The following is a 144,179-nucleotide window of genomic DNA, read 5'->3' on the forward strand; positions in this document are numbered from 1 at the left end:
CCACAGAATTGGTTGTAATTTGGTATTTTGTGTCTTCAGAGGCCAGAAAACATTTCTACCAAAGTTGGGTTATAGGTCCACGTTTTGGTATAGCCCCCACATAAGGCCCCTTATAAAGTACGCGTCATTTTAATATATTTTGAATGTATTAGAGCCATTTGACCAAAGAATCGGTTGTAACTTTGTATTTTGTGTTTCCAGAGGCTAAGAAACATTTCTACCATAAAATGTTTATATAGGTCCACGTGTTGATATAGCCCCCATAATACAATATCTCCCGATTTTCGATATTTTGAACGTTTTAGCCTCATTATCACACCGAGATGGCTGAAATTTGGTATTTAGTCTTCTTTAGGCGTATAAAACTTTCCCCCCGAAATTTGTAGGTATAGGTCCACGCCATCATATAGCCCCCATAGAACGGTACCTTCCGAATTTCGGTATTTTGAAGGTTGTGGCCACATTAATCCACCGAAATGGCTGAAATTTGTGGTGGAGGGTATAGAAAGTTCGGCCCGACCGAACTTAACGTTTTTCTTACTTGTTAAAGGTAAGAGTGGTAAAAGAGAAAAGTGTCAAAATTTCTCAAAATTGCTCTCTTATGAACATTTTTACCAGAAAAGTAAAGAAACGGAAAAATGGTAGATCTGGTAGCAATGTCAAAAAGAAACATAAAAAATCAAATTTCGTCTTTTATTTCACAGTTTTCAATTTACTTTTGTCAGCATTCGACTTTTTCTTCTGTCTTTCTTCCATTTTTTTTTCTTCATTGTGAAATAAACGTAAAATAAAAGTCGAAAAATCAGTTCTGTCATTTTTTACCTGCAGAAATTTGTCTGGTAGCCTGTGGTAGAAGAGAAAGGCATATGTGCTCTCTCTCCTCTCTTAAAAATTGCTGCCAGTTTTACCACTTTTTGGGGTTAAGGAACGCTTTGCAGGTTAAAAATGGTAACAAATGGTAACCTCAGGTAAGTAAAAACACAGCTTTAATTTGTTGGTAACATTTTCGGACAATTTTGGTAGACAATTTTTTTTAACTGGCGGCAACCGTGGTTGCATTAACAAAATACAAAAATAGCAATCGTATCATATAAACAAGTCAAAATCGCATTTTTTAAGATACGAGGTTGAGAAAGTAAGGCATCGATATGTTACATACAAATTGCATATTGTGTAAAAATATTTACAAAAAAGACTAACCTGAATACCTGAATGACTTAAGCTGTGTGCTTAGTAACGAAGTGAAGTTGAGCGAAGTAAAGTCAAATCGTATCGGAGAATAAAAGAACGTCTACGCGGAATTAAGTTAAATCGAATTCCGCAACAATACTTTGATGAGTTTGTATTTAATATTAAATAAAATCTTATATATAAGGTAATTCGATAGGAAACCCTCACCCATAAACCACTTTCAAACGATTTTTTAATCAGTTTCTGTATGAGATTTTTATTGAATTTTATTGAATTACAATAACCCAATCTATGTCTTTTCAGTATGATTTTTCGTAGCAAATCAAAAGAACTGCTATAAAACTCTTTAAACGGAGAGTTGGTCTACTTATTCAAAATCAGTAGGATTTCTCAAAGAAAAACCAAGTGGTATTCCATAGGAGTCCAGCAGGCCCCATCACAGAAGTAAAGTTGGTATTCTAAGACATTGTCTCATAGCAAATGTGTCGAATACTAAAAACATTGTTCCTAATACACTAATACCTCGATTTGCGTTAATAATTGGTTCCGACAAACTTCAACGCAATGCGAAACACATTGAAACACATGTTTCCACGCGTTTGTGTGAAGAATTTGTTAATTGGTTCCAAAATTGTATTTTAGAATTTTTTCTTCTAAATTTTGCATAACAATTCAATCGAAGGTGGTTGTTAACATTTGACTGTACCAATGCTATGTCAATGATATTATTATTATGTAAAGAATATCAAAATCAGTCTTTTTACGAAAAAACCAACTAAAATATAATAAAAAATCGTCGCATTATGCGAATGATTTATAGCTTTTATTTCTCTGAGAAAAATTGTTTTATTTTTGGTCGAATAAATTTGTTCGTAAAAATATGTATTTATAACAATTAATTGCATCTCCCATAGCCTATTTTGGATTACCGCTGCTACTTTCTGAATCCTTGTCCACAAACATTTCAATTGCTTTGGTTATAAGTTGCTATGCTTCTGCTATTTGAGTGAATTTTAAAAATATTTTCTGCGGTAATTAGACGATGGTGATTGTCCCTCTAATTAATGCATGTTCCGAGGCAATGTAAAATAAAAAAATCTTTTCTGATTGTTTTATCGTGTGACGTTAAGAACCCATGTCCTCTTCACGATATTCAATGCCAAATATATTATTTTTTATATAACGCAAATCGAATATGTAACGCAACTCGGAACAAAATCTATTATTTTTTTGTTAACGCAAATCGAGGCAACGCAAATCGAGGTATCAGTGTAATGTATTCAATTTTTGTAATGGGTTTTCTACACGGTATTTTTTTACATATTCATGCATAGGCACTGTCACTTTTTCTGCACGGCAAAATTTTATTTTTCATTCGTTTTCTGTTGTTTTCTTTATTTATATCGCGTACAAACAAAACAGCAGTTTACCTTTGGTTGTACAGACGAGAATAGAGTGCGTTCTATTCGTAAAAAAGTCCGTGTTTAGACACCCAAATTTCTCGGGAAAGTAAATTCAGTTTTTAGGCAATAGGAGGTAGGAAAGACCCAGTGGGAAAATGGAGAATATATTACATTGAGAATAAATAACTTATAGCATTATATGATTTACATTATAGAATTTGTCAAAAATAATCGAGAAAAGAATGCAATTTGGGCAAAAATTAATTATAACACTGTTGTTATAGGATGCATTATATTATTCATCCCAATTGAAGCGAAATGGTAATTTCTTTTGACGAAATTTACAAATTGATTACCGTCTATATTCCAGAATCTGTATATGATGGAATGTGTAGTTTCATAGTTTATTTTTTTTCCTGATTCTGTGTCCCGTTATTTTCGGACGACTTCATGTCGCGTCATTGTTTAAGTTTGTAAATGTGTTTAGTTTTGTTTCATTCGTGTGACGGTGAAGATGTACGTTTTTTAAATGTATTCAAAGCGACGTTGGAGGCGTTTAATATCAAATAAAACAAGTAAAAAAGTATCAGTCGGCTTTGCCGACAGAGATATACCCTCAGCCTGTGTATATTGAAACAATTTTTTCCAAAATACGTATGTATGTATTTATAGGTTTTAAAAATGATGGGCGTTTGAAACGACAAAAAATGTTGATTAGGATTAAAGATAAAAGGTTTTTCGGGGGAGATACTAAAAGGAATGTATCGACATTGATCGTTATGGAAGTGGATCTCCAGCCGCAACATATGGTGACATAGGGGGTTTTTACACTCTTCGGGCTGTTTGCTCAAGAAGTATGGACTTCCGCCTAAAAACTTTTACCATCGTAATTGAGGCAGCGAATGCAAGTTGCTTCAAGAAAAATCAAAGTGATTCGATACCAGGTCTTAAAGTGAACTTATCCGAAATTTTGTGTGGGAGATACCGGATGGAGTGGACAAATATAGTCCATATTTGAACCTGATCTATATCTGGTAGATATATTAGGATGTGTAAAGTATAGACCAATTCGGCCATTCCCTTCAATAGTTATCGTACGAACAATTTTTCCGAACATTTTTGAACTTTTGTGGGGGAGGTACCTGAAGGAGTGGACCGATATGGCTTATCTTCAAACTTAAACTATGTTTGGACAAAATACTACTAAGGCCAAATTTTGGACCGAATCGGCAGATCCGTTCGAGAGTTATCTTGCGCTCCAGCCACCTCACACGGTTTCATAGGGATTTTTTGCAACTTTTAGCCTAATTTCTCTAGAAGTATGGACTTGCCCCTGAAACTTGTACCGTCGTATGGAGGGCAGTGAATACAAGTTGTTACAACAAAAATCAAAGCGATTCGAGAGATGGCCCTAAACTGAACTTTTCCGAAATTTTGTGTGGGAGGTACCCGAAGGAGTGGACCGATTGAGTGCAAATTGAAGCCTTATTTAAGTCTGGTGCGCACAAATTTTCCGAACATTTTCGAACTTTTGTGGGGGAGGTACCGGAAGGAGTGGACCGACATAGCCCATCTTCGAACTTAAACTAAGTTTGGGTAAAATATTACGAAAGCCAAAATTTTAACCGAATCGGTTCATCCGTTCGAGAGTTATCGTGCGCTCCAGCCAGACAGACAGACGGACGGACATTGCTCAATCGACTCCAAATTGTCTGAAACACATTTCGTCCAAACATACTTCGGGTCTAAAACCATTATTTCGATGAGGCACATTTTGCCCGTATGAAAGTGTATATACCCTCGTTAGCATAAATGCTGAGGGTATAAAAAACGTTGTGCAAGTGCATACATCAAATGAAAACAAGTAAGTAAAATTGTTCAACATTTGCAAATTAAATACTTTTATAACATAAATATTAATATAAATTATTTATTACAGAAGTGTCAACGTGCGAAGGATATGACGAGAAAGAATACAAAAAGATATTAAAAAGGCATTCCATCTGACTAAATTAAGACAGTTTAATAGTTGGTTTACATTTAAGAAATCCGCTCGATTTCAATTGTCAATTCCATTAGTCAAACGTCAAATGAAAGTCAATGGATTTCGGATGAGTTTTCATTTGACGTATACGCAAAGGAATTGACAGTTGAAATACACTCGATTTTGTTTTTGTATTCTGGGAATACGTGCATATATTTATAAAACTATGTTTATTACTAATAAAAAATAATAAAATATAAAATAATAAAAAATTTAATTAAAATATATATTTTTAAAAAATACATATTTTTAATCTATTATGGGGGAATAAATTAAATAAATAATCAATTATATAATGTATTCTTGAAATAGTGTCCAAAAATGTATTATATTGAATGCATTATCTTATGAATCACTGAGGCAAACAAAAGGAATGCATTATTTTCCTAGGACATGCACCGTGTTAACAATAATGTATTCTGGAATCAATAAATCGTAGTGTTTATGCATTACCTCCTCGTTTACCATTGCTTCCATTTTCCCACTGGGGAGTATTGAGGAGCTCTTTCCTCTCCGCTCTCTCCCAAAAAACTCAATTTACTTTCCCGAGAAATTTGTGTGTCTAAACACAGACATATAGATATGTATGCACATAACACTTTGATGCATTGAATTTTCTGTATGGTTCACACCATGTGTACTACAAACTTTAGATTTGTAAAAAGTGACAGTTGGTATGCACAAATATGTAAAAACCATACCGTGTTGAAACCCCATAATAAATATTATGGTAAGTACAGTAAGAACTGGGCTAGCTTAAAACAAACACTCGGACAGTCAAGGCAAGCAGTATTTTGCCAAATTTTCAGACGATCAATTTAAATCATAATATAAACTCAAAGGTTCATAAAGGTTCTTAAACTTAAAATTAATGAGCGTGTTTAAGGTTCATTGTTCTTTAATATATATGTAACTTTCTTTCGTAAAATAAAAAAAGGTACCAAATCTGTTCCAGCACCCGAAAGATTCAACTATTTTAGAATTTTTTAAATTATTTTACTTTATAAATTTGAAAACTGTTACATGTTTTTGTGTAAGGGAACACACACCAAGTTTTTCCTAGAGTAGGGGTTTCCTAGAGTTTTTTACGGCCACAGCAGCGACTTCGCAATTCTGCTTAAATGTGACATGAATTTAAGTTTTAACATACCTGCAATTTACAATTTCTCCAACTGCAGACAATTCAAAATCTGTAATTAATAAAAATAACACAATTATTAATACGTTTTAATAAATGAAATACTCTATATTTTCGTTTATTCAAAACATATGAAATAAAATAAGTGTTCCTTTTCATCATTGAGGCTAATGACTTTTTGCTGCATTTGATTATGGCACAACTGTGGGCTATTTCATATCAAATGGGAGTAAATATTAGAGATTTCATGCACAAGCCAAATTAGACTTTTCATGAATGATTTGAAAATTCTCACAAGGAAGGTCAAGGTAATTTATGGGCCCAATAGGTCCCTTATTAGGATATGTCGTTCCCATTAGGGGTTTCCACTTCTAATATAAGTACCAACAACAGCAATTACCATATACAAGTTATTACATTTTCTTCAAGAATATGTACTTCATCCTCTTTTAAAAATATACACTGCTATTGTTCCACATGCCACGCCGTGGTCCATATTCACTTTGACAACAAATAAGGCATTTCAAATCATCATCAAATGGTCCAAGAATAATAAAAAACATCAAACATTTAGTTCCTCATTCTATCAATTTTCGAAAAGAAAACAAAAACATTTCGGTTTATCTTCCTCTTTGGCCAAGCACAAAAGTTCTTTAGCCTGCCAAGAAATATTCGTTTATAATTTGCGTTTGCTGGCCAGCACTTAACCTTAACATTCATAATGAAAATTGTATATTCTTAACGAAAAATAAATACCAAAACTGATATTTCTGTTCATTGGCCACCAAAAAAGATATTCTCATTGCAAATTTACGAATATTTATAGAATTGTGTGTTGCTGTGTAAGAGAAATGCTACGTGTTTAGGGTTCCAAGCGAAAATTATTTTTATTCTGAAAACAAGTGGTAACCAATTGAAAGAAGCGATCTTCTGGTTCAATGTTTATTTATTTAAGTAATCACCACCAATGTTTAGACATTTTCACGTTTTTGGCAGGGAAATTTATACAATATTCAATAAATCACATAAATCTATTTTGATTTTAGGATTTAAACTAAGAGCAGTATTTAGATTTTTTGAGAGTTTGTTTTGTTATTTTTCTCACATTATGTTTAAAAAAATTTTAAAAGAAACCAAATTCAATGATGCGGAAATTTAAATTTCATTTTGAGCTACTTGTTGAGGAATTGTTATATTAACCTTGAAATAATAAAAATCATTTTGAGCTTTCTAATTATCTACTTAAATAAACAGCAGGCTTCACGGCGAAAATAGTCTTGAAATTTTGTTTGAAATTTAAATTACTGCCTAATTGGTCGGTTTTTTGTGGAACAATCTCTTTTGCCAAAAAGGATATATTTGTTATTATTCTAATGATTGTAATAAGACAATAATTAAAGGTCCTAATACGAGTACATTATGTACATATATGTATATATTTTGGGCAATGAAAATTTGGAAGCACGGCAAAAATCGTAATCAAATAGGATGTGTTATTATTGGAGATGGAGGTCTTATTAAGCATTAATTTATTTGAATCTATTTTACAACAAAAAATACTATATATATTTCCACTCACTATTTTATTTTACTATTGTTTTTGTTGTACTCTCTCTCTCATATTTGTTTTGATCATTAAGTTTTAGCTTAATTATTCGTTTACATTGTGACGTCATTCATTATTACCCATTCTACTCCCACCATAGACTAATGAAGACATAGACGCCGGAATGCTCTCACCAAGTATGTTCGAATTGAGAGTGGTAACTAAGAAACTCAATATAAAATGCCAAAAAATACAAGTTAATAAATATTTTGTTATGGCAAAAGACTACATGGGGTTAGTTTTGATCGGATAAAAATATCCAAGAAAATGTCATTTTCCCCAAAAATCGTCTTCGAACTTTTTTCGGGTTTGATGACTTGAACGCGGAAAAATTGTGTAATCCTTCGTCTGTATATTCATTAGTCTATGGTCTCACGTATATATTGACTCTGCCCATAGACCCCGGTGGTGCTCAAAATATTTTGTGCATTAGTCTCTCTGAGCGAGTCTTCCCTAAAACACGACAGATGAGAATAAAAAGAACATATGTTGTTGTTGCAGTCACGTTAACGTATATGGGTGATCTTGGCTGCCATAGACTAATGAAGGTATAGACGAAGGATTACTCAATTTTTCCGAGGTCAAATCAGTCAAACCCGAAAATTCAAAATAGTTCGAAGACAATTTTTAGAAAAAATAGCAACAATTTCTTGGATATTTTTATCTGAGGATATAGTTCCCATCAAAACCAAACTCTATGTAGGCGTTTGTCGGAGCAAAATATTTGTTAAGCTGTATTTTTTGGCATTTTATATTGAGCTTCTTGATCACCACACGCAATTCTAACATACTCGGTGAGAACATTCCGGCGTCTATACTTAATTAGTCTATGCTCTGTCCGTTTGTGTGTGTAATCGATTCACAACATTGTCATTTGCTTGACCGCGAACTAAAACCTTCAGAGAAGTAAATAGTAACCTAAGTAAAGTAAAGCTGTGTGCTTAGTAGAGTTAAGCTATGTGCTTAGTCAGTAGTCACATGCACAAAGTATGCTGCAAAGAAAATCGAGCTTTTGGGAGAGGGGAAAAGATACCCTATATACTATTTCCTCCCCGCTCTCACCCAAAAAAACACAATTTTCTTTACCACAGACTTTGTGTGTTTTACAACAAACTTAGTAAAGTCGTGTACGATTAAGTGTAATAAATTACGTAATGCAGCATATTAGAATCGTAATCTAAAGGACCCTTGTTTTATTTTGTGCGAATCGTATCAGGGAATAAACCAAAGTCTACTCAGGACTCCGTTAAACCTAATTCCGTAACAATATGATCCCTCCTACAATACAAAGTATTAGGTCAATCATGTCATTGGTGGCTTCAACAATATGTATGATCACATAACAATATATATTCAGATTGTTTTTCGATGACTTAGCGAAAAAAATGTTGAAGAGTTTTGTTTTTATGATTTAAACTTTTTGTAAAAAATTTAGATCATGTTTGCGAAGACCATTTCTATTGAATGTGTGGTTGTGGAATCCAATGGTTGGACCAAAAAAGTTGTGGCCAAAATATATATTGTTACCATAACAAATAAAAAACTATTTATTTATTTGCGTGAAGTTTTTATGTTCTTTACTATTGATCCCTAAATTGGTAATGAGATTTTTTGTTTCATATTAATATCTAGAATCTATTTCTTTTGATTTTGAAAAACATTTCAAAATATAATATCTTTGTTAAGGCAGCATCTGGAAGCCTTTGCGACATTGACCTAAATACAACGTCAAGACAAACGTCACCAGACACTGTCAAATATCAAGGTTATTTAGATTTAAGTTCTCCAAATTATGTTTGTGGGCTTTACATACCATCCCAACATATTTATATACGAAAATTCACATACATAGATTAATTTACGATCGAACAACAAACCAAAGGTTGTCCATGTGTCTGTCCAACGAACCACATCAACATAAAAAAAAACAAAATAAATAAAAAATTAAGTTCTTCTATCCAATTTTAATTTGTCTACGAAACACGGATATTATTATTAGCTACCCCTTCGTTTTTTGTTTATTATTTTTTTATATTTTCAAAACTAAATAATATCCACCGACGTTTACATGAAGGCCTTCAATATGATGTCTGTGAACCGACAGTCTGACAGACAGATAAACAAGTGACAAAGAAAAAAACAGAATAAGATGTGTTCACCCTTTACTAAAACTTAACCATCCTAAGAACTCATCAGCAATTCCATGCACATTTACAGCAACTTCCAATAGTACTTTGCGAATGAGTTTTTGGAATTTAATTTGACTCTATCTCCATTAAGTGAGTCTTCGTAATATAGACGACTAGACTAGACAATGGATCCCTACACTTTTTGGCTTTTGATGGCTATCACCGGAAAGTCTGAAGTTTGATTACTAATCATAGTGAATTAAAATGCAACGGATATGCATGCATGTTTTGGGTAATAAAAATGAAATAAGAAATTACAAAATAGCTTGAAAAAGTTACTAGACATATGAATTATTAATTTTTAACCAAAACAGAGTAATTCATATTTTCCCACAAACATCTCACCATAATAATATGGGTCCTCCCTATAAGGGTTTTCTAATAAGAGGTGTTATTTTAGTATTCAAAGAAAAATTTGTGTGAATATGAATATCATCCGATGTGCTTTTTCATTTGCAAAACAGATTCGACCATGCAGTTCAACTTCCCAGAGAAATTAAGAAAAAATAATATTAAAGTTATCTTCGCCCTAAAGGAAAAATTGTTATTTTTTTTTTGAAACGAATGATTGGACGTTTGTTTCATAATAAAGAGGTATGCCGTTAATATTAAAAACAATATCAGCCAAAGGCCACCACGAGCACGCTTACATGACCATATCCTTTCCAATGGAATATTGCATAACCAAATGACAAAATGGTTGCCTTATGTTATCGATAGCCTCAGGAATTCTATCTTTGAGATCTTGAATCGACGCTGGGCTAATCGCGTATACTTTATCTTTCAAATGACCCCAAAGGAAATAGTCTCAAGGTGTAAAATCACAAGATCTAATTTGCTTATTGTGATCACCTCTTCGAGAGTTAACACGGTCCGGAAACTTGTCCCCTAAAAGAGCAATGGTGTGTGGCAAGGGTACACCGTCGCACTGTGGGCGAAATTCAAATCTGGCGGGGAAAAAGTCCGAAAACTAACCAAGAGCTAAGTAAAAATCATTAATGTAGTATTTTACCAAACATACTGGTAGACCTAAAAATAACAACAGTATTGCATTTAACGGTTATTGGCCGTTATAACGGTACATTTACTGGGAGTTTTTTTGTTGCAAGAGATAAAATCGACTTTTTTGATAACTTGTATGTTGACTAATAATATGGAGAAATGAAAATAAACATGTCGATAATTTAATTTTTTCAGATTGTTTGGAAGTAGTTTTTATTAAAAAAATTATTATACCAGTATTTGATATTGTAAATACTCTGAAAAAAATGTTTGAACATTTGTATAAAATTTTTTCTACTTAGAGCATTTTGACTAAAGTGCAACTTATGGGAAACGCACGGAAACACTATCGGACTTTTTTAATATCAAATTACATACTCCAAAGTATCTACTCCCAAATTTTGGTCTGCCTTTTTTGCCTTTTTTCATGTTATCAACAAGTTTATAAATCCATTTTTACATGAAAAAGCGTCATTTAAAGTGGGGCATTTGTGTGGCGGATATACCAAAAAGTGATCCCATGTGAATAATGCTTGGTGTGTAGATGTTTTGTCTATTAAAAACACGAAAACCAAATTTACAGTCATTTCCGTTGGAAAATGTTGCTTACACCTTCTGAATTCTGGAAATCGGGAGATACGTATATATGGGTACTATATCAAATCGTGGATCTAGGTCGAACATTTTTGGTATGGAGATTTTGTGTGTACTTAGAACCCAAAATACCAAAGTACAGCCAATTTGGTTGGAAAATATAAAGAATACCTTAAAAATACCTAAAATTTCGGGGCTAGACCAAAACGTGGACCTATGACCCCCATTATGGGAACTAATGTCACATACCCCCTTAAGATCCTAAATACCAAAATACAGCAAAATTCACAGCGAAATGTGGTCCACATACCCAAAATACCATATGTGCCGAGGTACCGTTACGAGGACGATATGATGTAACGGTGAGCTATATTCGCCATACTACGTGTAATCATACCTATACAAATAAGTAACATCTGTACCAAATTATAGCCGCTTACCTCAATTAGTTTAGGAGTTATTAATTTTCCCCCGCTAGATTTGGATTTCGCCCACAGTGCGTCGTGTTGAAAATAAACATTGTCCAGATCAAAACCATCCAACACCGATCATTTATAGTTGACCCTTTCTCATTTTCGAAAAAGTAAGGTCCAAGTATCCCGCTGGACCATAAACAGCACCAAACAGTCACACGTTGAGTCTTCTCAACAATAACTCTTGTTTGTTGGTGTAGCCATCGAGGTGGAGATGGACCTCATCAGTCAATATGATTTTTTGTTGGAATTCCGGCTCATTTTCAGACATTTCAAGGACCTCGTTAGCAAAGACTTGCTGATGGCTTAACTAAACTTTATAAGCCTTAAGACCCAAGTCTTTATGACCTTTATGGAATGCCCAATTCCAAGGAAGCACGAGGAATTGACAAACCTGTGTTTTCTTCAACACTTTGGGCTACAGCAGCAATCTTCTCAGGTTTTCTTGAGCGACGTGCACGAATTTTATTTTTCCAAATTCTGTATTGAAATCACAACCAGTGGTTTTGAAGAGAATAACATATTCTGAGGAACAGCTATCATATCTGGGTTATTAATGTATATTGTACGCATCGGTCTCGACAGTCGGTGCAACTTCGCAACAACCTTGTGAGACTGGCGAGGTGGACTGCACAACGGGAACGCGGCAACAGGCACGAGTGACTGGCATAACATCCACAAGAACATCCAAACACGAAACACGCCCAACTGCGTAGATGACTATGTGGGATGATTACCTCCACTAAGTCTCGTGCTTCACCTTACAAACACTTCACGTCAAACTACTTAAACAACTAAGGGTCCGATTGTCTCAAAGTGCCCGACTGAAGTCCCACCCGTATGTTATACCCATAATTGCTAATTTCCCCATTAGCCGTGACATACCGTACAAGTGCATCATATGTTACATTGCTAACAAATACCCTGCTCCAGCCAGTCCCTTCGGACCATACCAGCAACGTCTGTCAACTAATCCTTGAAGCAATCAAAATGAGGCAGGAAATTTATCCTCTCAGCTTTCTAGTTATGTCCATCAGCATTGCTCGCTCTTACCAATCGCCACCTTAACAACCACTCGGTTACTCCAGGCTCCCAACATACCCGTGGCCTGCACACCACGACGTTCCAACTCGACACGAGTCTCAGCTTCAACCATGATAAGTAGGTCATTAACATACGCACAGATCTTAATGGTGGTCGCTACCTCTCGCAGCTAAGAATCCATCATGCGGTTCCAAACAGCCTCCCTCCACATCTAGCCAGACCGTTTCACTGGATCCCACGACACTAATTTACATAACCAGAAAACAAACTCCTGACAACTGATCTTAGACAATATAGCGAGCTACCCCAAGAAAGTCATATGCGTCTTGGCACTTGACATGCTCAGACTATTCTGTGCATGCATCGACACGTCCACTATACCCTTAACCCTCAATAAGGCCGAATTGATGTGAAGAAAGGCCCTTGCTGTAGCACTTCTTAAGCCTTGCCACCATAATAATCTCCAGCTCATTTCCAACGAGGATTACTGCTCACTCGATCAGCAGCACTATAATTCGAGCCTGTTCCCAGGAAGTACCCATGATGGATGCAACCGCTGAGAACGGACTTTTTTCTACTCCAGCCAGATATTGTCCGCAAATTCAAAACGTTCCAAATTCGGAGACTCACCCCATTCCTACACAAAAGTAAGAATTGATTAAGTCTCCGACCTTGGGAAGAATGTACTCAACAATATCCATACATTTTCCGACCAACCCGAGACAACGCATGTATGTCAACCTGACGCGGTATTTTGCACCCGTTGAAAATGTTTGATGTTGCCTGGCCGGTTAATCGAACCCACGACCTTCAGCGTGCAAGGTGGGTCTGCATACCATTGCACCACGGTTGTATCGAATATAACATGTGGTGAAAGTGTGGCTGCAGATATTTCCAGGTTGCTTGAGTGTATAGTCGTTCAATTTAATGCATTTAAATGCGATGTTTTATCCCGACGCACACTGGTCGGAACCATTGATCTAGCGGCGCGAAAGTCAAAAAATCAAAGTATAAAATTGCGAAATGTTTTCCATTGTATCGATTACAGACACTATGCTGACTAAAATTTTGTCTTCAATTTTTTGTTGTTGTAAATATTCACTCAGTTATTAACTGTCAAGTGCAAGAAATGTTGATGCATCCGATTTTAACAAAATTTTTGCTAAAAACCTGATTTCATATTTATTAATGCCATGTTCATACCAGCATTTGAATCACGTCGTTCGTTCTCATAATTACGTACACGAATTAACCCGTTCATACGACATGGTACATCATTCATAGCAACATGATTCATATTTTCATAGTTTTTGTTTACTGATTTTAAAGAAAGTTTCAGCCAAAAGACGAGTAAAGTTAATTGATATGAACTGAAAAAATATTTGTCGTTCTTTCAGATTTCTATTTAATATTAAATTATATTAGTTTCATTCATGTTTTCTATTTTTCCTCACAATTTTGGTGTTTTCAGTACATTTGAAAATTTTTCTATTTTAAAAATTAAAGAGAGAGAGACCTGCCAAAACAACTTTTTGGTATACAGACTTTCCGGCAGGCATTTGATTTTTGTTTCTAAATTTGTACGCGAATTTGAAACGATGGACAAGAAATGTAAATGCAATGAAAGAGAAGACAAAATTTTCTATGATCTGAATGTATACTAGTCGTTAAACCGTTTACTTTTCATTCATATTTTGCAGTTTTTCTAAAAATGTTTGGGTTTTTCATAAATTTTTAAATTTTGTATTTTTCCTGTCATAATTAATTTATTTCGATAAATTCTCTCATTTGTTAGAGATGGGACATATTTTATCGTCGTTCTGAGGGTAATTTAAATTGAACAATGTACATAAATCGTCGTTCGTTTTCAATATTTTGTATGGGAAATGAAGTCATTTCATCGTAATTTGGGGTCGAACAACGAATAGAGAGCGAAACACCGTCAGTCTGAACAAGGCATTAATTGTTTAATAAATTCGTAATAAAACTAAACAAAGTTTATTTTCTATTGATAGGGGAGGGTGTAAGTTAAATTTAAAAAAAATTTTGGGGCCTGAAGTTGCTTAGTTATGTAGCAATAAATTTTCAAAATTTATAATTTTTTTATGTTTTTAGTGAAATATACTTTTGTTAAATGGAGCGTAACTACCAAGGTCCACTGAGGTTCAGTCCAATTTTTTTTACTAATTAAATTGGACTACCTAGATTCCGAATAACCACAATTTAGCTGCAAATAGCTGCAAATCTTGCTGATAAATGGTCTTGAAAAATAGCTTAAATCCTCAAAATACCCGAAATCTGTCGGTACAGTTATATGGGGGCTATATAGAAATGTAGACCTATGTTTACAATTTTTGGTGGAGAAGATGTATAACCAACGAGAACCTCCTATGCCAAAATTCAGCTTATTTGGTCTGAAAATGTAGACAAAATCCTAACAATACCGAATATTGGGAGGTACATTTATATGGGAACAATATTATAATGTAGACCTGTATCCACAATTTTTAGTGGAGGATGTTTGTGTCCACTGGGAACCCCAAATACCAAATTTCACTTAATTTGGCCGGGAAATGTAGCTTTAAACCCCCAAAATACTGACAATCGGGAGGTACCTTAAAAGGGGTCTATACCCAAACGTGCACCTATGTCCACAATTTTTGGTGGAAAGGTTTAGTGATCACTAGAAACCCCAAGTACCAAATTACAACTAATTTGGAAGGAAAGGATGGCTTAAATCCTCAAAATACCGAATATCAGGAGGTACCGTTATATGGGGGATATACCAAAATATACCGATTTGGTTCATATTTAGCCTATTATTACCCACGGACACAGACTGAGTTTGTGCAAATTTTCAGAAAGATATCTCCATTCGTTTCCAAGTTATTAATTTCGCGCCGCTAGATCAGTGATTTCGACAACAGTGCGACGCCATCCATCATCGTGCAACCATCCCCATAAGAAACGATTTTCATACCGTTCGAGGATTTCGAAATCAGTGTTGTGGATATTAAAAACGTTTAGAATGTATCACCCCGTCTAATCGATATTGACTTAACGACCACATTTTCCAACCAAATTGACTTTATTTTTGGAACTGTTTGCTGATTACGTACGGTGTTCCCGACTACACCATCATTACCCTGTTTTATAATAAAGTACAACGTCTGCATCTAATCACTGTTTCATTTTAGATTGCCGTTTTTCTCCATACTTCTATGCATTGTCATTACAAAAGCAATATGCCATTGCTAATTGACATTAATTTTCGATAAATAAAATCAACTGCTCCATAACAACCCACATATTGGATTTGTTTTCATTTGATTGTGCGTGGAGATATTAATCGACAACCACGAACATAATTGATCGTAAAAATATGTTTATGTAGAAAAATATCTCCGAACCTTAATAAAATACAATAGGTTATCGACACATTTAACAAAGCAATGGAACAAAAGCCTGAGGGAAGGGTAAAGCATTCTAAGGGCCAGTTGAAAGAAAACGCTTAGAAATCTATTAGAACTGTCATCCTAAACGGCGACAATGTCAATGTCATTCACACTCACAGAACAATGTTAATTGTCAATGCGGTTTCAAACATTCCATTCCACATGCATTCCATGTTAATGTATACTCGTAATGCATTTCCATTTTGTGATAGATTCGTTTTACGTCACTAAAGAGGAGATATTGGTACCAACAACATCTATCGATGAGTGTGTGTTGCATTAATCGTTTTTTGTTTTGTGTTTGAAAGAATTCCTCCATTGATTCTTCTTTAATTCTTTCCCTTCACCTTTAATGGTATTCTCGTGGGTGTAAATGGTATTAAACTTTACCTGCCTTTAACGTGTTTTGAATTATAAAATTATATTCAAATCATTCGTTGTGAGAATGCGAGATAAAATTACACGCTAAAATGAAAAATCTAAAACACGAAAACGTTCTAAACATTAAAGATGTGTATTCACAGTTCGCTCCTGACAAGTGAAAAGGTTTATTTAACAAGATAATAGTTCACACAGAAGGGGAAGTCCAAATTTTCTACGAAAAGGCCAAGTGTAAGAGAATATTCAATTGAATGTTCGTATTGGTATCTTAAAGACTCGGTGAGTTGTGATTTTATATTTAGACTTAATGAAGTATTCCATCAAAAATATGGACCCACATGTACCGAATAACCAATTACAAAGGAATGTAAGCAAATTACCTTTTGCATTATCAATAAGGTAAAAAAATAATGGAGTATTTCCTATAAATTAACAATGCAAAACTACTTATTTTACTCATTACAAAGTAGTGGATTCGGTAGCACAGAGCGCGTGTGTGCTACTTACTACAAAACCGAGAGTTGTAAGTTAAGTACTTACACTATCCGAACAAGCGTGCAACAGCACCGTGTTCTGTGTTTAGCTACAAATTAGAAATTCGAATCCTCAATTTCGGAAAATATAAACTATAATGTGGAGTTTGGTGAAACTGTACATAAATTAAGTTCAATAGTTCTGCAAATAAAACATATTGAGAGTTATTCTGAACGGGAATTCCCCGTGATTTCTCTCTCTCTGTTTCTATATGGAATTTCACTCACTATTTTCTATGATTATTTTGCTATCGTTTTTCTTGTACTCTCTTTCGCTCATATTTGTTTTGATCTTTCAGTTTTACATTAATATTAACTCGTACTCTCTCGTATTTATTACCTCTGCCCCATTTGTGGTTTACAGTCGTCCGCCTGTTTGTATATGTATTTGCGAATCGATTAACATTTTGTTTGACCATTGTAAAACATCTTAGGTTGAGGATTCTAGGACAGGCTGTGTTTCAGCAAGCGAATATAAATACGGGAAAATTGCAGATGGGTCAGTAAATTGTAAATGATATCTCGAACTAAAACCGTAAGTTGGTACAGAAGTATGTAAAAAGAAAAGTAAATCTGTGCTTAGTAGAGTGAAGCTGTGTGCTTAGTAGAATAAAGTCGCTTATGAATATGTGGAGTAATGTAAATAAAGCATTTTAAGACTCTTAATTTAAATGGAGCTGAGTTTTATTTGGTTAAATTGTATCAGGGAATAAAACAACGTCTACACAGCGTCTTTCCGCTTGGCTGTGACTAAGAAAGCTGGAAAGCTGAAAATTCGCCTCAGTAGTGAGAATATTCAATCAGTGGAGTCCCACAAACCCACACACCCAAGCTTGGAGATTGTCATTAGGGAAAGGACAGTGAATCATTCTGCGTCAGAATGAGACGTCAGCAAAGATCGAGGATAATAGACATAGACTGGGTAATAGAAGATATTAATAAAACCCAGTCTGAGGAGTGCCGTGAAGAAAGGTATGAGTATGTCGAAAGTCAGCGAGCTACAGCATCGAATCATGAATCAGAAAATACAATGGCAAACTAGAGCATGCTGCGATTCTTTACTAAGAAGATTGAGTTGCGGAGAATGGAAAAAAATTAATTTCCCGATATAACCAAGTCGTTGGTGGAATGGGAACATGAGAAGGCCCGTGAATGATAAACCAGGCACCAGGGGTTGGAAGAATCTGAGCGAACATTGGCGAAATTGAGGGTATAAATATGCAACATTTAATTTACCTGAACAACGCTAAATTAAACATTAGCCTTGAAGTTAAAGTGAGCGCTCAATTTGAAATAATTTTAGACTGCTAGGTAAAATATGGAAAGCTCAAAAAAAGTGGACGAAATAGAAACTGTATTATCTGCAAAGCCGCGGTAGCACCTGTGAAGAAAATGCATGTTGAGATCTGGGTAATGTAAGACGCCATGAAATCACACAGAAGTGATAAATAATATATCTCCCAACTTACCATCAAACTAAGCGAAAAGCTTAATATTTAATAATTAAGCTGAAGAAGCTGGATCGGCCCAGGAAGAAATATTGGAGGCCAATCAAGAGGTAGAACGCGAGTTGAAGGTTATGAAGGCAGAAGTAATAAAATTTAGAGCTGCCTTAGAGAGAGCGCCTTGTTCAGTTGAAACGGAACGTTATGAAATAAATTGGCTGCAAAGCTAGTTGCCAATGAGAATGTAGCGATAAAGGTCAAAATATTGGTGGAAATAAATAAAAGAAAGTATTTATATCCAGTTCGGAAAATACTCATTCTGCAAACAAGCCTGTACGTGAACGCTTAGTTTATGAAATTAACGAAAGCAATACACTCATGAAATATGCACACCCGACTTGCACACATAAGGTCGTGGGTTCGATTGCCCGGCCAGGCAACATCAAAACACATTTTTTAACGGTGTCAAAACGGTGTCAGTAATGTTGGCGACAATTCCTGAGTATTTTAGCCATGTAAAACTTCTCTACAAAAGTGGTGTCATAGATACGCCGTTCGGACTCGGCGACAAACTATAGTTCCCATATCATTGAGCTAATATGAATCGAGGTGCACTCATTGATATGAGAATAGTTTCCCTTGTCCCTTATGGGATGTTTGTGGAACAATTAATAATACACTCATGAAGTGAGAAAGGTGTTGCTTACAGGACTTACAAAAACCATCGCTCGCCACCATGAAAAAACCAAGACGAAGATGGACTGGTCGAAGAGCAGAAAAGTGTAGCCAAATCTGCCAAAGTGCACACACAATAATCTTTTCTGTGTTATTAAATATATCTCTTCAAGCATGATATGTCTTAAGACGATCGAACTCACCTATAAAAAGTATCGGAATGCACTCAAGTACATGAGAAAAGTCTCCATTGTCCCTTCGGGAATGTTTGTAGAAAAATACGCATAATAGTGAATATATTTTATAGACGCTACGATTGATTTCTTTACTCTTGTGTCGGACTTTAAAAATATCACATGAAAATATTTTTGTTTTAGGAGGTGAAGGAGCTGCCTTTCTCCAGTCTTACCCACATACTCAAAACATTTAAAAAAATATCTCTCCAAGCAAGTTGTGTCTTAAGACGTTCGAACTCGACTATAAAAAGTATCGGGATGCACTCATGGATATGTGAAAAATCTCCATTGTTCGTTCGGGAATGTTTGTAGAAAATACACATAATAGGGAATGTCTTTTATAGACGGATTGACTTCTTTACTCTTGTGTCGAACTTTGAAAATATCACTTGGAAATATTTTTGTTTACCCATAGACTCGAAACATTTTCATAAAAATTGGTCTGTACAATAACCCAAAAATTTGTACAAATTTGCACAAACTTTTACAAAATGCTGTTCGATAACTAACTTGTTCAGTAAAAGAGAACTGCAAGAACTTACAAATACTTTTTACTTGCGAAGTTATCTTTTTCTTCTTTATTTACATATTCGATTTTCGAATGCAATTATATACATACGTATTATACCTGTAACATTATAAATTCCATTTTGGTCTGTTTCGGCTTTCGCTGTATGTTATTAATCCATATCATATCCTTTCTTCCTCTAGTGACTCTTCCTTCAATTTTTGTTGGGATTCGAAGTTATCGAACAGGCCTATTGTTCACACTCATCAAAGACTGAGAGTATATCTCTGACACTTTTTACTCGGATTTTTTTAGTTAGAACACGATTTGAATAAAATAACGAAATGTATTTTGAAACTATTCAGTTTCGACTGTATGTATTTTATTCCATTAATATTCAAACAATAAACAATGGAACGTTGTTGGTGGCCATCACAGGTGGTGGTTTGTGGGGAAAAATAAATTGTTTAAAATATTGATGGCACCGCTATTAGGTGTGGTAAATTGGAAACATTTGTCAATTGTGTTATAGACGCCAGTACAATACAAATTATAATAGAAATGGAACATTTCCTTTTGTATTTTTTAAATACAATTACTCTGTTTAGCTTCGGGAACAAAGTTTTCCTTTATACATTTAACAGAAATTTAAAAAATATGTATGTAGTAGATTATTTCAGGCTCGGGAACAGAGCACATACGTTTTTGTTTTAATTTTATGAAACAATAGAAATATGTACCCTTTATCCATCATGCGGCACATGCACATTATACCTTTTAATACTGCTCAACTGAACCTAGCGTTTCCCCTTAGAATTGGAGATTTCTGAGTGAAATTGGACAATTTTGCAAAAAGTGTCTTTCAATTCCTTTCCTCTTCAGCAAAAATTTCAGTATATTTTCAGATTTTTTTGTTTGTTTTTTTTTTTTTATCTAATAAAATATAGAACAAAATTGCTTACTGTGGGCTTCGACGTAATATTCGCGATTTCATATTTAAAATCACTTATCTATAATTGTACTGTTCGATTTTCTTGATTTTTTTATTAAACTACTATTAATTACAAAAGTTTTAAGTCCCATTTGGTAGATCGCACAGAGGGGAAATTTGTGTTAAAAGTTGATCAAAAGCCCTAGAAAGCTCAGTTATAGTCCGATTTATATAACATTTTGCACAAAGCATATCTTCTTCATAAGGATTAATCCTATAGAAAATAATGAAAATCGGTCCAGATTTGGATGCAGCTTCCATATATATTTGCATCTGAATGAGATAAAAATGCACCAAAATCACTGAAATTTGACACATGCAACCTGAACTAGCCTAAAAAAACATTGAGCCAATTTTCAAACAAATCGGTACAGATGTATATGGGCAAATTTATTGAAAATTTAACATCGTTGAAGCCATGGTTTACCCGTTTATAACTCGCGAATAGTGGTTGTATATTATTAAATTTACATGCTTTTGGATAAAATGAAATGTTTTTAGACTTGGCAAAAAATATTGGCCTTCAAAGTTGATTTGCGTGGAAGCTGTGGCTATATTTATGTTAAAAAATGGGTAAAAATGGGTTGAAGCCAACCTGTATTTTTTTGTTTTCTCTCGATTTGTGATTAAACCACACTTATCACGATTTTCCCGTTAAAGTAAAAGTAGAAGGCAACTAAATAAGGATTATCTCACTAGTGTATAACTTCTCAAAATTTGATCTGCGTCTACCATTAAATGATGCTGACATTTTGAAGCCAGATTTTAAGTGTTTTTTGAAATTTTCTTATAATTTCGTTCCGCAAACAGGTTTTTCAAAAAATCATATACAGGATTGTAGAACTCGCTATTCTGAGTTATTTGATATATGTGTCGTGAATGTAGCCTACACAGCTTCAGAGAAATCTGTATCCAAATACGAAAATGTTGTGCGAACAAATTTCTAAAAATCATATATTTCGGGTCTAATTTGTACAATTGGCATTCGATTTACTCGTGCATGATTGCAAATTTTGGATTTTTACGTTGCGGATCTAATAAATCATTATTCGTTAAAATCCATCTACTAAAACGCGAGATAGGAAAAATTCCAAGGCAGGAAAATCACCTAATATTGTTTTTGAAAATATCGCGCATTTTATCGCGTATTCTGTCGGCCGCTTGCACTACTATGGAAAAACTAGTGCAGCATCTTCCCTTTTGCGGAAACAGAGATTTAAAAACTTCACTGATAAGGGAACTACATTCATTTTATCCCAAAAATAGTGTGTGATGCTACATCCACGGTTCTTGACTGATTGCCTTGAAATAGGTATATATAAATTGTATGAACTTTGCGCAAATTAGCGATGTTTTATAGGTTTTTTAATGCTAAGATGCAGCCGATACTACATCTTAGCGTCCAAATTATATTTCGAAAAATATATACAAATTAAAAGATATGGTCTTGCTGTACATGAAAATCACATGCGGACAAAACGATTTTGATAATTACGCGATTTACACATATTTTAATAATGCATATAAGTTAAAGCGGTTTATTTGAATTCTATTTCCGTTTAAGAAGTCTAATGATTTATTTCAACAACCCGATAACTTTCCTCAATGGGAAACCTTCTATGTGAATGTAGATAAAGCAAAATCCGCCCATTTCCTTGGGAGTTTCAAGAAAAATAAAAGAAGTACTCCTATAGAATTTTTACAATATTTTCGACTCTAGAATGCATGTGAAAACCATTATTCCAAACCAAAATTAGTTTTTTGTAACACAAATATGTGCTTATTTTGGCTATAAAATCCTAACTACTATCCCGATGATTATAAGTTTTGTCTCATTTGATTCCCCGTGAAGTTTTTATTTAAAACTGTTACTTTTTTTGTAATTTTTGACGGGTAAATGGACCTATATTTTCAAAAAATTCGTATTACATTTAAAATTTTGTCAATTTTTTGTAAATTCCGCGAATGCTGAGAAACATTTTACAAATATTATGCAATCTACTTAATGACGTCACTTCGTAATAACTTTTTAGTGACAATTGTGCTCAATAAAATAATTAGCGTTTTTATAATAATTTTTTCTTAAAAGCAGAAGTAAAACCGCGATAACATTTGTCCGCAACAACCAAAAATTTGCTCGCGAGCGGATTTGTACTGGGGAATTTTTTCTTAACCTATGTACAAAAAATCGTTAATGTAGCGCGAAAAGAAAAAATTCAATTTTTTGGAAATGGAATATGAAATAATTGGCAGTTTTGCCCATATATAGTCCCATATACATATATTTCATTCCAAATTTTATTTTTTGAAACTTACTTAAATTAAATTGTTCTCAATTCACATGAGAAAAGCCGTGAATGTTTCTGAATAATGCAAACATATTTGATAGGTGTTGGTTTAGTCTGATAAATAAGAGCCCCGGTTATAAGGCGGAGCAAAATTTAGTGTGAGTAAACCTTGCAATTAATTAAAAATATTTCATATTTTAGTTGAGAAAAATTAAATTTTTTCGGAATGGGGCAAATATGCGCAATTTTTTATGATTGAATCTGATATTTGAGACTCAAGCGCATAAAACATTAGAAGAAACTATGGTCGGGAAACGACGGGGAAATAGACTTTTTCACTATTGAAATTGTACACGCAGAAAAATTTATGTTAGAAATATGTTTGCATCCAAACAAATATATGTTTGGGACCGGTTGCAAACAAATATATGTTTGGGACCGGTTGCAAACAAATATATGTTTGGCTCCAAACAAATATATGTTTGCAACATTTTGTAACATATCTCAAATTGATATGTTTGGGTAAAACATATTTTTTATGTTAGAACATTTTTTTCATGGGTGGAGAAAGGATGTCTGTCAACGAGAGTAATAACAGTGCTCTCGCGGCTGTGGAAGCTGCTTTATAATAAAGAGTTGTGTGTATTGTATAATAGAAGACGTAGAAGCGAAGAAAGGGGCTTTCGTGGCATGTATGCGTCAAACTCGTGTGTTTCTTGTTTTGTTGTTGTTAACCAACGAAGAAGAAAAGAAGAAATGATATGAATTTTATTTTTTTCTTTCTTCAGTGTTTTAGTTGCCTTTGTAGAGTCAAGACGGTAAAGTGAGTGAATAAATCAGTGTTTTGTGTTTTCTCAAAGAAATTGTGTTTTTAGTAAATTAAATGCCCAATACATTTTATAATTGAATCGGAAAGTTGAATGGAATTATTTTATTGGACAAGGAAGAAATCGCATTTAATATTGGTAATTACATACATACTTATGTATATTTGAAATATGGCATATCCATATTTATTTATTACATTACATAATCATTTGATTCTAGATGCCGATTCCCCGCTGATGATTTCAACTAAGAGGACAATTTGTTTTATTTCACAACTAAGGAGAAGCGTTCAACTACGTTTCTATATATTTTTCCTTTTTAAAAGCGTGACTACAATTTATTTCAATCAGTTTTTCTTTCATTAAAGTGTGTTATGTATTTCTTTGGAATTTTGTATGTACCTATGTGTTTGTTGTTCTTTTGCCTTTTAATAAAAAACCACAACATTTGTGTGTATACTATAGAGATAGCCAGTGAGCTCTTACTGAGAGCAAGTGAGCACACATTTTAAAGTGTTTTACATTGAATTTTACGCTCCCTTGCTCTCAGTAAGCGCCCACTGGTGCATGTGTTTGTTTTTTTTTGTGCCTTTTGGGTTTGTATTTTTTTGCACCCAAACATATAAAATGTTTGCACCCAAACATAAAATTGTTTCCACCCAAACATATCTTTGTTTGCACCCAAACATATATATCTTTGCACCCAAACATAAATATCTTTGCACCCAAACATATATATGTTTGCACCCAAACATATATTTGTTTCCACTCAAACATATATATGTTTGCACCCAAACATATATTTGTTTCCACCCAAACATATATATGTTTGCAGACCCAAACATATATTATGTTTGGGACTGTTGCAAACATATATATGTTTGCTGCAAAATATGTTTGGGACATATGTTAGAGAGGCCGATTTTTTTTGCGTGTAGTAATCTTAAAAATTATCATTAAAAAATTTCATAAAGAGGATATGTATCACCATTATTAAAGATCAAAGATGTAAAATCAATCTGAAAATGTTAAATGCTAATCGAGTTCGGAGACTGTACAAAAACAATAAATATAAATTTAATAATAAATATAATTTTCGCGAAAATAATGTCATTTTAATGTTCACCTAATTTCTTAGTTTTCGAAAATTTACTTTTTGTTTTCAGTATGGCTGAGTTCAATCGACTGCTGCATTGGATTGGTTAATCTTACAAAGTCGAGGATGGTTATAGCAAATGTAGAAAAGAGTCTGGTGGCCGTTTATCAAAATTTTTTCATAAAAAAAACGATTTTCATATTTTGAGTTTTGAGCAACTTTAGGCCTATGTTTCCCCTCTGTGAATCGATTCGAATAATTACTATTGTTTTCTAAATTGTTTAAAACTTGTCAATAAAATGTCCCTTTATATCAGAGTGAAACATTTGTTATTTTACAAAAAAAAAATGAATAAAATGGGTATAAAAAGTTTCTTGCTGAAAAACAAGAAACAAGGGAACTGATGACGATCTGTGGCGAGATCTGAAACTATAGTCTTCCCTGCCTTACCCCTTGGTAAACATCGCCATTTTTTCCACTAATAAATTAAAGTTGTTTAAATAAAATATTAAAACAACGACTACGGGATTAAGTCTGACTATTTTCAAAAACAAAATAGAAGTCGTCATCCCAAATAAAAAACGCCAACCCTCCTAAATAAAAAATAAATTTTTTAAAATTTGTTTTGTTGTTTTATTTAGGAGTTTATCTTAGACATATTTTAGGTGCCCCCGGTGGATACCAGCCTTGCACGCTATATTTCGTGGATTCGATTCTCCGGCCAGGCAACATCAAATTTTCAACGGAGGCAAAATACCGCTCAGTAATGGTGGCGAAATTTCCTGAGTATTTCAGCCATGTAAAACTTCTCTACAAGTGGTGTCTTAAGACACGCCATTCGGACTCGGCCATGAACAGTAGGTCCCATATCATTGATCTAATATGAATTGGGGTGTACTCATTGATATGAGAGAAGTCTCCCTTGTCCCATCGGGGATGTTTGTGAAACAATTATTATTATCTTAAACATCTTAAAAACGGCTTCTTTTTTCGATTTTGAAAATAGATTAGCAATTATTGTACCAGCTGGACAGTAAGGCAACTAAATTGGTAATCAAATAACTACAGCTTGGGAATTATATGAATGGGCATCCGAACTGAATAATCTACCAAATATTAAAGTGATTTTTTCTCCAGAAGATTATTAATTAAATACGAAAGATGATTTGAATTTGAAATATGAAATGAACTGTTGCGTACGCCCAAAAACGTCATTCCGTAATATCCACTAATCATGGTATAATAATTGGTAAACCATTTTCAAAATCGAAAAATGGAGAAGTTCTTAAGTTCCTAAATAATACAACAAAACATATGTTAATAATTTTTTTTTATTATTGGGAAAAATAACACGAATTTCACACTGATATAAAGAAAAAAAATTTTAAAAATTAGAAAAAATGGGACTTAAAATTTTTGTACATTTTTATTACAAAAAAAAATCAAGAAAGAGTACAATCATTGATAAAAATTGATTTTAAATAATACCGCCAAAAATTATGTAATTTTGAGCTTATGAGAAGAAGTTATGAGTATTTCTTTTCATATACATATGTAGTTTTTACAGAATTCGACCTTTTCAAGGCACGATATCTCTGGAACCGTTAATCAAAAATCTGAAAATACCAATCACCAAAGCAAAAAATAAAGGAAATCAAAAAACACTTTTTGCAAAAGTTTCGGATTTTACTCCGAAATCCCCTATTGCATGCAAATACCATTAAAAGAACTCTGAAAAACAGTTTCCTATTTTGATTTTTTTTTTACCTTTTTCCCAAGACAAATTGAACAGGTAGCGGTATCTACAAATTTTGAATATGTTATGTCAACATTTTCTTTATGTTGTTGGAGAAATTACAACGAAAATAATATTGTTTCAAACCTACCTATTCAATATGCCTTGGTTTTTCCTTTATACATTTGACAGAAATTTCAAAAATAGTAGATTCTCACAGAGGGAAAAATTCGATTTGAAATCAACACCGTAAGGTGTCAACATAAGCACAGGTGTGTTCAATTTTTTTTACCACGGCTATTGTCATTTTTTAATCTGACCGCTAATGGTATCAATATGAGCACATGTATGCTCAATTTTTAATATTTTGACCACAAACGTGGAATAGTTGTATTCTCGCATAAATCATCATCTGTCTGACTTAAAATGTAAAATAGTAAGTGACTGTCATATTAAGTTTTTATTCTTGTTTTGTTCATTTTATGTCATCCCATGACTTATGCACGAAAGCCAAACGCTTTATGTTTCCCCAACCCTCCTAATCCTCACTAGGACAAGGACATTCATTCATGCGTGTAATGATGATTAATTAAATAAAAAAAATATGTAGAGCAGGCCTCCGTTATAAAAATTATGGTTATGGCATTCTAATAAGCCATTCATTCCATCATAGAGAATATTATCTTCAAATCTCTGTCATAACTTTTCTTCAGTTATTATAAAATTATTTTGGGTATGGGTTAACATGTTTAAAATCCAAACGGCACGCAATATCACAATTTGTAGAGATTCGGATTGTTGAAGATGGGTTTGAAGGACATTTCGCTCACCATCATGCCCAGCAAACAAAAGTCGTAATACCTCAAATTTTTTTAATAACCAAGAAAATAACTTATTTTGAGTTGATTACAACATTCGTTTGGTCAGAACGGAACTCCAAACTTTTAACATCTCCATGATGGTAATGATTATAGTAAAGCCAGCGGGAAATAAGTCCAGATAGCGTGTAGAAATCACATAACATTTAAATAAAAATTAAAATGTGCAAATAGTTGGTGTGACAGAAGCTCTTGTGATATCTAGAAGAAGAAAAAACATATGAATGATGTTTGTTTGTAAAATGACCAACCCATATGTACATATGTGAGAGAAGGGGTGGGGAATTGGGGACTCCTTGTGGTGAATCAGAATCAGTTATCCTGAAGTGAACATGACACTATTATTTGTACTTAAGTTAATTGTCATTCTTTGTAGTGTAAAGTTAAAATAAAAACATTGTTATAATGTCAGAATTTGTTTAGTTTATATTAAATCACACGCTTCCCCTACCAGATTTAGTGCCTGTTTGTTTGAGTGTGGTACCGCACATCATTATTTATTTAAACAAAGTTGAGCATTTGTCATAATACAAATTTACTCATTGGACATTATTTGAAAGAGTGAATGAATTCCTTTTCATATTTAGACATTGAAAAACCTTATAGCCTGAGAATAAACATATCCTATTTTATCCACAAAAACTTATCGGAAGTAATGGACAGAAATAGCTAAACTGAAGTAATTGTTATACTTGTGTGATGTCACTGAACTTTTAAATAAACAAACATTTTTATGAGTATTTTTTGCGAAAATTCGCATTACATTGTGTGCCCACATTTGGAAACTCTAAAATTAAAAACATTAAAATTCTCCTAAAACTAAACACGTGATGGAATTATTCACATTTATTAACCCCACGGCCCATTTAAAGTCTGTTAACCTCCCACTTGCCACATAAAAAAGCAACAACAACAAAACGCCACAAAATGCATGAATGAAGAGTTCACGCAGTCAGTTTTTCACAACAGACATAGGGTAAGTGCTCCTAACTCCGGCATGTACCAGTAGTCGGCACCTTTCGTATTTGAGTTCAAATAACTCATAATTACTATAACAAAATATGAAAATGATCTTAAAAATGTTTCAGGAATATTGTCAGCTAACTCTGTGTAAAATTTCATTGAGCTAAGACCACTTATTATATCGGAATTTAACTTTTTGGTGGTAGGTGTTTTTCACCACAACCGAAAATGCATGTCTCTTAAGAAAAAATTAGTGGAGACGTCAACATAATAATGTCTGTAATTATATTAAAATTAAAAAAAAAAATACAAAATTGTTGTTGTGTTCGTAGAGAATAGTCAAAAGAACACTTTAGAAAAACAAATTATTAAAAAATTATTTTAATTCTGGAATTTTTGCCGATGCCGACTTTAGGGACAACAAAATGTATAGTTTGCCAGAAGTCGGCATGAGACTGAAAACACGCGATTTGTCCGTTATTTTTAGCTAAAAATTGTACAAAAATTTTAAACTCATATTTTAAAGTCTAATTAATAAAAATAGTTTGATTAAAATAATGACTTTTTAGTGATTTTAGGCATGGTTTGAAGTGCGTACATTTGTGTCATGCCGGCAATTGGGTAATAGTTGACGACTATAGCACCAACTAATTTATTTAAGCAATGTATTTACAATTCCCTACTTTTATGATGCACAATTATTTGGAATATGAACTAATACTGCAGATACTATTGACCTTTCAAACAATTTAGTTTATGTTTAAAACAAATCTAAAACGAACAATTTTAAATGAATTCCAAATGTAAACAAAATCGTTATTTTATTTACTTTTTAAAAGCAATATCTGTTAAAATATGTATTATTTGTGTAAAAGTATGCTTTTTGTTATTTAAAATAATCAAAAAGAACATTTATATACTAAAACACAAGGTGCCGACTATTGGAACATGTTATGCCGACTATTGGAAAATGGTGCCGACTACTAGCAAAAAAGCACTATTCTAACAAATTCGCAAATTTCACAAGTTTTAAAAGAAATAATTCAACATTTCTTTATGTCATCGGAAAGTAAACTAAATTTCGAAGCCAATAAGCTTTATTTCATTGCATTTGATCAAATTGTCTCGGAATGGCGAAGGATTGAAGTTAGGCAAACTCTTAAAGTGCCGACTATTGGTACACTTACCCTAGTTCACGATTTTCTTTATTTTTTTTTTCAACAAATTATATTGTTTGCCAAATGGGAGAGAACGAAAACAAAAATTAGACGTAGATAATTAATGGATTTGCCATAGAATTGTGAACATGGAATATACAACGCGAACATGTGTACTTTTTAATAAAATGTGGAATTAATGTATTTTGTTAAATGTCACATCAGTGCGAAAAGAAAACGTTTAGTGCTGCTTGAAAATTAATTACAGAAGCTTTACTCATTATTCGATGCATGTAAATTACTGTAAAATATTATTTTCCGTATTCGAATTCAAGAAGGGGATTTTTAAAAGAAACCAGACACTTTTGCAAAATGAGGCATTTGATTTTCTTTATTTTTTGCTGCCTTGATGCTGGTCATCTTCAAAATATTGCAGCATATTTTTAGTTTTTTTTTTTTTTTTTTTTTGACTGTCAATTCCTGAGATATCGCACCTTAAAAATTCGAATTCTGTAAAAACTATAGGCAAAGAAATACTCATAACTTCTTTAATACGAGGGCTGAACGATAACAATCTGGCCTAACAATGAAAACGCGAATATCTACCATCAAAAACGCTTTTATTGTTTTCTTAAGTAGTCTCCATCATGATTTATACACTTTTTCGTGAGCTCAAACCTATTGGCGAAGCACTTTCTACACTCCGATTGAGACACCTGCAAAACATGGTTTTTAAACGCTTTTACAGCATCTTCAGGCAAAATATCATTGACCACGCCTTTTTTCCTAAACTTAGCGTTATATATTTGTTAGCTGTTGTTTTAGCTTATTTATGAGATGACATGTCTTCAGTCAAATCAAATGAGGATTATTTTCGTAGAGTATTTCGACCTTCTAACTCGCTTCGTTCAATGTCCTATTCGTCCCTTATTTAAAGAACCGCTATAAAAGTACCACAAGATGATCCTTCGGGATTCTTAATATACTCACCAAGGCCTTTCATCCCCAAAAGGAATTATCTCTGCCCCAGATTTTCACCTCCATTTTGTGTCACAGTGTCACCAATTTAGTTGGATTATTGTCCGACTGGTAGAATAATTGCTAATCCATTTGCAACATCGACAAATAACCGAACTTAACGCCTTTCTTACTTATTTTATATTGTCTTCCCAACATCAGTTCAGATTTAGACATGGACTCTCAACTTAAATTTCCATCTTGGGAATTAAAGCAAAAATGTACGCAACTTTAGTTTATTTTTTATACCCTCCACCATAATATGGAGGGTATAATTAAATATGCATTCCGTTTGTAACACATCGAAATATTCATCGGAGACCCTACAAATTATATATATTTTTGTCAGGGTAAAATTCTAAATTCGATATAACCAGGTCCGTCTGTCCGTTCGTCTGTTGAAAACAAGATACAGCTCGCAATTTTTAAGATAGAGCTTTGTATTTAGATATAGAAGTTTCCATTACTCCTAGGATGTTTGATATTGCAAACAGGCTATTTCGGTCCACGTTTGATATAGCCCCCATAGAACGGTACCATCCAATTGGTATTTTTAAAGTTTTTAGCCTGATTATCACACCGAAATTGCTGAAATTTAGTACTTACTCTTCGTTGGGGCTACAAAGCTTTCCCCCAGAAATTTGTTTTGTTAGGTCTACGCCTTCATATAGTCCCATAGAAAGGTACCTCCCGATTTCAAGTATTTTGAAGGTTGTGGCCTCAATATTCCACCAAAATGGCTGAAATTTGGTATTTAGTATTTCATTTGGGGTATAACACTTTCCGTATTCAATTTGTCGGTATAGGTTCACGCCTTCATATAGCCCCCATAGAAGCGTACCTTTCGAATTTCCATATTTTTAAGGTTGTGGTCTCAGTATTCCACCGAAATGGCTGAAATTTGGTATCTAATCTTCGATGGGGGTACAAAACGTTCCTTCAGAAATCTGTCGGTACAGGTCTACACAATAATATAGCCAGCACAGATCGGTGCCTCCGGATTTTCGGTATTTTGAAGGTTGCGGCCTCAATAATCCATCGAAGTGGTTAAAATTTGGTATTTACTCGTCGTTGATGGTACTTAATTTCCCCCTAAATTTGTTGGTATAGGTCCACGCCTTCATGTAGGCCCCATAAAACGGTACCTTCGGATTTTCGGTATTTTGAAGATTGTGGCTTCAGTATACCACCGAAATAGCTCAAAATTTGGTATTTAATCTTCGTTGGGGGTATTAAATATTCACCTCTAAATTAGTTGCTGTAGGTCCATGCCTTCATGTATACCCCATAGAATGGTCCCTTCGGATTTTTGGTATTTTGAAGGTTGTGGCCATAACAACCCACCGAAATGGCAGAAATTTGGTATTTAGTCTTCGTTGGTGGTATTCAACTGTTCCCCCTAAATTTGTCGGTATAACAATTTCGGCCCTGCCGAACTTTACGCCGTTCTTACTAATTTTATTTTATAACAAAATGTTGAAAATTTAATGAGTGTATAAATGTTCAAAATTTTGTTATTAAATAAAACAAGAAGAAATGATGTAGCTCTATGTAGGGACCTTCAAACTGATTTGCTTGTAGGGATCTCCAACAAATGCTAGTAAAATGGAACGAATGGAGTTTTTTCCCCAGTCCGTGTTCAGTACACACCACAGTGTAAGACTTCAAATATTTCTTTTGTATTTAATATTTGCATATTGAATATGAAGTAAATTCAGCATTATTATGATTATTATTTTTTTTTCGGAAAAAAAATTATTTCCTGTTAAGGAATTTCGTTTTGTTTAAATCTCTAATAGCAATAAAATATACACGATTCACAGATTGCAAATGACACCCATAAAACAATACTTAAAACAAATTTAAGCTCTTAAGTTACCATGTTCTTGGTCACCTCCATTCAAGCGAAAATATTTTTATTCAGTTTCAATGGCCAATGCATTCCAGTTTTCGTCGTTGTTGTTGTTAGGTGTGCAATAGTTGCTTCAAGACCAACAACATTTGAATTTCTTTTTACGGACGAATGAATGAACCATGTTTGGTTGTCGTTCATTAACCTGACACCCATTTTCCTATGCTGGACAGTGGTTAAAAACCAAATGCATACATATGTTTTGGAATGAAAAACTTAATTTTTAATTAATTTCTCGTTGGAATCGACCTTAATGACCAATGATGCAAGTGAAAAAGGAAAGCCGTAGATTCGAACCCACACAACCACCACCATGTGACATGCATGTCTCGCAGAAAAACTTAATTGTTAATTTTTTTGTAGAAAATAAGCTCTTTTCCAGAACTAAAAAAGTTTTTCAATTTTTACCACTTTTGCACATTTTTTATGAAAGTCGTTTACCACTTTTGCCTGTTAGATATTATGAAGATATTATTTATCGTTCTCTTCACTGAATCGTTCAACTCAACTAGTCCGTTCAAGAACTATAATACTCTGCTGATCGAATACAGAATTCATTATCAGCCCAATCATAAATATCAATTCCCCGCGAGCTTTCTTCCTCTTTCCTTTAAGTTGAATTATTCCGAAATCATTATTAAAGAACTAATCTAAAAATTCCTTATATTATATGGATGACACTGTGCAAAAGCAAAAAAAAATATATACCTACCTATGTACATATATAAAAACAAACAACAACCTGTAATCGCAACCAAAGAACCCTGCCAATGACGCTACCGTGCAAAGCAAAAACATATGTACTCGTATATAAAAAACAACAAAAACAGTTGTTGTCGGCTTAACTTTTGTTATTGTTTATTATTTGGTCATATTTCAGTATTTCATAGTAATTAACGCTTTGAGGAGAAAAAATAGGTAATTCAAAGGTGGTTTACATTTGGCGACTGGAGACATAGAGGAGACAATGTTGAAAGTGGGACACCATTTAGAACAGACGATTATAACAGTTATGAAATTTCACACAACGAAACTTTTAAAATTGTTATACTGATGAGTTATTTAAAACTGGTTTTTATACCCTCCACCATAGGATGGGGGTATATTAAGTTTGTCACTACGTTTGTAACTTCTCGAAATAATGATTGTAGACCCCACAAAGTATATATATTCTTGATCAGCGTGCAATTCTACATCGATATAGCCATGTCCGTCCGTATGTCCGTCTGTGGAAATCACTCTAGCGTCCGAACGGATTGACGTAGGTTGATGAAATTTTGGGAAAATACGTTATATTTACGTAGGATTTTTGGTATTGAAAGCGGGCTATGTAGGTCCACGCTTTCGTATAGCCCCCATACAAAATGACGCGTGACGCGTCGTCGTTTTAAGGAATTTTTAAGATATTTGGCCCATTTTACCACCGAATTGGTTGTAATTTGGTACTTTGTGTCTCCAGAGGCCAAAAAATATTCCTACCAAAGATGGGTTATATAGGTCCACGTTTTGGTATAGCCCCCATATAAGGTCCCATATAAAGTACGGGTCATGTTAATATATTTTGAATGTATTAGACCCATTTGACCACAGAATTGGTTGTAATTTGGTATTTTGTGTCTTCGGAGGCCAGAAAACATTCCTACCAAAGTTGGGTTATATAGGTTCACGTTTTGGTATAGCCCCCATATAAGGCCCCTTATAAAGTACGCGTCATTTTAATATATTTTGAATGTATTAGACCCATTTGACCAAAGAATCGCTTGTAACTTTGTATTTTGTGTTTCCAGAGGCTAAGAAAAATTTCTACCATAAAAGTTTATATAGGTCCACCTTTTGATATAGCCCCCATAATACAATATCTCCCGATTTTCGATATTTTGAACGTTTTAGCCTCATTATCACACCGAGATGGCTGAAATTTGGTATTTAGTCTTCTTTAGGCGTATAAAACTTTCCCCCAGAAATTTGTAGTTATAGGTCCACGCCATCATATAGCCCCCATAGAACGGTACCTTCCGAATTTCGGTATTTTGAAGGTTGTGGCCACATTAATCCACCGAAATGGCTGAAATTTGTGGTGGAGGGTATAAAAAGTTCGGCCAGACCGAACTTAACGCTTTTCTTACTTTTTTGTTTTTTTTTTTTTATAAACAAAACATTGTTTGATTTCATGACAATTAAATATTGTCTTGGAAGATAGATGTTTTTCGTTGTTGTTATTACTGTTTTTGAGCTGATGTCAGTAATATTATATAAGATTATTAGATTATTTTTTATTGTTGTTGTAGTTATTTTTTTTTTTTGTATTATTATAAATTGGCTATTCACTGTCACGATCACTATGTGAATTTTTTTCTATTTGTATTAATATTTTCAATAATTTTTTATTAGCCGTTACGGATGTGTGTGTGTGTGTTTGGCTCTGAGTGTAAATAATTAAATTTTTTCTCATACATTCTTTATTTCGCCGCCAATGAATAAAAAGTAGACAATTAAGAAAGGGTATGGAATGTAGAAAATGAACGGGTAAGATCCTTTTTATTTTGGTCACAGTTTCATTTTTTTAGATTTTGACGATTTAAGAAAAAGCGTCCTCAAACAATGTTATGTATTGATTTTTGGATCGAAATTAATATTAAAGTCCCAAATAAATATACTGGACCCTACCTGACACTCATTCATTCAAATACGGTCGTACTTCTTTATAACGAACACATCGATGGCAACTAATCCATCAATATCTTTTACGTGTTGGGAGAAATGAGAATGAAGATAAATGTCTACAGAAACGTTCAAAGGAACATTAAAGCTGTGTTCCTTTACTTACCTGAGGTTACCATTTTTGCCATTTGTTACCATTTTTAACCTGCAAAGCGTTCCTTAACCCCGAAAAGTGGCAAAACTGGAAGCAATTTTTAAGAGAGTGAGAGTGGAGAGAGAGCGAAAATGGCTTTCTCTTCTACCACAGGCTACCAGCAAAATTTCTGCAGGTAAAAAATGACAGAACTAATTTTTCGACTTTTGTTTGACGATTATTTCACAATGAAAAAGAAAATGGACAAAAAACCGAAGAAAAAGTCGAACGCTGACAAAACTAAATTAAAAACTGTGAATAAAAGACGAAAATCGATTTTTTATGTTTCTTTTTGACATTGCTGCCAGATCTACCATTTTTCCGTTCCTTTACTTTTCTGGTAAAATGTTCATGAGAGAGCAATTTTGAGCAATTTTGCCACTTTTTTCTTTTACCACCCTTACCATTAAAAAAGTAAAGGAACAAAGCTTAACAATCCAGCGTGATGAAAGCAATTATAACAATAACGCGGCATAAAACACATTTAATTTTGTAATTTGATCATTTTCTATTCTTCCAGGATAGTGGGTGGATATTTGCCGATTCCTGCAATGCTATTTTAATGATTTTATTACGCCTTCGGTACGTGGGTTGTAAAACAGATTTGAAATTGGGTGGTAAAAACTAGACTTAATTGACCACCCACATGTGAGCTTGGTTTTTTGTCGTTGTTTGGATTTGAAAAAATATTCATACAACATATCAAGAGAAAATGTCATTCTTCGTATGGCTCGACGTTATAACCGATAGCAAAATTCAAATATTTCACAAAAAAACCGACGTTACAACCGATATGACGTTATAAACGACGACTTTATAAGTGATTTCGACTGTAATTCTTCGTTCTCAGTAGCTACATTATAGAGAAGTTCGACTGTATATTTTTTATCTGAGATGTTTTTTTTTTAAATTCTAACGGCGCACATACGGGTAATATGGGCCAAAAGTTGATCAAAAGTCAACATATAAAAATCGCGTTTTTAAAAACAAACTATTGGTAAACAGTCACCTGACCCTTTTCCCCATTCGCTATGACCATCCGCAACTATCTGCGGTTAACCAATCCAAAGCAGCAGCCGATTGAACTCAGCTATAAAGTACATGTTCAAATATTATAAAATGAAGTGAACATTGAAATAAAAATATTTTCGCGAAAATTTATAATTTTCAAGGTTTTTTGTTTTTGTATATTCTCCGTACAAGATAAGCTTATAAAAGTTCCAAATTGTTTTTGCAGCTTCACTCTTTAATAATGGTGGTACGTCTCTTCCTTCATGCATATTTTTTATGATAATTTTTAAGATAACTCAAATTTCAAAAGTGAAAAAGTGCATGATGCGAACGTTTGCGGACCATAATTACTTTTGGTGATTTATGCACTGAAGTCTCCAACATTAGATCCAATCATAATATATTGCGCATATTTGCGCCATTCCAGCGTTCGCCGAATCTACTTATTTTATTTGTACTCATGTGTATTACAGCTCATAAAAATCGCCAAAGATAATTGTTTTTGCATTTTCACTATTAGTTTATTGTGATACATCCCGTCATTCATAGATATCTTTTATGATAACTCAACTTTCAAAGGTGAAATATTTTGGCAACGTTTGCCAACACTAGTTTTTGATCTTTCTTATAGCCGGGACTCTGATTTATCAAAATGTATCATAACTTTTGATATAAGGTTGCGCCATTCCGAAAAATCACGTTTTTTCTGAAGTAAAATTGGAATAATTTATGTAAAACAATTAAAAAATAAACAAAAAAATATCTTGGTAACGATTACCAACACAAATTTTTGATCTGTCTTAAAGCCGGGGCTCTTATTTATCAGACTAAATCAAAACTTTTGATAAATGTTGGCGCCATTCGGAAAAATCACTGTTTTTTCTAAAGTAAAATTTAAATAATTTATGTAAAACAATTTTAAAAAAATTAAAAAAATATTTTGGCAACGTTTGCCAACACTAATTTTTGATCTGTCTTATAGCCGGGGCTCTTATTTATCAGACTAAATCAGAACTTTTGATAAATGTTTGCGCCATTCGGAAAAATCACTGGTTTTTTCTAAAGTAAAATTTAAATAATTTATGTAAAACAATTTAAAAAAAAAATTAAAAAAATATTTTGGCAACGTTTGCCAACACTCATTTTTGATCTGTCTTATAGCCGGGGCTCTTATATATCAGAATGTATCATAACTTTTGATATAAGTTTGCGCCATTCCGAAAAATCACGGTTTTTTCTCATATAAAAGTGGAATAATTTAGAAATAATAATAGAAATAAAAAATGGAATGGATATATAACTATATAAATCTGAACCGATTTGAACCAAAATTGACACACTGTTTTCTGGTCTCGTCTGGATGCATGTACCAATTTTTAGCTTGATCGGATATATATTGCGCTTTTAGTGCATTATTTACCTCATATCCGATGCTAATATATATGGGAGCTATATCCAAATCTGGACCGATTTTCATTATTTTCTATAAAAATAGTCCTTGGACCAAAAATATGATTTGTGCAAAATATTATATCAATCGGATTATAAATGAGGTTTTTAGGAGTTTTAATCAACTTTTAACATACATTACTCCTATGTGCGGCGAATAGAAAATCTTTTTTCTTTCTATTCACAATTTGTTTAATTTTGCAAACAATTTTGGCAAATTGCTTTCTTTCTTTATTCTAAATCGTGCTGTCGGTATAAACAAATGATATTTTAAATACAAACATCTTAAAAATAAGACGTCTGTCAACAGAGAAATCTTAAGAAGAAAAAAAAAACAAATCATTTGAGATGAAAAATCATTTGTAATCATAGTTTTCGTGTTGGTATCTAAAATAAAAACATTGTCAGAAAATTCATGACAGACGTGACATGAAGAATACTCAATGTGACGTCATTGTGTTGAACAGTGTCTTGTAGATTATTTCTGAGATGTTTTGTTAAACATTTAATATTTATACAAATCTTTTTACAAATCATATCACTTGGAGTATTAAGTTGTCATTTAAGTTGTCATTTTTCATACATTATAATCAATTTTTAATATTGAATTGAAAAGGACATATCGCTCATTTACTCAAAGAGTGACACATCTCGAAAAATCAAGTTTCGAGAAAAACTCGTTTTAAGTGTGCGATTGAAATTTGACTTCCCAACTTAAAAAGATTATTTCTCTAAAACTAAAATAACTACTTGGATCATATTTTGCAACCAGATAGCCAAATATCAGCGCTACATTTCTGTGTATGATCAAGCATGATTTTACGTGTTTTAGTGCTTCATAAAATCAAAAAACTTTTGTGTTGACTTATGCGAAACTCGTAGTAAATGAGCTATAACTCGTCGAGTTTTAGAGATATCAGCATGAAAATTTGACACAAGACAAAGTAAAAGTCGTAGAAAAATTACTTACTCAGAAAACGCATTTTTTGAGTTATGACACTCTTTGAGTAAATGAGCGATACGTCAAATAAATCGAGATAGTGCACTAATCATCATTGCATACATAGTCTAAACCAAGTTAAAGTATTGTACCTTAAATGGGCTTATGAAGATGTATTTCTTAACATTATGGTATTTTTAATGCAATCCAATGGATTTCACATGAGATTTCATTTGACGTATACACAAAGGAATTGACAGTTAAAAATTCACTCGATTTCGTAAATGTAAATGTACTATTAAGATATGAATTGATTTTTTCGATAGTTCACGAGACAGAAATTACTCAGTGAATTCATAGAAAAACGATGTGATGCTGCGCCACTTGTGCTAGTGGTTAAACGGCATCCATGAGTGCATACTCTTAATTTTATAACGAATTAAAATAAATAAACAAGTAAGCAAAGGCAATAGTGAGGAACGGAGCCGACTATGAGATACCCTACACCACTACTGCCGTACATAAGCTTTTCACGGATCAACATATCTTTTAAGGAGATACCAAACGATTCAAGGCTAATTGAACTAAAGTAGTTACAGTCACGCTATCGAAAAAAATGTCATAAATGGACCACTGTGCTACTGAAGACAAAAACAAATAACAAACAGAAAATTGCCCGAGAGATTTTTAAATAAATCGAGGTCAAACATCACATTTTTAGGGCTTTTTTAGGTTTTCACAATCTTGCTTGAAAACGGAAAGTCCTATCGAAATGTAGCTACAGAAAATGTTGTAGCTGTGAAAATTCTCTTCAAGATGGACCTGTATTATTTGTTCGTAGGTTTTACCATTATTGAGTTATAGGTGTTCCCGATTTTGCTTGAAAATCGTATAGCTGTGAAAGTTCTCTACAAGACAGTCTTTTATATTTTTTCCTATGTTGTACCATTTTTGAGATATATAAGTTTAATTTTCGGCATTGCAGCAATGACATTGTTTTATAAGCACGCGATGGAGTTACTGCAATGTCCCGATTTGAACTTCTATATCTCAAAAATTTTAAAACCTAGGAACAAATCATAGAGCTCATTCTTGTAGAGAATTTTCACAGTTATAACATTAGTCCCATTTCGATACGACTCCGTTATCAAACAAAAACCTAAAACCTAAAAAACTCTACAAATGTGAACTATGACCGCAGTTTAATTTAAAATCCCTCAGGCGTTTTGTTTTTGTTTTTTCTCTTCTATAACCATTTCAGAATTCAGTTGTAAACACCTTTCATTTAAAGTTAGTTCAAGAGCACCGTGCTTTTTCCATTATCGAGATAAGTATAGATAATACAATTCTAATGTTATAACAAAGGCTTCTAACAATTTTAGTTCCAGAAGTGTATGAAGCAGTGGTCCATAATATTGGGATATTAATCTTGGATGTCATTCTTTTTTATATTTAGAGCATCTCGGTCACCATAGGATTTTTTTAGAGCTTTGGGGTTATTATGTCAGGAGATATGGACATGTCCACGAAAGAAATACATCCTGGTAATTAAGATAGAACTTCCATTGATGAAAATTAAGCGTAAATGTTGAACTTTTGTTAGAGAGATACCTGAAGTAATTGTCCGATATAGTCCATCTTTAATATTACGTTGTGCAAAGGTTGATACAATGTCAGTCACTCCTCACGGTGAGCCTTAACTAATTTTAAATGGAAGGTGCTTACACCTGGGAAGTTTTTGCAGATTCTGAAACTACGATGCTCATAGATGAGAAATATCAAGAAACAAAAAAAATCGCCGGAGGGATTTTCAAATAAATCGCGTTTTAAGTTCACATTTTTGGGGGTTCTTTAGGTTTTCACGATTTTGCTTGGAAACCGCGAGTTCTTACGAAATGGGCCTGAAGAAAATGTTGTAGCTGTGAAAATTCTCCACAAGATTGACCTTTATGATATTTTCGTAGGTTTTATCGTTTTTGAGATATAGAAGTTCAAAGTGAGACAATGTACTGACTGTATCGCGTCCTTATAAAACAATGTCATTACTGCAATTTCCCAAATTAAACTTATATATCTTGAAAATGGTACAGCCTAGGAAAAAACAAATCATCCAATCTTGCGGTTTCCAAGCAAAATCTTGAAGACTTAAGATAAAAACCTAAAAATTTGAACTTAACCTTCATATCTCACCTTAAAACCTTAAAGTCACTCTTGTAGAGAATTTTCACAGCTACAACATTTTCTTTAGACTCATTTTGATACAACTTGCGGTTTCCAAGCAAAATCGTGAAAACCTAAAAAAACTCTAAAATTGTGAATTTTGATCGCGATTTATTTAAAAATCCCTCCGGCGATTTGTTCTGTTTTTTGTATTTTTCTTATCTATGAACATTGCTGTTTCAGAACCCGCGAAATCTTCCCATGTGTAAGCGGTTTTCATCAAAAGTTAGTTAAGGCGCACTGAGCATGATATTGTTTTAAAAGGAGGCGATACAGTCAGCGCATTGTCTCAATTTGAACTTCTATATCTCAAAAACGGTAAAACCTACGAAAATATCATAAAGTTCAATCTTGTAAAGAATTTTTACAGCTACAACATAGAACTCGCGGTTTCCAAGCAAAATCGTGTTTCTTGATATTTCTCATCTTTGAGCATTGTAGTTTCAGAATCTGTAAAAACTTCCCAGGTGTAAGCACCTTCCATTTAAATTTGGTTAAGGCACACCGTGTCCTTTCAATAGTTATCGTGCTCACCAGCCATTTTAGTTGTTCACCGGTGGATGTGTTTATGTCCAGACATGGATTTACCAACGAAAATATTATATCGTTGTAACCAGGACCACAAGGTGTCCATTTTGTATAAACAGAACTTAAACTACACTCAAGCGAGTGGTTAGCTGAAGACGATATAATATCGCTCATTTACTCAAAGTGTGGCATAAATCAAAAAATGGGTTTTCTGAGTTAGCAATTTCTATTTTTTCTACGACTTCTACTTTATCTTGTGTCAAATTTTCATGCTGATATCTCTAAAACTCCACGAGTTACAGCTCATTTACTACGAGTTGCCAATAATTCAACACAGAAGTTTTTCGAGGTTATGAAGCACTAATACATTTCAAATCATGATTGATCTTGCACAGAAATTTAGCACTGATATCTAGCTAGCTGTCTGCAAAATATGGTCCAAGTAGCACTTTTAGTTTTTGTGTAATAATCTTTTTAAGTTGGGAAGTCAAATTTGAATCGCCAACTTAAAACGCGTTTTTCTCGAAACTTGATTTTTTTAAATGTGTCACTCTTTGAGTAAATGAGCGATATGTACATACCTTTTTGGAACTTGATGCACATTTGAAAGAAATGTTACGATGTGCAGACATTTTAGTTTTGTAGCTTTTGGACTAAGATTTTGGGGCTTCCCGGTTTTTATCATTCCCGGGAAACGGGAATCACAAAATCGCCATTCCCGGGAATCCGGTATTTCCCGGAAAATTTTTAAATACGTATCAATGTTTCCGTAATTTTTTCCATCTTCCCATTTGTTAGAGACAGAGCAAACTTTACAGAGATTTCAATTTCGAAAAATGGTCACGTTTTGACACATTTTCGTCTTATCGAGTAAAAACGAAAAAATTATGGAAAAATTCATTGATTGGATTACGAATTTGCGCTTCAGCCACCATGCTGTCTAGCCATTTCCTTTATTCGAAGCTAAGTTAATCGCTCGATGGAAATAGATCTGGCTCAAACGATGAAGTTATTGATCAGAAATTCCTATTTTATGGACCTCGAAAACCTGATGTTTTGAAAAATATGTTCTTATGCTTAAGTGCTTATAGCCACTCGCAAGTTTAAAAAAATCGAAACGCATTTTTTCGATCATTTTAAAGTATCGCTACAACGTATTTTACGTTGAAAAAAAAATCCAGTCGATCGGTCAAAAATTAGCTGAGATATGAGCGTTGGAGGGAAACATTTATTGTGATTTGTATGGAGCATTGAAACTAAAAACGTGTTTTTCTCGAAATGACATTTTTAAAACCGATACCCACTGTAGGTCGAATGTTTTTGTAGGATTGCACTGTGCAACACGAAAATTATTAACCATATTCTGACACCGCAGCGTAATAGAAGACCAAAAAAATAGAAGAAAAATAGAAGTGTTTCGCCGTTTTTCCCTATCTCATCAACTTTCGCGGTTGTAGGCCTCCAAAGGTTTGAGGCTTTGATGTAATAAGGGGTCATTTTTCAAGACTATATCTTCCAAACCGCTAGGAATTTTGAATTTATCTTAGAGGCAAAGTTGTAAATCTTGTCTTAAGGAACAAAAATTGTGAACACATATAATCCATCAAACTTCATCTGCAAGGTCAAAAACCCCAAGGTCAAATTTCCTTTAAAAAATTTTCTCGGGTTTTGGTCTGCAGCTATCAAACCGATCAAATTTGAAGCAAACAACCAACTACAAAAATGTACCACAGATCCCAATAAACATCTTTCTAGAACATACGAACTCTGTATAGATGGTTCTTAAAGGTCAAAATAACAAAGCACATGGGATTTTTATCTAGTTTTCTCGGGTTCTGGTCCACAGATACTAAACCGTTCAATATTCAAGAAAACAACCAATAATGTAGCAAAGGCATCAATGAACATCTTTCTGGAACATGCGAAATGCCTATGAACGGTTCTTAAAGTTGAAAATAGCAAAAAACTTTTGAAATATTCATTTTTACACTTTTTTCTCCGATTCTGGTCCAAAGATACCCAACCGCCCAAAAATTAAGGATACCGTCAACTACAAAAATGTACCTAACATTTCAATAAACAACTTTCTAGAACATATGAAGATTCTAGGAATGATTCTCAAGGCTGAAATTCACGAACAATTAAATTATTTTTAACATTCCCCCTGCTCAGGTTTGGGAATAACAAACTGTTAAAAACTCAAGTAAATTTGAAAGGTTTGGTATTTACGGACCTGAACAGGAAAGAATGATCTAAAATAATCGAATTTTGAGCTTGAAGAATCGTTCCTAGAATCTTCATATGTTCTAGAAAGTTGTTTATTGAAATCTTAGGTACATTTTTGTAGTTGACGGTATCCTTAATTTTTGGGATTATTAGGTACTTAGTGATCCCACAAAAATATATGCTGACTGGTTTATTCGAGGGTGGGCACCGCAAACTAATTTAGTAAAAACAATGTTTGGTAGGAGTACATTTGTCAGAAAACAAATTACAAAAGCAAGATTCCGAAGTTAGGTCAAGGTGTGAACTTTCAGATGAAAAATATGTCCTAAAAAGTTTTGTAAATTCCGTGTAAAAATCATGGAAGATGCCTCTTTTGGTGCTCAATAAGTTGTCATAATACCTTAAGAATTTAAAATAAAAAATATTCTTTCGTACTTTTATGAAGCACGGCGAAAATGTGTCGTTATATTCGAAGTTTTTGGTTCGGCTTTAATAACTTTTTCCCTAAAAAAAACTTTTGTGGACTAATGTTATATCCAAATCTTTTGCCATTCCGATTCTGAATAATATAGTCGAATTCTGATTCTATAGTATAAAAGAGACGGTCATATAATTCCTCATCATAGGATCTTAGGTTATTACATAGTTTATTCATTCAATATCAGTTGTGTTAAATGTAAATATATACATATTTCCCGATTTCCCGGGAAATATGATTTTGTATTCCGGGAAAATACCGTAGCCAAAAATCGAGAATTCCGGGTGCGCGATTTCCTTACCCAAAACCATTTATTGGACCCTTATCTCAGGATTTGCTATTACAACAACAACAGACGGCGGCGAGGACAACCTGCTTAAAAAGTTCGATCCATGGCATGTTCTTCTTATACTGCACTTTTTTACGAAATGTTTGTGTGGTAGACTTGAACAACATATTCTATATTCGAAACTGTATTGCATACTCTAACTCATTTTTTGAGATACCGACAAAAATCTGTAAAATTTAAATGCTTATAATAAGTTTGGTAATTAACGACATTTTACGATAAATTAGCGACCAAACACAGGTAGTCATAAAGTTCTACCGATAGCAAGAGTGCTGTAGACTTTTATTTGAAATTTTCATTCATAATTTTGGGTTTTAAATTGACCAGATTTTTGTCTGTAACACAAAAAATTTGTGAGAGAATCACACTACTGATAAATGTATCTTGCTTAGAGAGTTATCTTGTGCACTACTTTAAAATTTTAAACTTTTGTGGGGTATGTACCCCAAGGGGTGGAAGGATATGGCCCATTTTGGCAAGAGTTATCGTGCGCACCAGCTAGCCAGACAGAGGGACAGTGCCAAATCGACTCCAATAGTCATCGTCGTAGATGTCAAACTTAAGAAAAGGAATTATTTCACATCTAAAGCTCATATGTATGTACTCGTACCCAGCAAAATGTTCGATGCCAAAGATGCCATTCAATCATGGGTGCAAGTGATCTGGCATGTCATCTTTTTAGCATCTTCATCGATGAATTTTATATGAGCGTGGGCCCCAAAAGATGCTATTCATTTTTGGATCCAAAGCATGTCATTTACACCAATGCTTTGACATGTCATTTTCACCAATGCTTCGGCATGTCATTTTCACCAACCCTTTGCAATGGCATTATCATTACGATGAGAGTTTTAACAACGTTGGTTGTGATTTCGACTCTCCGACAACATCTAGCCTATTATAAATAATTAATCTTATATATTTAGAAAAATTTGTATAAATAAAAACACAAAATTAATCTCTATTGGATCGATGGAATGAGTTCAAATGCTGATGAAAAGATCGGATCTTTCACGACTTCCTTTTCATTGGTTCAAAAGCTAATGAAAAGATCGGATCTTTCAAGACTTCCTTTTCATCGGTTCAAATGCTAATGAAAAGATCGGATCTTTCAAGACTTCGTTTGAACCAATGCAAAAGATGCCATGAAATCACGTCATCGCATGGAACCCCTTCCTTCAAATTTTGCTGGGTATATATGCCCAGCAAAATGTTCGATGCCAAAGATGACATTCAATCATGGGTGCAAGTGATCTAGCATGTCATCTTTTTAGCATCTTCATCGATGAATTTTATATGAGCGTGGACCCCAAAAGATGACGTTCTTTTCTGGATCCTAGGCATGCCATTTTAACCAATGCGTTGACATGTCATTTCCACCAATGCTTTGGCATGTCATTTCCACCAATGATTTGACATGTCATTTTCACCAATGCTTTGACACGTCATTTTCACCCATGCTTTGACATGTCATTTTAACCAATGCTTTGGCATGTCATTTTCACCAACCCCTTGGCATGAAATTTTCATGTATTGTTTGGAAAATGGAAATGCTGTATTGAAATATGGTTTTCATGAAAAACAAAACTCTTTATTAATTAAAACGAATTCATGAAATAACTACAATTAATTTATCAGTTTAGCTTTTCAAAAGTTTACATCCAAAATTGCAATGTAATCACCACCGCTGCAACGCAAAAGATTACTTCCTCCGTTCTCCGCAACTGATATTCTTTCATCTTACAAAAGGTATTTTTCAATTATCTTCCCATCACCAGTTCAGATTTCAACATGGACTCCAAATGCACTCCTTTAATTATTTTTATTTCGTAAATTACTTTTATTTTATAATTTTGTTATTTTATAACATTTTGGTAATTTATACTCTTTTGTTTAGTGACGGAAATATGTAGGGATCTACAACCCGGCTGGCTTAGGGATTTCTAAGAACAAAATGTAACGAACGGGGAGGAGAGACTTTTTATGGAAAATACCATTTATGCTTAATTAATTAATTTTTAATTATTTCTTTCCAAAAGTAGTTTCTTCTTTATTTTCGGATTCTTGTTCCTTTTCGTTTCGGACTTTTTTTTCATATTCCAAGAAGCGAGATTTGATTGATTTCATTCTATGTCAGATTTAGAACAGACAAGGGAACTTTTAAAATAGCAATGTGTGCAGTCCGATTCTATTTTTAGCTCGATTGTTGGGACTTCATATAATACCAATTGTTTAGAAGTTTTAGTTGTTTGATATGCAGGAAATGTAAGACAACATCACGACGACATTTCTAACAACTTTGGTCTGTTCCAGAAACTGCAAGAATCTACTTAGTTTTACTACGATAACAATTTTTCCTTTATGTTATTGGTTCAAATCCTAATGAAAAGATCGGATCTTTCACGACTTCCTTTGAACCAATGCAAAAGATGACATGAAATCACGTCATCGCAAAGAACCCCTTCCGTCAAATTTTGCTGGGTATGTACCTGGCCGTCCCGCTAGTTTAACACTTTCTTCAATTTAATGAAATTTACAAGGATTAATGGTGATTCTCTTATTAGATTTTATTAACCCTGCTTCTACTACAAACACGTAAGGATGTATCAGTCAGCTGTGCTGACGGAGATATACCCTCAGCTGTACATAAAATATATTGATTTCGTAACACCAAATCATTGACATATACTAAACATTTTAGTAACCAAACTTCTTTATAAAGGACTTGAAATATTAAATTACGTCAAACTAAACTTCACTTTTTTCGGAATTTTGTGTGGGAGGTACCCGAAGGAGTGGGCAATAATACCATGTGCAAATTCAGCACCAATCAGAAACTACCTGCGAGAATTATCTTGCGGATTTGCCATTATGGTTGCTGCCGTCAACCTTTCTTGGAGCTAATATCTCAGGAAGTACGCAAGAAAAAAATGTACCGTCGTAAAAGAAGCCGTAAGGAAAACATACTGAAAAAAATGCCAGAAGTATCCGTGAGGAGCTCTTAAACTTCATTTTAACCGGATGTACCCGAAGACGTGGACCGACATAGTAGTAGTTCTAACCCGATTTATATCTGGAATGAATGATACGATGTGCAAAGTTTAGACCAAATTGATTGCAACCTTCCAGAGTTATCATTCACACCATTTTACAGAAAAATTTTGAATTTTTGTGGGGGAGGTATCCGAAGGATTGGACCGATATGGCCCATCTTCGAACTTAAACTAAAAAAATATTACGATACCCAAAATTTGGTTTGAACCGGTTGATCCGTTCGAGAGTTTCGTGCGCACCAGCTACTTAGACAGACGGACGGACATGGCTAAATCAACTCCAAATTGTCTGAAACAAATTTCGTCCAAACGTATAAAAAGTTTCTTGTTGAGCAACAAGAAACAAGGGAACTGGTGAAGATCTGTGGCGAGATCTGAAACTATAGTCTTCCCTGTCTTACCCCTTGGTAAACATCGCCAATTTTTCCCACTAATAAATTAATGTTGTTTTAATAAAATATTAAAACAACGACTATGGGATTAAGCCTGACTATTTTGAAAAACAAAACAAAAATAATAAAAATAATATTCTTAGAAATAAATAAAATTTAAAAAACATTAATTTAACTTAACGGTTTAACGTTTGTCCTAAATTCCTCAGCAACCACTGGACCTATTTGGATGGTGTTTTTATTATTAAAATATATCTATGCGTTCAAATGTTACAAAATTTTGATCAGTAAATAAACAATTCTAAAACGTTGGGCGCTGTTCAAATGAACCCAAATGTCAATAGGTATAAATCTAATTTTCAAACAAATATTTTCTAATGACCATACAGTCCACCAACAACTTTGTATTTTACAATTAGAAGAATAAGTAATTTTTGGCCACTTTGGCCATCAGATATTGAAAAAAATTTCAAGTAGATTAACACACAATTTTATCACATCACTGTGCAAATTAATAAAAATAAAAAACACAACTAATATTGATAATTTATTAATCAAACCGTGAATATCGTGAAGTTTTATAAGATGTTCACAACACAGTTTTGAATGGCAAAACCAAATAAACAGCCATTTAACACTTGTATTTCATTCAATATGATTTTTTTATTCAAATATATAAATAAAACTTGTTTTAAATAAAAAAATGATTTCTCAAAAATTGAATTAACATAAATCGCACCTACTTTTTTCTTTTTGAACAAATTTAAATATTTTCTTTGTTATTATTTGGCAATGCAAATTTTGTAGACGACAAATAACAAATTACTATTTGTTTTATTTTCTTAATTTGCCACCGATTTGTTGTTTGTGCTATTAAAAATTACCCGCGCGAACCGAACCGTTGGCTTTCGAGTCCAAATACAAACTGTTAGCCACTACACTATTGTTCGAGCAAACAAACATTCGACGATGAATGAGAATGCTCGCTACCAAGTATTTAGTATTGGCGTGTTTGTGAGCAAGCCATAGATAACTAACTAGCCTTTAAAATCTAAAACAGTTTGTTGAATTCAAGAAGAGAGTGTTGAAATTTGATTGAATCAGACACGCACACACTCTGTGTGAGCCTATAAATGAGTAGTGAACAAAGGAAAAACTACCTGCTCTATGGTGCAAGCAATCCGCCTTCTAAAAAATCCGATAATGGAAATAGAATTTCCCAAATTATTGTTACGGGATTTTAACTTAAGGCTAGTAAACGAAATTTTCTCCTGATCGTAAACATCAGCGATAGACAATACAGTACAATTGTAGATGTCCATTGATATTAGCTCAAATTTAAAAATATCGATTAAAATTTGAATGAGGAAAATTGTTATCGAACCAAAGGTTATACAAAGATCTTCAATATGGCAAAAAAAAGAAAAGATTAGTCGGCGCCAAAAGTTGGCACAGCTACAAGTCATATACCGGCGACATAAATCAATTTTGATCCGGCTGAACTAGGTGTGGATGCTTTAGCACCGGAGCTGTACCAGCGTTTTCTTAGATGTCTCCCTCCATTGATATTAGCTGAAATTTAAAAATATCGATTAAGATTGATGAAGGTTATACAAAGATCTTCAAGTGGAAAAAAGAAGAAAAGGTTAGTCGGCGCCAAAAGTTGGCACAGCTAAAAGCCATAGAGACTACGACAGGTACTATGTGCCTGCATGCTGCAATGGCTCCGATGTAGGATCGGAAAAATAATGGATTTCATGAGTCGAAAGAGTGTCATGGTCGCGATACAGGAAACCAAGCTCATGCTAAGGAAGAATCGCACCAAAAGTGGAGGTATGGGATTAGCTTTCCTATTGCACCAGTGTGATCAGGTACTGCCAAGTTTTTAACGTATACATCCCGTCGATAGTTATCAGTTGTGATAGTTGCACTCCATGTTATAGGCCCAACATTAACCGGCTTTTGGAAGGTCATAACCATCTGGTTATGACGTTACCCGGTAACCTGTCGCTTCTCTTCGATTTCATCACTCCGAACGCGACACTTTCATCAATCCTGCGAAAGCTAATTGGCTAATAGAGTTCACTAATCACCGCTTTAGAGACCTGATGTTCGGATAGCAGTCATATACCTGCTGGTCGAAATGAGGAAATGAACGTGATGAGCTTCGTCGGGCTTACAGGTTGGTCGGCGAGCATAAGCGAAACAAATGGTTAAATAGTCTGAAGAGTTGCAACAGTGGAGCCGATATTTACGTTTGACGACGTTACGATGACTGAACACTAGGGTTATGACTTTTTGACATTTTTCCTCAAAAATGATTTCCTGTAGCAGGGATGAATGAACTTTTGCCTATTAATCACTATGCTATCGTTTATTCCAATGAAATATAAAAAATGTTCACGCACAAATCGATTTTAAAAAAATAATTTTTTGAAAAAATATAGGAAATATGTTCAGTGAACACAGTTTGTCGAGCACCCCGAGTGTGGCAGGGCGATGTGAAGAGTACAACCTCGCTTCAGAACTATTCCTGCCCAGGATAAACCACCACAGCTCACAATGGATGATGTTGTGAATGTCAACAGGAACGTTAAATCATCCAAAGCGTTGGGCCCTGATGGAATCTCCAAGGTAATGCTGAAACAGCAGGATGAGCCGGAAGTGGAGTATATTACTAAAGTTCTCCAAATGTAGTTAGCCATTCTCATTATTCCCGAAGTCTAATGAATGGACAGGGTTGATGCCGGCAAGGTTTAATCGTAAAGCCCGATTTCGCTTTTGTCGGCTGTAGCAAAGACCCTAGAGAATGACCCGACCATCAGCATGGATTCTGTAAACAGCCAGCATAGCACGACAACAGCGCTGCACACCATCTTCACACAAATTTGTCGAGGACTCATCCAGAATATGCCGTGAGATAGAAATGTAATGGTGCCGCTTGACTTATCAAAAGCCTTTAATACTGTCAGACACTCCACGCTGTTTGAGAACATTGAGCGGACAACCCTTCGGCCAAGTCTGAAACGTTGAATAATCAGTTATATGTATGTGTGGACGCCAGTCGTACGTGGAATTCAGGACCAAAAAGTTCAAAAACGTAGAGTGAAATAGGGAGTTCCCACGATTATCACCCCATATAGAGGAACTCCCTCTGCCGGAGCTGTTCAACCTCTCCTGTATTCCACCCAAAGATCGATAGAACCGTGCAAAACATCTACCCAGCATGCGGCGTGAGCCCGCATAACACACGGCAACTTCCCATCAAAGCAGCCACATTCCTGAAACTGGAGATAGATCCAGAGCGAGATTGACCAGAAGAACGTTAACACAAAGATACAATAATTAACACTGTTACAAAAACCAAAATCCTTTTTTCTAAAAATTATTTATTTAGAGGGTTTTTGAATTTTGAGGCCTTTGGAGGGCGTACATATGATCTTGATGAGAAAATTATAGATTTGAATAAAAACTCATTTCAGAAGTGGATCTTATTTTTGGGAGTCGTCAGTTGGACCACTACGTCAGGAAGCATGGACTTGCGCACGAAAAACATAATATTGCTGTAAACAGGACCACAACGAGTAACTTCGGTATAAATTTCCAACGGATCTTGCAACAGATCATGAACTGCACGTCAACAAATATTTTGAACTTTTGTGGGGGAGCACGCAGAGAAAAAATATTGTTGGAACAATCATATTCTAGGAGCAAAATAGTGTATTTTAAAATTCTTAAAATATGTATTGTTGGCGCAACAATAGATTTTGTGTCATCATGTTTCCCAATAAAAAATATATGTTTGAAACAACAATATATATTTTCAGATTTTTAAAATACACTATTTTGCTCTTAGAATATGATTGTTCCAACAATATCTCTTCTCTGTGTGAGGAAGGTATACTAAATTTAGACAAAATATTACGAAGAGGCACATTTTGCCCTATGAAAGTGTATATACCCTCGTTAGCATAAATGATGAGGATATAAAAAGCTTAAATCTGAGGGTATAAAAAGCTTAAATCTACCCATAGATGGTCGCTATACCAAAACGGGGACCTATACTGTCTGATTTTTTTGCAAAGGACGTTTTGTACCTTTTATAATGGTTCGAAAACTAAATACAAAAGTTAAACCATTTCGGTTTGACGATGACCTTCAAAATACAGAAGATTGGGAGGCCGTTCTATAGAGTACAGTTTTGTAACCCCAACGAAGACTAAATGAAAAATTTCAGACATTTCGAGTGGATTTTGAGGTCATAATCCTATTTAATATTTTACACCCCCATCAAAGACTAAACACCAAATTTCATCCATTTCGCTCTGATAATAACGCTGAAACCTTCGAAATGCCGAAAATCGGAAGGGCCGTTCTATAAGGGCTACATAAAGACTAGACTGGGTATAGCCCCTACAAATTTTTGGTTAAATGTTTTAGCCCCAAACGAAGACTAAATACTAATAACCGCATTTCGTTACGACATGAGTTATTTTTTGAGTTATGTCACTCTTTGAGTAAATGAGCGATATGATCTCTTTGTATATTCATTTACTGCTTAATCCGATTCTGGGTCTATCTCCAGTTCTAGAAATGTGGCTGCTTTGTTGGCCGGTGCCGCATGCTGGGCAGATGTTTGGCACGGTGTCATTAATCCCTAGCGTAGTTGAGCCAAAACTAATCTGGTTTGTCGTAACAGCTGACACTCCTCAGTTGCGATAGATGGGGGACGTTCACCGAGGACCGCATTCACACGATAATTGTTTGTGACATCTGCTATAGGTTTGTTGATCCATGAGTTATCTCTTGTAACGTTGCACCTCTCTTTCTAGATCATAAATATCCTGACATGACTGGGTGGGAGGTCCTATTTACCATATGGTGATTAGGATGATTGTCACGGTAACACCCGAGCAAGTACTGTAACGAAAGCATGACATTGTGTTGCTGTACTGGAAGAATCTCTGTCTTCTTATGTAGATAATGCACTGAAGACATGAGGAGGCACTCAAATGCGGTGCTCAGGGCGGTATTCTGGCAGGTTTGAATATTTTTCCATCGCGTTACTTATAATTACTGGCGCCGTATAGCTTATCACAGATCAACCTTTTCTTTAACTGCGCCGGCTAGGAACTTAAGAATCTTGTTCTAACATCTCAGCTTGTCGCAGATAACTGTGGCATACGGCGACGACGTGTACTTGATGTCGAATGTCACATCTCGAATTTTGGTGTAGTTAGTGATAGAAATTCTGCTAACATCGACCATGACAGTCAACTCAGTGATCACCACTGTAGTCCATGTGAGGAATACAGTGGCCGTAGATTTTGTGGACATTCACATATTCTTCGCGTGGAAAAGGGTGGTGTGATCAGTCAAATAGGAGTTCAGCCGTTTACAAATAACGTCAGGGAAGGTACCTGACGCCTGGGGGTGGAATGCAGGAGTGGAAGAGGTTGAACAGTTCCGGAGATATCACCCCACGAAAAAAGCGAAATCATTACCTGGGGTCAGTAACGGGACCACCCTACCCACTTTCCAGACGTCAGGAACGACGTAGGTGGCTAGCGACATGTTGAGAAATTTGGTGAGATACTCGACTTCCGTCACATCCAAGCTGTTTCAGCATTACCATAGAGATTCCATCAGGGCCCAACGCTTTGGATGATTTAGCGTTCCTGATGACATTCGTAACATCATCGCTTCATCCTCGGCAGTAAGAGTTCTGAAGCGACGTAGAACTTTTCTTTTCGCCCAGGGTGCTCGACAAACTGTCGATTGAAATAACTTGCGCACTTCTTCGGCTCAGTCAACGTTACGTCGTGACTGAGGTCCTATTTTAGCTTTCCATTTGCCAGGTGACGCCATTCGTCAGACCAGGTGACACGATGGTTATGTCCGGCGTTAGGGTACCAACTGTATTAGAACGGAGCCTCATGTGATACCTGGCCGCCTCAAAGAGTATTAAAGCCCTAATCATGGTAGAGGAGGGCCACATCATGATTGTCCTCAGTTCCACTCATTACTCTTAATTTCTGTGGATGATATTAAGTTAAAAACGACACAACAACAAAAAACAGAAACCCCTGATACAACCTATGTACTAACCTCTGCTATGACAACGGAGGTTAGCTACGCTGACCTGAGCCGGGAGAGCCGCCATCCGTGTGCCTGGGAAGACTTCACTCTGACAAACGATTATATGGATATCACAATTATCCCATATCAAACGTCAAAGGAAATACTTCCTCTGTAGTCCAGCCTATCCTGTCAAGGCAAGACGCTTTAGTAGAAGGGATTGCGGAGGAGGAAACGACACCCCTACGTCCACAACAGCCAACAGAAGTGGGGCCAGGCAACGCAAAGACAAGTACAACTACAAAAGAGCTATATACTACTACACCAGATTCATCGACAGGAACTCCACTGAGATAACTCTGGCGGGATTTCGTGAAATCGGACTGAAGATTCGATTTGTAAGACGGTTTGAGCGCAAAGGTGTGTGGAGCTGCTCGAATCATTTGCCGACATGTTTGATGCCTGTGGTAGTGTCGGGCGGCCCGATGCCTTCGGCCCGAAGACAACGAAACGGTCGGAACCCACAAGTGTGAATCCCCTCCCCTCGTTTCGAAGTTAGTGCAGAAAAAGCGGCATTCGCAAACCAAGCGGCCGTACAAGGTGTCACCTACTTTCACTGCTCTATCGGCGACTGCCGCCTGATCCTCAGAGGTAAAGAAGAGCGTGAAATCTATCAGGGGCTCCGATTGTGCAGAGGACTGGTTCACAAATCACTGTAGGTAAGTATCGCCCTCCTGGTAAGTCTTGCCCTTCTAGCAACGATGATGATGGAGAGAGGAAAGGCGTTGTTGCAGCGGGGAACTGAGTGACTGGAGCGACTACCGGACCATCGACCTCAAAGCAGAGCAGAGCAAGTAAAAAGGTATCAGGCAGCTGTGCTGACGGAGATATACCCTCAGCCACTGACCAACAAAAAAAAAACAACAACAAAACCAAACACAATATATTAATTTTTTATCGCGTATTTGCTTTAAAATCTAGGTAATGTGGGGGCTATACCAAATCATTGACATGTACCAAACATTTTTAGTAACTAAACTTCTTCATAAAGGACTCCAGTTTGGAAGAAATTTTTGGAAAAGTTTTAGAGTTATCTTGCACAATAGCCATTTTACTATGTGCCGGCAGGGTGTTGGAGCTTTGGGCCCTCATCTCAGGAAGTATTGACTTACTCCGAAAAAAAGTCTACCGTTGTAGAACAAACTACTGAAAAAAGAATCAAAACGATGCGAGAGGAGCTCTTAAAGTTCACTTTTAACTAATTTAGTGTGGGATGTTCCCCAAGGAGTGGGCCGATATAGCCCATATTCCAACCTGATACATAACTGGATGAAGTAATACGATGTGCAAAGTCTGCACTAATCAGAAACTCATTAGGAGAATTATCTTGCGGATTTGTCATTTTGGTTGATACCGTGTATTGGAGCTTTTAGCCAATATCTCAGGAAGTATGGACTTGCGCAAGAAAAAAAAATTGTACCGTCGTAAAGGAAGCCGCAAGGACGACATACTGAAAAAATTCAAAGCGATCCGAGAGGAGCCCTTCAACTTCACTTTGTCCGAATTTTGTGGTACCCGAAGGAGTGAACCGATATAGTCCATATTCGAAACCGATCTATACCTGGAAGAAATTATACATATCGATTGTTCGTTATCGTTCACAGCAATTTACAGACAATTTTTTAACTTTTGTGAGAGAGAAACCTAAAGGAGTGACCGATATGGCCCATCTTCGAATTTAAACTAAGTTTGGACATTACCCAAAATTTGGTTCGAATCGAAAAAGAGCGTGAAATCTACCAGGGGCTCCGATTGGGCAGAGGACTGGTTCATAGACCACTGTAGGTAAGTCTTGCCATTGGTATCCTAGTAAGTCTTGCCCTTCGTTGGTGCGGCGGGGAGCCGAGTGAATGGAGCGACTGGCGGACCATCGACCTCAAAGCAGGCCAGCAAATCGAAAGGGTAAACCTGGGAAGGCCTGCCAAGGTTCGAAACCCCTCAATCCTCTGGTGGGAGGACGCGGCAGCCAACAAGATCCGCTAATGATGATCGCCCCAGACGACCTTCTGGTGCAAATGTACGCCTTGTATAATTCTGGCCCGATAGGTGATAAGGAAGTTGCAGTTTTGTCGGATGTCTTTCCGGATGTGCCTAGGAGGTGAATCCTGAACCACTATGTCGTTGTTGGGATGTATTGGCTGATGACATGCCAACAGGAACTTTCAAGTGGCGGGTATAACAATGTTTTGAATGGCCTACAGAGCTCGGGAATAACAATGTTCTGAATGGCCTACAGAGCTCATCACTTTGTATCACTTAAGACCGATGTCCAAACTTAAACAGCGTATTTTAAGACCTAGCGACTGGCTGATTTATACATATGTAGTCAGTAGTAACTCATGGTCCTTACCCCAAGACGAGCCAGAGATCTTTTCAGCGACTTATTTCTCTTTTGGACCTTCGTTTTAGTGGTGGCTGCATGTTTAAAGAAAAACAGATCCTCGACTTTAATGTTAAAGGTCCTCCTCACCTCCTTGGCCCACGTCGTGAAGAGTGTTGCACAGAGTTGCGGCGAGATCTGTAAATTTATTTTCAGCAGAAATCGCAATAAGGAGTTGAGGCAGCAATCATGACACTTCTAAGGGCAGTGGTGGTGCTGGGTTCCTTCGAAATCCATGTTGGTGCTGTGGGATTGGAACGTGTTCTGTCATGCTAAGCAGCAGCAGCTGAGATTACAAAACCTTAGCTAAGGGCGAAAGTAGAGTGATTGGACGATAGAAGCTGGAAGTTATTTATCCGGTATTGGGAAAGGAATAACTCTGTCGTGGGGCAATAGTTGTTTTGTGTCATTGAAAGATTAACTGTCCTTACACAGAGGAATTTCTTTAGGAGCTTTAAGCGGTTCAATTTTAAGGGTTTATGGCCACTTATTGAGTACGAAATTTTTAAGAGGATTTTGTTTTCTTCTTACAGTTCACACTTTGAGCTACTTTCGGATTTTTTTGTTGAAAAATATTGCACAGTGTTCTGACAAATGACCGCCTACGAAACACTGTTTTTACTAAAGTAGTTTGTGATGACCACTGTAACTCGAAAACGAATAAACCGTTCAATAGAGTTGGGTAATCTAGCTCCTAGTTCCTTGTACTAGTTCCAAAACGTATGAGTAACATCATGCAATATAACGTGTGCTGTAAAGTATACGCAGTTTGTTCAATGAAAAAATGTGGGCCATTGGAACTGGGAAGTGAACTAGATAGTTCCATACAGTTCCTTTGGCACAACTCTACCGATCAACATACACTCTGTTTCATGTCAATAGCACATTTCAAATTGTTTTTTGTTACTTAAGTTTAGTCGATATTCGTGGAATAACCTCGGGAAAGTTTATATATCTTGGTTTCTAATTTTATGAAGTATATTTCAACAGGAAGTTTGGCTTCGATAACGTGCCGTTATAATTTTTTTAATTTTCTTTCAAAAATCCAAATAGATATATTGGGTATAAGTGAGACATGGTGGACTGAAAGTTCAGAGTTCTTCTCTGAAAACACAAAGGTTTATCACTCAGGCAATGTTGACGGAATCCACAGAAAAGGTGTTGCTATCCTAGTCAAAAACAATATTGCACCCAGCATCACAGGATTCTTTCCAGTATCTGATAGAGTAATGATGATTAAATTGTCCGCAAAACCGATTAACATAAATGTAATACAAGTTTATGCACCTACATGTGATGGTAGCAATGAGGAAATAGAACAATTTTATAATGATGTGGACAAATTACTGACAATGACGAAACAACACGAAATTACAATAATCCAGGGAGATTTTAATGCAAAAGCTGGGAAGGAAGAAACAACTGAAGTAACAGGAAAATTTGGTTTAGGTAAACGAAATGAAAGAGGCGAGAGATTAATTCAATTCTGCCAAGAGTATAAATACAAAGTTACTAATACGTTGTTTTGCCTCCATCCGAGGCGTTTGTATACATGGAAGTCGCCACAAGATAACAGTGAGAATATTGTCAGAAACCAAATAGATTACATCTTAATAAATAAAAGATATGCTTCCTGTGTGAACAAATGTTCCACATATCCCGGCGCTGACGTTCCCTCTGATCACATTCTTCTAGTTTGCAAAATACGCATAAAACTGGCAGTAACACGCAAGAAAAAAAAACGCAGAAGAAGTTAAATTTTGATAGACTTGATGATGAATTGACGAGACACTCGGTAAAAACCCGACTAAATGCCGAACTGAATAACATCGCTGAAGATAGCGAAAATATATGGGATGATGTTAAAGAATCCATCGACAACATAACTAATAATATGTTAGGCACCACAACGTCTAATAGAGAAAAATCATGGGTGACAGAAGAAATACGAGCTCTACGCAAAGAAAGAAGCAAAAACAAAAACATAAACTACGAAAAATACTGGGAAATCAATCAGGAAATTAAAATCGCAAATCGGTCTGCAAAAAATTCACAAATAAGAAAACAATGTCAGGAAATTGAAAGATTACAAATTCTCCACGACGATTTCAATCTGCATAAAAAATTGAAAGAGGCATCCGGTATATATTCCAGAAGATCTTCCACATTTCTCTTTGATGAAAACAATTTAGCCCATTACGAAGTTTCTGAAAGGAAAAAACTTTGGGAAAAATATATAAAAGCTCTATTTACGGACGAAAGTCGAACACAATTACAAAATACAGAAAATCAAAGCCGTTTAACGATAAGACCCATTACAGAGGAAGAATTAAAAGCAACAATAAAAACCATGAAAGATAAAAAAGCATCGGGTCCTGATGAAATACCCACCGAAGTACTGAAACTAATAGAAGGAAGAAATATACAACTAATATAGAGATTATTCAATCAAATTTTCGCAACAGGACATTACCCTCAAGACTGGCTGGAATCGACATTTGCAACCATACCTAAAAAAACAATGCGAATTTGTGCGGCGATTTTAGACTTATTAGCCTTATGAGCCATGCTCTAAAAATCTTTTAAAAAATAATACACAGACGAATATACCCATTATGCGAGATGTATATGGGTAACACACAATTTGGATTCAGAGAAGGCATGGGTACCCGAGAAGCATTGCTTGGAGTTCACGTTCTAGTACAAAAATGCCGCGAAGTTCAAAAGGACGTCTTTCTTTGCTTTGCGGACTACGAGAAGGCGTTTGATACCGTAAAGCACGATAAGTTGATGGATATTTTAACCGATATTGGACTAGAAGAATGCGATAAAAGATGTATTCAAAATCTATACTGGAAACAAGTATCTAATATTTAAGTGGACGGTGAATTATCTGACAATATCCCAATTTCGAAAGGTGTACGGCAAGGATGTATTTTCTCACCTCTTCTCTTTAATATATATTCTGAAAAAATTTTTCAAGAATCAATAGCTTCCAAAAACATTGGCATTAGCATAAATAACACCCTCATCAATAACATTCGTTACGCTGATGACACCACGTTACTGGCAAGCAGCTTAGCAGGGCTACAAAGACTAATAGATGCACTCATGAAGACCAGTGAAAAATATGGATTATCAATAAACATAAGAAAAACTAAATATATGATTGTCAGCAGAAAACAGGTGGAAAATAATGTACCTATGATAATTAATAACATAGAAATAGAACGTGTAAGAACATATAAATATCTAGGAGTCCAGATAAATGACCGATGGGATATGTCAAGTGAAATTAAGTGCCGAATCGAAATGGCAAGAAATTAATTTTCCAAATATAAGAAAACGCTAACCAGCCATGACATAAGCCTTTCAACGAAAATACGTTTTGTCAGATGCTACATATGGTCAGTATTATTATACTCTGCAGAAACTTGGACGATAAAATTAGCCGACGAAAAACGACTAAATTCTTTTGGAATGTGGATTTATCGTCGTATTCTAAAAATTCGCTGGACTGACAACGTTTCAAATGAAGAAGTACTACGACGGATGAATGTGGAACGACAAATAACACGCGATGTAAAACGCCTAAAAACATCTTATCTGGATCATATAATCCGCAATGAAAAATATAAGCTCCTCCAAGCCATTATCCAAACCACAATAGATGGAAGAAGACCAAGAGGCAGAAAAGAAACATCATGGATAAGAAATATTCAAGAATGGACGGGACTGCAAGACGAAAGAAGCCTCCTGAATGCTGTCAAGAATCTAAACCTATCTATAATGGAATAAAAAATATAATTAAATTGTTAACAATGTAAAACATAATTGTATGATCGCTAACACCCGAATACGGGTTGGCAAATAAAGAAGAAGAAGAAAAATCCCAAAAGTTGTTCGGTTTAAATTGTTTCGTATCGGAATAGCACATTTTTTAATAACTTGAGTAAAAATGTAAATTTTGAATACTACTGTTACGATTCTTTAAAATTGGAATAAATAAAAGCTATTTCAAGTTTAAAACGCTAAAATTGGTCGAACTATGACTTTAATACAGGGGAAATAAGACCTTATGAAAGCTGTGGACTTTAATTGTCTATAATACGTTAACAATTTGGCATAAATTGACAGTTTTTTCTTAGTTTTATAAAAAACTAAAGAAAAACGAAGGAATGAAGAGAGATTGTGCAAAATAAACTTGGAATTCTACTGAAAATTGGGTATTTTAGATAGAGAAACTTCAAATTCCTACGACTTCTATTCCATAATACGGGTTAATGATGGCATTAAGATAAGTTAATCATTAAAATACCAGGTGATTGTTATTGCTCTGAGTCTGAGCCAACATACTATGAAGAAAAAACGAGGTCCTTCCTATACACAGAAAGAAACTAGGTGGAATTTCTGTGGCAGGTATAATGAATATTATAAGAAAAAACCAGTAGACATTTCCCGAGGCAACATAATCATTATTTGCAGGTTCTCGATGGCAGAAACTTTCACGGATTATCCGTTTTCGAGCTACAGTGGGCACCGCATTGCAAAACGCCCTTTTTGAAAAAACTACGTTTCTAACTTCGATGTTACGGTTATGTTCTTACGTAGATGGCCGATTAAGTGAAAACTTATAGTTGTTTTATGAGTTGAAATAAAGTATCAATAATGAAGAACAAAGAAATATGACGAAATATGTATTTACAGATGAGATGTGATTCAATTGGTGTGTTTAAAAGAGAGTGACTGTGTACTGAGAAGAGACAATAACTTAAAAACTAGCTTTGTTCCTTTACTTTTTTTAATAGTAACAGTAGCAAAAGAGAGAACTGTCAAAATTGCTCTCACGTAACAAGCTCTCTCTTAAATTCTGCTTCAAGTTTTACTACTTTTTGGGGTTAAGGAACGCTTTCCGAGTTAAAATTGGTAAAACTGATAAAACTTTAACGTAAATGAACAATGCTGCTACTGATGCGTGCAACACTACAATGGTGCTGCAGATTCTATCATTTTATGTGGTAATACTAGGGTTACCCTAATAGTTACATACAAATCACAATGACTTTTCCCTTTCAGCTAATTTTTATCCAAATTTTAAGTCATTAAGAATGTTTTCTCGACCACATGTAGTCGGTGTCATGCTCAAGTTCGCCATACGCTATTTGCCTGATTTGAGAAAAACTCAAGTTAATGTTTGAGCCCCCATTCAGGCTTAAAGTGGTGCAAAAACCCAATACTTTAAGAGCTCAGTAGTGGAATTCTGTAAATCATTTTTTGAGTTACCGACAAAAATCGGTAAAATTGAAATGCAAAATTATGAATGAAAAGTATCAATAAAAGTTGACAGCACTGTTGCTATCGGTAGGATTTAGCAACAGTTTTATTTTGGTTGTTAACTTACCGAAAATTTTCGTTAATAACTTGACAAATGAGTTACAGAATTCCACTAAAGTTCTGCTTATCAAAACTCAAAGAGTTTATTTTAATCAAATATCTGTGATAGTCTAGAAATTATGGTCAATTTTTATAATTGCAAAAAGTTGCTGAATTGTTCCATGTTCCTTTTTTCGTGTTTTTGGCAGTTTGTGTCACATGGAACACGTTTTGTCAAATTTCAACAAAACAATTTTTTATCAATTATGTTCCACCTCCCTTAAGTGAAGTGCTACTGTGGAGTTGAAAAATCAGGGCTTAACTGAAACATTTATGTATATAAGAAAATAAATACAGTAAGGACCATATTATAGGTCTCCCTAACATTTAATTAACCACTATTTCGTTTGCTTATTTTGAAATACATAAGTAGAGTAGGATATGTGGTAAAAATGTCGATCGGATCAAAACGGACTGATTTTTTGCATTTCTAATGTAACATAAAAACTTAAAACGCATTTTTCTCAAAATACAATTTTTGTAATCGGTTTACACACTACACCATTTTCACATGTAATTCTAATAATTTCAGTTTAATTCGAAACATTTCAATTGTAATTTGAGAATTCCAATTGAATTTCGAATTATTTCATTTGTAATTTGAACATTTCATTTGGAATTCGAATTATTTCATTTGTAATTTGAGAATTCCATTTGATATTCGAATTATTTCATTTGTAACACTTAAGCATAATACCGGGAATTTTCTAAAATGCGCCGTTGGGTTTATCATAATGGTAGGTACAATAACATCCATTTCTTCTTTGTCATTCTCATATTAAGTTCGACTTACTGGTAACTTTCTTCTTGGTATTCGAAGCTATTAGTCTGTTGAAAAAGTTTCAATACACATCCACGTTATGATGCCGTGATCGTTTACAACATTTGTCATTAACAGTATCTCCCTATGTCTAAATAAATTATTGATATACTTGTTGCGATATAATCATTAACCTTATGCATCAATTGACAAGTTAAGATAATGTTGATAAAGAGCTCATATTTTAACATTTTAGGGAAATCTTCACTCACTTTAATCATATTGTGTATGGACATTTCCTCGAAATAACACTTGAGACATTTTTTAGTTTGCCAAACATTAACAGATAATTTGACCGTTTGTGACGTTTTCATGGAAAGCGTACTACGCACCAACATTCAATATGTCATAACTAATCTATGATTATGACAAATAACAACCACAAGTGATACTTAAATCTTTTATTAAGACACCTTTTTCTATGCGTATCATATCTTCTATTTTATTATAAAGAATTTGTAGAAACATACTCACTTTATAAGTGAATTTATTTGGTAAATTTGTAGCAAAATTGTTAGTATGTATATTAGAGTTGTGCAAATTGAACTATATTGAACGACCTAGTTCACTGTCTAGTTCAATGGACGCCGGTCGTTTGTGTGAACAAACTGCGTATACGTAATATCACACGTTAGTTTGTATAACGTTACTCAAACGTTTTCGAACTAGGAGAGTGAACTAGGTCGTTCAATTGCCCAACTCTAATGTATATGGTTATGGTTTTACTACTCGATTTGTAGTAACTTTAACACACTCTACTTAAATGCGGCATCGGGTACTTCATTCTTTTCACATAACTGAATAAATATTTCCAAGGCTTTGGTAAAATCCCATTCAGCTTCTTCCAAACATCTACATCAAGGATTCAAAAATTAGAGAATACAAAATGTGATTTGGTTCTTGTTATTCAATTGCCATGTTCCTTACCTTGTACACCATATGGACTTAAGAGCAGTCGTCTCTTGAAACATTACCAATAAGGCTTCTTTATCGGCTACAGTTAGTTCATCCTTTTTGGCTGCTTGAATATTTTTAAAATATTTAAATGCGGTCTTTGTTTGTGTTGCTGTCGGGTTCGTTATGCTATACTGATCATTGACAATCTTGTATAGTGTGGCACATTTTAGTGATCCCTACAATAATATGTAAAGAATTGATCTTAAACACTTTTTTGGAGTGGTATTCAAGAAATTGTAGGATTTTACCGTTTTGCGTTTAGTTGGCTTTAATATAAATGTCCTTGAGAATGCCATTAATACATCAGTCTCTACAATACTAGGCGCCTGATCCAAAAATACACCATTAATGGTTATAACGACCCTATTTTCCTAAAGGGAAAAAATGAAATATTATCTGAAAACTGTTAGAAAATATAAAGAGATAGATAGCTACCAAGCCAAGTCTACTTTGCTTGATTCCCATTGTGTTTTTCATCTATTTCCAATAATATAACTATATTTTAACCGGCATCGTTATCCAAAATCTTCCAAGTATGTCGGTCTACTGTATAATTCCAACCCAGCAAAATGTTCGATGCCAAAGATGCCATTCAATCATGGGTGAAAGTGATCTGGCATGTCATCTTTTTAGCATCTTCATCGATGAATTTTGAATGAGCGTGGACCCCAAAAGATGCTATTCATTTTTGGATCCAAAGCATGTCATTTACACCAATGCTTTGACATGTCATTTTCACCAATTCTTTGGCATGTCATTTCCACCAATGCTTTGGCATGTCATTTTCACCAACCCTTTGCAATGACATTATCATTACGACGAGAATTCTAACAACGTTGGTTGTGATTTCGAATCTCCGACAATATCAAGCCTATTGTAAATAATGATTCTTATATATTTAGAAAAATGTGTATAAATAAAAACACAATATTCATGTCTATTGGATCGACGGAATGGGTTCAAATGCTGATGAAAAAATCGGATTTTCCACGATTTCCTCTGCATGGGTTCAAATGCAGATGAAAAGATCGGATCTTTCACGACTTCCTTTGCATAGGTTCAAATGCATATGAAAATATCGGATCATTCACGACTTCGTTTGAACCAATGCAAAAGATGCCATGAAATCACGTCATCGCATGGAACCCCTTCCTTCAAATTTTTCTGGGAACTTACAGAAAGTGTTGTTGTTGTAACAGTGTTTTTGTAATGTTTATTTGTTCGTTCCTCTGTTCAATCTGGCTCTGGGTCTATCTCCAGTTCCAGAAAAGTGGCTGCTTCGATAGGATGTAGCCACAGATCCACTGGAGTTAGATAGGTAGGTTTGGCGGGGCAGTTAAAAAGGTGTTGTGTGTCTTGCGGGCCCATGCCGCATACTGGGCATATGTCTTGCACGGCGCGATCTATTTCCGCCCAATACGAATTTAGGCGACTGCTATATCCTGAGCGTAGTTGAGCCAAAACTACTCTGGTTTGTCGTGGCAGCTGACGCTCCTCAGCTGCGATAGATGGAGGATGTACTCCGAGTACTTTATTCACACTATAATTGCTTAAGGCCTTGGCAACTGCGTCCGTGTGAATGCTATTCAATCCTGCTTGATATGCTTGTTGATCTAGGGGTTCTCTCCTGTATCGTTGGACCTCTCCCTCTAGAGCATGGATATCCTTCCTGATCTCCCTGAATGGGCCGGGCCTACCCACAAGATGGTGATTGGCTCACACGATAACATCCAAGCAGGTACTGCAACGAAAGCATCTCATTGTGTTGCTTTACATGAAGAATTTTTGACTCCTCATGTAGATGGTCCACTGAAGATTTGAGGAGGCACCCTGTCGCTGTTCTCAGGGCGGCATTCTGGCAAGTTTGAATCTTTTTCCAGTTCGAATCATACAATCTCGGGGACCAGACTGGAGCCGCATAGCTTACCACAGACCGACCTATCGCGTTATACGTGGCCAACAAGGTTTCTTTATCTGCACCCCAAGTGCTGCCGGCCAGGGACTTGAGGACCTTGTTCCTACTTTTCAACTTGTCGCAGATAGCTGTGGCGTGTGCGCACGACGTGAATGTAGTGTCGAATGTGACCCCTAAAATTTTAGGGCAGTTTGTGGTCGGAATTCTGCTACCGTCGACCACGACATTCAACTCACGTCCAAACTGCGTTGTCCATGTGGTGAACAGAGTGGCTGTAGATTTTGTGGGGGAAATCTGCATATTCCTCGAATGGAAAAAGGTGGTAAGATCGGTTAAATAGTTGTTCAGTCTCTCACAGATGTCATCAGGATAGGTACCCGACGCCAGGATCGTGCAATCATCCGCATACGTCACGATCTCAATGCCGTCTGGAGGGGGTGGAATACAGGAGAGGTAGAGGTTAAACAGTTCCGGAGATATCGCCCCACCTTGGGGAACTCCCTGTTTCACTCTACGGGGTTTGGACTCCTTATTCCTGAATTACACGTACGACTGGCGTCCACACATATAGTTGACTATCCAACGTTTCAAGCTTGGCCGGAGGGTTGTCTGCTCAATGTCCTCAAACAGCGTGGAGTGCCTGACTGTATCAAAGGCTTTTGATAAGTCAAGCGCCACCATCACCCTTCTATCGCACGGCCGTCTCTGGTTGAGTCCTTTACAGATATATATGGTAATGGCGTGCAGCGCTGTTGTCGTGCTGTGCTGTTTACGGAATCCATGTTGATGATCGGCAACTTGATAGCTATTTCTGATACTGGGGAGGAGCAAGGCCTCAAGTGTCTTTGCTACGGGCGACAAAAGCAAAATCGGTCTGTACGATTCACTTTTGCTGGCATCCTTGCCTGGCTTCCGTAGTGGGACCACCCTGCCCATTTTCCACACTTCGGAACAACAAGGGTGGCTAGCGACAAGTTGAAGACTTTGGTGAGATACTCGACTCCCGGCTCATCCAGCTGCTTCAACATTACCATGGAGATTCCATCAGGGCCCAACGCTTTGGATGATTTAGCGTTCCTGATGGCATTGGCAACATCATCCATTGTAAATTGTGGTGGTTCATCCTCGGCAGGAAGAGATCTGATGCGACGTAATACTCTTCTCTTCGCCCTGTCACTCTCGGGATGCTCGACAAACTGTCGATTGAAATTACTTGCGCACCTCTTCGGGTCAGTCAACGTAACGTCGCCAAAAGTGACTGACAGAAAGTGTCGTGATCTTTTCCTTCGCCTATGCCTTGTTTCAAACATTTTCCTCTTCCCTTCAAAATCAAATGACATTGCAGTAGGAACATTTTCATCCCACCTTAAATCATGAACTAATAAGTTTTGAAATTGTGTACGTTTGACATCGATATTCATCACCTACTCAAGTAAGTCGATCCCACGGCAGCGGGTTCTTACGTACCGGATTGACCCGAAACCATAGTGTTTTGGCCAGCGGCTGACAACCCAGCTGCTACAACAACAACCTACTCAAATTTGTGTGTGGTTTTATTTCCTGAAATATTGGAACATATTTCTGGTTCCAAGTCTCAGGAAATATTGGCTTCCCCAAAACAAATATACATAATTTATTAATATTTTTTTGTTGGAGACGAAAGGAAAGCCGAAGGTTCGAACCACACAACCACCATTATGTGACCCGTTTCGCCATTAGTAGCGGCTCATCAGACATATCGGCTGTGGAGTGTCTTCTCTGTCATCGAACTTTTTCAAATGCAATTTGTTTTTACAGTGGTGGATATTTGTCCATTCAATCTTCCATGAAAAACGCTTAGCGCAGCTTTTGAAAGTTATGAGTTTTGCTCTGAACGCTAACGTGCCGTGATAACACTTTTATCATAAGTTTTATAAGGACGTGGGTTCAAACCCCTGCCTGGCTCAAGCTGATTTTTATTTATTTATTTATTTATTTATTTATTTATTTATTTATTTATTTATTTATTTATTTATTTATTTATTTATTTATTTATTTATTTATTTATTTATTTATTTATTTATTTATTTATTTATTTATTTATTTATTTATTTATTTATTTATTTATTTATTTATTTATTTATTTATTTATTTATTTATTTATTTATTTATTTATTTATTTATTTATTTATTTATTTATTTATTTATTTATTTATTTATTTATTTATTTATTTATTTATTTATTTATTTATTTATTTATTTATTTATTTATTTATTTATTTATTTATTTATTTATTTATTTATTTATTTATTTATTTATTTATTTATTTATTTATTTATTTATTTATTTATTTATTTATTTATTTATTTATTTATTTATTTATTTATTTATTTATTTATTTATTTATTTATTTATTTATTTATTTATTTATTTATTTATTTATTTATTTATTTATTTATTTATTTATTTATTTATTTATTTATTTATTTATTTATTTATTTATTTATTTATTTATTTATTTATTTATTTATTTATTTATTTATTTATTTATTTATTTATTTATTTATTTATTTATTTATTTATTTATTTATTTATTTATTTATTTATTTATTTATTTATTTATTTATTTATTTATTTATTTATTTATTTATTTATTTATTTATTTATTTATTTATTTGTTTATTTATTTATTTATTTATTTATTTATTTATTTATTTATTTGTTTATTTATTTATTTATTTATTTATTTGTTTATTTATTTATTTATTTATTTATTTATTTATTTATTTATTTGTTTATTTATTTATTTATTTATTTATTTATTTATTTATTTATTTATTTATTTATTTGTTGTTGTCTGATGAGCCGCTACCAACGGCGAAACCGGTCGCATAATGGTGCTTGTGTGGGTTCGAATCTTCCTTCTTCACTTGCAAAAAATCATCGGACATAAAGCTCGTATCCAACGAGAAATTCATTAAAAATTAATATTAAAAATTATCTTCGCCTAATAGGCAAAATTTTCAATTAATATATATTTTTTTGTATTTATAAATTTTGGCTACTGTAGCCAACACCATCCGAGAAGAGGTCTTAAACTGAATTAAATTGTATCTAATTTTGGGAGTAATTTCTTACGATATTAGTCGTGCTAACCAACATTTTTAGTTGGTTACCATGGGATTTCGTTGATTCGTTTTTTTCGTGAATCAACCAACTAAAAATTTTGGTTAGTACGTCGGCTTTGCCCGTGGAGATATGTATACCCTCAGCCTGTGTAAATAGAAACTTTCAACTACGGACAGATCGAAAAGTGGCCATACAACCAAGGTCCCTTTTGCAATGCAATATTTACTCTCACATGCAGTGAGCGCACACTGCCTGTCACTGGAGCAAATAGTAGCCTAATGTGACCTTATCATAAGACAACAGCAAATTTTCATAGCGCTATGTTGATATAAGATACCCGAACGTCGAACCCATCGTCTTCTGGATCATCTGCAGCCGAACACCGAATACATCGTGCTTCCGATCATTCATACCCGAACACAGACAACACCTTTTCCTTCGAAGAAGAACACGCTAATTCAACACGAGCTCTTCAGCTGCCAAATCCCAGCGAATCTGCATAATCCTAATTTTTCTAATTTTTTTCTTCGCATTTAAACACAAGTAGATTGTATATTAGTATCAATAAATCTCCGATTTGACCCCCAGGGAAGGGAGGATACTAGTCTTTTGATTTCGTAAGGTTTAGTGGGTCCTTATGGAGACTCTGAACGCGACTGAGCTTACCCCAGCCGACGAGAAAACCACATTACAGCAGGTAAGCGAAAACTACTATGTAGAAATGTACACCATGTACATATGTACAAGGTATCTTATGTCATGTTCACACGAGCGTTTCAATTACGTTGTTCGCCTGTCGAACGACGTTCACGAATTAACCCGTTTCCACGACTCCATTCGTAATTAACAGAAACATAAACAAAATTTCCTTCATTTTTGTTTCCTTGTTTTCACGAAAATTTGAACCGAAAACACATAAAATATGCATTAAATGAATAGGAAAAGCAATAGACTTTCCTTCTAATGTATCTTCTACATTTAACTACACACATTTCATTCATTTTTTCCATAAATTCTGAATAATTTTGTATTTTCAATATATTTTTATATGTTTCTATTTTCAAAATTAAAGAGAGAGAGACATGTCAAAACAATGTTTGTGTATACAGACTTTCAGTTATTTGTTTCCTTTTTGTTTCTGATTTTTTACGCGATTTTGAACTAATGGACAAGAAATGTGTGGAATTAAGAAAGAAACACAAACATCTTCTTTCTGCATCTATATAAAATGTTTAGTTCATTAATTTTCATTCATCTTTTTGCGTTTTTCTAAAAAATTTTGTGTTTTCAAAAAATTTTCAATTTTGAATTTAGACATGTCATAATAATTTTTTAGATAAATTCTCTCATTTGTTAGGGATGGGACAACTTTTTCGTCGTTCAGAGAGTATTTCTAATCGAACAAGGTAGAAAAATCGTCGTTCGTTCATAGAATTATGTGTGGGGAAATAAGTAATTTATTCGTAGTTAAGGGTCGAACAACGAATAGAGAACGAACGACATACCGTGGAAACGGGCTATTATATAAACACATTAACAATTCTTTAACTTTTTAAGTTTGAATTTAATAGCTTTTTTCGAAAAGATCAACTAAGAATGGCAAACATTCAGTTTACTTACCTCAAAGATGGTACAGTCCGTACAAAAACTTAACATATCATATGTAACAAGTGGTAGATTCGTAAAAACCCGCATAATCTCCTTAGGTCCAATATATGTTGATGAACACATTTGTTCCCTGTCATTGTCGTTTAAAATGTTGTGAGAAAATTGAGTATACCTTGATATGCGCTTTAGAGTTTGAGGTGTTGCTTTGGATACATTGAAATTGCATGACAATGATAAGACAGCTTTTCTGTGATATAAATCTTTTATAAAAAGAAAGTCAAGTAATGTAAGAATATATAAAGAGCTCTCAGACATACATCAACAAACCTTTGAGTCCAGCTCTATCGCTTTCAAATGTACTAAAGTAACGTGTTACAAATTCTTCCACAAAATCATAGCCAGCCACATCACATAGGAAATTTTTGGGAGATGTTAAATTATCTTTGCTGGTTATTCCAATACCATCCTAAATTGGAAATAATTATAAATTTCTTCTAAGTTCTTTCATTTGAGTGGTTTACCAATTTTGTCAAGTCGGTAAAATGTTTCTTTACAGCCTTTATATATTCTCCAGCAAAGGAATAGTCGTTGCACAAAGGATTGCCATCCAAACGTAATGATGTTATGCCCAATACAGCAAGTCCCTTGACGTCATCCAAGGAATGTATCCAATTGTTGCCCAAATCCAATGCTTTTAAATTACTCATCAAAGCAAGGATTTTGGGAAAATTGACATTTACGATTTTGTTATGGGCCAAACGGATTTCATGACAAGTGGAGAGAAATTTACGCGATGCTTGCATCAATATACGTGACAATATTTTGGTGGAGCTTAAATTTATTACAACATTTTCCAAACCTTAAAAGAATTAAATTACTGTTTTAACTATTAAATATTTTTTAATGAAGAGGGATTTCCTTACCTTCGGTGTTTTGAAAATCGCTTAAATTTAACATTCTATCCATGGCACTAAAACGTCGATCAAGAGCCTTTTCAATAGCTTCCATTGGGTCGATTTGTCCTTTTTGAAACGGTCTTATATTCATGCGTACATAATAGACCAGGGTTGTATCCATGACCAGTTGCGGTGAAAAGTCCACTGTAGACTGTGTTGGAGGTGGTGGGGCCTCGAATCGTGGTATTTTTATTTCAAGATTACAGTTTTCTACCAAATATTTTATTTGATCAAAACATTGACGTACCAAAAATTGATGTTCACCCTTTGTGTACTATGAATGGCGAGATTAAAAGGAAAGAATTTAGTAAGTGGGATACTTAAATACTGGTAAATATGAAATAATAGCCCAGTCAAAATAGACATTGAAATAGCAAAAATTCCCACAAATCTGAATTTTGGTGATGATCTAGGGTTTGCCACTAGAAGCATCGTCCTAAAAGTCCCCATCAATCCCATGTGTGCGAAAAAAGTTGGTGTAATCAAAAAATGACTAGAGCAAATATTGTAGACAGAAAAATTATCTACAAGTTTGGAGTTTATTATTTGTTCCTAGGAGGAACCATTCTTGAGATGTAGCGGTTCTAAAAATATATAAGGAAAACATGTACATATTCAGGCGAACCGGCTAAATAACTGAACGAACGACTTCAACGAAATCTCTCCAATTTTTTTGAATTTTTGTCCGAAGATGGGGATTGTTGCTCTGATTACGGAAATGTATAGTTTTCATGGGCGGCTGATACGGTCCGTCGGTTATTCGACCCGAAAGGCCAGATTTAAAACCGGGTTAGCCCCGGTTCTACTGAACCAAAGTGGAAATCGTTTGAAAGCTTATGGAAATACCTATTTATTGGTTATTTTAACCGGTTCGCCTCATAATGTACTTACGCGGCTAATTTTTAATTTGACCTTTAGATCGCGATATCTTGAAAATTGTAAGACTTTTTTAAAAATCATAAAGACCATTCTTGTAGACAATTGTTAAATATACAACTTTAGAATAATGCCTCCAAAAATGACCTTTGACCCCGAATAAATTGTTTGGCACACATGGGATCGATGGGGAATTTTAGGACATTGCTTCTAATGGAAACCCCTAAAACCCTTTTGCTAAATAATCTACCCAAGCACAGGGTGTCCAAAATATGTTTTTTAGTCAAAAATTTATATTTTATAAGCGGATAAATATAGATAGAGCTATGAAAATTGGAGGAGATGCTTATAGAAAGGAGATCTTTTATTTTGCAATGTTACAAAAAATGCATATGTATATATATTTTAATAAATAACCTCAAAGCGGTTTTACCTTTATATGGGGGCTATATCAATACGTGGACCTACATTAAGACTTTTTTTGCAGGGATGCTCCTTACTCACTAAGATCCCAAAATGTCAGTTTCCAGTCAATTTCGTTCGAAAATTAGGACAGAAAACTTAAAAATCCTACAAATGGGAGGTACCATTATATGAGGGCTATATCAAGATGTGGACCTATATTGACAATTTTTGGTAAGGAGATACTTTTCTCGTAGAAAACGTTATATTTCAGTTTTTGGCTAAATCAATTGATTATTGTAAGTAAAATTCTGAAAAATATGGTTGTTCTACAGAACTGTAACCCAAATGCAGTAGCTTTTAATAGTTCAGGTTTCGTACTATTAAATAGCAGGAAAAATTAAAAAATTCCAATAACTTGTGATAATATGATCCACACAAAATCGACGAATTTCCTTTTTGGAAGTTTTTGAAAAAGAATATTTTAGAATTATGGCACAAAATATTGGATTTGGATATACTGTGCCAAAATGTAATGCCTTATAATATATGTATTATAATATACGTATAGTTCACCTTTAGCTTTTGAAGTGACAGGTCAACATCTTTTTTACGTGCGCACTACACACAAGTCGTATCTTTTTATCATAAATCGTTGCTTATTACATTCGTATTTTTTGAGAACTTTTTCATTCGTTTTGTTTAATAAATTTTTTAAAATAAAACGCGTTAGTGGTTGGTGTTCATAATGGCGTCCTCCTCGGGAGGAAATTACTACGCTTGCCTAGATCCAGGGGAAACAAGCCCCTCCTCTCCTAGGCGTAAAAAGCAAAAAACCAGCGCAACAATTCATCTTGGGAATTCTTTGAATTACAAGGCATATCCAGTGAGCCGACACTAAAAACTGTATTTACTAGAGATGGTAACATATTGTTCTTAACCAAAAACGAAGCTCAAGCTAGTCGATTCATAAAGGCAAAGAATCTAGCAGGAATCTGTCCCATCGAGTGCGTTCTGCATCCCACGTTAAACACTATTAAAGGATTTATTCATTGTGACCTTCTCACTAATCTTAGCGAGGAACAGATCGTGGAAGGAATGAAATCACAAGGAGTAACTGCATGTCAAAAAATTACTTCTTATAAAGACGGTAAAGTGACAAACACACCAATGCACATCCTGAGTTTTGACCTTTACGACTTGCCTGAAACCGTCGAGGTTGGAATAATTTCATGCAAAATCAAAGAGTATGTTCCAAACCCATTACAGTGTAAAAACTGTTTTAAAATTGGGCACACAAAAAAACACTGCAAAAACAGCCCGACATGTGAGGTTTGCTCATGTTCAGTTCATGATCCACAACTTTGTTCAAAAATTCAATGCACTAATTGCAATCACCCACACCGCTCCAACAATAAAAAATGTCCAGCATTGCTGCAAAGAAAGGAGGTACTAAAATACAAAATAAAAAACAAATGCTCATTCAAAGAAGCACTCCAACAAATACATCGTTTGAAATACCAACTGAAACATTGGAAATTGCCATAGAAGAGCGGCGAAAGAGACTGCACCTTACCAACAAAGAAAATAACAACACCTCATCCACCGTTACGGAACAAAACGTCAATGATCATCAACCTACAGCAATTAACAACAAAACAACAATTTCTACCGAAACAAAAACACACACAACAAAACCCACCTCAGATAATTCGACATCTAATATTAACAGAGATACTCTCTCTGTTAATTCTCTGTTAAATAAAACTAAAACAATCACACCCCAATCAAACACACTAGCATCTAATACCGATGTAACACAAAACAAAAAACCAATCTCAAACAACAACTCATCAAACCTCAACGAACCGCATTCATCTTCTCTCAATATCTCTAAAGACATCTCTGAAGAAACTAACAACTTCTCTCTTAATTATACCCCAGCAAAAATAATAGGCAGAAGATCTGAAGTACATGACAAAGATGATATAGACATGTCTAATTAATCTTTTATAGTACGTTTAGATTTGAGGGATCCGCTCGGCTTTGGATGTCAATTCCGTGGCGTATGCGTCAAACGAAATCCAGTCGATTTTGTTTGACATACATATGTGCTATGGTGTTGGCATCCAAAGACGAGCGGATCCCTTAAATCTAACGTATTATAAGATACATTCCTTTTAACATCTCCACATGGATAATTTTAGGATTATTCAGTGGAATATAAAAGGACTTGTGAATAATTATATCGATCTTCAATTACTCCTAAAAGATTTCAATCCACAATTCGTATCTTTACAAGAAACCCACCTACCACACAACTCACAACTTATTGCCCCCAAGGCTTACACCTCATACACAGCAAATAAACCTGAAAATACCACAGCGAAAAGCGGCGTTGCAGTATTGATTAAAAATAATATACCCCACAAAAGGATTTTCAACAATTCAAGCATCTTAAACATCGTTTTGGAAATTTCTTTAAACATGAAATTTACCATAATTTCTGTCTACATCAACCCAAATGAACCTTTTTCAGTATCTGATGTACAAGATATTTTTGCTGACATACATACGCCAGTGCTGTTCATCGGTGATGTCAACAGTTGGAATACCATCTGGGGGTCTATCAAGAATAACTCCAGAGGTGTAATATTGGAAAATGCTCTGAATATCCAAAATTTATGCGTAATTAATGATGGCAAACCCACCCATCTATCAACTTTTGGGACATTTACAAATATAGATATCGCATGCTGTTCTCCATCTCTCCTGCCGTTGGTCCAGAGTTACACCCTTGAAGATCTTTATGGAAGCGACCATTATCCCATTACTACCAACATCAATTTCGGTTCTCCCTTCATTAAAGTAAAACCATCATATAAATACAACCTAAATAAGGCTGATTGGAGCTCCTATAGGTCAAATGTCAATAACGAATTAGTCACCAAAAATCTTAATGGGAACCCCAACAAAGTAAATGCCATTATTACTAAAGCTATTCGCAAAGCTTGCAACAAAAATATTCCCATTACTAAACACACCTCTAAGAAATATGTTCCATGGTGGAACAGTATGCTAAACTATCTTCGCAAGAACAAAATAACTATCGCAAGCTCAGAAAATCTCCGTCCTCCGAAAATTTAAAATTATATAAAAAGGCCAATGCGAAATTTCGATACGAATCAAAAAAGGCAAAGGCTATCTGCTTTTACAATTTTTCCAATACTATAAGCCGTGATATGCCTCTTAGTCTTGTATGGCAAAAGGTGAACAAAATGACCAAGAAAAGTGTGAATCATATTTTTACAACAATGGAGTCCAATGGGGCTCGTATTACCGATCCAGTGGAAATTGCGAACCATTTTGGCAACAAATGGTCAATGGAATCATCCAACAACAACTTTTCGGTGGAATTTCGTTCTGCTAAAAGTGATATTCCCCACTCTTCTTGCAATACACCTTCAAACAAACATGCAGCAATTATCGAATCAGCGATCACACATATAGAACTTGAGTGTGCATTGAAGAAAGTGAAGGGCATCACCCCAGGGCGGGATAATATTTCTTATCCTATGATACAAAATTTGCCTGACAGCACCAAATCTAAATTGATACATCTATATAATTCAGTATTCGATACTGGTATAATCCCACACTCATGGAAATCTGCAATTATTGTACCAATACCCAAGCCGCACAAAACTAAGACAAATTTTTCATCGTATCGACCTATTTCCCTACTGCCTTGCCTCTCCAAACTATTAGAACGTATCATATCTAACCGTCTGTCATGGTACCTCAATATACGTAATCTGATAGCCGCTAATCAAGTGGCTTACAAAGCTAATCAAGGCTGCATCGATGCACTCCTACATATAGATTTTTATGCGACCAAAGCTATTTCTGCCAGAAACCATGCATCAATTTTATCTATTGATTACGAAAAGGCATTCGATCGCATAGGTATGCATATCATTTTGGATTCATTGTCATCTTGGGGTGTAGGTGGCAAAATATTCAACTTTGTAAAATCTTTCCTTAGTGGGCGCTCCTTTCGCGTCCGAATCAACAATTACCTCTCCGACCAATTTACGTTGGACAATGGCATCCCACAGGGTTCTCCTTTGTCCGTTATACTTTTTCAAATCGCGTTCAACCAGATTAGCAACATCATAAATAAGTTTCCTAAAGTTTACCACTGCCTTTACGCTGACGACCTTTATATTATGAGCTGCAATAAAGACAACAATGCAACCAACATTCAATTTTCCAATATTATCAACGAAATTAGTACTTGGAGCAACGTGTCAGGTGCCAAAATATCTTCTACGAAGTCATCAATTCTTCATATATGCCGAAAGCACAATTGTACACCTGTACCCATATCCACAAGTGGTTTAAATATCCCATACGTCGATGAACTAAAAATCTTGGGTGTAATTTTCGAAAAAAAACTATAGATGGAAGCAGCATATTATTAAGCTGAAAAAAGATCTGTTGGCTAGGTGTAACGTAATCAAGTACCTGTCCTCCAGAAGTTTTGTACACATAAACACCCTAACCCATTTAGTCAAAACTCTGATTCTGAGTAAAATCGACTATGGTTTATACCTCTTTGGCACCAGTCCCAAATCTACTCTAAAGCAAATTAAAGCAGTCTACCATGACAGCATAAGATGTAGTATCTATGCCTACAGAACTACACCCATTAACACGTTACTCATCGAATCTCGGATGCCATCCCTAGAACAAAGAATCGTTGATGTCCGGAACCGTTTGTTACCAAAAATCTTGTCTTCTAAATCTTCCATCATTGATGCAGATATTTCAAAAATTTTGAAAGCAAAAAGGACTCCTAAAATTCCATCGGTGTTATATCTATCTATAATGAATAACGTTCTGAATTTTAAAAATAAGCTATCCAGCTATAAAATTAAATACCCAACGTGGATGTTTTCCGAAAAACAATGCAATATATCTCTAAGCTCTCTTGGAAAGAGTATAACCCCCAGCGATATTTACGCACAACATTTCCAACACTTTTGCACACAACATTCTGATTGGAAATTTATCTACACTGATGCTTCCAAAACATTATCCACATCATCGTATGCAGTAGTTCCTGGGGGGAGTTTGCCGTTCTCCTACCAGGCGCGTCTTCCCGGGTGGCGGATGGGAAGGGGGTCACTGCAATGTGCGAAAGCGAAATCGTCCTAGGGCAACCAAAGACGGGGCCGTTTCCGCACATTGTGGGGACTCTGGGGGTCTTTGGACCCCCCGTGGACCAAAAACTGGATCGGGGTAGTCCCCTTAAATAATTAACTAACATGGGTAGAAGAAAAAGAAGGACTAAAGTTACGGTGCAGGGAGTTAATAACCCAGTACCGGCGGCAAGTGTTGGTGTGACCACAAGCCATGTGTCGTCGAGATCAAGTGATTGTGATCCGGCTGTTTTAGGTGTGGATGCCTTGGCACCTACAGCTGTACCTGCTACAAGTGCATCAGTTTCTAACCCCAAAGTTGACGACTCGGCTTTTCGTAAGGATCATGATTTGACCAGGGCTGGTGAAAGCCAGTCCAAGGCAGACAGGACTGCAAGTTTGGGCGGGGACGACCCTAGGACGTATCTCAAAAAAACTATCGACGACAGTTTAGAGAGACAGAGTAGGGAACTCCTCGACCAGCTGGAAAGGCTTGTGCCGGAAGAAACCACTGAGGACATGCTCCCGGAGGAACTGCTGCACAATCTTACTCTGACTGACGATGAGCTGGACACCACGGTGATCCCGGCCAAGTCTACACGGGTAGATTGTTGCAGCCCTGAAGAAAGGGGGAATAAGCCTGGTGACTCAACCGGAGGCAAGTCGTATTCCGACTGATCCTGTGTCGGCACATGCCGACAAAAAGCTTGAAAGGCAGGAGGCGACGGAAATGATGTCCGACGACGGGGAATCGGTAGATGACCCGAAAGCGGACAGCTGCTCAAAGTTTGCCTCGGCCCGCAAAGCATCGGATGCGAGACACTACAAGCGTGCCGTATCCTATCTCCGCAGGTTTGTAGGGAGAAATGCAAACTTGCATTCGGAGAGGGAGGTCCACCTCATCAAGGGCAAGTTGAAATTTATGAGGAAGTTCGAAAGAATGTACCCTCGTAAATTTCATCGCGAATTCCCGGTGGAGAGGATCTTCCTCCCGGAAGACGTAGTAGAGAAGGCAAAGCCTGCTACCTCCGGTAAATGTGCTGCGCCAAAATCTTCTTCTTCGAAGCCTAACCCGAACCGAGAGGTAAAGAAAAAGGCTATTGAGAGCACCCCTAAGCCAACAGTCACCCCTAGTGGTGATCGAGCGGTAAAGGACTCTGCCTCAAAGCCCGATTCTGCTCCAAAAGGCAAGGGTGACGCAATCGAAGATGCTGGTCTCAACAGGGAGAGGGCTGGACCAGCTAAGGAAATATCGTCTTCGGGTGGGGAGAACAGCGCCTCGCAGAGTAAATCTGTGAAGCGTGTGCGCTCCTCTGAGGGTCCGCAGCCTTCAGCCAAGAAGACGATGACTTCTCAGCTGATCGAACCATCAACCTCGTATGCAGCGGCCGCTGAGCGTGTGACCAAGGAGAAGCAACTGAGTACGGAGAAGGTTTCCGCCTCTTCTGGAAAAGTTAAATCCAAGGTACGCGGTCAAAGGCGCAATAAGCCATACGGTAGACCAACTGCTGTGACAGACGATGGCCTGCAAATAGCAATCATCGACAGAGCTGATCCAAATGGAAAAATCAGCGACAGTCACTGGTTGCTATTTGAAACTGGTCTTCGGGCTGCGATAGTTTCTGGACCGGAAGATCCGGAAGACCGTCAGCTTGGCAGCGCCTTCTTGCGTAAGGGTGTCAAGGTCATCAACTGTATGAATGAAAGGTCGCGAGACTTTCTCGTTCGGACAGTGAGTGGTCTTGGTGCTCTGTGGGAAGGAGCTGATCTGGCGGCTGTCTCCCTATCGGATATCCCGTCCAGAAAGGTACTCTCAGCGTGGATTCCCCCACCTACGGTAAGCAAGGAAATCCTGCTGAGAATGCTGAGGTTGCAGAATCCCAATCTCGTTACAACAGGCTGGACTGTTATTAGTCTGGTCCCCTGTAGCGAGTTGGGTGGCTTAGTGGCCAGAGTGGCGGTTGACCCCCCTGGGGAGTTATACTTAAGAGAACGTGAGGGAAAGCTGAATTTCGGTTCAGGATGGGTTCGGTTTCGACTGAGTCCACCTCACGAAAAACAGTAAGGGTAGGGAAGCGGCAAAGGCTGCGCATACTGCAGATTAATCTGCACCATTGCAAGGCCGCTGCCGCTGAACTGCTCTTGTCCCTCACGAACTCTGAAGTAGACATTGTCTTAGTCCAGGAGCCTTATATCTATAAAAATAAGGTTTCTGGACTAAACAATGCCAACTTCGACGTCTTTGCCGCGTCCGAGGGGGACAAGGTAAGGACTTGTATAGTAGGTAAAAAGAGTTTAAATCTAATCTTTCTATCTAATTACAGTAACGGTGACATATGCACGGTCAGGATGGAGCATAGAGAAAGCAAGGCCACGCTGCTGTCATCTATATATATGCCTTTTGAGGCCCCAGACCCACCCAACCAGTGTGTCCGACGTCTGCTTGACGAGATGATGGGTACCTGTAACGTAATCCTGGGTTGCGACGCAAACGCTCACCATTTCCAGTGGGGCAGCAAGGACACCAACAAGAGGGGTGAGTCCATATTCGATTTTATTTTATCTTATAATTTACGGATATGTAATAGGGGTAGTGATCCAACGTTTAAAATTAGGAACAGGGAAGAGGTCATTGACCTAACCCTTTCTAATTTAGATGACTCTGTCCTGAGGAATTGGAGGGTATCTAAAGAATGTTCCTTTTCGGACCATATGCAGATATTCTTTGATGTCTCTCTGGACAGAGGTCGCCAAATTCCTTATAGGAACCCACGAAGGACAAACTGGGACAAATACACGGATCTAACGAACTCGCAACTAACTCCTAATATTAGTACGGAAACAGTTGATGACCTCAATGGAACCGTAAATAAGCTCACTGATGTTCTTCTTCGTTGCCATAAGGAGTCCTGTCCACTAACATATCCTGGGAGGAAATCTCAACCGGTGTGGTGGAGCAAGGAGCTTGGCGAACTTAGGAAAAACACTAGACGACTGTATAACAGGGCGCATGAGACTAAACTCGATATTGATTGGGACTCCTATAAAGTGAGTTTCAATAAATATAAGAGTGAAATCAAGCGGGCAAAGAAAACATCTTGGGTTAACTTCTGTGAGTCGGTAGAAGGAGTTAACGACGCAGCTAGGTTTCGACGACTACTCTCCAAGGACCCCAAATCCATTGGAAGTATCAAGAAACAAGATGGTGCGTGGACAGACTCCGCCACTGAGACTCTTGATCTCCTTGCGGAGACCCAGTTCCCAGGCTGCAATGATGAGGATACTGTCAACAATGAGCGTGACGACTTCCGAGTTCAGGAGCCTTTGGATTTGGTACTCATTGACAGGGTGGTCAACAGAAGTAGAATTAAGTGGGCGGTCAGCACTTTTAAGCCTTACAAGTCTCCTGGGCCGGATGGCATAACGCCGGCGATGCTACAATTTGCATCACCGACCTTATACCAAATCCTGGAGGAGATTTTTAGGGCGTGCTTGACTTTCTCTTTTATACCGGGGCTGTGGAAGGAGGTAAAGGTAACTTACATTCCCAAAGCGGGAAACCTAGTCACTCTGCACCTAAAGACTACAGACCCATAAGTTTATCATCCTTTCTCCTTAAGACACTCGAAAGACTGATCGACCTGGAGATAAGGAGTCAGGTAGACACCGTCTCTATAAGCAACTCACAGCACGCCTATGTTAAAGGTAAATCTGTTGAGTCTGCCTTGCATGAGGTGGTCGGCTTCATTGAGAAAAACATGGAAGACTCAAACTTTACCTTGGCTGCCTTTCTAGACATAGAAGGAGCTTTTAACAATGTAAAACTTGAGTCCATCAATCTCTCACTGAAGAAAGTTAATGCACCTGAACCCCTAACGTGCTGGATTAATAATATGCTTCAAAGCAGGATTATAAATTCTAGCATTGGGGAGGTAAAAATAAGGAAAACAGTGACTAGAGGCACCCCTCAAGGAGGTGTGCTCTCGCAATTACTGTGGCTCCTTGTTATAAACAATATTTTGATGGAGCTGGACAATCAAGGTATCAAAGTTGTTGCTTATGCCGATGACGTGGTACTGCTGATTTCCGGTAAATTTCCGTCAACCATTTCGGAGCTTATGCAGGGAGCACTATCGACTCTATCACGCTGGGCCAAGGCTAATGGCCTTGGGGTTAACCCAACGAAGACGGAACTGGTAATGTTCACAAGAAAGCGTAAGCTCGGCGCCTTTGTTCCACCAACACTGGATGGGGTGCAGCTCCAACTCTCCCCCGAAGCAAAGTACCTTGGCACAATCCTTGACTGTCAATTGCGATGGCATAGGAATGCTGAGGAGCGGGCGAAGAAGGGAATGATTGCACTTTATTCATGTAAGAATTCCATTGGGAAAAGCTGGGGACTAACTCCTTCGATTATACACTGGCTGTATAATACAGTGGTTAGACCCATCCTATCCTATGGTTCTCTCGTTTGGTGGCACTCATTGCGTCAAAAGTCAACATCCACTAAGCTCGATAAGGTACAAAGAGCCGCCGCAACTCTTATTACTGGAGCTACCAGGAGCACGCCACAGGCTGCACTGAACGCAATGCTGAACTTAAGACCACTGAGTATCAGCATTAAGTGTCAGGCAACCAGGAGTGCCCTGCGGCTTCATGAACAGGGTCTTTGGCGTGGTCGTACCTATGGGCATGGGTGTATCCTGAATGAATCAGGTATTTTTGTGAACCATTGTGGCAAAATAAGTGACTATATATCACCAGTCTTGAGATTTGACGATATAGAAGTCATTATACCTAGTAGAGACGACTGGAACCGCAGTAACCCCCCTCTGGGCGGTCTGGCTATATATACAGACGGCTCCAAGATGGAGGAAGGTACCGGTGCCGGTGTCTACTGTGAAAGTCTATCACTTGAACGCACATACAGGCTAGACAGCAACTGTAGTGTGTTCCAGGCTGAAATCTTCGCGATTTGGAAGGCGGCGGAATTGATTAAAAGTCTGGATGCAGAAATCTTTGAACCGGTGACTATCTATGTGGATAGTCAAGCGGCTCTTAAAGCCATCAAATCCTGTAACATCAAATCCGACGTCGTCCTCAAGTGTAGAGCAGCTCTGGATGCGCTAACTAACGGCTTTCGGCTATGTTGGGTACCTGGACATCGTGACTACCAGGGTAATGAAAAAGCAGATGAATTAGCTAGACGAGGATCACAGTCCGCTGATCTAGCTATCACTGACTCTATCAAACCACCCATCTGTCACTTTTTCCAAAAAGTCGAAGCGTTCTCTGACGAAAGAGCCAGTGAATTGTGGCGCAATGAACCAAGGTGCATTGTGGCAAGATCCATATGGCCGTCTCTGTCAGCCAAAAGAACGAATTCGTTGTTGAACCTGAGCAAAGCGGAAGTGAAGGTAACGACGGGAGTCATCACTGGACACTGCTATGTCAGGGCCTTTACCATTAAATGGGATAGGGATGTTAATGACTACTGCAGACTCTGTGAGGATGAGGAGGAGTCGGAGTCGATCGAACACCTCCTGTGTCGTTGTCCAGCTCTGGCTCGTAGACGACACAGACTAGTGGGTGTTCGTTTTCCGCCGTCTCTAACCTTCTACTCAACTGTGGAACCTACTGTAATCTGCAACATCGTTAAAAATCTAAAGTGGCTGGGACAGCGCAACCTAAACGCGTAACGCTTTGTCTTTTCGATTAGTCTGCCTACCTTGTTTTCTTATCTGTTTCTTAGTTCTTTTAATTCTTTTTATTCCTTTTTATCTATTTATTCTATTCTATCTCTCTTATCTATTCTTATCTCTCTCCACTTTTCTAAAGGATGATCACAATGGACCATAAGGTCTCCGAGTGGCGCAGTCACATTTAGTGGCTGCACATCCTCTAACCTAACCTAACCTATGCAGTAGTTGATTCCTATGGAAACGTATTATCCACAAAAACTCTCATGGACATTACATCCATATTTACAGCTGAAGCCGCTGGTATCATTGAAGCCATCAACATAGCACTATCATCGAAACAAAAGACTATCATTTTTTCTGACAGCCTGTCCGTGCTGAAAGCAGTTTTAAACGTCTCTAACACAAATTGGGTCTCCGTGAATAAAATTCGAGACTTATTAACAGATAAACATAACATACAACTTTTTTGGATACCAGGTCATGTCGGCATCACAGGAAATGTACACGCTGACACACCCGCTAAGTATGCATGTACAGCACCTTTAGTGTGTGAAGACATCGTCGAAAAAAATAGATTTGAAAACTCATATAGAAACTGAACTTAGATCTATATCGAAGCACAACAACATGCTCTTCAATCATTTTCATTATAGCAACATCAATCCCAATCGCATTAGCCCTAATTATCCAACCAACGTAGAAAAAAGAAAAATACGAATGTTCTCCAGACTTCGTATGGGCCACAATATTGCCACACATCAACACCTTCTTAACAAAAACATCGACAACAAATGCCCAAAATGCGGTTCCATTGAACATATGCTGCAATCATGCAACGCATTCGCAAATCTTCACCATATATTCCTCAATAATAAAGGATTAGAAATTCTTAAGTCACCAACTTCTGTTAACATTAATACTGTGTATAACTTTATAACAAATTCTCGCTTCATTATATAACAAAATTATTCTCTAATTTGTAATTAGTATTATTATAAAAGCGCTAGCTGATGGCCTTAGTAGCCAATGCTACCTTCTTTTATTAACTTTGTATTTACTACTAGTTAATGTAATAAATAAATAAATAAATAAATAATATACGTATTAAGGATGTGTTGTCATACCCATATATAACATCCCAGATTATATCACAAGGTGGGCAATTTCAAAAGCACATACCTGATAGTAGCATGGATATATATCACTTAATGAAGTTGAAACTGTTAAAAAGAAATAATCCATTATTTCTTCTTTGCTGTATGTTTGATTAGGATCAGGTATCTGCAAAGATAACAAATAAGATTCAGTTATACTTTTCACATGGTAAAAAAATGTACCTTTAATAACATCCATCATGAAAAGAGATTAAAAGCATTGTGTATGATATTTTTAATTCCTATCATATTAAAAGAGGTAAAGTGCTGCCGACTAGAAACTTGAAAACGTTGTTTCTGCTTATTAGGTTACAACAGAAATCTTATATATGTTTTTGCGACAGCACTAATGTAATACTAAAATTATCATAAATCCATGGTAGATAATATAATAATAATAAAAAGTAATTCTTCTATTTAATTATATTTCTTACCATTATTGCATGCCAATCTGAACTATTTTCAAATTTATTCACATCCGATTTGTTAGACCAATCGATGCGATAACCATCAGCTTGACCATCCACAGTTGTGTTAATGGGTGTATAATCTTTGGAAAGATTTTCCGTTGGTACTCCATCCTTTGATTAGAAGTAACAAATTATTTAAAATTGCATACACTCTAATCAAAGAACAATAACAACTTACAAGTAATTTGAAATTGTTCAAAATAGGCCTTAAACATTCAGGATAATTAGGCGATTGAGTGATTGGATTTCCCATTAACTTGATTTCATTTGCTTTAATCTTCTCTAAATCTCGATTTAAACGTATATATGATTCAATCTGAAAATTAGGAAAATTTTGGAGAATATATCAGTTATAAAATTTAATATTCTATACAAGTTTGATCATTATAAATACAACAATTTAGATAATACATCTCACAATGTTAATAACAATATGATTAGTTAAGTCTGGAGTATTCTCTATTAAAAGAGAGTAATGTTTACAAAACGAGATCTGACAGTGTTGCAAAATTTGCTGATAACTACCAATATCATAATTTTATAATAATTACCTTATTATCCCTTAAATCCAAAAGCGTAAATTCAATACCAGCAAACAATTTACATGGTGACATTGTTGTAATTCCATTATCACGCAATACTATACCGTGTATGTGTCGAAAACGTTCATCGTTACGATATATCAAATCGAAAATACGTTCCAGTACACTTCTGTTACCCAAATTCACAATTACGTCGAACAATTCACTATGCTGGCCGAAACGGGACAAATCCAAAACACCCCTTTCTCCATCCAAGCTATCCATGCGATCGTAAAGTTTATTTAAAGTTTTTGTTATTTGATTAATTGGAGATATTTGGCCATATTTAAATTCAGCAACATTAAGCTGAACTTGCAGTTGTATCGTGTTTCCATTTGGCATTACAATTCGTAAATTCTTTTCGAATAGTTTATCTAAGGCCGGTTGGCATTGACGAACCAAAAAACGATCTTCATAAGAGCTACGCTATTTCACAAAAATAAAATTAAAAATAAAAAAGTATACTTTTTTTCTTTGCAAAAATGAAATCTTACCCTATAAGCAACTGGATACAATTCTTCGCCTTCAACGGCTTCATATAAAGCATTTAATAAATCCTGTTTATCCTCCATGCTCAACGATCTGGAATTGTGTTCCACGACAATTTGATGCCAAACAAATCCTTGGCTCATAAGCTTTGTGTCGTAACTTTTACATTTCGAATATGATAAGGCGTTTGCATAAGATATTTCAATACTCATATGATTGGGGAAATGGATGACTTCATCTGAAAATATATCAATTATATCCCAACCGTGGTGCAATGGTATGCACACCCGCCTTGCACGCAGATGGTCGTGGGTTCGATTCCCCGGCCAAGCAACATCAAACATTTTTCAACGGTGGCAAAATAACCATCAGTAATGTTGGCGACATTTCCTGAGTATTTCAGCCTTGTAAAACTTCTCTACAAGTGGTGTCGTAGACACGCCGTTCGGACTCGGCTATAAACAGTAGGTTCCATATCATTGAGCTAATATGAATCGGGTGTACTCATTATATGAGAGAAGTCTCCCTTGTCCCGCCTGGGATGTTTGTGGAACATTTATATAATTATCCCAAAATATTTCACAACTACAGTTTAACAAATAACACTGTGCAACAAGGTTTCTTTGCGGTGGAGATGAAAGCCCTTAGTGAGTATATTAAGAACCCAAAAGGTCAAGATTCTGAGATATCGCGCGATGATTTTTTTGAATTTTCGCCTATGATGCTTGAGAAAATAGCTTTATATCTCTGTTTGCCGTTATTGTAGCTTCGTTTTGAGATTACATGACATGGTTATCGCTTATATTGACATGTGGGATGTATCTGTATAACTCAGAAGTTTGACCCACGGCATAACTGTCCTTCCGGGTTCATAATATTAACTTCATCCACTTTCATCGGCAAAAAGAATATTTCACCCACCAAGCTTTTTAAAAACGGTTCAAGAATACGTTTTAGCACCGAACTCAGGTAAGATGCTGTCAAAAAAATTATTTTCCCTGATTGGCAATTTTATTAGCTTTCTAATGGTATACATATAACCTTAATCGGTTACTTAAAATCGGTACAAAATCCGGGTTTTATATCGCTATATCCGGTTCAAAATATTAGATAACCGGATCTATTCTCCAAGAAAATTTGTCATTAACGTGTTCAGGATATCGGGAGCTATATATGGTAAATATTTCAGATACATCCCAGATGTCAATATAAGCGATAACCAATGGGTATGTATGTCTACCTACAAATACATAACAAATAACGAATATACAGAAAAACAATAGTTTTTTTTCTGAGCAAAAACCGGGTAAATTTCAAATAGGACAAAGAAAACGTGACAATATCGATTAGTTGTCAATGAGAACCGTACCTAAAATTCTCTGAGCAATATTTTTGTGGAATATTTGGATGCTGTAAAATCTCATTTTGTGGTACTTTTACTACAGTTCAAGAAAGAAAGGACGAAAAGGACATGAAAGGAATTGAGTTAGAAGAATGAAATTTTCTACAAAAAGATTCGCCATTCGATTTGACTGAAGACATGTAATCTCAAAACGAAGCTACAATAATGGCAAACAGAGATATAAAGCTATTTTCTCAAGCATCATAGGCGAAAATTCAAAAAATTCATCGCGCGATATCTCAGAATCTTGACCTATGAGGAAAATTCCTTTTTGGGTTCTTAATATACCCACTAAGGGCTTTCATCTCCAGAAGGAATTTTCCACCGCACAGACCTTGAGTTCCAATTTGTGGCACAGTGTAATTATTTGTTTTTTGATATTGGTTTTGAATTTTGATGAATGCAAGAACTTGGCGATTATCTTTATTCTTTGGCCACCCAGGCATCAATTATGATCTATTATAACACGACTAGTGTTAGTTTGGACATGCACATCCGTCTTATTTGCTGAATGAACGGTGATCAATATATAGTGTAAATGTTGGCGACATATCCATGTAAAACTTCTCTACAAGTGGTGTCGCAAAACCGGGGATTTAAGACAGGTGTAAATTTCGCCTACGCGAACAACATTGTCATTTAAATCGTAATTTTACTCAAAAAAGCCGTTCGAATGCCTATATGTATATCTCGGGAAGAATACAGCAACAAGATATATACGACATTGGAATATGTATAAACACTCTGGTTTCTTCGAAGTTTGTTGGTACCATTATTATAGTATTGGTGTTTAATATATAGTGGACTCTGACTTGCTAACTGCAAAACTATTTTAATAATTAAACTATTCTTGTCCAGTGATTTGATTTTATGTGCGCCAACCGATTCAAAGTTAATATGCAAGCAATATGTGGACAATCCAATACTAATAATTAACAAGTACTACTTACCTGGACATTTTAATGAAGACATTTTTAATTCGAAGTCCTTAAAAACTTAAAAATGTATCGAATGAATTTAGTTTTTTAATTTGTTTTAGTTTCGTTTGATGTTCGTTCCTCACGCTTTTGTTTACGAATGAGTGTGAAATATAATAACCGACTACTTTGTTTACGAATGAGGACATATTAAATTGATAAACAGCTGATCATTACACGGCACGATAATCAAGGTAGATGCATCGGTGAATTGCCATTGATTAAAATAACAGTTGAACATTGGTGGCTGTGTTTGCCACAGCCTCATAAAATCCAAATTGTTTGAAGTTGTAAAAAATGGATGGAAAATCTACCGATATTCCATAAAATAACGCTGTAATGAATTTATGCCCCTCCGCTGTCGAATATGATTGATCAGATTCGTCCAAATACATGGTATGGTAGATTTTATAGGAAATGTCTCTTCGAAGAACTTTCAAAAAGGGGAACAGAGATAAAATTTCTAAATGAGTCGATCTTCCATGTGAGAATATGTCATTGCCCACCGTTTCATAGCATGACAATGATTATAATGGTTATACTTTCATCCACAGATGCTACCACATTCCTTTACTCAAGCCTAAAGGAAAACAATGAATCAAGAGTTATGTGCTAACACAGGTTTCATCTAAAATTTTATTTTAATTATATTCTACTTCCTTAAATAACCATCTCCGCCTACACAGGATGAACACAATAATCTCCAAAGGCAACAACCAGGTCATGGCAACAATCGGGTTCGGAAATTATGCAGTATTTACCCTGCGTTTACAAATGACAGGACAGTTGAGTTCATGTATTGATTGTCAAAATCCAAAAAATTGACTGTGTGACGTATGCGTCCCGACAACTGCAAAAACAGTTGTAAAATTATGAATGAAAAATCATCTATTTGTTTTTGTTTTCCGTTCACATATTTTGTTTATGTTCATTATCTTTTGTTTTCAACACATTTCAATTATTATCTCACACATTTTAACAAATGTCAAAAATTTGTTAACCCTACTGTCTGTGGAAAACTGATAGACAGCTGGGAGACAACCGACAAATGTATGTATGTGTTGGTAAATCAGAGTTGTATTTGAAGACAAATTGTCTGGTGTAAACGCCTAGTTAATGAGGACTACATTATACAAGCACTACTAACAAAAGTGACCAATGTGCAGAAGTTAGCATGGATGGTCCAATCGCCCACAAGACGACACAACTTGGTTCCAGATCCAGAGCATTTCTCATGTTAACCTTCTGAAAAGTCTTGGCGTTTACTCGTCTAGTTTCTTTACACTTTCTTACCTTTGCATAGGTCACTCCGACCTTTGTTAACTTTATCCTTTTTAATTTTTATTTATTATTTTTTTTTTTAATAAATACGTATATAAAGGCAGAATTTTCGTCTATTTCATTTGTTTATGTTTCAAAAAGTAGCTGGGTGTGTCCACGTATCGAATGACATTTTGTCTGAACAATGGTGCCGTAATTTGCAATTATTTTTGCTATCCATGAATGGTATTCCTCTATGTCATTGATGGCCATCCTCACACTGTTGAAAATAGTATGTTTGTGTATAGAAGTACTCTTCTCTTCCAAGGGCAAAGCAGAAAAGCGGAATGCTTATGTTTTGTCTCGCATCATTGGGTTTTAAATAGACCTGGACTGCATTATGATGTGGTTCTTGTGTTATTTCTTTCTTGTACTTCCAATCACTCTGTTTGAGAACTTTTCTTGGCGATTTTAAATCCTGGGCTTTAGAGATTCCATTTAAACATTCTGGACATGTTATTAACAGTAAAACCTACCGCTAATACGAATTCCCGCTAAGAAGACAGGTAGAGAAACATTAAAATTACAAACTACAAAGCGTTTTATTAACTCTCTTTAAACAATTATATTTTAAAAAACTAAAAAAACTATATTCGTAAAACTTCAAAATATGTTGACATTTCATATTTTTATTTACTTTTTGGATGGAAAGGCTTTGACACTTGTATTACTTCCAACAACAAATCTCTATGTGGTTGTTGTTACGTTTGTTGTACAACAACACTTGCTTTTACCTGTAATAATTGTACCATGATACGAACAGCTGGCAGAAAGATTTTTACCATGGATAGTTCTTCTCGTCCTGATTACAAAAATATAAAGCTTTCCCCAGCTTTACTTGGAAAAAATTACAATTTTGAAGAAAATGCTGTTCCCGTGTCCGAGATTTGCACTAGTTGCGCTGATTATGGGAATCTATAATTTTCTTGGGGGATGTCGTGTCTCATCCGGCATCAAATTAAAATAAAGTCATAAAATTAAATAATTTCGGCTTTGACACTAAAGGCCTGCGTACATAAGCTGCCTTGCCTGCTTATAGGCCGTTTATATATAACAAGGTTAACCCAGTGGGTCTGGGTTTCAAATGTCATTTCCATTGTATATACTTCAAACAAATCCTCATAAAGATGGTTAACCCTGCAAAAAACTATAATATAAACGCCGTATTACCTTGCTTATACCCCGGTTACACTATTGAAGGTTAACCCACTGGGTTTAATAGATCCAGTGGGTTAATCTTTGCTGGTTACACTTAGCTTTTCGAGGATATAAACTGTCAGCTGATGTTTGTTTACGTATACATACAAAATAACTAATAAAGTCGTGTTTAACACTTTTACAATTTCTCGCATGAGATATCGTCCCCTCTTTGCTCATATTGGTATATTTTACACACAGGGATACATTTTTGTATCAAGGTATCAAGCGTACTTTTTGTTAAAAAGTGTCTAAAGTACAGTACACATTGTCAGTTTTGAATGACGATTTTTTGCAATTATCGATAACTGTCCAACCGTCCAGCAACCACAAAATATTTGGTGGTTGCATGATGAATGACAAAACTGAACGGCCACATTAGCAAGCAACAACAAAGCTGTCATTCAAAACTGACAATGTGTACCCAGCTTAATGTAAAAAAATAAATAATTTTATGATTTTCAAATAACTTTAGATTTGTTAACTCCATAAAATCTCATGCGACCAATCGTAAACGTGTAAAACACGACAAACTCTGTTGCAAAAACAGTTGCAACTTTTGGTACTTTTTGAGTAGAGTTGGATTTTTTTGCACAAATACCGAATACAACACTGTATTTTTGGTGGATTTATGCCGGATTTAAAATAAACCCAGTCGTGAGAGGATTTAATTTTTGTATGGCAAATCTGGTCAGATTTGACCAGATTAAGCAATAAATCCTCATAAAGTGGGTTAACCCGGCAAAAAACTGTAGTGTAACCGCACTATTACATCTGATAAAAGAATAAAAAAGAAAAGGGCAACCCAGTTCGAAATTTCCTCAGCCTTCTTTATTCTTTTATTTTTATTATGTCAAAAATGAAGCAGGAAAGCAAGGCAAACAGGCAGAGCAGCTTATGTACGCAGGCCTTAAAAGCCTCCCTTTTTGCTATAGCCGACAACCCGAACAAACCATCTAACATCAAACGGCAGTAATACAAACAAAGGCGACGACCAAGTAAAAACAAATACGATGTTGCATGGTATAAGTAAAGAGGTAGATTTAAATGAAAAAATCTGTAGAACCCTTGTTTTCCTTGAATTCCTAAAACTCATGTGGTATGTTCCTTTACTTTTAAAAATGGTAATAGTGGCAAAAAATGGTAAAAGTGGTGAACTGGTCTCATATAAATTGTATGCTTTTTAAAGTAAATGAACACTTTGCAGGTTAAAAATGGTAAGAAATGGTAACCACAGGCACGTAAAGGAACAGAGCTACCCAGCAAAAAAAAAATGGAAGTGGTGCAAGTTGGAGTGAGGATTTCATTACATGCATGGATGCGCTTCCAGTGGACTAATGAAAAAGGCAATCCTTTTCCTCACATTTGGATTACATCCAACAAGCACTTTTATGTATAAACGATAAAAAATTCAATTTTCATTCAACAAATGAAATTAAAGTAATACGGCGTTTATATTATAGTTTTTTGCAGGGTTAACCTTCTTTATGAGGATTTGCTTGAAGTATATACAATGGAAATGACATTTGAAACCCAGACCCACTGGGTTAACCTTGTTATATATAAACGGCCTATAAGAATAAAATTAAAATGTCTTATTAATGGCCTGTTCCCGTACTTTACAAAGTGGTAAAAGTCGTAAACCATTTTCATACAAATTTTGTGTACGGGAACGCAAAACTCGTAAAAGTGGTAAAAATTGTAAAAATGGAGTGCTTCCTAGCTGCGTGCTGCGGAAGCAAAATGGAGTGCTTCCTAACTGCGTGCTGCGGAAGCAAAATGGAGTGCTTCCTTTCTGCGCGCTCCCTTGTAAAATTCACCGAGGAATTCATAGAAAAAGAAGCACTTCGTGACACTTGCACCAGTGATTTAACTGCTTCCGTGGATGCAAACTTTTTGCTGGGTATGGTTTAATAAGAAAGGTTAGCCAATGCTTTATGTCAATTTAAATTTTTTCATTCGTGTATGCCTAAAACTTTAAAACAATATAAACAAACTTTGTATGTGTGTGTGGTGTTTGAATAATATGCCAAACAATTTTAAAAAACAATCCAATTCAATGATTTATAAAATTGTTTTTAGACCATTTGTATGTCCCAATTTACATTAGGCGAGTTTACTTGCGGCAATTGTCAGTTTGTGGGTGAGAGAGGGTGTTGAGAGGCAAAGGGTTACCATATACCTCACCTCTCTCTCCATCAAACTGACAATTGCCGCAAGTAAACTCGCCTAATGTAAATTGGGACTATGGAAGAAATTTGTGAGATTTGCATTGAAACAATCAGTTTATCATATTCACAACTCGATTATGTGGAGAAAACTTAACTCTTCATTCATTTTTCGCGTTTTTTATAAAATGCTCAAAAATGCATTGTAAACAAACCCACTTGTTGCTTTTATTTCGAAGTTTTAGGAATTCAAGGAAAACAAGGGTTCTATAGATTTTTTCATTTAAATCTACCTCTTTATTTATACCATGCTAAAACTTCGAAATAAAAGCAAAAATGAATGAAGAGATAAGTTTTCTCCACATAATCGAGTTGTGAATATGATAAACTGATTGTTTCAATGCAAATCTCACCAATTTCTTCCATACAAATGGTCTAAAAACAATTTTATAAATCATTGAATTGGATTGTTTTTTAAAATTGTTTGGCATATTATTCAAACACCACACACACATACAAAGTTTGTTTATATTGTTTTGAAGTTTTAGGCATACTCGAATGAAAAAATTTAAATTGACATAAAGCTTTGGCTAACCTTTCTTATTAAACCATGCAATGTTGCTTAATTTTGATATTAAAATGTGTGGCGTTTAGTCGCTATAGAAATAGATAAATTTTATAAAATTAAAATCACAAGTTGTTAAAAAGATCTAAAGGCCTGCGTACATAAGCTGAATTGCCTGCTTACCTTGCTTACTTCTGATAAAAGAATAGGAAAGGAAAGGGCAACCCAGTTCGAAATTTGCTCGGCCTTCTTTATTCTTTTATTTTTATTATGTCAGAAATGAAGCAGGAAAGCAAGGCTACCAGGCAAGGCAGCTTATGTACGCAGGCCTTTACATGTTTAAGTTGTCCAGCAAAAAAGGACGGAATCAATGCCTGAAGGACCCTTTATAGATTTTAAAAATGTTGCTCTAACCCGGGTTTTGTACCCGCACTTTCGGGTCCAATAACCGGGTCCGTCCCCTAAGAAAACTATACTTTCCGGAAGAAATTCAAACTAAAGATGCGAACATTGCTGTAATTCACAAGACGCACATTATTTTTGAAGTGGAGTTGGAGTTTTTTTGGGAATCTAAATTGGAGTTGGAGGAAAAATGAAAAACCATTTGGATGATGAAGCAATATCAGTTGCGATCAAATTTAATGGAGAGTTTTTATAATTTGTGTTAATGTAATATAGTTAATATTCTTTTTTTAAACGAATAGGCAATGTATTTTATTTATTTTGGGATATTTGCAATGGCTTGCATTTTATAGCATCTTTAGACTGCATTTAAATTCAATCCAAAACACTACATCAAAGGCTGTGATTTGGATCGAAAATGGAGTGCATCCTAGCTGTGTTCCGTGGAAGCAAAATGGAGTGCATCCTAGCTGCGCGCTCTCTTGTAAAATTCATAGGTGAATTCATAGAAAAAGATGTACACCAGCGGCAATTGTTCTAGTGATTTAACTGCATCCGTGGATGCAAACTTTTTGCTGGGACTATTATACGCAACCCTGCTTTTTCGTCATAAACTACCAAAAAATGCAACTGTTTTATAATGTCTTTGTTTGTTTGTGTGTGTTGTAGAAAAACAAAAATACTCAAACGATGACAAAAGTGAAAATAAATGGTTAAAAAAACTTGCAAAAATTATGTTTTTTTTTTTGTTTTTGGAATTAATTTAAGTTATTTGATACACATTTGTGTTGTGAAATTCCTATTTTTCAGAATAAATATATTGTGTGCGTGTGTTTGTGTTATTGTATAAGTGTGTATGTGCGATTGTGTGTGTAAGCAAATGACGCAAAAACAGATGTAAATACACCATGATGAAATTATAAGGTGGCGTAAAACGGCCAGCTGATTGGTTTCAATATGTCAAATATTTTGTTATTGTGAATAAATTGAATGAAAACGTAAACAAACATTTTGACATATTGAAGAATTTTCGGCCAAAATAGAGTTGTTGTTGTGCTACTTACGTGACCTGTTAAATAAAGATCTTGAAATACACTTCATTTGATTCTAGGATTTCGTAAAACGAAATCATTTAATGTGCACATGTAAATTGGACTTTATTCCACCATGTGTTTGTGCAAATTGAAAACGACTTTATTTCGGAAATAAAGCTGAAACAAGATCTATTTAACAGGTCACGTAAGTAGCACAACAACAACTCTATTTTGGCCGAAAATTCTTCAATATGTCAAAATGTTTGTTTACGTTTTCATACAATTTATTCACAATAACAAAATATTTGACAGATTGAAACCAATCAGCTGGCCGTTTTACGCCACCTTAAGCTGGAAACACATACAACGTTTGGGTAAAGTTTTGTGTCGTTTTGGCCGTTTTTACACTGTTGGGCATGATGCCGAAAAATTCAAATTCATTTGAAATATATGCCGACAAACAGATAAACGCTGGACTTTGGTATCGTCGTCGCCCTGTTGTTGTTGTTTTTTTCTCGACGCCCAACGCAAAACTTTAATCAAACGTTGTATCTGTTTTCAGCTTTATAATTTCATCATGAGCTGAAAACACATCCAACGTTTGAGTAATGGGGTTTCTACACGGCATGTTTTTTACATATTCATGCATAGCAACTGTCACTGATCTTCATACCAGTTGTCAAAATGCGTTATTGTAAACAAAATGTAAACAAGCAATTCACAGTAATGCATTATTGTGATCAAATTTGACGTTTGACATGATTCTTGTTCCACCATGGTTACATCAAATCATGTCAAACGTCAGATTTGTTCACAATAATGCTTTACCGTGAATTGCTTGTTTACATTTTGTATGTGATTTATTCACAATAACGCATTTTGACAACTGGTATGAAGATCAGCTGTTTTTGCGTTACACCTTATAGCTATATTACATTACGTGTATTTCATGTGTATGCCTTGAATTTTTTTGTCCTCGTGTAATTCATTGTGTGTGTACGAAAAATGACATTTTACATATGATTTATAATTTTTGCTATTACACCAGTATATGTTTTTTGTGTGACATAACCTATAAATGTAAACAAATCCTTTATCAAATCGATTTATTTAAGTTTCTTTAAGAAATTATTTCTTTCAGCAAATTTTGCAAATTTCTGCTTTCATCAAAACAAACAAATCAGCTGTTTTCTATTTATTGTACATACAAAAATAGGAAGGGCTCTAAAGCGAAAAAGTTACAAATGGGTTCACACATCATTTTGATAGATGAAATTTTTTATATGGATCACACTATGTGTACAACATGTAGATGTAAAAAATGCAAAACATACACATGAAATACACGTAATGTAATATAGCTATTATTATTCCACCATGCCATAATCAGACAGACCTATTGTACCTTGGTTTTTTGGTTACTCTGTCCAAGTAACCACTTAGGGTTGTTTGCAATTGTCTGTCATTTTTAAATTGAAGCAGTTGTTTTTTCAAAGGCATCATTGAGAGGTTGTTGATATTCTTGATATTCTTGTCATACTGGAACAATTTTTATTCAAATACCTTTTTTTGTCATCTATATTTGTTGTTGCGTATGAATAATCCTCAGAAGGGAATATGTATACACCAATTAAGAGACAGTGCAACAATGCCATTAATGAAATGGCTTCTCCTTCTCCAAGAACTCCTGAAACTCCTTTGAGTTTTAGCCGAGAATTGAGGCAGGTGTTACAAGAACGGAATCTTTTGACGGCAAAAACCCGAAACAAAGGTAAAACACATTTCAAACAAATAGTGACCGCACTAAAAATAATTTCCTATTACAGTTTGTTCAATGTTAGCGGGAGGAACTGGACGTTCACCCAATACAGAGATGGACAAAAGAAGAACATTTCGCTTGCAGGCCATTCATGAAATTATAACATCGGAAAAATCTTATTTGCAGCAACTCCAAATGCTGATGGACTTCTTCGTAAAGCCATTGAAGGAACAGAAGATCATCGACGAAGCTAGTCACACCACACTCTTTGGTCAGATAGATATGATATACAATTTAAATGGAGAATTTCTAAATGAACTGGAATCCGATATGGATAATGTTGCCAAAGCCTTCTTGAAAATGGCACCATTCTTCAAACTGTACTCTGTCTATGCCTTCGACTATCGTCATGCATTAATAGTGCTGCAAGATCTAACATCAAAAAATGCAGCATTCCGAAGATTTTTAGAAACTACGGAATTTTGCCCTGAGGTTCAACGTAAGTTGAATTCATTGATGATAGCTCCCATACAAAGAGTGCCAAGATATAAATTATTGCTAGAACAAGTGTTGCTCTATACAAGCCCAGCTGATGCAGACTTTAAGCTGCTTAAGGAGTCAGTAAAACAGATCGAGAATACAGTTTCACATATTAACACCTGCGTGGAGGATCAAGAGGTGACGCAAATGCTAATCAATATTCAAAATTCGTTGGTCAATCGTACACCGAATATAGTCAAGCCATCACGCAAAGTAATAAAGGAAGGTGTTCTAAACAAAGTCACACGAAATGGTACGGAAATTAAGCGTTACTGTGTTCTTACATCCGACATCTTTATGTATTGCAAAATTCTCAAGGAACGTGCCCCCAATACTGTTGTCGAAAATTCCCTAGAATGCTGTTGCATATTTCCGTTGAAAAAGTGCAAGGTGTATGAATTGTTGCCAGGATCCTTCAAAATAACCTGCCAAAGTGATGGCATTATATTCAGTTCCAGTGATTTACAGCTAAGTCGTATTTGGGTAGGGTTTATACGTGATGCCATTGATCTACACATACAATGCCGCAAGACACTGAGGAAGGAAAGTAGCAAACGAACCCCGCTGAGAAAAAAGGAGGTAAAGAACTTTGGCGAAGACTATATGCTTAGTCCGAAACAAAAGAAATCGGTAAAGACTAGTATTGTTGAGAGATATTTAAAGATTAAATTATTAATTGTTTTCGATTTTTAGGATTTTGATACCATTTTTAGAAACAAAAATCGTGACTCTGAAGATGAAATGGAGAATTCTTTCACCGCCACCAACTGTTTTGGCGGTGGTGGTAGTAAACGAAAAACAGATCCTACCAACACCAATCGAAAATCAGAAATGTCTAATTCAAATTCATCCATTAATACATCAATCACAAAACCTACAAAACGTAAAGCACCCGAAGATCCTGAAGAAGAAAATGAATCCATTTTGCGTAATAAGAATGAGCCTCTTCAGCAAGGACGCGTGAGTCCAGAGAAAAGACTATCAAAATTGTACAAATTCATTTCAAATGATAAAATGCGTGCCACCACTCGTGGTATTTTAAAGAAAACTCAACCACGGCAAACTAATACAAATTCTAGCACTATCACTACACCTTTACCACAACATCAACAGGATCAACAAGTTAATCGCCTATCTGATAACGATCCCACATATGGTTTTGCCAGTCGTTATTCTGATTCTAAATCCTATTTTAAGGCCCATAATGTTGATACCACCATACCCAATGCCATGATAAAACACGAAGATCTTTTAAATGCGGACATTCCTATTGAAGGTGGCGGTAATTTTCGTGATGTTCTTTTTCCTCTCAGGGCTAGTAATGGCAGTAACAAAACCCATTGCGACTCACCCACAAATCTTAGGAATAATTTTACAAACATTAAAATTTCTTCACCTCCTCAAAAGAAACGTGTCAAATTTGATGACTCTCTTGATGATGCCTTGTATGAACAGCCAACATTTGAATTTCAAAGAGATGTGGCACAAGTAGCTGTCAAGAATTCGACAACATTGCGCGAAAAGATTTATGATTTCTTTGCCAATTTGTTTTAAGAGGATGTGTTGAGGGGCATCAGTATTTTTTTATTTTATTTTGTATTTTTATATGAAAACAATCCCAGTTTCCAGTAATTACTAGCTATTATTTTTAAAATAAGTACTTAATTTTGGGTACATTTTAAAAATATTTTTTTAATTATTATGTTCAGTTGTATGTAACAATTATATGGACTTTTTTAAAAATTATACATATAAATCAAGCAGAATACAATATTATTAAACTTACTAAAATATGTCTCAATTATCATGTTTTGTGGTTGATTCCACGAAGGCAGTAGTTGCTATTACAAGCAAACCAAAATTCTGATCACCGGAATCTCGACCCAAGTTCGCGATAGAATCTACAAACCAACTCGTTTCGAATTCTGTTCGACTGCTCTCAGAACCCATGCCAATAATTTTTCTAATGTTTAAGAAAAGCTCGCCGTTTATGGGATAACGACGGGTTGCCATGACATGGCATTATCATTAGGGAACATGATACTTTGTTCGATCACACCCAAAGCAAGTGTCGTTTTGTAAGAGATCGATTATGGATAGCAACCCAACTCCAGTTGCGTTGCCGACAGCAAATTTAATAATAGAAGTTTCCATTTCCGCATTGAAATTTCATACTTTTTACAATTAAATTAGTAGCCCAAAGTTCAAAACACTGATGTTGAATGAATTTGGCTAAAATTTGTGTCGTTTCATTTATTTTAGTTGTATGATTTTCTCTTCTGGCAACGCAACTATAGTTGATTTGCTATCCATAATCGAACCCTTAGGTAAGCCCCCTACTTAAACTACTAATAAGAATTCAAGCAAAATCCAGACTTGTTTTTCTACATTACAAGGACTCTTCAATACCATTTTTAATGCACTATTCAAAAATAAACCAATTTTATTAAGACACATTTTCTCATTTAAACACCACAATCGTAATAAAATAAAACATTCAATATTACTTTCTCATTTCTAAAACTTTAGACATAAATGCTTCTATTGTTTTCTCACATAGATCATTCGACCATAGGCCATGTTTTTTAAAGTGCGAACCTATTATGGCAGCATTAATATAGGCAAAATAGTCATCTATATTATCAAGAGTTACTCCGGAACCCACTAATAGCGGCACATTGACTTTTCCCTTAAGATCTTTGAAGTCTTGAGGCTTGGCTGCATCTCCCGTCGAATTGCCTGAATTAAATAACGACAATTATAATAGAACTCAAAACAAAGGAAATGTTTCACACACCTGTTATTATAATTCCATCGGTTAGAAAGAATTCCGCTGCCTTGGCAGTCTCGAGCAGTGTAACATCTTGAGTTATTGCATGAGAACTGTGCTTCTTCTTAAGATCAGTAAATATCAAAACATTTTCTGCATCGATATGTTTTCTATACCTCAACAATTCTCCTGCGCAGGCGTCTGTATAACCCTCATCGGCAACATGGCTAAACACGAAACCTTCAGCTCGTATATATTGGAGATCACATGCTTTAGCAATGGCTAATGCCTGTTTATTGCCACAGGCTAAAACCTGAACGCCTAGAGGAAGTTTCCTTTCCTTGGAAATTACATTCCTAATTTCCTGACATATTCTTGTCATACAGGATGTGGTTTCAGGTCCAAGATGCTGTTGTTGAACATATGGAATATCGTGCATATTCTCTATTAGAATGGAATCCTAAAAATAAGAACTTGTATCACATACATTTGTCGGGGCGATAACTATCAAACCTAATAGCCAAGCCAACCCATCAATTAAGAACACAAAGCATTGGACACAAACAAAATGCACATGGAAAATTAAGGAACATTTCTGAATAGCACTACCATTTTAAGTTTCTGGTAAATATTCGCTTCATACTTAGCTTTCTCAACAATCTCCGACCAGTTTCCTTTGTACAGAGGGGTTCCTAAAATTAATTATTTTTCATTAAATAATCGACAGTGTTCTGTTAAACAAACCTGGCAAGGCATCGACATGTATCATGCCAATAATATTACATTTAAAATTCTTAAATACACGAGAAAATGCCATGATTTAATCCAGTGATGGCCAAAAACACACAGTTGCAGATTATAACTTGCGATAGTGTGAGTGGAAACGTAAACAATGCATCATGGTACAATTAGAAAGGTAGATGCCTCAGCCCAGCTGATCGAATCTAAAACGTCAAAAAACTAGGAATTCGACATGAAAAATCAAAACAATAAACCATGGTACAATTACTTAGGTAGAAACATCGGCGAATTGCTACAACAAAGCAACTTTTTTTGTAATGTAAACTGTCAAAATTTTCGCCGAATAGTTTCTTGTTGTCTCTTTTTATCACTTGTGTTTGTACAGTGAAGTGAACACATGCTATCTCTTACCGAATCATATGGTTGTTTGTTTTGATTTTTCATAGCGAATTCCTAGTTTTTTGACGTTTTAGATTCGATCAGCTGGGCTGAGGCATCTACCTAAGTAATTGTACCATGAAAAAACCATATGATTCGGTAAGTAAAGTGTATTCTACACGGTATGTTTTTTACATATTCGTGCATACCAACTATCACTTTTTACAAATCTGAATTTTGAACATATGGTGTGAACCATACAGAAATTTCAATGCATCAAAGTGTTATGTCCATGCATATGTATATTTTTCGAATAGAACGCGCTCTATTCTCGTCTGTACAACCAAAGGTAAACAGCTGTTTTGTTTGTACGCGATATAAATAAAGAAAACAACAGAAAACGAATGAAAAATAAAATTTTGCCGTGCAGAAGGAATTACATATGGGCGAAAAAAAGTGACAGTTGATATGCATGAATATGTAAAAGACATACCGTGTAGAAACCCCATAAGAGATAGCAAGTCTACACTTTATAGACAAACACAAGCGATAAAAAGAGACAACAAGAGACCGTTTGGCGAAAATTTTGACAGTTTACATTACAAAAAAAGTTGCTTTGTTGTAGCAATTCGCCGATGCATCTACCTTTCTTATTGTACCATGGGCCATGATTAGTCTTGGGCAATCTCGTTCATTGAGCGGATCGATCTTTTTCATTCCGTTCACCAAAAAGATCCGGATCGTTTACTTCGTTCGTTGGCTCTTTTTCGTTCAACAATACATTTGACTGTATTATTTTGAAGTCGTTCGTTCTCTGCTGCATATGACTCCCTCGTTCTTTTCACAGAATCGTTCTTTTGAAAATGTTCGTTCACGAATGACACAACTGTGTGTTACTTGCTTGTTTGTGTGCTAATGGGGGTGGTTTTGTTTCTGAACGTAGTGGTGGTGGTTTTGACATGAAAGAACCAGATGAACGAATGATGCAAAAGAAAGATATGACCGAGATGTGCTACTGAACGAGGTGAGTTACTGAGCGAGAGTAGCTCTCTGAATCATTGTTTGTTTTGTGTGGAAATTTGCGCTGTTTCCGCTAACGCAGCGTTTGTTTAGAGTTTGACTGCAAAACCAATGCTGCTAATTTTGTAAGCAGCAATGTCTCGTCCATCGGGGATCTAAATGAACGATATAAAAGAATGGGCTGGATACGGATCCGTTAGTTCTTTTCACGGAATCGTTCCTTTGAGCCGGTTCGTTCATGAACGACGCAACTCTAGCCATGATCAATTTTAAATTAAGTGAATTGTACAAACTTTTTTAAAAGCGGTCCACGACGACAAAAAATTGGCAACGAACGGATTTTGTTTACGTATGAGTGTAAAACGTAGCATGGCTAAATACACAGGTAGCCGCATCGGCAGTTGTTGGTAACATAAGATGTCAAAATTTGACATAAATTCAATGCAATTGACACATTATGTTACCATCAGCTGGCATGATAATGCTACCTGTATGATTGTACCATGGTTCAGATCATGGTTTAAGAAAGGTTAGCCAAAGCTTCCTGTCAATTTAAATTTTTTCTTTCGACTATTCCTAAAACGTCAAAACAATATACACAATCTTTGTATGTGTGTGTGCTGTTTGAATAATATGCCAAACAATTTTAAAAACAATCGAATTCAATGGTTTTTAAATTCGTGTTTAGAATATTAGTATGGAAGAAATTTGTCAGGTTATCATTGAAACAAACTCGATTATGTGGAGAAACCTTAACCTTGGCCCTTCATTCATTTTTCGTGTTTTTTATAAAATGCTCAAAATTGGTATTGTAAACAAACCCACTTGTTGCTTTTGTGTTTACCAATTTTGATCTTTTAGGAATTCAGGAAAAACTAGGGTTTTATAGATTTTTTCATTTAAATCTACCTCTTTACTTATACCATGGTTCAGATAGTACGTCTCATGGTACAATGAAGTAGAGGTAGGCCAGGTATGAAAATCACTGAGAAATGCCACCCTGCAGCCATGGCTTAAAACATCAAATGGCATGGTGCAATAATAATGGTAGATATACCTGCATAGCTATCCCGTATTACAAAAACATATGGAACTTAATGCTTCACTTTTTATATGTTAAAAGTTCCGTATAGTGTAAAAACATTTCTTTAGCTAGGCTCCAGAATATTCTTGTTGGAAAAGTGTTCCAAAAATAGCAAAAGTTCTTCCCAAACTTATCACAGTGAAAAAATGTCATTCACTTATTTTCTACTTGACAAGTTTGGCTAATCTGACATCGTGATTGCTGGTATCCGATTTGCAGATAAATGTCAGCAGAATTTTTACAAAAATTGTAATTTTTACATTCCCATACTTTTGGAACAAATTTAAATTAATATCAATATTTGATAAATTGTTCATTCGTAAGTTTTGCTAAAAAATCAACAATTTTATTTTGCCACGCGAATACATATTTTTTGTCCTTGTTTTCAATTTTAAGATATAGTGTTACAGCAGAAGTTTTTTGTTGGAACAATTCAGCGATACATATACCTTTATGGTTGCATAATGTCAAAAACAGTACGTCTTTTTTGTTGGAACAATTCAGCGATACATATACCTTTATGGTTGCATAATGTCAAAAACGGTACGTCTTATGCCAGACTACAGAAACTTTTCATTGAAAATGTTTTGCCTTTTTCTTCCAAATTTTCATTGAGGTCTACACACATATATGAAATCATATAAAAAAATTTGATATTTTCATTGCTTTGTGATTTGCGAATTTAAACACAAAGAATAATTTCAGATTACAGAACCTTGTGTACAGAGCATGGCACAATTAACCAGGTAGTGGCATCGTAAAATTTTGAATATGTTATGTCAAAACTTTCTTTATGTTGTTGGGGAAATTACAACAAAAATAATTTTTTATGAAGGGATTTGACTTTTCATATTCGATCAGCTGGTGTTATACCACTACCTGGTAGTTCTGCCATGGTATAGAGTTTCACCCCTTCACACCTCTTATGTCATGTTCACACGAGCGTTTTAATTACGTTGTTCGCCTGTCGAACGACGTACACGAATTAACCCGTTTCCACGACACCATTCGTAATTAAGAGAAACATAAACAAAATTTCCTTCATTTTTGTTTCCTTGTTTTCACGAAAATGTGAACCGAAAACACATAAAATATACATTAAATTGAATAGGAAAAGCAATAGACTTTCCTTCAAATGTATCTTCTATATTTAACTAAACACATTTCATTAATTTTTTACATAAATTCCGAATAATTTTGTATTTTCAATATGTTTTTTATGTTTCTATTTTCAAAATTAAAGAGAGGGAGACATGTCAAAACAATGTTTGTGTATGCAGACTTTCAATTATTTGTATCCTTTTTGTTTCTAATTTTTTACTCGATTTTGAACTAATGGACAAGAAATGTGTGTGGAATTAAGAAGGAAACACAAACATCTTCCTTCTTCATCTATACAAAATGTTTAGTTCATTAATTTTCATTCATCTTTTTCCTTTTTTCTAATAATTTTTGTGTTTTCAACAAATTTTTCAATTTTGAATTTAGACATGTCATTATTAATATTTTCGATAAATTCTCTCATTTGTTAGGGATGGGACATACTTATTCGTCATTCAGAGAGTATTTCTATTCGAACAACGTAGAAAAATCGTCGTTCGTTCATAATATTTTGTGTGGGGAAATAAGTAATTTATTCGTAGTTATGGTTCGAACTACGAATAGAGAACGAACGACGTACCGTGGAAACGGGCTATTACCTATAAACCATGGTACAATAAGAAAGGTAGATGCATCGGCGAATTGCTACAACAAAGCAACTTTTTTTGTAATGTAAACTGTCAAAATTTTCGCCGAATAGTTTCTTGTTGTCTCTTTTTATCACTTGTGTTTGTACAGTGAAGTGAACACATGCTATCTCTTACCGAATCATATGGTTGTTTGTTTTGATTTTTCATAGCGAATTCCTAGTTTTTTGACGTTTTAGATTCGATCAGCTGGGCTGAGGCATCTACCTAAGTAATTGTACCATGAAAAAACCATATGATTCGGTAAGTAAAGTGTATTCTACACGGTATGTTTTTTACATATTCGTGCATACCAACTATCACTTTTTACAAATCTGAATTTTGAACATATGGTGTGAACCATACAGAAATTTCAATGCATCAAAGTGTTATGTCCATGCATATGTATATTTTTCGAATAGAACGCGCTCTATTCTCGTCTGTACAACCAAAGGTAAACAGCTGTTTTGTTTGTACGCGATATAAATAAAGAAAACAACAGAAAACGAATGAAAAATAAAATTTTGCCGTGCAGAAGGAATTACATATGGGCGAAAAAAAGTGACAGTTGATATGCATGAATATGTAAAAGACATACCGTGTAGAAACCCCATAAGAGATAGCAAGTCTACACTTTATAGACAAACACAAGCGATAAAAAGAGACAACAAGAGACCGTTTGGCGAAAATTTTGACAGTTTACATTACAAAAAAAGTTGCTTTGTTGTAGCAATTCGCCGATGCATCTACCTTTCTTATTGTACCATGGGCCATGATTAGTCTTGGGCAATCTCGTTCATTGAGCGGATCGATCTTTTTCATTCCGTTCACCAAAAAGATCCGGATCGTTTACTTCGTTCGTTGGCTCTTTTTCGTTCAACAATACATTTGACTGTATTATTTTGAAGTCGTTCGTTCTCTGCTGCATATGACTCCCTCGTTCTTTTCACAGAATCGTTCTTTTGAAAATGTTCGTTCACGAATGACACAACTGTGTGTTACTTGCTTGTTTGTGTGCTAATGGGGGTGGTTTTGTTTCTGAACGTAGTGGTGGTGGTTTTGACATGAAAGAACCAGATGAACGAATGATGCAAAAGAAAGATATGACCGAGATGTGCTACTGAACGAGGTGAGTTACTGAGCGAGAGTAGCTCTCTGAATCATTGTTTGTTTTGTGTGGAAATTTGCGCTGTTTCCGCTAACGCAGCGTTTGTTTAGAGTTTGACTGCAAAACCAATGCTGCTAATTTTGTAAGCAGCAATGTCTCGTCCATCGGGGATCTAAATGAACGATATAAAAGAATGGGCTGGATACGGATCCGTTAGTTCTTTTCACGGAATCGTTCCTTTGAGCCGGTTCGTTCATGAACGACGCAACTCTAGCCATGATCAATTTTAAATTAAGTGAATTGTACAAACTTTTTTAAAAGCGGTCCACGACGACAAAAAATTGGCAACGAACGGATTTTGTTTACGTATGAGTGTAAAACGTAGCATGGCTAAATACACAGGTAGCCGCATCGGCAGTTGTTGGTAACATAAGATGTCAAAATTTGACATAAATTCAATGCAATTGACACATTATGTTACCATCAGCTGGCATGATAATGCTACCTGTATTATTGTACCATGAAACGTAGGAAGCGACTCTAAGTCAGTGTTTAGACTCACAAATTTCTCGGGAAAGTAAATTCAGTTTTCAGTAGAGCTGGCAAAAAATCGATGGCACTATCGATTATTATTTAAAATTTCAATATCGATAGATAGTTTTGTCTATCGATATTATCGGAATAAAATCCCCTAATAGGCCATTTAGATATGACATCATTAGCTGGATTTAGCGCATTATCAGGTTTTATTCGCTAAATCCGGTCAAAATCTACCAGATTTAACATACAAAAATAAATCCTCGTATTGAGTGGATATATTTTAAATCTGGCATAAATCCTCGTATACAACTCTGTTTTTTGCAACATGTTGCTAGAAAATACAAAAAGTTGCAAGCTGGCACAAGAAACAAGGTAGATGCATCGGTGAATTGCTACACTAAAAATAATTTAAAATGTAAAAATTTGTAAACAAGGCAGAAAAATTAAATTTGTTTTGATGTACAAAGTTGATTTTAATCAACCAAATCCTCCGAAATGTATATCTAAATGCAATGAGATTTGTACTGGATTTATTAAATCCAGTCGAGGATTTATGGATAGTCTAAATGAGCTATAACCTCAAATCCATTGAAGTAAATATAAATTTCGCTGCTTTTCGGTTATGTGTGTGTAAGAGAGTAAGTCCGTTGTCACACGTACACATTTTTCGGTAAAATAAAATGTATTTTTTACATTTTTATAAAATAAAAGTAGTTGTTTATTCTTCTTTACATTTCTGTGAACTACTTTTGCATAATTTCAAGAAAATAATTGACATTTCCGTCATTTTCATCTCCAAATTAATGGCGATGACAACTTAACGATAATATCGATAGCAATCGATATTTTAAAACATTATATCGAAAATATCTAATTATTGTAATAATTATTGTTGACCTTTGGACTTTTTAATTTCATAAGAATTGTTTTGGCTCGAGGTCAGATGAAAATAAAAACAAAGAATTGGTTTTTTATTTGATTTTTATTGTTCCGATATTTCGATCATATTCTACCTCGAGCCAAAACAATTCTTATGAAATTGAAAATATCTAATGTTGGAAATATCGATGGTTTGTCAGCTCTAGTTTTTAGACAATAGGGGGCAGTGTGGCCATTTTAGCATTTTTGCGGCTAAATTTAGCACTATTTTTTTGTATGTAGCCGCGAAATTTCCATTTAGCATATTTTTAAGTATTTTTCAATTATTAATTTAGCATTATTCGATCCATAAAACCACAAATATGCAAATACTTTTTGTTTAAGTTAGAAACTCTCTATTGGTATTTTCACTACAAATCTCCAGGGAGCCTTTGTTCGCGTAGTTCGGATCGCAGAGAGGCCTCTCTTCCTTAAATGTTCTCTACAAACCCTCTGAGAAACTATGTTCGCTTACGGCGGACCGTAGGGTGATATTTCCAATCATTGCCCTACAAATCTTCTCAGTTCGCTCAGCGCGGATCGTAGAGAGTACTCTCTTGGTAGTGGAATTTCTCTGCAATTTCTCCCTGGAACTGTATTCGCTCAGTTCGGATCGTAGTGAGAACTTTCCAATAAGCTGTGATTGCCTCAGCCTTGATTCACTTTCGGTTTTTATACACAAAACACTTATAAGTCATCTCTTCACCAGTACGGAAGTACTTCTCGGTTTACTCGCGAGTTATAACGCGTCTCACCCAATACAAGGTAAAGTCATCAGCACTTTAGAGTTGGGCAATATAGTTCCTGGAGCGGATCGATCTTTCTAGTTCCTTTTGCCAAAAGGAACTAGTTCCTTAATATAGTTCCATAGTTCCAAATAGTTCCGAGAGCGATATAGTTCAATGAATCTTTCTCTTTAATCGTTCTTTCTATTTCCTTCGTTCCAAATAGTTCCGAGGCCGATACAGTTCAATGAATCTTTCTCGTTCCCCGTTCTTTTTATTTCCTTCATTCCAAATAGTTCAGAGTGAAGTACTTTAACGAAACTTTTCCTTTTTGTTTTCATCTTTTGGTGGATGAATTGACAAAAAATAAATAAATTGCATCGACGTAACGAGGATGTGATCTACGTTTTTTTAACAATGAGGCCGAATCTGAATGATGAAGGAACCGAACGTGAAAGATCGATGTGAGTGTGGAATTAAATAAAGAAAATGAATTATATAAATGAAAGAATTATATGCACTGCTGGAACTATATGAACTAAAGGAACTATAAAAATGAAAGAGCCGGATATAGTTCCAATAGTTCCTTGTCCGGAATAGTTCCTTGGAACTAGTTCGTTGCGGAACTACACAACTCTACAGCACTTTTTGCCATGGTAGAATAAGAAAAGGTAGCAGCAATACACAGCTGACTAAACTGGGTTGTAACGTTAGTGTCAAATGACATTTTAACATTTATTTCTATTTCGATGTACATTAGGGACATATATTTTTTGAGAAAAAAATATATCATTCGGAAAAAACCATTTCCCCGAAAGACTTCTTCATATCAATGATATGTATGTAACCTCCTCCAAGTTCGAACGATAAGCCGCGCAGTAAATCCCCCCTTGTAGAGGCGATACAACGTTTGTTAATATGTGAGGTATTTTGTTAAAATTTAAAAAATGAAGCCCTAATAAACATGTGCTTCTTTGATTTCTAAAACAAAACATTGAAACAGCTTCTCCTTTTTCTATGAATTTCCAGCGACCCCAAACTTTTCTGCAAGAATTCTACTTTCTGTGAGAATTTATGCATTTAGTGGAATGATGTGGAAACATAAAAATTGAAAATGTAACGAATTTTCATTCATGTTTTCCAAAATATTCAACCAAATGTGAAAAATTATTAATTTTTTAAATTCCAATAATTTATAGACATTTCCTTGTTTTGTTTACAAATACAACTGGCAGTAACGTTACAAACAAAAACAAATTCCTTTGTGGTTGTTGTTCGAGTTGTATTTGTTGTAGTATTAACTTTACCTTATATTTGTTCTACCATGACTTTTTGCCTTAATAAATCACCCACACCAATACATATTATTATTTATACCAACTAAAACCCTTTGTGTTTTATTTTCTCCTTTTTTACTTATCGGTTGTATCACTTGCTCATCTACACAAACAACAACTATTCTCTGCGGCCTTTCGTAGCTATCACCTAAACACTTTAAAAAAAAAATCTGATAATTTTTAATTAACAACACATTTAAACATACATAGAAGCATGATGTGATTAAAAATCACAGATCAGTATGTTTGAACAGCTCAAAAAAACGATAAACAACGCATCTACGAAGAATTAAGGGGTACTTTACACGGTATGTTTTTTACATATGAGTTGTCACTTCTGCCATACAAAATGTATATGCAAAGTGACAACTCATATGTAAAAAACATATCGTGTAAAGTACCCATAAGTCTCTATGTCATCTAAGGCCTGAGCTACCGATGCCTAAATTATTACGCATATACCTAGATAGACGAACAAAAATTAGTTACAAAAACAGGGGATTAAAGGAATGAAAATGTGCAAAGCAAATTGAAATAAAACAATGGAAAACATTAATGGCTACATCACACCATATGCTTTTTCACATGTATGACATCAGCTGGTCAGTATATTAGTATACCCAATGTGACAACATACATGTGAAAAAGCATATGGTGTGATATAGGCATTTGGACGGGCCGAATTTTTTGCAGTTTTTTTTTCTTTTTGTTCCAAAAGTACCAATGTTTTTTAGGTGGAAATGTTTTTGATCAAGGAAAACCTCAAATACCTAAAAATTCAGTTAGCTAAAAACTTATAACTACCTGAAATCGGGCGGTACCGTTGTATGGGGGCATGCACACTACATGGGCCTATATACACAATTTTTGATTGAAAGTTTTTAACTACTGCAAACTATAAATACCTAATAACATCCAATTTTACCCGAAAATGTGGATAAAAACTAAAAGAAAAACTGAATTAGGAGGTGCCGTTGTATGGCGACATAGCCAAATCCATCTAAATACCTTAAATCAGCCGGTACCGTTTTCAGCGACTCAACTCGCTGCCAACAGTTTCGGACATAGATCATCGCTACGAAACCTAAATGCTAAATTACTGTAAATTTAAACCGAAAATCAACATATGGAGGATATGCCTAAATATGTCAACAACTTTTAATACAGAAGTTTGTTGATGGTTATATTACTTCGGTCTAAAATGTGGCTAAAACATCAAAATACCCGAAAAATTTTATATGGGGACTATTCCAAAACGTGGACCCTATGTCCATAATTTTTGGAGGTGAAGCTTTTGGAATCTTATATGCCAAATCATAGCTAATTCCGTCAGAACATATATCCAAGAATAGCAATCGGTCGGTATCTTTATGTGGAGGCTATACCAAAACATGGACCGATATAGTCAACCTTTGAACTTGACCTGCCTGCAAACAAATGACGCATCTTTCCAAAATTTCAGTGTCCCCTCTCTAATTTTGTGGATGCTAGACTGATTTCCATTTCCACAGACGGGCGGACATGCATAGATCGACTAAGAATTTTATCCTGATCAAGATATACTTTATAGGGTTGCGAATGATTATTTCAATGCGTTACAAACGGAAAAACAAACGTAATATACCCTCCGTACTATGCATGGTACAACATGATACTATGGTAGAGGGCATGGCACAATTACCCAGGTAGTGGCATCGTAAAATTTTGAATATGTTATGTCAAAACTTTCTTTATGTTGTTGGGGAAATTACAATAAAAATATTTTTTTTAAAGGGATTTGACTTTTCATATTCGATCAGCTGGTGTGATACCACTACCTGGTAGTTCTGCCATGGTAGAGGGTATATTTTCTTAAAAAATGTCGTTTTTAAATTTAGCATTATTTTTTGGCATTTTAATATTTATTTTAGCATATTTAAGCATAATTTTAAAGCTGATTTAGCTGCTGGATTCTCGTTCTATGAAAATTTGAAATGAAAAATATTTGCCTTATAAAATTTTTCATTTGACATTTATTTCCTTTATAAAACTTTTCATTTCAAATTTTCATAGAACAAGAATTGAACCCCAGGTCACACTGATAGGGGGTAGGAAAGAGTATTGAGGTTCTCATGGTACAATAATACAGGTAGCATTATCATGCCAGCTGATGGTAACATAATGTGTCAACTGCATTGAATTGATGTCAAATTTTGACACCTTATGTTACCAACAATTGCCGATGCGGCTACCTGTGTATTTGTACCATGGAGGTTCTCTTTCCTCTCCGCTCTCTCCCAAAAAATTCAATTTACTTTCCCGAGAAATTTGTGTGTGTAATAGCCCGTTTCCACGGTACGTCGTTCGTTCTCTATTCCTTGTTCGACCCATAACTACGAATAAATTACTTATTTCCCCACACAAAATTCTATGAACGAACGACGTGTTTTCTACGTTGTTCGATTAGAAATACTCTCTGAACGACGAATAAGCATGTCCCATTCCTAACAAATGAGAGAATTTATCGAAAAAATTAATTGTGACATGTCTAAATTCAAAATTGAAAAATTTATTGAAAACACAAAAATTTTTAGAAAAAGAAAAAAGATTAATGAAAATTAATGAACTAAGCTTTTTATACAGATGCAGAAGGTAGATGGTTGTGTTTCCTTCTTAATTCCACACACATTTCTTGTCCATTAGTTCAAAATCGCGTAAAAATCAGAAACAAAAAGGAAACAAATAACTGCAAGTCTGTATACACAAATATTGTTTTGACATGTCTCTCTCTCTTTAATTTTGAAAATAGAAACATATAAAAATATATTGAAAATACAAAATTATTCAGAATTTATGGAAAAAATGAATGATATGTGTGTAGTTAAATATAGAAGATACATTTGAAGGACAGTCTATTGCTTTTCCTATTCATTTAATGTATATTTTATGTGTTTTCGATTCAAATTTTCGTAAAAAAAAGAAAACAAAAATGAAGGAAATTTTGTTTATGTTTCTGTTAATTACGAATGGAGTCGTGGAAACGGGTTAATTCGCGTATGTCGTTCGACAGGCGAACAACGTAATTAAAACGCTCGTGTGAACATGACATAAACACAGACGAAGGACCTTCAATCAAGGCCAATCTTGGTACAATAATACAGGTAGCATTATCAAGCCAGCTGATGGTAATATAAGCTTTGTTCCTTTACTTTTTTAATGGTTGTTAACGTCAAATGACACCCCTAAACTTTATCGTCATATGACACCCCTAAACTTTCCCCTTTCTTTTACGAAATGCCCAAGTTATTTACGTGTAACAACGGCAAAAGACTCGTACTAAAGTAATCAATCCTAACTATTGTTTAGTACCGACCATGTTGAGGAGACAATTTCCTTTTTTTAACCTTCTTGTCATTTTTCAACCTTCGAAGAACATACACCTGTCCAGTGAGTAACAAAATCCTATTTCATCCAAGGGAATAAAGATACTGTTACGGAATTAGATTTAACTAATCTCCGTGTAGACGTTGTTTTATTCCCCGATACGTTTTGTACCAAATAAAACAGGGTTCGTTTTAGATTATGTTTCTACAATGCTTTATTTACTTTATTAGACTTATTCGTAACCGACTTTAATTACTAAGCACACAGCTTGTATCTAGTTAGCACGCAGCACTTCTTTAATCGATCTGTTCAGTTCAACGCTTAAAACACAACTCAACTCGTCATTGCCAGTTCCCCTGTATTTATATCCCAAAGTCTCCCTGTTCGAGAGTCCTCTAGAAAATGTCTGGCAACTCCTCGAATATGTACAACGAACACACAGACGCACATTCACAACCAGACTCACATACATGGGGGATGATCAATGACGTAATTACAACAACAAATAAATGCAAGAAAAGAAGTAACAAACTAAACCATAATTACATGATTTTGGAAAAACAAACAAAAGAACATTAACAAAAGGTAATGTAACGACTAGAATGATGAAGAGAGTTCTACATGGTAGTTGTTGTTGCTTAAATAAAATAACTGCGTAATAAAACGTTACGTTACAATTCAAATTTTTAAATTAACGGAAATTAAACTAAATTAACTTAAACCTATCAGTTACATTCGTAACAATACTTTTAAAACCAACAGCATCCATAATTGCATTGTTTTACTTTCATATATTCCCTTCGATTTCTATTTTGTTTTATTGGGATTTCCTACATCAATTTGTGCAAGCCATACATATCTACGATTGCTTCTTGTTTGGCTCTCAATTTCTTGGTCTCTGCCTTCATCCAGCATCCAACTACTTTTTTGCTCCACCACTGCAAGAATTCAGCAATTTACGGTGAACATTTTGGTCCACAACGAGCCGGATAAGAAAATTATTTAAATTGATGCTCACTGGTACGAGTGATTTGTGGTTTCTGCACTCTGTCTAGTTGACGGTGTGAGTTCAGTGCGATTCGATTTCAAGCACTACCGCTGTTTGACAAGAAGTGCAAGTTCATAATAAAACCTAAAGTTGCCGGTAAACTTGGACAAATTTCCCTAAAGTTGCTGGTAAACTTGGACAAATATCCCTAAAGTTGCTGGTAAACTCGGATCGAACTTCCTAAAGTTGCCGGTAAACTTGGACTAAGGAGGATTGGAAGTGTTTTTTGTGAGAAACCAGGTACCGACGGCAAAACAAATTTGGTAGAAATCCAAATAAAGTGTAAGTTTCTGGTTGTTCCTTGAAACTAATGCTAAGTTTACATTTACGAAATCCACTCGATTTCATTCGTCAATTCCATAGCTCAAACGTCAAATGAAATCTCATCTGAAATCAATTGGATTTCATTTGACGTTTAACCTATGGATTTGACAGATGAAATCGAGTGGATTTCGCAAATGTAAACATAGCATAAGTGTACAGTGTAGTGAATATACATATCATTGCAATTTTTTAAACAAGTGTCCAAAAAATAAATAACAGAATTTACCAACAAATAATCCTTCCAAGTCTCAAGTTTTATCGAACTTTGAAAAACGTGAACATATATTTGGTTCACCGTGTATTTACACGCTCCCAAAAAAAACGTGGTTTTGTAATTGGTTATGTTCAAACCAGTATCGAACAAGTCTGTATGTTATTAACATCTATGTTAGCAACAGTCCACTGACAGCATTCCAACTCAATTCTGATTGTTTCACTTATGCGCATGTCCGTTGAGAGTACTCAGTACTCACCAATTTGTTACTCTTAACTTCATCACACATACACTGCTGTTAATTCCGTGTTTGAGTACTAGTGAATTTCTCATCACCTAACATATCGAGCCCTTCCCGCGAAAAAGATGTAAGCGACATTTTTTCGATTTTCGTTTTTTTACAGAAATCTATGAAGAATATTCCAACGCATCTCCCAAATTTTTAGAACTCAGCCATGTACCGTTACGAAATTAGAGCAAAAACAATTTTGATGTAAGCGCCATTTTTGCTTTTTGTGTACATTTGTTTGTGACAGCGAATTGTCGCTTACATCAAATTGCACATTTACATACTATGTCGTCATTAAGCTATATCACAAGAAATACGTTTTAATCTTATAATTCTTCGAATAAATACTTGCTATAAAATTAGTGTGCTTTGTTTTTAAATTGTAGATAAGAATTACTCTAAAAATGATTTGTTTCAAATAATTTTTTTTGATGTAACCGCCACTTCTCAAAGTAAAAACCTGATTGAGTGACAGCGAAAAAGATGTAAGCGACACAAACTACCGTTATATTGAAGATATTCCACAATTTTTTTATTTTTTCAGTAAATAGGATTTAATAACAGAACTATACCAAATTTGAATAAACAATTTTGGTTATATCAAAAGTTATTCAATAAAAACCGTCTCCTGTAAAATTAGCTTTTTGTCGCTTACACCTTTTTCGCGGGAAGGGCTCGATATTATGGTAGCTTCGTTCCAGAACTAAAAAGTTTTTACACATTTAACACATCTTGCACATTTTTCCCCAAAATGCGTTCCCGTACACCAAAAAAGTTGCAAAATGTTCACTTCTCTTTGAACAAAAATGGCGCTGAATAGCTTTCTCTTTAGAAACTTTTTACACGACGGCGAGCAAAAATATGCAACATGTTTGACGGCTTCTGATTGGTTGATTCACCGACTTTGACATTTGTTCCAGTTTTATGACGTTTCTGCCATTTTTCCGTTCCCGTACATTTTGGAAAAATGTGTATGTGGAACACATTTTCGACAGTTTGCTCTTTTGACACTTTTATCATTAAAAAAGTACTGGAACGAAGCTGGTATGTTTGTTGTGTTCTCTTTGAGTGGATCTCTCATTTGATAAATACTAATGTGCGGTTCTCTTTTGGTGTGAAGAAGAAACATAACAGAAAACAAACTGTGTACGCTCTTTCTCAAAACGAAAGGAAAAAAAAGAAATAAACAGAATGCACTTGTTGTTATGTTTTGTTTCCATTGTACAATTTGCTTGAAATCTGTGCGCTTTTATTTTCGTAAACATAAACCCAACAGATATATCATAAAAAGATAGATTCGCACAGTGGCTCGAAACAGTCTATGATATTCATGCACATAAACAAATTTTATTCTTCGCACTGATACAGAATCTTATATTATTTGAATACATTCTTTTTAATCTGGCTTCTTTATCCTAGTTAAACTTGATTAGTGCAAATTAATTGGTTTATTAGTTATTTCCAAAATTTGTTGTTTACCTTAAATAGGGTCAGTTTTGGGTTAAACCCTGGCTCGTAGTGAAATCATAGAATTCATTTCCCTATACCATTCTTTCGTTATACGTTGTTACAATCGTTTCCATAGTTGAATAAAATGTCCTTAGACAAATTCATTCGCCTCGCTGACAGTTTGGTGGAGTTTGAGGCTTCTTGGCAAAGGCTAAAAGATTCATATGAACAGTGTTTAGCGGATTTGTCTAATAACGAGGAGGACACTCAGGATAAGGACTAAGATGATGCCTCGGAGATAGAAACCGTAAAACAAAAATACAGGAACTCATACTCCACCTACTGTCGTATCATATCAAAGTTGACAAGCTATAGAAAGCATGTCGAAACTAGTTCCCACTCCATCAAGTCCTTCACCCAGCCTTCAATCAAGTCCTAGCAACCCTTTCCATCTACCTCCTATAGAACTTCCCACCTTCCACGGTGACTACAAATCGTGGCCCACGTTTCGCGATATGTTTTCAGCAGTATGTATCCAAAATTCGAAACTGAGTTCAGTAGAGAAGTTTTTCCACTTACTGCAGAAAACAAAGGGCGAAGCTAACGAGATAGTATCCAAAAGCCCACTCACAAATGATGGCTTCCATAGTGCATGGAATAACCTATGTTCTCGTTATGAGAACAAAAGGGTCCTTATAAATGGACAGCTCAAGACTCTATTCAGCCTTTCCTCTATTTCCAACGAAAATGCAGCGTCGCTTAAAAGGATTCAAAGGAATACAAACGCTTGCATATCGACTTTGAAACTTTATGGTATCGACGTCGATAGCTGGAACCCAATTTTTGTGTTCTTATGCTCAAATTGCCTCCCTGATTGCACACTTACACTATGGGAACAGACATTGAGCGAAAAGTCCTAATGATTCGAAGTCTGCTGTTCTAAGACATAAGTCCCCTTCAACTTCCAAGAACGTCCATTCCAAGGTGAATACATTTCAGACGAATGTATCGGCCACCAAGTGCAAGCTGTGTCCGAATGAATTCCATATCATTCGGAAATGTCCGAAATTCCTCAATATGGAACAAAGTCAGAGGTTAACTGAAATAAAAACAGTAATCTATGCCTTAATAGCTTCACCAGTGCACATCTGCTTAAAAATTGTAAAAGCAAAAACACTTGTCTTAAATACAAGAAACGGCACAACACCTTACTCCATAAGGATAATTTTAACTCCAACACCGCAGTATCGGCATCTCACAATCGCAGTTCTCTAAGCTCGGTCTCCTCTTCTCCTGCAACACCGTTCGTTCCTCTAACTTCAACTCCAGTACAGTCCACTACAAATTATAAGGGTGTTGTCCAGAATTGCTTTGCCACAAATTCCAAAGGAGTTTTGCTTTGAACTGCACTGATAAAAATTATCCATTGTGATGTCGTATATACAGCAAGAGCTTTAATCGATTCTGGTTCGGAAGGAACATTCATCTCCGAAAAGTGGTTCAACTTATTGATACTTCCCTCTACTCGTACAGCTGCAAAAATTTCGGGTATCAACAATACAGTTGCGCCGAAGTTCATAAAGAATGCCGTTTTACCATTGGTTCACATTCTAATGCTAAATTCAAAATTGAAGTTTTTGCTTTATAGCCCGTTTCCACGGTACGTCGTTCGTTCTCTATTCGTTGTTCGACCCATAACTACGAATAAATTACGTATTTCCCCACACAAAATTCTATGAACGAACGACGATTTTTCTACGTTGTTCGGTTAGAAATACTCTCTGAACGACGAATAAGTATGTCCCATCCCTAACAAATGAGAGTTTATCGAAAAAATTAATTATGACATCTCTTAATTTTTAGAATTTTAGAAAAAAGGAAAAAGATGAATGAAACTTAATGAACTATACATTTTATATAGATGCAGAAGAAAGATGGTTGTGTTTCCTTCTTATTCCACGCACATTTCTTGTCCATTAGTTCAAAATCGTGTAAAAAATCAAAACCAAAAAGGAAACAAATAACTGAAAGTCTGTATACACAAACATTGTTTTGACATGTCTCTCTACCTTTAATTTTGAAAACAGAAACATATTAAAATGTATTGAAAATACACCATTATTCAGAATTTTTGGAAAAAATGAATGAAATGTGTGTAGTTAAATATAGAAGATACATTTGAAGGAAAGTCTATTGCTTTTCCTATTCATTTAATGTATGTTTTATGTGTTTTCGGTTCAAATTTTCGTGAAAACAAGGAAACAAAAATGAAGGAAATTTTGTTTATGTTTCTGTTAATTACGAATAATGTCGTGGAAACGGGTTAATTCGTGTACGTCGTTCGACAGGCGAACAACGTAATTGAAACGCTCGTGTGAACATGACATTAGTTGTTCCAAATTTATCAAATAGTCTCCCTTCCACCTCAACCAATTTAAGTGCTCTTTCTGATCTGCCAGAGTTCAAATTGGCAGATACCAAATTCTACGAGAGTTCAAAGGTAGATATTCTTCGGGGTGCTGATGTCCTGCCATCAATCATGCTGTCAGGTTGCAGACATGGAATCTCGGATCTCTGATGGCTCAAGAAACTGTGTTCGGTTGGATTTTAACCGGACCAATTACGGTTCCAAACAAAACCAATTCCTTTTCCACTGTCGTATCTTATTTCTGTGAGATTTCGCTTGATAAGAAAATTTCACAGTTTTGGGAAGTGGAGAATGTCCCACAGAAAAGAATAATGTCCAAATCTGATAGATTCTGCGAAGAATTGTATGAGAAAACTACGATTCGCGATGACGAAGGCAGATACATAGTTTTTCTTCCATTCAAAGAGGGTCAGTCACTCACTTCAAAAAAAAAAAAAATACGACGCAAATATCGAAGAATATCTGTCATTAAAAAAAAACATATGGCGCCTATAAATCCTACTGATCCATTTTGAAACACACCATGCTTCTATTTGCCTCATCATGCGGTCCTAAAACTTGATAGCACAACCACCAAAGTCCGCGTGGTATTTAATGCGTCATATCCTTCCACCAATGGTTCAAGCCTAAATGATATCCTATATACAGGTCCTGTATTACAGAATGACCTGACAATCCTGATCCTAAACTGGCGTTTTTATCACTACGTATTTAATGGTGACATTCAAAAGATGTATCGCCAGATACGTGTTCATCCCAATCACACATCCTTTCAACGAATATTGCATCGCAAAAGCCCAAATGATCCAGTGCAGGACTACGAGCTGCAAACTGTGACATTTGGCGTAAATTGTGCTCCTTATCTAGCTATAAGGACAATGATACAATTAGCTAGTGATATCCAAAATAAGTTTCCCTTAGCTTCCAAAATTTTGAAGTCATCTGTGTACGTGGATGACGCACTTGTAGGTAAGCATGACACCCCGTCCGCTATTCAGGCAAGAGATGAGTTAATCCTGGCACTACGTTCAGCGGGATTCTCTATGAGGAAATGGACCTCTAACTCAAAAGAAATTCTACAGAACCTGCCTCCGGAAGACTTGCTGCATTCAGAGTTTCTAGATTTTGATGACTGTAGCTTGGCGAAAACGCTAGGGATTCGGTGGAATGCCCTTTCCGATGAATTTTATTTTTCCACAAAACACTTTTCGGATGATAATTCCTACACGAAGAGAAATGTACTTTCGCAAATTTCTAAGCTTATCGACCCTGCAGGTTGGCTGTCTCCTGTAATCGTTCTAGCGAAAATCCTAATGCAGAAAATTTGGATAGATAAAACAAAGAGGGATAACGAAATAGCTGCAGAATCCTTGCATATGCGGAAAACATTCCAAAGCCATTATCCATTTATTAATCAAATTCGTATTCCAAGATGGGTCCATTTTACTCCAGGGGTTGAAGTGCAGTTCCATGGGTTCTCCGATGCATCGGAAAGAGCTTATGCGGCAGCAATTTATGTCCGAGTCACATATCCAAATGGAATTTACACCCACTTGATATCCTCCAATACCAAAGTTTCCCCAATTAAGACACTTTCGATCCCTCGATTAGAATTATGCGGTGCTGTTCTACTATCTGAAATGATAGACAACATTCTTCCACAATTCGACCTCCTAGATTACTCTGTGTCTTGCTGGACTGATTCCACAATAGTGTTATCCTGGTTGGCAAAACCACCCTGTTGTTGGAACACGTTTGTAGCGAACAGAGTTTCCAAAATAGTCCAAGTTGCTGATACTTCCCGGTGGTTCCATGTTGAGTCCGCTCACAATCCAGCTGACTTAGCTAGCAGAGGGATGTATCCTGAAGATTTGGTAAACAGCACTTTGTGGTGGAAAGGACCAAGTTGGTTATCCGATCCAATGGAAACTTGGCCCACACCATCTACAAACATTGATATCGACCTCGGACTAGAGAGAAAACCGAAGCAAGTTTACTTTTCCTACTTTGAAACATACCAGGACGTTTTGGAAAGATTTTCCTGCTACTCCCGAGCCATTCGCGTAATAGCATATACCTACAGGTTTATCCGAGCAACTCATCCCGAACTAAAAGCTAAATACAAAAGAGAAGAATCTCAAACTATATCGTCCCACGAAATATCATTTGTCCAAAGTCGATTAGTCGATTGGATTCCAAAGGTCCAAAATTTAATAAAAACAGTCATTCATAAATGCAAACCGTGTACTTTATATAAGCGGAAATGTCAAAAACAATTAATGGCTGGACTCCCTCCAGAACGATGCACTTATTCCAGACATTTTACTCATACAGGACTAGATTTTGCAGGTCCTTTTGAAATCAAGAGCTACGCTGGAAGATGCTGTCGAATTACGAAAGGATATGTATGTGTTTTGGTATGCTTCTCCACAAAAGCAATTCATCTCGAAGCAACCACCGACCTATCTACACCAACTTTTCTAGCAGCTTTTAGTATCTTCGTTTGCATTCAGATAACGGAACAACATTCGTTGGTGCTTCCCGTATCCTAGCAAAGGAATTCATTCAGACTTCATACAAAGCACTCGTTTCCAGCTACTCCCACCAAAATATTACGTGGCATTTCTTACCTCCCGGTGCTCCACATATGGGAGGCTTGTGGGAAGCGGGCGTAAAAAGCTTTAAGCTACATTTCAAAAAGACTGCAGGATCTACTAAATATACATTTAAAGAATTTCAAACTTAGCTATCCAAGATCGAAGCCTGCCTTAACTCTAGGCCGATATCCTCCATGTCACACAGTCCGTCTGATCTAACAGCACTGACTCCGGGACATTTTTTAATTGGAAGTCCAATCCTATTACCATTAGATCCGGAAGTTCAGGAAGAACCTATGTCTATACGAAATCGATGGCAGAGACTTAAGGCTATTCATCAGCATTTCTGTGCTAGATGGAAAAATGAATACCTTAAGGAACTTCAGAAACGACATAAATGGAAATCGTCCGAGGATAATCTCAGTGAGGGTATGCTGGTTGTAATCCGCGGAGAAACCCTTCGTCCTAATTGCTGGAGACTAGGTAGTGACAAAGGTGTACTATGGATCTGATCAGCGAGTTCGAGTCGCTGATGTCCGCACGCAAAAAGGAGTGATAACCAGACCCATTACGAAACTAGTTCTAATAGCTGACAATGTTGCATAATTAATTATACTTTAATCCACTAATCCATATTTTCATAGTTTAATTATCCCTTTTATCCTACATTCCTTTTCCTTGTTTCTAATACTTTCCTTTTTTCCAGAATTATGAAGTCTCACAGTAGATCGAACTCACTTCCAGCCAAACGCACATTTGCGTGCAGAGTTTGTCGACGAATGCATGCGCTCAAGTCATGTCGCCGCTTCCTTAACTTAAATACCCTACACCAAATGCATGTTGTCAGGAAGTACGGTTACTGCATAAACTGCTTAGCCCACATTCACTCACAGGGGACATGATTCACGAAAACGGGTTGCAGATATTGCGGCAAACCGCATCATTCGCTTCTCCATACCCACTCTAGACTTCAACAAGCGGGCTCCTGAGGTCAAAAACTCAACCGAGGACACAAGGCCTGCCAAACTGACAACCCCATCAAACTCAAATTGGTCTTCACGTCCTCTGAACGGTTCTCCAAAATCCGGTAGAGACTCACAGGTTGCTCCCATTACGCCTGCCAATACATCCCTTACATCCATACTAAACCACAATGTAGTCACACTGCTTCCAACTATTTTGGTAAAGGTTGAAAACAAGGTCAAAAAACATTATGCTAGATGCCTCCTCGACTCTGCGGCCAGGATGAGTTATGTGCCACAAAAGTATTTGGACAAACTAGGTGTGGTTTGTCTGGAACTCGACAAAGAGACAATCTGTCCTTTAACACTATGGTCTACGGCGGACCCGAAAAAGAGTATCGATGTGACGCTGAGAGTAAACAACCGTATCGGCACATTAACTCCCAAGAAATCTCTCCCAGATTCAACAAGGAAATATTTCATGAATTTAGTCTTGGCAGATAAATCTTTCAACGTTTCTGCGCCCATTGACATCGTGCTAGGCGTCGATGTATATGCACGGATCGTACTAGAAGGAATGTATGTATGTCAAACGCGGCCTTCCGACTGCCCAGAATACAATATTTGGTATCGTACTATGCGGAGCCTTTAGCAATTAGTAAAAATTTGTTAGTTAATATCATTTTAAATGTATTCTAAATACTACTTAAAAATGAATTTTTAAATTTGAATTTTACATCTAAGTTTCTTCCAATATAATGCTGAAATCACATTTTAACACCTACATTTATATTCATATTTGTTATGTTTTTTCAACATGAGTCAAAATGCATCCTAATATTTAATTCATTACATACCGTAAAGGAGAGGAATGTTAACGTCAAATGACACCCCTAAACTTTCCCCTTTCTTTTACGAAATGCCCAAGTTATTTACGTGTAACAACGGCAAATGACTCGTACTAAAGTAATCAATCCTAACTATTGTTTAGTACCGACCATGTTGAGGAGATAATTTCCTTTTTTTAACCTTCTTGTCATTTTTCAACCTTCGAAGAATATACACCTGTCCAGTGAGTAACAAAATCCTATTTCATCCAAGGGAATAATGCTTGGTTTACATTTACGAAATCCACTCGATTTCAACTGTCAATTGCATAGGTTAAACGTCAAATGAAATCCAGATGAGATTTCATTTGACGTTTGAGCTATGGAATTGACAGTTGAACAGCGTGACCGCTGGAAATTTTCAAAAAGTTTCACAAAAAGTATCATTTCTGAAAAAAAGTGGCACACGTCTTTCGATAAAGTGGTACAAAAAGTATCACACTTATTTATTATTAAAATCTGAAAACAACATAAAAGCATAATAGTACGTTTATATATAACAGGATTTATAAAACCCACTGGGTTTTAAATGTCAATTCCATTGCTTATATTTCAAATAAATCCTCAAAAAGAAGGTTAACCCTGCAAAAGACTATAATATAAACATGGCCTAAGAAAAACAATTTGTGTACATATAACACGGCAGAACTACCAGGTGGTGGTATCACACCAGCTGATCGAATATGAAAAGTAAAATCCCTTTATAAAAAAATATTTTTGTTGTAATTTCCCAAACAACATAAAGAAAATTTTGACATAACATATTCAAAGTTTTCGATACCACTACCTGGGTAATTGTGCCATGACTTATCGGACAGATAACAGATTTTTTATTCTTACAAGTTTGCTTTAAGAATAAGTGTCAGATAACTTAAAAGGAACTTCGTGTTCCTTTTAAAAGTGAAAGTGAAAAATGATACACCAAAACCAAGGAAAATTTGACAGCAAGTTCAAATCAACCCAACAGTAGTGGAATTCTGTAACTCATTTTTGAATTACCGGCAAGATTAAAATTAAAACATAAAATTATGAATGAAAAATATAAAAAAAGGTTCACAACACTGTTGTTATCGGTAGGAATTATTATTATTATTTATTAATAGATAGATATTATTTCAATAACACAGTAAAGTATATACATACATATAATTAATATATCATCTATACTTGGCGTAGCAAGAATGCTGTTTGCCAATTTATACAAATATTAACATATTTTGTTTATTTCATATTTAATTGAAGTAATTCATTATTTGTTTTCTATAATTTATACAGCTTTCAAGAAATAAATAGAGAGAAGAAATATTCGTGCCATTTAGAATATCTAATGTTTCGTTTACACTGAGAATAGTTTTATTAAAATACATTTTTCTAAATTCTTTCAATATGGGACAGACACCAATAAAATGAAGAGTATTTTCTATTTCATTAGTGTTGCAGATAGAGCATATACTATTATTATTATTATTTCTAAATGCTTTTGAGTTCAGATCAAGTAAACCACCTCTGGCTCTTATAATTAGACTTGATATACGTGGTGAAAGGTCAACTGTAAGAGGTGGGATTGTGTTGTATTCAAGATGAGGGTACAGATCGTGGGACTGTGAGTTTCTGGCAGCCAAAACAAAATCAAGATTTTCTTTTTTATACAAGGCATCAATAATTTCTTTCCAGTTTGAACATATAGGCAGTCTATTATCGGATGGATAATAGTTTATATCATGGCATAAATTTGACCATGCGTTGGCCCATGAAATATTCTTTTCCAATATTTCCTGAGCTAATATTCTGGGAAGTCGATTTGTATTTAACTGTAAGATTTTATCGATGTAACAGAAATGACTTTTTAGTGTAGCAGAGAACAGGGAATGTAGTCCAGTTTCGAGATGCAACATATAGTTTGGCGTGTTGTTGGGTAAATATAAAATTTTCTTAATAAAAAATCGAAACAACTTTTCAACATCGTCATATCGTTCATAGCACATGATTGCTTTTGAGCAAGATTCAAATATTTTTAATTTATTTTTTTGTGATATTTTTGGATTTTTTATGTATGTTGACCAAGTGGAATTAATGGCAATTTTAGATGCTGACAGTTTATTCTTTATGTGATTTTTAAAAGAGAGATTATATGAAATGTCAACCCCTAGATACTTATAACTGTTGACAATTTCAATGACTTGACTATTGTAATAAAAATTCAGATTACTCGAAACTCTTGAACCTTTTCTAAATACCATTATTTTAGATTTCGATAAATTAATTTTTAAGCTCCAAGTGAGACAATATTGTTGTAATACATTTATCATATTCTGCAAATCATTAGGAGTGTCAGACAAAAGAACAATATCGTCAGCATACAATAAAACTTTTATGCATGAATTTGCAACGTTCACACCTCCAGGAAGAATATTCGGCAGGTCATTAACATAGAGTGAAAACAGAACCGGACTGAGAATACAACCCTGTTTAACACCTGAGTCAACAGAAAAATATTCAGAGAACGTATTTCCGTCCCATACTCTGGTTTTAGTATCCTTGTACAGAAGTTTTATAATCGAGACAATCTTTGTTGACATTCCTAATGCAGAAAGTTTATAAAATAAACTATTTCTGGGGATCAAATCAAAGGCAGAAGAAAAGTCAACAAAAAAAGCATACGTAACGTTATTTTTGATTGCGTTTAAATTGACAATACTGACTAAGTTGAAAATATTGTCTATTGTGTTACAAAATTCCTAGAGTTCATGCAACTTTGTAAATTTGAGACATTGTAAGACACTATATGGCACGAATCAAACTGCTATTGCCTAGAAGAATCAGAATTTGAATTAACAGTTTGGTTATAATAAACTTCCAAAGGTGAACCGGCTTCAATCAGTATATTATTGATAAAATCTGCATCTTGTTGAGAAGGTGCAATTATTCTTCCATGTAGCCATATGTACTTTTTGTCATTGACATATGTACAAAATTCTCCTGAGCGAACTTTTATATTATTTCTACATCCCGACAGTGATTTGGAAAATTTTCTTAGGTTGTATCTGCACGTCTGTTCTTCGGCAGTGTAATCTCTTTGAATATAGATATTTTTTCCATTTAGTCTCCTCCTTGCGTCGATGACATGTTGGGCTTGGCCCTGAGTATCAAGGGTGAAGATAAAAGATTTGCCAGAGGACAGCATTCTAGTTTTCAATATGTTAACCTCAATCTTCAGCTCATCTTTACATATTTTACTAAAACTTTTTCTAGCGGCCTGGGAATTGTTACATAAAAGTCCACTCACCACTATGTTGGACGATCTGGTTCGTCTGTCTATGAGCTCAATACGGGACGTAAGCTTCTTAACTTCAGTTTTCAGCATTGCATTTTCGGCTTTTAAATCCTCTACTTCTTGTTTTATGGCAGCCAGATCTTCCTTTTTGGCAACATCTTTCAATTTGTCGTCCAATAAATCAGCCAGTTTAACCCAAGAGAAAGCATCTTGTTGTCTATCAGGGTTCATATTTTGGTAAGGCGAAAATTTTTTGGGTATATTTTCCTGTTCTGGGGATGTTGACAACAGTGGTCGCTTACTGTTCATCTGGTAACACTGTTCAGCATATGTTAAGCGATAATCCGATAACAGGCAGCAAGAGAATGTAGGAATTAGTCACAACTTTATTTTGGTTGTTAGCTTATCCAAAAATTTCTTTAATTACCGAAATCATAAACATTTTAATTTTACCGATTTTTGTCGGTAACTCGAAAAATGTGTTACAGAATTCCACTTCAGATTTGAGTAACTTAAAGTATACTGGTTTTTTGGCTTGATATTGCCAAATTTAATTTCAATTTCAATTTATTTACATTCAATACAAAGGAAGCCATTTAAGGCCAATTATACATGTATTGGAAGATTAACTTAATATAGTGCTAAACTATGATAGAATAGACAGATTAAAAAAAAAAACTAATAATAATTAGGATGGCCCCCCAGCCATATGAATATTGTAAAATTATAAATAAAAAATAAATGATCCCATAGCAATGAGTAAATCTTATGTATTCAATTCACCATTAAAATGTGATTTCAATAACTTCTTATAGGTGGAGTAAGAATAGCAAAACTTTCTCAGCGATCTTGGAAAACGGTTCCATACACGATAAACACGTACTAGGTAAGAGTGTTCAAAAGCAGAAGTTCGAACTAATGGAACATCAATTTGTATTCCGCATACTTGCGGAAATTGTCAGTTTGTCGATGAGAAAGGGTGTTGAGAGGCAAAGGGTTACCATATGCCTCACCTCTCTCTTCATCAAACTGACAATTTCCGCAAGGAAAATTGCCTAATATAAATATGGACTAAGAGGTAGTTTACACTATCTATCAATGTCATATGACACGAAATAAAAACATTCCATATCTACCCACGGAGGCAATGAGGAGACGTAATTTTATTATATTTTTGTTGGGGTGGACGCACAGATTAAATGGCGTATGGAAAATCTCCAATATTCCACATATTAATGAACATTTAACGATGGAAAATTTCATGTCATATGACATTTACATAGAGTGTAAACTACCCCTTAGGGATAACATAAATGGACTATAAAGATACGATACAAATGTCCTAAATGCATTATCCGTAGAAATTCTCACAAAACTCTTCTACGGAAATTTATGACAGTCTAATGTAGATAGGATGGTATTGCGGATCAAACTGTCTGACTACCATTACCCAACATTTTCGTTCATTCCTACAGATGAAAATATCTCCTAAAAACAACCTAATAGGAAAACGTGCCGCATGTTACTTCAACTCCCTAATTCAAAATCGTGTAGTTGGACGATTTTTCTACTGCTCTTAGTGATTTTAGTAGAGAGTTTACATTACAATGTATTTAATATAAAAATAGTGGCACAAGGTATGAAAAAGTGGCACAAAATTTGAAAAAGTGGCACATTTGGTATCAAAATAAAAAAGTGTCACAGAAGTATCAACGCCGAAAAAAGTATCAAAATTGATACTTTAGTGGCACAACGGTCACGCTGCAGTTGAAATCGAGTGGATTTCGTAAATGTAAACTTAGCATAAAGATACTTTTAAAACCAACAGCATCCATAATTGCATTGTTTTACTTTCATATATTCCCTTCGATTTCTATTTTCTTTTATTGGGATTTCCTACATCAATTTGTGCAAGCCATACATACCTACGATTGCTTCTTGTTTGGCTCTCAATTTCTCGGTCTCTGCATTTATCCAGCATCCAACTACTTTTTTGCTCCACCACTGCACGAATTCAGCAATTTACGGTGAACAATGGTAATAGCCTAGACAGACGGCAGTCTTAATTTACATTAACAGCCTTAATTCAAATTAATTTGAACATTATCCCCATTTTAAATGCACACAATCAAATTGAATTTATAATGAATTTAGCAATTTCAATATGGCAATGCTGTAGAAAATCAATTGTCTTTTGTCAAATTTCCATGTTTAAGAAAATAAAAAAGGAAAACAAATCAGCAATTTTCGCGTTTCTTTCAAATAAGTAGTGGTCTTTCGCGAATAGAATAGCAGCTAATCGTTTTTCGCGCATTCTGTCAAATCTATTTTTTAAATTTTTATTTTCACAAGCATTTCATTACCCGCCATACCAATTCTATCGAAAATAATATCTTCTTCAAATGTTTCTTTACAGTTTCGCGACATTTTTTTAATATAAAAAAGACTCAAAAATATCGCGAATAAATTAAATTTAGTTTTGCGTTATCGTTGTGAAAACGTCAATGGTAGAAAGTATTGTTACGGAATTAGATTTAACTAATGTCCGTGTAGACGTTGTTTTATTCCCCGATACGATTTGTACCAAATAAAACAGGGTTCGTTTTAGATTACGTTTCTACAATGCTTTATTTACTTTATTACACTTATTCAGAACCGACTTTAATTACTAAGCACACAGCAAGTCTCTAGTTAGCACGCAGCTATTCTTTAATCGATCTGTTCAGTTCAACGCTTAAAACACAACTACTCCGTCATTGCCATTTCCCCGATATTTATAAGCCAAAGTCTCCCTGTTCTAGAGTCCTCCAGAACACATATGGCAACATCTCGAATCTGTGCAGCGAACACACAGACGCACATTCGCACTAAGCGAACAACCATACTCACATACATACATGGGGAAATACAATTGGACGACAAGCACAGTAATGACGTAACTACAACAACAAGTGCAAAGAAGTAACAAACTAAACAATAATTACATGATTATGGCAAAACAAAATAAAAGCACATTAATGAAAGGTAAAGTAAAATCTAGAATAATGAAGAGAGTTCTACATGGTAGTTGTTGTTGCTTAAATAAAGTAACTGCGTAATAAAAACTTTACGTTACAATTCAAATTTTTAAATTAACGGAAATTAAACTAAACTAACTTAAACCTATCAGTTACATTCGTAACAGTATATTTGTTTCGCATATTTTGGCGAACTTTTGTAAAACTTTATTAAATGGTCTGCTGGGTACAAACAAACAACACAAACAGCTGTTTCATAAATGCAGAAACTATCGTCTATCAGGGTAAAAAGTTAATTCAAATTAAGGAATTTTTAATGCAAATTAACTCTGCCGTCTGTCTAGGGTATAAGAGTGGTAAAAGAGAAAAGTGTCAAAATTGCTGAAAATTGCTCTCTCATGAACTTTTTTACCAGAAAAGTAATGTCATGTTCACACGAGCGTTTCAATTACGTTGTTCGCCTGTCGAACGACGTACACGAATTAACCCGTTTCCACGACACCATTCGTAATTAACAAAAACATAAACAAAATTTCCTTCATTTTTGATTCCTTTTTTAACGAAAATTTGAACCGAAAACACATAAAGTATACCTTAAATGAATAGGAAAAGCAATAGACTTTCGTTCAAATGTATCTCCTATATTTAACTACACTCATTTCATTCATTTTTTCCATAAATTGTAAATAATTTTGTATTTTCAATATATTTTTATATGTTTCTATTTTCAAAATTATAGAGAGAGAGAGACATGTCAAAACAATGTTTGTGTATACAGACTTTCAGTTATTTGTTTCCTTTTTGTTTCAGATTTTTTACGCGATTTTGAACTAATGGACAAGGAATGTGTTTGGAATTAAGAAGGAAACACAACCATATGCCTTCTGCATCTATATGAAATGTTTAGTTCATTAATTTCCATTCATCTTTTTCCTTTTATCTAAAAATTTTTGTGTTTTCAACAAATTTTTCAATTTTGAATTTAGACATGTCATAATTAAGTTTTTCGATAAATTCTCTCATTTGTTAGGGATGGGACATATTTTATCGTCGTTCTGAGAGTAATTTAAATTGAACAACGTAGAAAAATCGTCGTTCGTTCATAGAATTTTGTATGGGGAATCAAGTAATTTATTCTTATTTGAGGGTCGAACAACGAATAAAGAACGAACGACGTACCGTGGAAACGGGCTATAAAGGAACGGAAATATGGTAGATCTGGCAGCACACAGTTTTTAATTTAGTTTTGTCAGCGTTCGACTTTTTCTTCTGTTTTGCGTCTTCATTGTGAAATAATCGTCAAACAAAAGTCGAAAAATCAGTTCTGCCATTTTTACCTGCAGAAATTTGTCTGGTAGCCTGTGATAGAAGAGGAAGCCATTTTCGCTCTCTCTCCTCTCTCACTCTCTTAAAAATTGCTTCCAGTTTTGCCACTTTTCGGGGTTAAGGAACGCTTTGCAGGTTAAAAATGGTAACAAATGGTAAAAATTGTAACCTCAGGTAAGTAAAGGAACACAGCTATAATGTGTCAATTGCATTGAATAGATGTCAAATTTTGACATCTTATGTTACCAACAATTGCCGATGCGGCTACCTGTGTATTTGTACCATGAGGCCAATTACTAGGCGTTTCTTCAAATACAACTCTGATTTACTAACACATACATACATTTGTCGGCTGTCTCTCAGCTGTCCATCAGTTTTTCACAGACAGTAGGGTTAACAAATTTTTGAAATTTTTTTGTAAAAATGTGTAAGATAATAATTGAAATGTGTTGAAAACAAATGAACATGAACAAAAACAAAATATGTGAACGGAAAACAAAAGGAAATCAATGATTTTCATTCATATGCTCTGTTCCAGAACCTGCAAGAAGCTACTATTTTTTACTACGATAACAATTTTTCCTTTATGTTATCGAAAAAAAATAGTAAAAATTAGTAGATTCTTGCAGTTCTGGGACAAACCAATAATTTTACTACTGTTTTTGCAGTTGTCGGGACGCCTACGTCACACAGGAAAGTTTTGGGATTTTGACAATCAATACATGAAGTCAACTGTCCTGTCATTTGTAAACGCAGGGTTAAATTGGGTCAAGGCAAATTTATGTAATGTATATGCACGAATTACAACAACAAACAAATTTACAAAAACAACATTGTTGTTATTGAAAATTTAATGTGTTTTATTATTATGTTTGTATGTTCGCTCTCCTGTTCAATATGGCTCTGGGTATACCTCCAGTTCCAGGAAGTTGGCAACTTCGATGGGATGTAACCACAGATCCACTGGAGTCAGATGTACATGTACAGAACTGTCGTAGGTAATTTTTATTACACGTTTACGGTAAAAGAAGAATTTTATGGTAGCAAATTTCGAAGTTTCAAATTTCATGAGTAGCCCACCCTATTATATTTTGAAAACTAAATTTTCAAAAAAGTAAGAGTGCAGCTGATTGTCACTTCTACCTTGTATAAATATGCCTTGAACTGGGTAAATCCAAGGCACATTTATATAAGGTTGAAGTGACAATCAACTGTATTTGTACTTTTTTTGTAAAATTGGTTTTCAAAATGTAATAGCATGGTAGAACAAAAAAAGGTAACAGCAATACCCAGCTGACTGAACTGGGCTGTAATGTTAGTGGCAAATTCCATATGACATTTTATATATTTATTTCTATGTTCGATGTATATTAGGGATATATATTTTTGAAGAAAAAATTATTCATAAAAAAACTATTTCCCATAAAGACTTCTTAAATCATTTGGCCTGTTCCCGTACTTTACAAAGTGGTAAAAGTCGTAAAAGTTGTAAAAGTCGTAAACGATTTCCATATAAATTTTACAAAGTGGTAAAAGTCGTAAAAGTTGTAAAAGTCGTAAACGATTTCCATATATGTCCTGTTCCCGTACTTTAAAAAGTGGTAAAAGTTGTAAAAGTCGTAAACGATTTTCATATAAATTTTGTGTACGGGAACGCAAAATGTGTAAAAGTGGTAAAAATTGTAAAAACTTTTTAGTTCTGGAACAGAGCTATAAATTTTGTGTGCGGGAACGCAAAATGTGTAAAAGTGGTAAAAATTGTAAAAACTTTTTAGTTCTGGAACAGAGCTATTCACATGTAACCTCTCCAAGTACGAAAGACGTGCCGCACACTAAAACACCGCAAATAGAGGCGGTACAATATTTGTTAATATGTGTGGCATTTTGTTAAACTTGAAAAAATAAAGCCCTAATAAACGTGTGCTATTTTGATTTCAAAAACAAAAGATTCAAACACCTTCTTTTTCAATGACTTTCCAGCAATCCCAAACATTTTTGCAAGAATTCTACTCTTCCTGAGAAATTATGCATTTAGTAGAATGATATGGAAAAATTCAAATTGAGAATCTAATGCTTAGTTTACATTCGGCGTCGTTTCGTGATTTCGAATGCGTTTCGTGATTTCGCGCGGAATCAAGCTAAATTTATCATGATTTCGCATACAAAAATGAAATCATCTCATTTTGTGATTTCAGCGAAATCAACATCGAAATCACAGTCACATGATATACAACCCTGTTTTTGCCTAAAAAAGTACCAAAAGTTGCAACACTTTTCACGTATCACAATAAACAAGGTAGATGGTCAATTGCTGCAACAAAAAATTTTAGTATCAACATTTGTAAACAATGTGAAAAAATATTAAATAACTTTGTTACAATGCTATTTTTCATTGTGTTCCCGTACTATTTTAATGGCAATGTTAGAAAAAAGAGCGAATTGTCAAAAATTGCTTCCCCATACAAATTTCTTAAAAAATACGGGAACGGAAAAATGACGGAAATTGCAACGTATCAGCTATAATATAAAATGCCAATGAAAATACTTGCTGCTAGTTTCTACTAGGCCATGTATGGCAGAAAACAGGAGAAGAAGGTGTTATTCGGCGCTATTTTTGTTTAAATGCAGGTTCTGAGCACAACTTTTATCTATCAAAATTTATTATTATGATGTCTCAAAGATAAAATCATTTTTTTTTTTTATTTTTTCATTTGTTAGTACTATACACAATTAATACAATATATAGATAATTTTATGATAATTTTCCAAATAAAGTTGTAAAGTTCTATATTTTTATATTTTTGATTATTAATTTAATTTACAACTTGTGAAAATTCATGTTCGATCAGCTGCGCATATGCATCTACCTTGATCATTGTGATATGTCTGAAATCAACAAAAATTAGGTGTAAACACCAGCGTGTATTTCAGGATTTCGTGAAATCCATTGGATTTTGGAGCGCTTGTGTAAACTTGACATAATGCTTGGTTTACATTTACGAAATCCACTCGATTTCAACTGTCAATTTCATTGGTTAAACGTCAAATAAAATCCAATGGATCTCAGATAAGATTTCATTTGACGTTTGAGCAATGCAATTGACAGTTGAAATCGAGTGGATTTCGTAAATACTAGTTTTTTAAATTCCAATAATTTATAGACATTCCTTATTGTGTTTACATTTACCTATGATGGTAACATTACAAACAAAAACAAATTTCTATGTGGTTGTTGTTGAGTTGTAATTGTTGTAGTATTTACTTCCCACGGGAGTTGCCAATCTTCTACTGGGCGCGTCTTCCCGGGTGGCGGATGGGAAGGGGGTCTCTGAGTTATGCGGGGTCAGCAACGTCCGAGGGAAACTGAAGGTGTTTCTGTCTCCACATATCTCAGAGACCCTGGGGGTTTGTTTTTTTTTCTTTCAAACCCCCCGTGGACCAAAATTGGATCGGGGTAGTTCCCTTAAATAAATCAACTAAGATGGTTAAAAGGAAAAAAGGAGTAAAGTTACGGTGCAGGGAGTTAATAACCCAGTACCGGCGGTAAGCGTTGGTGAGATCACAAGCCACGTGCCGTCGAGATCAAGCGATTGTGATCCGGCTGTCTCAGGTGTGGATGCCTTGGCACCTACAGCCGTAACTGCTACAAGTGCAGAAAATACAACCCGAACTATTGTTAACGAACCGGATTTTCAAAAGGATAATGCTTTAGCCAAAACTGGTACTAATCAGTCCACGGCTGACATGACTGGAGTTTTGGGCGGGGACGACCTACACCTCAAAGTGATTGGAGACAGTCTTGAGAGACAGAGTAGGGAACTCCTTGACCAACTGGAGAGACTTGTTCCGACCATACCACCAGAGGACATGCTCAACAATCTCACCCTCACTGACGATGAACTGGACATTACGGTGATCCCAGCTGAGTCAACAAGAAGGTCTGATGATGACATGTCCACTGACGGTGATGTGGTCGAAGAGGTTGTCAATCTAGGTTCGCAACCACAGACAGGTCGCAACCAGTCTGGTCCTGTATCGGCACAAGCCGATACTAAGCTTCAAAGGCAGATTGCCACGGAGTCAATGGATGTTGATGGAGAATCTAAAGATGATCCACCAACAGTCACTGACTCTAAGTCGATGACCATCGAGGGGGATCAACGGAAACTACAACAATAGCCACTGACTCTGAGTCTCTGGCCTGCGTTGGGGTATCCAAGGAAACCTCATCGACGGACACCGACGCAGTCGCAATCTCCGCCAAAGAGGCTTCAGATACGAGGCACTACAAGCGTGCGGCTTCGTATCTGCGCAAGTTCGTGGGAAGGGACGCGAGCTCGCATACCAGGAGAGAGATTATGTTCATCAAGAGCAAGCTCAAGTACATACGGAAGTTTGAAAGAAACTATCCAAATGCACCCAGATGCGAGCTCTTGGTGGACAAAATCTTCCTCCCGAACCCTGCTTCAGCCAAAGACTCAGAAGAGACTGCGGCGACTAGCAAAAAGGTGGAGGTGAAGCCTGTTGCTTCTGGCAGCAAGGTGGAACCTAAAACTGTTCCGAAGCCGAACCCGAGCCAGAAAGGACTGGAAAAGGATAAGGGGCATAATCCGACACCAAATGATTCTCGTAAGAGTAGTCAACTGGAGAAGGTGACTGTCCCAAATCCGGATCCTACCCCAACTGACGAGGGTAAAGCGGACGAACAGAAGGTGTCCAAGACCTGCACAAGCCAACGGGTGGATCGACTGGGACACCATCGACTTCGGAGAAGACGAACAAGCCCTCGCAGTCAAAGACTGTGAAGCGGGTTCACTCTTCAGAAGGCACACAACCTTCGCCAAAGAAGACGATGATCTCCCAGACGGTCAACACGGCGGACTCCTATGCTGGTGTCCTTGCTCACAAAGCCAAGGGAAGTAGCACCAGTACTGAGAAGGCGTCCACCTCCTCAGGAAAAGCTTCTACCAAGGCCCGTGATCGAGGACGTAGGAAACCCTACGCCAAAACGGCCACGGTGGCATACGATGACGAGCTCCTAGTTGCAATCAGCGAAAGTCCCTGGTTGCTCTTCGAGACTCGGCTTCGTTTAGCCATTGTGTACACTGAGGCGAACCAGGGTGACCGCCAGTTTTGTGCCGCCTTCCTTCATAAGGAAGTTAAAGTCATTAAATGTCTCAACAGGAGCTCGCAAGAGTACCTTAAGAAGACCGTTAATGGCTTTGATGAACTTTGGGAGGGGGCAAAAATTGCTGCGGTGTCCATAACGGAGATTCCGTCTAGGAAGGTATTCCCAGCATGGGTTCCCCCACCTACCGTGGATAAGGAACTTCTGCTGAGGATGCTGGAGCTCCAGAACTCAGGTCTCCCTACTAAGGACTGGACTGTAATGAGTCTAAGCCCTTGTAAGGAGAATGGGGGGATGGATGTCAAGATGGCGATAGACTCCTCAGGAGAGGAGTACCTTAAGGTTCGGGAAAACTGAACTTTGGTTCAGGATGGGTTCGGTTCCGACTGATTCCACCTCGCGAAAGTCAGTAGGAGTAGGTAGGCGGCAGGTGCTACGCATTTTGCAGATTAATCTGCATCATTGTAAAGCAGCTGCCGCCGAACTACTCCTGTCCCTCACGAACTCAGAGGTGGACATTGTTCTAGTCCAGGAACCTTATATATACAAAAATAAGGTCTCTGGACTGAACAATGCCAACTTCGAGGTCTTCGCATCGTCCGAAGGGGACAAGGTGAGGACCTGTGTAGTAGGTAGGAAGAACCTCAATCTAATCTTTCTATCTAATTATAATAATGAAGACATGTGCACGATGCGACTGGAGAACGGTAAAGAGAAGGCCACTCTCCTGTCCTCAATCTACATGCCATATGAGGACCCTGATCCACCCAATCAGGGGGTACACGGGCTGCTAAAGAAGAACCTAAGCGTTTGTAACGTAATCCTTGGATGTGACGCCAACGCCCACCATTTTCACTGGGGCAGCAAAGATACAAACACTAGAGGTGAGTCGATTTTCAATTTTATATTATCTTACAATCTAAGAATATGTAAAAAAGGAAACGACCCTACCTTGGCGGTTTTCCTGGATATCCTTCTATATCCAGGAAAGCCGCCAAGGTAAAGTTTGAATTCTCCATATTTCTCTCAATGAAACCCACGACCTCATGAAGAGCAGTTTCGACAGATTTACCTTTCATGTAGGCACGCTGCGAGTTGCTCAGCGAGGCAGTGTCTACAAAGCTTCTAATCTCCAGATCGATCAGTCGTTCGAGTGTCTTTAGGAGAAAGGAGGATAGGCTAATAGGTCTGCAGTCTTTCGGTGCAGAGTGACTGGATTTTGCCCGCCTTGGGGATATAAGTTACCTTTACCTCTTTCCACAGATCTGGTACGCAGGAAAGAAACAAACAGGCTCTAAAGATCTCCTCCGCCTTCAACAACGTAAAACTTGAATCCATTCATCTCTCACTTAGAGCGGCCAACACCCCGGAAACCCTGATCTGCTGGGTAAAGAGAATGCTGGAGAGCAGGATCATTAATTCCAGCATTGGGGAGTTGACAACAAGGAAGACAGTAACTAGAGGTACTCCCCAGGGAGGTGTACTCTCACCGCTGCTGTGGCTACTTGTGATGAACAATATTTTGGCGGAATTTGACAATCAGGCCATCAAGGTTGTCGCATACGCGGATGATGTAGTTTTACTAATAACTGGCAAATTCTTGTCCACAATTTCGGAGCTTATGCAAAGAGCCTTATCAAAGCTGTCCCATTGGGCCACCACAAATGGCCTCGGTGTAAATCCAACGAAAACAGAACTGGTATTGTTCACCAGAAAGCGTAAGCTCGCCGACTTCATACCACCAACATTGGATGGAGTGCAGTTACATCTATCTCCTGAGGCCAAATACCTAGGTACAATCCTGGATTCTCAATTGAGATGGAAAAGAAACGTCGAGGAACGGACGAAGAGAGGTATGATCGCACTCTATTCATGTAAGAATTCGATTGGAAAAAGTTGGGGGTTAAATCCAGCTTTATACACTGGTTGTATAATACTGTTGTGAGACCCATCCTATCCTATGGATGTCTTGTCTGGTGGCATGCGCTTCGACATAAATCGAACTCTGGCAACATAGACAAGGTGCAAAGGGCAGCCTCGATCCTGATACCTGGAGCTTTTAGAAGTACACCACAAGCCCACGAGACTTAGCATCAAAGGTCAAGCAGCACGTAGTGCCCTAAGGCTACATGAATTGAATCGTTGGCGTGACAGCACCTATGGCCATGCATGCATTCTTCGGGAGCTAGGGCCAAACCTTAGCTTGAATCAGCAGGGGAAATTCAGCGACTACTTATCACCAATCCATAGATTTGATGATTTTGAGGTCGTTATACCTAGTACAGATGACTGGATCCGTAGTAACCCTCCTCTGGACGGTCTGGCTTTCTATACAGACGGTTCCAAGATGGAAGAAGGTACCGGAGCTGGCGTCTACTGCGAGAAGCTTTGCCTCGAATACTCATATAGGTTGAACAGCGACTGTAGTGTTTTCCAAGCAGAAATCTTCGCGATCAAAATGGCCGCAGAGTTGATAAAAATTCTGGATGCTGAAATCTTTGAACCGGTGACTATCTTCGTTGATAGTCAGCCGGCTCTTAAAGCCATCAAATCCCCCAATATCAAGTCTGAGGCCGTTCTTGAGTGTAGAACTGCTTTGGCGAACCTCACTAACGCTGTCCGACTCTGCTGGGTACCGGGACACTGTGACATTGTGGGAAACGAGAAGGCAGATGAACTGGCAAGACATGGATCTCAATCAACAAGTCAAGCTATCACTGATTCTATCAAACCACCCATATGTCACGTTTTTCGGAAGGTGGAGACGTTCTTTGAAGAACAAGCCAAGGAACTATGGCATAATGAACCAAGGTACAACGTGTCAAGGGCCATTTGGCCGAATCTTTCAACAAAGAGAACAACTTCACTTTTACGTTTGAGTAAATCAGAAATCAGGGTATTGACGGGAGTCATTACCGGCCATTGATACTTTAGTGGCACAACGGTCACGCTGCAGTTGAAATCGAGTGGATTTCGTAAATGTAAACTTAGTATAAAGATACTTTTAAAACCAACAGTATCCATAATTGCATTGTTTTACTTTCATATATTCCCTTCGATTTCTATTTTCTTTTATTGGGATTTCCTACATCAATTTGTGCAAGCCATACATACCTACGATTGCTTCTTGTTTGGCTCTCAATTTCTCGGTCTGTGCATTTATCCAGCATCCAACTACTTTTTTGCTCCACCACTGCACGAATTCAGCAATTTACGGTGAACAATGGTAATAGCCTAGACAGACGGCAGTCTTAATTTACATTAACAGCCTTAATTCAAATTAATTTGAACATTATCCCCATTTTAAATGCACACAATCAAATTGAATTTATAATGAATTTAGCAATTTCAATATGGCAATGCTGTAGAAAATCAATTGTCTTTTGTCAAATTTCCATGTTTAAGAAAATAAAAAAGGAAAACAAATCAGCAATTTTCGCGTTTCTTTCAAATAAGTAGTGGTCTTTCGCGAATAGAATAGCAGCTAATCGTTTTTCGCGCATTCTGTCAAATCTATTTTTTAAATTTTTATTTTCACAAGCATTTCATTACCCACCATACCAATTCTATCGAAAATAATATCTTCTTCAAATGTTTCTTTACAGTTTCGCGACATTTTTTAATATAAAAAAGACTCAAAAATATCGCGAATAAATTAAATTTAGTTTTGCGTTATCGTTGTGAAAACGTCAATGGTAGAAAGTATATTTGTTTCGCATATTTTGGCGAACTTTTGTAAAACTTTATTAAATGATATGCTGGGTACAAACAAACAACACAAACAGCTGTTTCATAAATGCAGAAACTATCGTCTATCAGGGTAAAAAGTTAATTCAAATTAAGGAATTTTTAATGCAAATTAACTCTGCCGTCTGTCTAGGGTATAAGAGTGGTAAAAGAGTAAAGTGTCAAAATTGCTGAAAATTGCTCTCTCATGAACTTTTTTACCAGAAAAGTAAAGGAACGGAAATATGGTAGATCTGGCAGCACACAGTTTTTAATTTAGTTTTGTCAGCGTTCGACTTTTTCTTCTGTTTTGCGTCTTCATTGTGAAATAATCGTCAAACAAAAGTCGAAAAATCAGTTCTGCCATTTTTACCTGCAGAAATTTGTCTGGTAGCCTGTGATAGAAGAGGAAGCCATTTTCGCTCTCTCTCCTCTCTCACTCTCTTAAAAATTGCTTCCAGTTTTGCCACTTTTCGGGGTTAAGGAACGCTTTGCAGGTTAAAAATGGTAACAAATGGTAAAAATTGTAACCTCAGGTAAGTAAAGGAACACAGCTATAATGTGTCAATTGCATTGAATAGATGTCAAATTTTGACATCTTATGTTACCAACAATTGCCGATGCGGCTACCTGTGTATTTGTACCATGAGGCCAATTACTAGGCGTTTCTTCAAATACAACTCTGATTTACTAACACATACATACATTTGTCGGCTGTCTCTCAGCTGTCCATCAGTTTTTCACAGACAGTAGGGTTAACAAATTTTTGAATTTTTTTTGTAAAAATGTGTAAGATAATAATTGAAATGTGTTGAAAACAAATGAACATGAACAAAAACAAAATATGTGAACGGAAAACAAAAGGAAATCAATGATTTTCATTCATATGCTCTGTTCCAGAACCTGCAAGAAGCTACTATTTTTTACTACGATAACAATTTTTCCTTTATGTTATCGAAAAAAATAGTAAAAATTAGTAGATTCTTGCAGTTCTGGGACAAACCAATAATTTTACTACTGTTTTTGCAGTTGTCGGGACACCTACGTCACACAGGAAAGTTTTGGGATTTTGACAATCAATACATGAAGTCAACTGTCCTGTCATTTGTAAACGCAGGGTTAAATTGGGTCAAGGCAAATTTATGTAATGTATATGCACGAATTACAACAACAAACAAATTTACAAAAACAACATTGTTGTTATTGAAAATTTAATGTGTTTTATTATTATGTTTGTATGTTCGCCCTCCTGTTCAATATGGCTCTGGGTATACCTCCAGTTCCAGGAAGTTGGCAACTTCGATGGGATGTAACCACAGATCCACTGGAGTCAGATGTACATGTACAGAACTGTCGTAGGTAATTTTTATTACACGTTTACGGTAAAAGAAGAATTTTATGGTAGCAAATTTCGAAGTTTCAAATTTCATGAGTAGCCCACCCTATTATATTTTGAAAACTAAATTTTAAAAAAAGTAAGAGTGCAGCTGATTGTCACTTCTACCTTGTATAAATATGCCTTGAACTGGGTAGATCCAAGGCACATTTATATAAGGTTGAAGTGACAATCAACTGTATTTGTACTTTTTTTGTAAAATTGGTTTTCAAAATGTAATAGCATGGTAGAACAAAAAAAGGTAACAGCAATACCCAGCTGACTGAACTGGGCTGTAATGTTAGTGGCAAATTCCATATGACATTTTATATATTTATTTCTATGTTCGATGTATATTAGGGATATATATTTTTGAAGAAAAAATTATTCATAAAAAAAACTATTTCCCATAAAGACTTCTTAAATCATTTGGCCTGTTCCCGTACTTTACAAAGTGGTAAAAGTCGTAAAAGTTGTAAAAGTCGTAAACGATTTCCATATAAATTTTACAAAGTGGTAAAAGTCGTAAAAGTTGTAAAAGTCGTAAACGATTTCCATATATGTCCTGTTCCCGTACTTTAAAAAGTGGTAAAAGTTGTAAAAGTCGTAAACGATTTTCATATAAATTTTGTGTACGGGAACGCAAAATGTGTAAAAGTGGTAAAAATTTTAAAAACTTTTTAGTTCTGGAACAGAGCTATAAATTTTGTGTGCGGGAACGCAAAATGTGTAAAAGTGGTAAAAATTGTAAAAACTTTTTAGTTCTGGAACAGAGCTATTCACATGTAACCTCTCCAAGTACGAAAGACGTGCCGCACACTAAAACACCGCAAATAGAGGCGGTACAATATTTGTTAATATGTGTGGCATTTTGTTAAACTTGAAAAAATAAAGCCCTAATAAACGTGTGCTATTTTGATTTCAAAAACAAAAGATTCAAACACCTTCTTTTTCAATGACTTTCCAGCAATCCCAAACATTTTTGCAAGAATTCTACTCTTCCTGAGAAATTATGCATTTAGTAGAATGATATGGAAAAATTCAAATTGAGAATCTAATGCTTAGTTTACATTCGGCGTCGTTTCGTGATTTCGAATGCGTTTCGTGATTTCGCGCGGAATCAAGCTAAATTTATCATGATTTCGCATACAAAAATGAAATCTCATTTTGTGATTTCAGCGAAATCAACATCGAAATCACAGTCACATGATATACAACCCTGTTTTTGCCTAAAAAAGTACCAAAAGTTGCAACACTTTTCACGTATCACAATAAACAAGGTAGATGGTCAATTGCTGCAACAAAAAATTTTAGTATCAACATATGTAAACAATGTGAAAAAATATTAAATAACTTTGTTACAATGCTATTTTTCATTGTGTTCCCGTACTATTTTAATGGCAATGTTAGAAAAAAGAGCGAATTGTCAAAAATTACTTCCCCATACAAATTTCTTAAAAAATACGGGAACGGAAAAATGACGGAAATTGCAACGTATCAGCTATAATATAAAATGCCAATGAAAATACTTGCTGCTAGTTTCTACTAGGCCATGTATGGCAGAAAACAGGAGAAGAAGGTGTTATTCGGCGCTATTTTTGTTTAAATGCAGGTTCTGAGCACAACTTTTATCTATCAAAATTTATTATTATGATGTCTCAAAGATAAAATCGTTTTTTTTTATTTTTTCATTTGTTAGTACTATACACAATTAATACAATATATAGATAATTTTATGATAATTTTCCAAATAAAGTTGTAAAGTTCTATCTATATTAATAAAAGAGTAGAGTGACTGATTCACTGACTGACTGACTGACTGATTGATTCATCAACGCCCAGACGAAACGGCTGAAGCTAGAATCATGAAATTTTGGGTGAGGGTCACTCTTGGTCCGAAGGTGACAGATAAGGCTTGGTTTTTGGAAATTCGTACTAGAACGGTACGAAAAGTACCAAAAGGTACTAAATATGGTACCATTAGTATTAGCCAAACGCGAAGAGCTAGAATTCTGAAATTTGGAATGAGGGTCGCTGATGAAAAGATAGAAAGGTATGTCAAAGGGTTTTTGGAAATTCGGACTATAAGTGTACGAAAAGTACTAAAAGTTACCAAATGGAGTACCATTTGGTATTATGTGAACGGATAGAGCTATAATCTTGAAATTTGGAATAAAAATCAAGGTTTAGAAGATGACTGAACTGAACCAGCTGACTGAACTGGGCTGTAATGTTAGTGGCAAATTCCATATGACATTTTATATATTTATTTCTATGTTCGATGTATATTAGGGATATATATTTTTGAAGAAAAAATTATTCATAAAAAAAACTATTTCCCATAAAGACTTCTTAAATCATTTGGCCTGTTCCCGTACTTTACAAAGTGGTAAAAGTCGTAAAAGTTGTAAAAGTCGTAAACGATTTCCATATAAATTTTACAAAGTGGTAAAAGTCGTAAAAGTTGTAAAAGTCGTAAACGATTTCCATATATGTCCTGTTCCCGTACTTTAAAAAGTGGTAAAAGTTGTAAAAGTCGTAAACGATTTTCATATAAATTTTGTGTACGGGAACGCAAAATGTGT

General features: G+C 35.6%; 5 protein-coding genes across 9 annotated transcripts in view; 2 read left to right on the plus strand and 3 right to left on the minus strand.

Annotated features, from left to right (window-relative positions):
- Positions 1-49,427, minus strand: part of Mipp1 (Multiple inositol polyphosphate phosphatase 1) — a 99,060-nt gene extending 49,633 nt beyond the window's left edge. Inside the window, exons 1-2 of one of the 4 annotated variants that reach the window (XM_073983160.1) lie at positions 49,025-49,427; positions 5,789-5,828 (exon numbers count right to left, since the gene is read on the minus strand). The gene's annotated coding sequence lies outside the window, so the exon portion shown is untranslated. Of the gene's footprint in view, positions 1-5,788; positions 5,829-20,037; positions 20,289-49,020 lie in introns of those variants that run through there. The other 3 variants (XM_073983161.1, XM_073983162.1, XM_073983163.1) reach the window with 3 other exon arrangements.
- A 14,039-nt stretch (positions 49,428-63,466) lies between these two features.
- nxf2 (nuclear RNA export factor 2) lies at positions 63,467-91,596 on the minus strand. 2 transcript variants are annotated; one of them, XM_073983152.1, is made up of 13 exons: positions 91,345-91,596; positions 86,481-86,713; positions 85,957-86,412; positions 85,584-85,721; positions 85,370-85,516; positions 84,961-85,062; positions 71,565-71,871; positions 71,163-71,500; positions 70,969-71,107; positions 70,654-70,901; positions 64,258-64,380; positions 63,980-64,185; positions 63,467-63,904 (listed from the first exon to the last, which is right to left on the minus strand). In XM_073983152.1, the coding sequence occupies exons 2-13, from the start codon at positions 86,685-86,687 to the stop codon at positions 63,808-63,810; spliced, it is 2,508 nt and encodes an 835-aa protein (XP_073839253.1). In that variant the 5' UTR covers positions 86,688-86,713; positions 91,345-91,596; the 3' UTR covers positions 63,467-63,807. The 2 variants fall into 2 exon arrangements, with proteins under 2 accessions (XP_073839253.1, XP_073839252.1); XM_073983151.1 differs by lacking the exon at positions 91,345-91,596 and adding an exon at positions 88,828-88,990.
- LOC141402261 (uncharacterized) lies at positions 78,810-84,644 on the plus strand. The gene is made up of 3 exons (XM_073983164.1): positions 78,810-80,344; positions 80,404-80,615; positions 83,918-84,644. The coding sequence occupies exon 1, from the start codon at positions 78,810-78,812 to the stop codon at positions 80,142-80,144; it is 1,335 nt and encodes a 444-aa protein (XP_073839265.1). The 3' UTR covers positions 80,145-80,344; positions 80,404-80,615; positions 83,918-84,644.
- A 5,377-nt stretch (positions 91,597-96,973) lies between the features above and the next one.
- RhoGEF4 (Rho guanine nucleotide exchange factor 4) lies at positions 96,974-99,623 on the plus strand. The gene is made up of 4 exons (XM_073982862.1): positions 96,974-97,049; positions 97,150-97,311; positions 97,367-98,469; positions 98,533-99,623. The coding sequence occupies exons 2-4, from the start codon at positions 97,158-97,160 to the stop codon at positions 99,391-99,393; spliced, it is 2,118 nt and encodes a 705-aa protein (XP_073838963.1). The 5' UTR covers positions 96,974-97,049; positions 97,150-97,157; the 3' UTR covers positions 99,394-99,623.
- A 627-nt stretch (positions 99,624-100,250) lies between these two features.
- LOC141402141 (uncharacterized protein F13E9.13, mitochondrial) lies at positions 100,251-101,509 on the minus strand. Its single transcript, XM_073982863.1, has 4 exons — positions 101,354-101,509; positions 101,219-101,301; positions 100,637-101,069; positions 100,251-100,578 (listed from the first exon to the last, which is right to left on the minus strand). Exons 1-4 carry the CDS (start codon positions 101,424-101,426, stop codon positions 100,343-100,345), a joined length of 825 nt encoding a protein of 274 aa, XP_073838964.1. The 5' UTR covers positions 101,427-101,509; the 3' UTR covers positions 100,251-100,342.
- Positions 101,510-144,179: the final 42,670 nt, after the last annotated feature.

This window comes from Musca autumnalis, unplaced genomic scaffold, assembly GCF_047663935.1.
Source record: "Musca autumnalis isolate F117 unplaced genomic scaffold, ASM4766393v1 scaffold_4, whole genome shotgun sequence".
NCBI lineage: Eukaryota > Metazoa > Arthropoda > Insecta > Diptera > Muscidae > Musca > Musca autumnalis.

Coding starts and splice junctions, on each gene's coding strand:
- LOC141402261 (XM_073983164.1), top strand. CDS start 78,810: ATGATGTCCGACGACGGGGAATCGGTAGATGACCCGAAAGCGGACAGC.
- nxf2 (XM_073983151.1), bottom strand. CDS start 88,849: ATGTCTTCATTAAAATGTCCAG. Junction 71,501..71,564: donor CGATTTTCAAAACACCGAAG/GTAAGGAAATCC, acceptor AATTCTTTTAAG/GTTTGGAAAATGTTGTAATA. Junction 70,902..70,968: donor CGATAGAGCTGGACTCAAAG/GTTTGTTGATGT, acceptor TTTTTATAAAAG/ATTTATATCACAGAAAAGCT.
- RhoGEF4 (XM_073982862.1), top strand. CDS start 97,158: ATGTATACACCAATTAAGAGACAGTGCAACAATGCCATTAATGAAATG. Junction 97,312..97,366: donor GGCAAAAACCCGAAACAAAG/GTAAAACACATT, acceptor TTCCTATTACAG/TTTGTTCAATGTTAGCGGGA. Junction 98,470..98,532: donor GTCCGAAACAAAAGAAATCG/GTAAAGACTAGT, acceptor TTCGATTTTTAG/GATTTTGATACCATTTTTAG.
- LOC141402141 (XM_073982863.1), bottom strand. CDS start 101,426: ATGGCATTTTCTCGTGTATTTAAGAATTTTAAATGTAATATTATTGGC. Junction 101,070..101,218: donor TTTACCAGAAACTTAAAATG/GTAGTGCTATTC, acceptor TCTTATTTTTAG/GATTCCATTCTAATAGAGAA. Junction 100,579..100,636: donor CGATGGAATTATAATAACAG/GTGTGTGAAACA, acceptor TATTTAATTCAG/GCAATTCGACGGGAGATGCA.